The following is a 144,179-nucleotide window of genomic DNA, read 5'->3' as shown; positions in this document are numbered from 1 at the left end:
AAAAAGTGAATATCGGCATGGAAACAGAACGTAGTAGCCCAAAACCTCTATCAATCAGTATCCCTATTTATGGACATGAGTCATGCCAAGTTTAAAGCTTGTAGTGAATTACAATGCAATGCTGCACAAGTTATAGTACTTAATGTCCAGGCAGAAATCTAGAATTCTAGACAGTGGCCTTTGGTGCTATTTGACTTTATCCATGTACCAAAAACAAATCTATTTCATTTACATATCACTATAGTTATAAATTCCACCCATGCTATCTCACTTCCTTAGAGTTAGGGTTAGAAACTACTGGCAGTTAGTAGTAATAACTACTGTATGTCATATGGCAAAGGTATGTTTTTTCCATCCAAACTGTCGTCCTTTACATTTTAACATTTAAGGTACAGAGCTATAGCTACAGCAATATGATAACATTTAAGCTATTAACATTTAAGCTTTTAAACTACAGAGTTATAGCTACAGCATTAGACTAATGTTTAAACTACAGTGCCGAGGAGACTATAGTTAGGAATTGTCACTGCATCTGTCAATACTAGTACTAGAGGATAGGAGTACTAGTCAAAGTATGTAGGAGAGGTGGTAGAGAGGGAAGTGTAGAGGGAGGAGGGAAGAGGGGGAAGAGTGTGAATGTAAGTGTGAATTAGGTGTGTGAGATTGTCATACTGTAAGTGCTAGGAGAGGAGGTATTCTTGGAAGAGTTGTGTCTTCAAGAGTTTTATTGGAAGATAGAGAGGGACGCCGCTGCTTTGATGGAACATGGCAGATCATCCACCATCGGGGGATCACAGATGGAAAACAGTCTGGATTGCTGTGGGTGTAGGTGCCAGACGGCGTTCCTTGGAGGAGCGCAGTGGTCAAAGAGTAACATAAGCCTTTATGAGAGCACTCAAGTAAGAGGATGCTGTTAGCCTGGCTCAAAGCAAGCAACAGAGTAGGGAAAGGCTACACGCGGAATAGCAATATTATATTTATTAAATTAATCATACTTAACAGAATGGGTTAAGTAAAGTCAGTAGTGTAGTTGGATTTGGAAAATATAAGTGTAAACAATCAGTGTAATGCGGTGTAGTGAATAAGCAAATCAAAACCCTAAACGGTGTGGGAGCTATGGAGCGGCGGCGGTCAACAACCCGGTTTTTGTGAGTTTTCGGGTGTCAGTGGTACTGTGGATCGTATCATTGCAAAAAGCCTTCTTTGCAGCAGTGACGCTGGATGAGAAGGAGGACAGAAACGACCGGTAGCTTGAAAGATCAGTAGGTGTATTCATTTTTGCCATTTCCTCTCAGCAGCTCTGAGGCCAGTGCACATGCAGAGTTTAGAGAGTATCGTTCAACCATGGTTGTGACTGGTTAGGACAAGCAGGTCTGGTGGATAGAGGGCACAGGGCAGAGCAGGGTGGGAAAACACCCAACCGCCCCGGTGGATGGTAAATGACAATCACATATATTTTGACTGGAGCTGTCACAATGATGTCATGGTATTCAAAGGAGTCTTATTTGTTTGATGGTAACAGTGTTGTATATTTCCATTTGTTGGAAATTAGCAGGCCCATCCTACCCCTCCATCCAGACTGGCGGGAGGTATGAGAAAGTGTGTGGTTGACGTAAAGCGCAGCCAGGGTGGCATTGTTTACTGGTTTGATCCAAGGCTTAGTGAAAGCCAAGAGGCCCAAAGATATGTGGTTAGTATAGAGGTAGAAATAAAATCTGCCTGGTCGGTGTGAAATATTTTGGTATTTATTGATTATTCATTTTTAAGTTGGATGATATTGCAAATGTGCTCAAAATTACAGGAGTAGGTTTAGAAGAATAGGGAAGCAGATCCGAAAAATACGATTTTACCATTTTTGAGATTACAGTGATAAAATGGACAAAACAAATCTAAGCTAACAACCAGGCTAGAACACATGTTAAGGGGTAAAATATAAATCTGGATAGATTGTCAGCTTTTACCTAGAGGTGTCCGACAAACTTGCAATATCAGTTTTGGTCCCCTGACCATTTTAGCTAATCAAATTGATTGGATTCTAAAAAATTCAGAAGCAGTCCAGGAGAATCAAAGTGTCTGCAAAAACCAGCATTGACATCAGGTACTTAGCACAAGTTGTCATTCCACAACCTTATAGATTGCCTTACACTTTTTCATATTCCATCTTTTGCTACAGGTTTCGGGAAACAAACGCTGCTCTGACCTGAAAGACACTCTTCACCAAGCCTGTTACCGTGTGTCTGTCATGGTGTTTGACATTTACCGTCCTTTGATATTCCTCTCTGTCTTCCCCCTCTGGAGGCACATCGCCAGTCGACAGCATGTGTCTAAAGACGCACTGAGGCAGAACTAATGCACGTCATGTTTACATTATATACAAACATATCCCGCCGTTCACCTCTCCCATTCCTGTCTCCTCTTTACTCCCTTTGCTCTTCTTTTTCTTTTTTCAGCCCAAGCTGTGCTCTCCCCCTGTTGTTCCATTCATCTTGTGGATTAATGTGTGATCCCCTTCACACAGGCTGCAAACTGCGTATATCTCCCGCGCTCCTGAGAGGAATGCTACTCTCTGCTTTTTATGTTGGTGCTCAGTCACGGATTTGTTGACAAGTTCAAAGAACTCTCTCTCTCTTACTCTTCCCGTCTCTCTCTCTCTCTCTCTCTCTCTACTCGCTTCACAGGCCTGTGTATGGAAGCATCTGTTTGTAAGGGGCTGGTGGGGGGGGGGGGGGATGATTCTGTTCTCGCTTGACTTCACCACTACAGTGGACATATCACTGTGCCCAATCCCCATCCTCAAATTGGGAAATGCCTGCAGAGCTCTGCAGAGAAGCCTGGCTTGGGTGTAAGAGATGCTGGGTAATTGATAGTCAGGACTGAAGTCCAGGGCCGTTTCAAGGAATTTGGGGGCCCCAAGCAAAATGGACATGGAGGCCCCCCCCCCCCCTCCACCGCACGCAAAGCCTACAGGAACCACCGCATAGCCATACAGTTTAAGTTCACCCACAGTTTATATAAATACAACATTTTGACAGTGCAATACTGCAGTTGCATATATATACTGTGCATTAGTTTTGAACATTTGAACATTTGCAAAAACACCACAGTACCATAAAATCCAATATAAATGTAAAAAAGTGCACAATAACTAAATCCAACATACTTAAACACACACACACACACACTCACATTAACATTTTTCAGTTCTCACAAAGTGAGAAAATGAAACACTGCCATCTTATGCAGAAAAAGGATGCATTGTTCAAACTATAAAGAGTGCAGGTTGTATAGCAATTTAAAAATCCAACATAAATACAAGTACACACACACACACACACACACATAAGATTAACCTTTCAGGCCATCTTCATCAGTGGAGGTATCCTTAGGAAGAGCCTGAGGGCTGAGAAATTTAAGCAAAGCACCTTGAGGGAGAAAGAAAAGATATGTTAGCATTTCCATATTTTGATATTTAGAAGGGATGCAGCTGCTTTCACAACTACCAATGCTTACTGTAAAAACATCCCAAGCTAATGTTATACATTGACCTAGGCCTACTTGTAGCTTAACATAGCATTTAAGCATTCTGCTGTTTGAGAATTAGACAGACGCACCTGATGCTTTAAAGACAGTAAACAGCTGGCGTGCATGAATACTACTAGACATGAATGTTCCAGTCTGATGCACAGAATTTATCGTGTGGTTTTCCTAACCCCCATTTGGTAAATAGATTATCAAGGTCGAATTGTTAGTATAGCCTTAGCAGAGAAGCTATGCCACTTTCATCAAAACCTATTACAAAGCTATAGCAATGTTATGTCATTAAATACGATAAACAGTGATTCTGGAACAGATCTGCGTCTTCCTTATCCCGTTAATAAACATATTACACAGTATGTAACCATATTCCGTCCGTTCGAAAAAAAAAGTTGCGCTAACTGTTCTAGTTTGTTACAAGCAGCATGGGCCGTCAGGCAGGTAGTTAATATAAAACATTTTTTGCTAGGCTAGCCTTCCTGCTGCGACATTACACCATTTGTACAAGACAAGTAGAGCTATTTTATCCAGTGTAATTTATCACTTACCACTATCTTGTCATCCTCTTCCTTTCTCTTCTGGCTTCCGGACGCATAACTCCGCTTCATTATGACTGCCGAGGTTTTATATTTTCGCGGCAGCAGCAGAGACCACAAACCTGGCTGGCTGCTGTCAGCGACTACTGAGAGGGGCCCCCTTGAGGGGGATCCCGGTATTGCCGGTAACAGTGTCGTTGCACTTTACTGCATTGACTATCAAAGGGGCGCTCACAGTTTGTCGTTGCATTTTATTTTTAACCAGTCGTTGTCTTGGGGCCCCTGGCCAGCTCGGGGCCCCAAGCAATTGCTTGGTTTGCTTGGCTTCTAGCGACGGGCCTGCTGAAGTCCCTCTTTTACCAGAACTTCCAGCTTTGATCTCAAATGGATGATGGCTGCCTACCTGTCAGCTCCCGCACTCCCACCTCCACCTGCAACCCCACCCCCAAACCCATCATATCCAACCTGAAGAGCGGCAAACTCACCGTCTGAAGTGAGCCTTACTGAAATATTTCTGCTTCCCCCCAAATTTGAGAATAGTGGACTGTCGACATAGCCCACCCCCACCCCGAGACTTTCCCCTGGCCGGCCCAAGGATGTGCGGCAGCTGTTCGTAGCAACAGGTTTTTGCCTTTTTTATTTATATCCTCGGGGTGAGAAGAGGAAACACATTATTGCCTATCCCGCTGTGTCTGAACAACCTTGTAAAACTTTTTTTACTACCGTGAAAGTACAGGGAGATGGAACGTTTCAACATTCGGCTATTCTCGCTCGCTCTCTCTCTCCATCCACTGTGTACGCACTGCCGAACGCCATGACAACCCCCCTCTGAGTCCCATCTCCTGTACACATCCATCATGTTCGGAATCCTGTAATTATATAAAGCATTTAAGACTCCATGGCAGAACCGTTTTATTCCATTTTCCTCTCTACCTCCCTGTCTGGGTATGGTGAAAAATGATAGTGTTTGAGACACTGGAGAGACATTGATCAGTAATCTGTTCAATTCTGTGTTGATTTTTTTAAATCAAAGGCAATTAACGCTGATGGCTCGAACTCCACAACTACGCTCATTAAACCCATGGCTAGCAGTTATGCAAAGTTTATTCTCAAAATTAATTCAACTTTTCATCAAATACCCAGCAGAGTGCAGTGCAGATGATGCACAATTGTCACCAAGCAACGCCGTCCATATCCTGTTGATTAACTGCTTGTGCCATGGGGTGTCAAGTAGCTTCAATAAATCTACTTTTTTCTTTCACAGCAGAAGGAAGTGATGTTCAAGGCCATGTTATGGAGACCTTTTAATAGAAAACAATGATTTGCCTTGCAAATGTGCTAATGGCATAATATTCTTATGAGGACCCTCAGATGCCTGAAGAGGGAGAAGTCATCCTGGATGTTAATTACCACACTCCTCCTTACACGGTGAGTGTAGGGGGGAAATGGCTCTAAATATGTTTCAAAGAATGTCATCGAGAAACTAGGCCTACAAAAAATGACCAAATGTAAGAACATTATTGCTTGTTCTTGTTTTAGTTCAATTAAATGAAATGTTGCATTAAGTTATAAAACTGGCACTGAAATTTGCTCTGAGACCACTTGAGTGGCTCCGAGCTTGTGCTTTGTTTTGAAGTCTTGTCCACTGATGTCCACACAATGAAGTGGCCCTTCAGAAGTAGGGCTGGGCGATATATCGGTATTACGACTATGACCGATATATTTTTGAAAACGATATGTAGTTGAGACAATATCGTAATACCGGTATTATGTCAAATAATGGGCCATTTTATCAAAGCCACTTGCTCTTCTGTGTTCAGACCATTCAGATAGCCGCAGCTCTGCTCAACTGCGCCCCTTGCGTGTGCACGTTCTCCCTCGCAGCACTACAAACTTTCAAACATGACGGACACTGAGTCAGATTTTGTTTACCTTGATCAGAGGTTGGTGCTGATGCCTTTTCCGTCGGCACATCAACGGTTAGACCGAGAATTCTCGTTGTGAAATCAAAATTCCACTGGAGCTCCAAGCGGTTTTGTACGCAGATTTAAGTTACAACACTGTTTAGCAGCTACAGCTCTTCGACTCACGGTAAAATGTCATTTTTGGTACATAGCCTAGTTAATTTAAATACACTGACGAATGCTTGCGTTTAGCGACAGTAGCAGATCTAAAGTCCTCAGGGATTTTATTAAGAGGATATGCACGCGACTCGCGAGCAGTTAGGGCATCATTTTTTATGATTCCTGAAACCCCATTCAATCGTGCATAGGGATTTTTCTTACGAACCGGAACATGCAAAAATGAACAAAACGACGGTAGCGTCTATCAGTCTTGATGAGTGAGTTACGTTGTTTAAGTAGCCTAATTTTTTTTAACTTTTTTTGTTGTTGATAACATGTCTAGGCCATCATAGTCTACATTTGCTTGTCATCTAGGCCCTATCAAACCCTTACAGGTAAAAAAACTGCATTGTGTGACAAAACTGCAGGTTTTTTCAATATTGTTGTGCCCAAAATAGCCTATTGCATTGTGCAGTACAATGTAGGCCTGTGTTGTCAGTCAGGGTCAACTTTTGGTCTTTTGTTATTTGCACAGCTTTATCAGAGCAACTGTAGCCTATGCCTATTGTAGGCCTATGTTATTGTTTACACTTTTTTGCACAGCTCTGTTAGAGCAGTCTGAAATTAATATAATTAAAACTGGCTGTGTTGTCATAATTGTTGTGTTGAGTGAATATATGAAGCACTTTGCTCTTTCTGTTTGAAATATCAATATCGATATCGTATATCGCCAATCAGCCCCAAAATATCGGGATATCAGTTTTGGTCCATATCGCCCAGCCCTATTCAGAAGTAGTTTCTCTTTCAGTTGATTAGCAGTGAGCAGTGCATCAGAATAGACTTATGAGGGATGCTAATTTGTCAAAACAATCACTACATGAAGTGCCTTTGTGCCTGATGGATGTTTTATAGACTAGACCCTCTGAGGTTTATCTGCACTGAAAAAACAAACTCGATGTCAGAACTCAATAGGAACCACTACAGTTTTGAAGAAGTGCTCTTTATTATGCTAATGTGGATTACATTTTCTTTCTCTCTCTCTCTCTCTCTCTCTCTCTCTCTCTCTCTCTCTCTCTTTGTGTGTGTGTGTGTTTGTGTGCACTTGCATATCAAATGGCATGTGACTGGGGGTATTTGCAGGTTTATTGTATTGTGTTTATTTTTAAGAGCACCTGTGTTCTTGTAATTCAATTTTGTAGAATTAGTTAGACAGGCATGTTTTGGGGATACCCTACCCTATGTGCTTGTCTGGTTATGTTCATTGTCAACCCTAATGTGCGTGTGTTAGTGATATTTCATAAACTAATAAAGTATGAATTACAGTAATTAACAGATTAAATTGCTGTGTACTAAACCACCAAACACCTGTGATCATTTCTATTTGATGATTTAATATTTTCATTTCAAAACACAAGTAAACAAACAAACAAAAAAAGTAAATGATCTAAAAGGCTCCCAGCTGCATAAATACAGCTCAACCATTAGCCTATTTGATTATGGAGAAATATTACTATGTAAATGGATCAGCAACCTAATAATGTTTCCATTCATTATAACCTTCAGCATAATCCTAAACTCACCAATAATAATGAGTTTTTAAAGTGGTCCTCAATTATCTCCATACTGTATGTCATGAAATGTGTATATTTATGTGATAAGCTATGGAATATACTGTGTGTTAAAGATCAGCAGACAAAGGTGTATTTTATAAATATATTTCTGATTGCATTAGCTTAACATAGAAATGGTTCAGTCTGTGCATTTTCAAAAGAATGACATAGCCATCTTAGAAAGCATTGCACCGGGAAGGGCAAACAATGAAGGAACAGGCAAAATATTGTTTGAAAAAATTTGCTTTAAATATTTTCACAGTGTCATTGTGGAATACATATTTTACACAGAGCTTTCAGCTGACAACCTTATCTTACACTTAGCCGACATACACAGTAACTATCTGTCATTGTGTTTACTGTCATAAGTGTCAAAAAACAAATTTCAGTCCATAGTCTTCACCGCTTTGGAAAATAAAAAGAATGAGAAAAGGAAATCAAAGATGTGTGATGTGATTGTCAATTTGACACTGTGCGTCTGAAAAAAGGGGGTTCAAATTGAGCATAAGTGTCAGTTGCAGGAATCTATTAGTTTTTAAGTAGGCTACTGTTGTATCTACTTGTTTCTGACAGAAGGCAGGAAAAAATATAACAAGACAGAAGAAAACAGAAAAAATACAAAATATGGAGACAGAAAATGACAAAAACAAGGCGAAGAAAGAAATAAAGAACATTTGCAATAGTGTTGGGGTAGGATGAGCTATTTGGTATAGGACAAAGCTGTTTGGTAAAGAGGAGAGCTGAGGCATTCGCTGTTGTCTGCTGCTAGCGTTAGTGGTAGCATCGAGACATGCCACTACTTATAGCCTCCACTCACTTCTTTTCAGGGATGCAGCTGGCCCTGTGGAATGCTGTGTGCACGGAGGCTAAAGGAGCGCAAAGGAGTTTGCCGCTAACTGAGGAACAGAGCACGTTTGTCAGTCCAGCACCTGCATGGAGTGAAGCTAAACGGGAGTGACACCCTTACCAGAAATATCTTGGGCCGCTGTTAAGAGCCCTAATTGGTCCTTTATGGAGTGCTAAAATTTTACAAGTACGCGGATCCATGAAATGCGTAAAAGACTACTCGGCAGACATGGTTTGACAGTTTAAGGGTGCACTGCACTCCATGACCACGATCTCTTACTGGGTGCCATCAGTGTTTCCACAAATCTGTACAATATAAGCTTACAAAACCTCACGGCTTCATTAAGATGTGATGGGATACTACTTACCCCAAACACATAGGCTCATAAGGCTGATCAGTCAAGTATTGGCCAAATTGTACTCTCCTGCCATCAAGTCTACTGTTGTTTTTTATCCTGACGGTGTTATAAATTAGTCCAGGCCTTGCACTGTATAGTGAGTTGGCTTTAGCGGTAGCCTTTTGCTTTCATTTTGCAGCAGAGAGGGGCCCGAGTGGCCACGTCTGTTATCCAGGTTAGTAGGAGTATGCTGGCTTTTTTAAATGAACAATTCAGTACAATAGATAGCAACAAAGCATTATATGAGTACCTAGGCAATTGAAACACACACAAAAATTCGTTTCCAACTAAGAATATTTAGCTGTGCTTCAAAATAGATCCCAAAAGCTTTTCCATCAAGAAATAAGGTTCCTCATAAAGTTGAGCAAGAACCAATACATTTGCTTTTAAGTAAACATAAATGTCTGGCTGTACCCTATAAACAATGGACAGTTTGATAAACACTGAACACTATGACTGAAGTGGGAAATGACCATTGTCCACAGCAACTGTGTCAAAGACAGGAAAAAGATCAACATAAACAAGGTGACACTGTTGTTTTTTTTTTTATCTTAGGTCTACACGTATGTTAACATAAAGAAGAAATCTGAGCCACATTTCACAAAACAATAGATAGAATCATAATTTACATCATCAAAGGAAACTGGAGGAAAAATACATAATCTATTCTTTGTATATTTCCTTTATATACATATGTAATTAATGTACAGGTTTCATCATATGCTCAGTGTTCATACTATTTAAATAGTACTCATCATTCATTTAGATAAAAATATGCTTAAAGAAGCTTTTCACACCAAAATGAGCCCTTTAAAAAAAAAATTTGTTCTTGTTCTGAAACATTCCTATGATTCTCATGTTTTGTCCATTATCTGCCACAGCTGGAAATTAGAGCTTGATAGAATAATTAAAAAATAAAGAGAATATGGCAAGATACTCAAGTGGCCTCTGTTTACCATTAAAACCACTTGGAGCCCAGCTTAATATACGCGGTCACATTTTTTATTTATTTTTTACTGCATGTTTTACAGAGTGACAATAAGCTGTTGAGGAAAAAAAGTGAACTGAGGGCTAGATACTGATCATTTGAGGTCTGTATGAGTAGCATTCAGAGGAGAGGAATTAGAACCTGCACTCTGTGCGCAGGTGTTCCGTGTAAGACAATGGGGGTCAAAGTAAATTTTCTTGCAGTGAACAACTGCACCTTGAAGTGCTTGTGCAATTGATGAGCTTAAGGACAATAATGAAAAGACAATACAAGTAAAGTTCAGTGCAAACATTTTGAAAAATGAGTACAAAAGTTATGCATGACACACCGTCGTATGATTGAGTCACGTACGTCAACTCTTCCGGAGTTTTTTTTTCACTCTTCAAATTGAGTCATTCTCTATCTGCCATACTGTAGTGTTACTTGTAGGAAACTCACTCAGATCGTTTGTTACACAAATTAGTGCAAAAACACATTTAGATTTTTTTTCCTTTACGTGTCATAACTTTCATCTGATATCAACCCCTTTAGCTACAGACTTTGATTCAACACACCAGATAGGGGCAGCTGTGGCCTACTGGTTAGCGATTCGGACTTATAACCGGAGGGCTGCCGGTTCGAACCCCGACCAGTAGGCACGGCTGAAGTGCCCTTGAGCAAGGCACCTAACCCCTCACTACTCCCCGAGCGCTGCTGTTGTTGCAGGCAGCTCACTGCGCTGGGATTAGTGTGTGCTTCACTAATTCACGGATTGGGATAAATGCAGAGACCAAATTTCCCTCACGGGATCAAAAGAGTATATATACATACATACATACATACATACATACAGATAACATGTTGACAACAGACACATGGGAATGGCTTTTTAAGTATGACCCTTTAAAAGAATGAGCGTTCATATGGATAAAAAAGACAGAACATTGGTTTGTTAAAATCATAAAAACTCACATTATAAATGAAGGGAGACATCCACACAGAAATGACTGTAAAATGAAGCTCTTTGCTTAGGAACATACAACTTTATAGACTACACAATGCAATGATTTCCAATGTTGTGACCATCTAACTCTTTATATTTTAATGCACAGCACACATACGGAAGTATGTCATTCTCTCTCTCCCTCTCTCTCTCTGTGTCTCTCTCTCTCACTGTTTTTCTCTTGGACGTTTTTCTCTCCATGCACTCTTTTTTTTAGACAAAAACACTGAAAGCACAGCTGCACTAACATTACAATCAGAGGCCTCACAAGACAGACAAGCTATTTTGAGGTTGCAAAATAGCAGTCAAGAAGAAAAAAAAAGAACAATTTCCCAGAAAACCCCTCAGCAGACAAATGTTGGGTGAAACTGGTGAGAATATATGCACAAGATTCCAGAGCTTAGGCACAGGGTAACACTTTCAACTGCTCACCCAACAGAGGAGTGTGGTGTGTGTGTGTGTGTGTGTGTGTGTGTGTGTGTGTGTGTGTGTGTGTGTGTGTGTGTGTGTGTGTATGCGTGTGTGTGTGTGTCTAGATGTTGTTGCGTGGTGGACTTGTGTTTGTGTTCAGTCTCAGTTCCGATGCTTGGTTCTATAAGTGGTCTGATGGCTCTGGCTTGGTTCTGTGAGTGGTCCGAAATCTCCACACGGTCCACCGGCCACCACAGCCTTTGGTTCAGGGTGAAGCAACGTCTGGGTGGTGGACCATCAGGTCCCGTCATGAAATAGCTTACACACACCTCTTCTGTTTTTCTTTCAATGATTCCATTTATTTGGCCTTTGTTTGTTGCTGTTTGTTTGTTGCTGTTTGTTTGTTTGTTTGTTTGTATGTATGCTAGTTGAAACAGCAGGAACAGCAGCAGCAGCACGGTAAGGACGAACCCAAATGAACACACGCCATTTGGATGTCTCTCAGGAGATGTCTTTGCCCATACACCCACGCCAACACACGCCATTTCTGTTTTTCTTATGTTGTTCATTTCACAAAGCTATAGTTTGTTTTTCCATCATTGCAATCCATCATGGCCTTACTCCTTTACCCGCTTCCGAGGCTGGCATAAAGGGGAAGCCACACAGAGTGGATGTGAGTGGGTGAGTGGGTGGGCGGGTGGGTGGGGGGCAAATTTGCAGTGCTCGGAACACAGAACTTTCTAGGTGTTCTCCACATTACACGACCCCCCCCCCCCACACCTCCTACCCAACACTCCGCAGGCCACACTCGGCAAGTACTCCCCTCTCCACGAACCAGCGCCCCCTGCTGTTTAGGAGGCCTCCTCTCGCCCCCCTCCTCTTCCTCTCTCGTAGGCGTAGGTGTAGGTGTAGGTGTCCCCAAACTTGAGGGCAACCAGTTCGCAGTCCTCCACGGGCCTGCCGTTAGGCTGCTCCCCGACTCCGACCCCGTCCCCTCCTACTCCTCCGCAGTCGTGATGGTACATGAAGTTGGGCACCTCGGTGATGGAGGTGGCAGTGTAGGAGGTGGAGCGCATGGAGCAGTGCTCTTTCCTGCGCTGGCCCCACTGGGCCTTGTACTGCACCCACTGCCTCTTCAGCGCCCCCTGGACCTGAACACACAGGAACACAGCAAAGGGTTCTGGAGGGTTAGACAGCCGAGGAGCGACTGGCAAATTCATCAACATACTGCCAAGGTTATGAGCCTAATATGTGAACAGTTTTGCATTTCCCAGAATTTAATGGAACTGCTCAGAGATGAGCTGCTCGGAATAGTAAGTAACACTTTACTAGATGGGTGAATGGATAGCCTATTCATCAAACCATACATGACATAAATGCTTCATAATATATTCAGGAAAAGGGGAGGCAACGTTCACACACTGTGTTACATTACTGTGGTATAAATGTAAGGTCATTTTCTTCCAAATAAAAGTCCCTTTTAGCAGCCATATTTTCAAGTCAACTGCAATTATTAGCACTAAATGACTTGGCCTGGCCCCTTCTGTTCTCCGAGTTATCAATTATCCCTATGCTAAAGCAAAAGAGTTTATATTCAATATTTTTGTGAAATGTCTTTAATTGTGTTTGTACTTTCATTTTCTATTCTTCAAAAATCACTCAAAAGATACAGACTGAAAATGAAAAAATAGGATGAAATTGAGTTAGGTCCACTATCTCAAAGGTACACTATGCAATATTCTTACTTTAATATAACCATTACGAAGCCAATTTGATGGTAAATGAACTTGTAATAGGTTCGTTCACCTAGCATAGCTATACAGCATAGACGTAGTGAGTCGTTACCGAGACAACCAGCCATGCAACTTTAAGAACGGCGACCCGACAAATCTCGTGAGAATCGTGAAACATTAACTTTTCAAGATATAGCTCTTTGGAGATAGTTTTTGCCTGTTGTTAATCCTTCACCTCCACAACAAAAGCATTTTCATTGTGTACAGGGGGTACAAGTCACGAGAAATACCTAAACCTGCATAGTGTACCTTTAACTGAAATTCTCGTAAATAATTGATCGCATCAAAATATTAATAAAAAAATGATATTGTCAGAGGATAAATGTAATTTGATTGTTAGGCTGGCTGCAGACTGCCGGCGTCGCGTGAGCGTGTCAGCTGTGTGTCGTGTCCGTTTTCATATCGGCTCCTATGTTAACAGGTTAAATAAGTTAACTTACTATCGGAACTCCCCCTATTATCGTCAGTCCCGTATTTCCACCGTCTTGCGTGTATAGTTCACTTAATATCCATTTCTATACAAACCAAGACGGCGGACTCCTAAAGAAACGCAACCACCCACACCATAGGTGTATCTTAATTAGCTATGTACCAAAAATTACATTTTACCGTGACTCGAAGAGCTTAAAACAGTGTTGTAAGGCTGCGTGTACACAACCGCTTGGAGCTCCAGTGGAATTTTAATTTTATGATGAGAATTCTCGGTCTAACCGTTCATGTGCAGTTGAAACGGTGTAAATAGGCGACCCATCAGGCCAGCACTATAACTCCGAGCGTGGTAAACAAAATCGGATATTTCAGGCAGTAAATGCTACCGTTAAGAACCAAACCAGATTTTGTTCTAATCTACACACCTATGGCTACTGAAAAATGTAAGGTTGATTTAGAGAATGTTATTAAAAAAACATCGTTGTTTTAGAATTTCTGAACAAAAGTGGTGATAATTGGGGGTATTACGATATCTAGCTTAGAAAACACTAACATTAGTTCATTAGGAGCTGTGTGGTGTTAGTCCTACAAGCAGTTAAGTGAGTAAGTTAGTTGGGCACTGTTCTTTTCCTTCTTGAACTTGTTGCTTATCTGTTTTATTTTGATAGATATAGCTGATTAAACAACATCCTTTTTACAACTGTAATATTTATTTTTTGAAAAAACAATAAATCCAGTTATGTAACCTAGTGTATGAATATGAATTCTTGTTTTATGACGCATTTATAAAGATATAAACACTATTACAAAGACACACACACACACACACACACACACAGTGACTCGTCTGTTCAAACAGGTTTTGCTTGATCAAGCACATCAGCACAGTTCAGAAGGGATGAAGTCAATGGTCAAAACACACGTGTGGTTGTCAAGCTCTTTGTGGACATGCTGGGATGCGACAGGCGATTTTACCTCAGATTTATCCTGTCTGAAGTACACTGAAGCCCTGTCTGACTAAGCTGCAATTTAATTTATTTCTCAAAAGACTCCTCACCAACACCATCAGTCATGCTTTGTGTTGCTTTGTGCTTTTTGAGAAGATCTTATAAGACTTTGTTGAAGAACTTTTTTATACTCTACACCTTTGATTGGTATTTCATTCTTTATCAACCCACTTGTGCAGTCAGGCTTGGGTTAGGATGGGGAAGGAGTCATAAAGGAAGCACTTTTGTGGAAAACAAATTAGTGCTTTAAAATGTGATGGCTTTAAACCAAACTAGAGCAGTGACCAGAGACCATACCTCTTCCTGGAGAAAACCTACGAAACATGCATATGGTCACTCTGAAAATGGAAACGGGCTCTGGAGTTTTTAAGAAAGTATTCTCTCTATGAACTAAGAAATTACTTTTATGGATGAAAATGGACTAACAGACATTTTGAAATTGGTATTATATTTAATTCAAGGGCTTAATGAACTTGACGATAATGAAAACCATGTTGAATGACTATTTTTGCTGATAATTTGCCAACTGCAACTGTTTTCCTTGCACTGCACTCTTTGCCAGTTTATCCAACTAGACTGACATTGAACTCTGCTAAGGTAAAAAAATAAAAATAATAATAACAATAATCTGACATCACAGCTAGCATAGGTTCAAAGCAATTCTCTAACTCCCCCAGTTTATTTTTCCATGATCAGACACAAATCAGTCAATGGCCACATTCACTACAAAGGCAGTAGTCAATGGCATCAACTACAAATGCAGAGGCAACGAGGGCCAGCAAAAACCAACAAGACAAACAAACATCCTGAGCAGCCTGAACTATTTCTGCGCACACGTCCAAATTGTTTACCAGGCTCCATTGACGCTGATGAGTGGCGACTCCTCATTTGTGAGCTAATAACTGACCCAGTTCTTCAAGCGCCCGAAAAATAATTCCCATGTATAAAACATAACTTCTCCTCAGGTCCTTGCCAAACGCACTGTTTAATTCAGCACACACACATCTCGCCAAAACCTAAAACCTCATGCTGAGTAGCATCATTCGGTTTTTAGTTTGTTTTTTTAGAGGTCCCCACATTGTCCTTTATGTCCCCAGACAAGACAAAGTAGACACAGGGGAGACAGTTTGGCCTTTGTTGTGTCTGAGTGCATAATTTGTGCCTGGTACTGGCAGTACATAAGCACACAGGCAGAACTGTCACGGTTCGAACAAGGGTGGAGGGATGGAGTCACACTGTGCCCCCTAGTTTGTTACGGGCAACGGTGCCTTTTAACAATGGGGGTCTATGGGAGAGATGTGATGGTGTTGCACGCTAGGCTTCTCATATTTGTGTGCTCTGAATGGTTGTGTTTTTGGGTGTTAGTGACCCAAGTGATCCATATTTTCCATGACCTGCCCCATCGACCCCTGACCCTGAAAGCCTTTAATGAGCCTGTGTGAGTATGTAAGTCAGATTGCGTGAGAGTGTGTGTGTGGGAATATTCATCTACATGAGGTGAATAGCGAATGAGACCTACATGCAGGTCTACTCAGAAATGATATGTTGCCGTCTCTGTGACAGTGTTTAGAGTGTTATTTGTATGACTGTGTTTAGTGCATGATGGTGTGTGTGCTGCAGGTGCATGTTAACAGGCATGCGTGTTAACTTATATAGGTGAGAATTCCGAATGTTTGCGACCTTGCATGCATGCTTGTGAGGGTGTGCATTTGTGTTCATCTCGATATAAATGTGTGTGTGTGTGGGTGTGTTTGTGTGTGTGTGCCATCCCGCCAGTGGGGCTTGTACCAGTGCGTCCCTCTGAGATGTGTCATAATGTATTGCCCATCTGCGTCCCTTAGTCACCTTCAGCTTCCTCATACACACACACACACACACACGACCGCCCCCCTTGCAGAAGCTAAACAAGGTGAAGCTCAGTGCTCGTTTGCCACAACACGCTGTCACTGTGGATTTGGGCAGGGCATGTAACATCTGATGACACAGGTACAGAGAGCCTGGTCGAGACCTGACCCAGAAACAGACTGAATGCTTGACTGACCAGTGGTTTCATGCATCAGCAGGACTCTTGCTCAGCGAGGCTTCTTGCACAGAGCACGCCAGCCATCCATCCGTTTATTCATACACACACACACACACACACCCACACAACAACACAACAAACAAAATAGCGATATGGTTGAGCAAACTTCTATGCCGTCAATTCTCTATATATAGAGACAGAGGCTGCGTCACTACATTGCATCAAGTCTATAAACCCTTTCAAGAGAGTTCCATTATCAGCATCATAGTTGGCCCCACAAGACTTCCTTTTTAACATTCCATATGTTATCTTAATGCAGAGGAAGTAGATTGGGGCCCAAATAGAATGTTCAAGCATTGTTTTTGTTTACCTTGTTGAAAGGGTCTATACTGCAATGTGCGTTGACGTATTCAGTTTGCTATGTACAGAGGAACAGAGACCGAGTCTCCAAGATTTGCATCAAGCCCATGTTGTGCCAAGTGTTGACAAGGGACTTTGCTATTCACTTAAGTATGCATGAAGCAACAATTCACTATGAGTTGCACCACACAGCTACTGCCTTATACCTTGTGGAAATATGGCTTGTGTAATGTTGCATTTATTTGATGTGATGTGATCGCTGAGGGGCTTTTAATAGGCAAACAGTGTGGCTTACCTCTCCATTGAAAAAGCAGAATATTGTCGCTACCAGCAGTCCCTGAGGAGAGAGGCGTAAAAGAGAGAAGTGATTATTTGGCTGAGACTAATGCCTGGTCTTGTTCGTCTTGACAGGGCTTTGGGTGTTTCAAAACGGCAAATGTGAGAATCAAGTCCTAATGCACAGGCCTCAGAGGGCCAACAAGTGAGGAAAAGGAAACACTTTCCTCTCGCCTACTGCAGCTACAGATGGGAGTGGGAGGCTGGAGCGCCTTCTCCCGGTTTTCACAGCTATTTTGATTAGCAAATACATGCAACTAACAAAAACAAACATAGGATTACTGTGAAGTTTCTCTCTTCTCAACATACTGTGCTTACAATAAAAGTTGCCCTTATGTCTTTCCAACTATCTCTCAGTCTACATTTCTCTTTCACTCCTTCATTTGCATTCATCTCAAACACTCTCTTTCCTAAGAGTGACTTTTTCTCTCTCTCTCACACACACACACACACACACACATACACACACACACACACACACACACACACACACACACACACACACACACACACACACACACAAAGACCTGGCAGGTGAATGAGCATGCTCATGACAACATCGTAGATATTGCCACAGTGTATAAGTCCAGTGTGTCCTGCATCTGCTCTGCCTGCCTAATCTATCGGTCTTTCTCACCTGGTTGTGCGTGAGCATGTTGATCACGACGTCATAGATCTCGCCGGCCAGGCGGTTCTCGGGTCGCCACAGTAGGATGACAAACTGGATGCCCAGCAGCGGCACCAGGATGAGCGTGGCCCGGACCGCCTTCATGTACATATTGGACTCGGCCCGGTGAGTGTTCCGCAGCTTGGTCACCAGAACCCGCACGATGTTCAGCAAGAAGAACAGATTCACCTGGGGTGGGGTGGGGTGGGGTGGGGAGGGGAGGGGAGGAGGAAGAGAAGAAGAAGAAAAAGAAGAATGGGAGGAAGAGAAAGAGGAGGAAGAAGATTAAAAAGAGGAATTGGAAAAAGTAGTAGAGGAAGAAGATAAGAGGGAAATGAAGACAATGAAAATGAAAAGAAAAAGCAAAAAGGGCAGTTGTGAAGAAGTAGAAGAAAAGGAAGAACAATGAGAAAGGGGGAAGAAGAAGAGGAAGAAGAACAAGGAGAAGGAGAAGACAACGATGATCTATGATTGTCTTTACCAAGCCCATTTATGCCTGTGAGGGCCCATTTTAACAGGGACATTTGCCAACTATAAATAATACACCTGCACCTGAAAAATGATTTATGAGGGTACAAACATGGCTCTCAGAGGGATCCATAAAAGTTGGATAAGTCATTAAAAGTCTTCTTTCCTGCTGTACACAAACTACAGGTCAAAGCCATTAACGACGCCACAAAAAGAATAATACGCTGGTACTATGGGTAAGCAGTTTTACATCGGTACTGGAGCGACCATTTCAGATAATGGGTTTGCCTCCGTAAACATGGAAAGGAATGGGGTCTGACTCACCAGCAACGCTGCCACAATAGGTCCGTGCACCACATAAAGCAGATGGGTTTCTAAACTTAGCCAACAGCTAGACGGCAGGGAGTGGAAACAAACAAACACAAACAAACAAACAAATAAACAAGACAGACAGAGAATTCATTATAGCTCAGCTCAGCTCTGCATGTTTAGCTTGTTTCAAGGAGGAGGCTGTGGAAGTGGACTCACTGGTCATCAAAGTACTGTTTTCTGGCGATGGCCAGGATGACTGTAGGCACCAAGGGGAATCCTATATTGGGAAAGAGAGAGAAGGAAGAGGGAAGGAAAACAGAGAGAGAGGGGGAGAAAAAAGAGAGAGGAGGAAGGAGAAGAATGAAGGAGAAGTCTTGTTAGTGTGACACTCAAAGCATCAATGTCACAATGAGAGTAAAATGGCAGTTAAAATCGTGAGTCGCCACCAACCACAATGTTAAAACATCTGGCGCATCGCCCAGGTACAAATCCAATACAAAGTTGCAAAGTCTGCACAGTGCCCAGGCCACACAACATGGTGCAGCAACTCAAAATGGTGCTGTGAGACTTACTGCGACCACAGTGGTGGTGTTGCTGAACCGCAAAAACTCTCTAGTCAGCCCACTGGCATTAAAAAAAATCCTGTTTCAAACTATCCGTGTTGGGATGGACTCATAAACTGTTCTCCGTTTCTGTCCACTGCCCGGGATCCATTGCTTTCATGCCGACAGCTCTCCACTGATGATGAGAGTAATTAATCATTAGGGCCGCGCACAACATTTACGTTAGCCCCTTTATTTTTAGCGCCAGCCATAAACAGATGAGACCGGACGGCTCGCTTTTAAAAACCCAATGAGGCCTGACTGCCCAGCAGACTGTCCACAGATGTAACTCTGCCTGTCCATTGCTCGTCCTCTTCCCAACCTCCATCCCTCCCTCCCTCCCTCTCTCTCTCTCTCTCTCCCTCTCTTATTCTCTCTCTCTGTCCTGCCTGAGCTGAGACTGATACTGTCCAAGGTTATCGCCGCGCCATCTGTAATAGCGGTCCACCAATGGCTGGCGACACCACTGACTGGCCACTTATCTGAAAGGCACCGGCAGCAGTAGTAGCGGGCGGCCCATGCAAACACAGGGGGCGCCGACAGAGACATTTAAGAGCGACCCTGAATGGCTATTAAAGCTGATTCATGTACAGTAAACAGACATGGCATAAACGCCGGGGCGGAGGCATTAAGTGCGACCTCTGGCATTAAGTGGCCCTCTGAAATCGCATCGCTACGGTTGTTTGTTTGCGTTGGTGTGTGTGTGTGTGTATGTGTGTCTCCAAGCTGATTTGGCATTCATATCCTCGTTAGTTTTCCTTCCCTTTGTTCAGCATTGTGTTTGCTCTGTGAGTGTACAGATGTTTGAATCTCTCTCTCTATGTGTGTGTGTGTGTGTCTATGTGTGCGAAAACATGGTGTAAAGGCAGTAAACTTACTTCTGTGCAGTAAATCAGACTATGCGGAAGGCGTGTCGAGACACGGGGTCAGAGGAGAAGGGCTCCAGTCGCTTGACTTACTGTAAGTTGCCATGGCGAGTGTCACACATGCTCGTGATTACGTGGGAGACGGGAGACATCACTCACAGCAGGAGGAGTCAGGGGCTTTACGGGGATACTGAATAAAACAGATCGGACTGAAAGAGAGGAAGGTGGCTGTGTGACAGGGGAGGGGATGGGAAAGCAGTCACCCAGAGAACTGTGTGTCAGTGACTCATCCCAGCCAGCGGGACTGTGTCTGTGTATGTGTGTGTGTGTGTGTGTGTGTGTGTGTGTGTGTGCGTGTGCGTGTGCGTGCGTGCGTGTGTGAGTATGTGCGTGTGAGTGTGTGCGTGTGTGTCTATGTGAGAGAGACTCACCCCATCCTAGGAGGTAGTACCAGTACAGGTGTTGTTCCTCAGCAAACACGGCCACCACGATGAGCGTGTGCAGGTACACACCCTCACACAGCATCCAGAAGTATGTGCAGCCCAGCAGGTACCAGTTCAAGCACTGCAGCATCTTACAACTCATCTGCAGAGAGAGACAGATACAGAGATAGAGGGAAGGAGAGAAAGAGGGAGGAGAAATAGAGAGAGGGGTAAAAGAGAGAGGGATGGAGAGAGGAAAAAAGGCACCAACATCATTCACATCTGTTAGTGGATGTCAGTGCACATAGAGGTTCTATTTGACATTTTTAGAGGGTTTTAGAAGGAAAAATAGAAACAATTTCATTAAATATTATGATTTTATAGAGGTGTTATTAAGTCAACATTAAATGTAATTGTGAGGTTTAAATCAGGTGACTCCAAACCAAATTTATAACAATGTCATCTAGATATAATCTCCATTAGCCTGTGAGCACAGCTGTGCAATCGTGCAATGTAGCTGTGCAATGTAGATGGTTCGTCAAATGCCATTTCATTTCCATTTTTAAATCCCAGACTCATATGCTAGCATGTGTTTTAACTGCTCATTGACCTGTTCCGGTGCCAACGTTTGTTGACCTCCTTAGCACGTTGCCTGTCGAAACTTGACGGCTTTTCGACAGAGTTCAATTCCCAGTGGCCAGTTGAGCCACTTGTTTCTCGCAGCAGGCCGCTGTCTCTAAACGCTGCTGAATAAGACAGGAGGGGCCAAATGACTCATATTCACCACCTTGCTACTGCAGGCAGGCCCCCGCTGAAGGTCAACAACAGCACAACAATTTATTCAACGCTGCTACTTGTTTCATTTTTTCTGTTGCTGCTGTTGTTGTTTTTTCCCCCACATGTGTCTGCAGGTTCCAGACACAGGATTAGACAAAATGAAACATGTCTACAATTGAAAGATGGCAGGGAGGGATAACAACCAAGACAAATGCTTGTGGGATAGACAAGTACTGTAATCACAGTCAATGTTGGTTGGAAGAGTGGGCTTGTTTTTTCAGTCATGACTGCATTTATGAAATAGTGTTTTAAAATTGTGTGTGGTCATTTCAAAAAATCATGAAAGAAAAATGATTAAAAAGATCCATAATATTGACCACCACATTCATGCCTAGCCCAATTACTATAATTAATATTGACATGTCGCGATAAGAGGACTGGACGGAGCCCTGTAGTATTGCCAGTGTTCGATTCCAACCTGAGGTCATTACCCGAATCTGCTTCCGATCTCTATTTCTGCTCATTTCCTGGTCACTCTTCACTGCCGTATCAAACTTGAAAGGCCAAAAATAAAAACAACTTAACGAGCATTTCAAATGTAGAAATACTGCAGAGGCATACTGTATTTCTCCCCGTTAGGTGGCTGTGTGCGTATGTGTTGTGGCTTGGGCCCCTTGTGATGTGTGATGCTGGCACTGGCACTGCTGCTGCTGCTTGGGAGGCTGTGTGGAGATTTAATGAGGGGCTGCTGTGGAGGGTGTTAGTCTTTCGTCCCTGAGGCCAGGTTATGCTGGCTCCCTGAGTTCTATCACTCATTCAGCAAACTGTTCTGCCATATGGTTAATAAGCAAGCCATTAACATCTTTTCCTCCTCTTCTCCCTTTAGTTTGCTTGGATGCTTGTTTGTTTATTTAAAACTATAGAAAAGTCATTTGGCTCTCTTTTGTTCATAATTGTTCATTTTTGTTTATAATTTGTTTATCTATCTTTTTGTTTATGTTTATGTTTATAGACCTGAAATGTAAAACACTCTCATAAGCAGTCGAGCGCTTGTGTCTACATTCTGTTTGGAAGTCATACACCCCCATCTGGACTGGATATACAAGTCAAACAACACTGCAAACCAAACTGCCCCCTAAATAACAAGTAATCCAATATGAAAATGAAAATTCAAACATCATCTGTGCAATCTTCTTCCTGTATCCAACCATAAACAATTCCTATATCCACCTATATACTTAAAATGGAGCACATTGCATGATCCAGCAAAATGTAATTGGTCAGAGAAAAATGACCATCATTAATCTCAACTGTATATATGAGATATATGCTATGAGAGAGTGTCAATAAGATGCTATGCTTTTTATAACCTTTAATGTACCACATGAGAAATATGGCCAATATTGTTTCTGCTGGCACGAGGAGGAGTTGAGGACAGAATCTTCATTTTACGCCTTCAGCACATAAATCACACACTCCACTTCCATCTGGACTTAACCCCAGTCTCAGGGACATGTTTATGTCTATCCACCAGAAGCTCAATCACACAGATAAAGAAAAAGGGGGAAGAGACAGAGAGAAGGAGAGGGAGAGAGAGAGAGAGAGAGGGCGATGGAAGAGTAGTCTGATGGACAGACCAGACACATACTGTAGCCATAAATCTCTGGAAGACTCAGAGCCAGACTACCACCAACAGAGAAGGCGTGCAGCTTCCTAAAACAACACGTGTAGCAAACACGAGCAACAGCACTCAAACAAATATTGATCAAGTCGAAATTACGATATGAGTTAGTGCATTATTCACTTTAACTAGCTGCTAGTACTATTCAAAACTAAGATTAACGAGGTGGGTTCTACATCTCAAGTATTTCTAATCGGGTTTAGGTTTTTCTAAATATCAGCTTAGGTAGTAGAAAAAGAAAATGTAACAAACTTAATAAAAAGACTGATTAAATTCCAGCCATAGTCTTTTTCAGCTAGCTCGCTCTTGGAATCCATTTCTGGCATCCAAAAGCAATTTGTCTTCTGTAGCTTGGCCATAACATAAAAGAAAAACACACACACACACACGCACAGAGAGAATACACTGGCAGGGGCCACTTCTAGTGTTCGTGCTGATACATCTCTATTTGATTATTTTCCACTGCAGTCATTTCTTTCCGGCCGTCTCGCACAAAAGCGGGATGACGGATCTGAGCGAAGACAGGGGTCCAACTGTGCCAGAGGGATTAAGGCGAGGTGAGAAACGTGACGGTATCAGCATTCGAGACCACAGAGGAATGACGGATCAGATCCGACTGGAATTTCGTTTCTGTTCCTGTTTTATTCCGATGGCTACCGAGTAGCGTGTCAAACGATCTAATTATAACCGGAGAAGCTCCCGCAGAGCATCCCTTATTCATGCGATTCACTTTGTTCATTCACGCTTTAGACGACTATAGAATTAATTAAAATAATTGTGAATAAGGTCGTATTGTTAAATGCATTGCAAGCAGAATCTCACAGCGCTGAACAAACAGAGGGGTAGCTCAAATAAAAAAAATAAAAAATAAAAATATATATATGGATAAAGGTGCACCAACCATATCAGAATTGTAATTTCAAGCCATTTTATTTCAGAATTTAGGACTATTTTTGGACAATGCTTTAGGAAGCATCAGGACAAATTGAGGTAGTTAAACTCACATTCCAGTCTGACAGATTTATAATTCCATGTCAGACTTGGAGGAATGTTTCTCTCCACCTCCAAAACCATATGGTACTTGGAATAAAATATGTTCAAGGTCCTGCGAAAGTGTAGTTTTAAAATGATATCAGTATAGCTCACGGGTACATCGTAAATGTCTTATGCCTTATAATATTATTATGATATTTAATTTAAATCAGACTGGCACCTTATCACCTCATCATCGTTAAGTTTTTCTACAGAAATGTTGGATTCCATATCTGAATACATTTATGATATGACTACTAGTATTAAGAGAAATAAAAAAATGCCAGAATGACAAAGTATACTAACGGCTCCAGCTAGAGAGTGGATTACTCATTGATTGTTTTAATGCTGTTTCATTGTGTTCCTCTGGAAAAACGGTTCGCACAGCTTACACCGAACATGGGAAACAATCCCTTAATAGATTTAAGTGGTGATCATATTTGACATGGGATTAAGCAAATAAAAAAAAAATTCCATTGTTTGGCTACAGTAGACAGTTTTACACGGGACATTGAAATGGCTAGGAGATTTTAGACATCTGTACCATTCCCTCCCCACCGCCTGTGATGCATGGAGCGTGTGTGTTGATCTTGAGATATTTTAGGAAGCATGAAAAGTTTCTGTATTACCTCTAGAGAATATCAGCATAGATACCACAGCGTGTATCAGTCCAGCTTTTCTTTCCAACCTGACAGCATGACCCCAAGCACACCTCCAAGCTTTGGAAATCCTATCAGGAGTGGAAACTTAAGTCTGAACTGGAGTGTTGTCTGTCATGGAATGCTCTGACTGAGCTAGCATAGGAAGAACTGGACCGCACATCCCAGTGTCTCAATGACTTGAACAAAATGTTCAGCTAAAGTCTGTGAAGATCTAATAGCTGCCAATTGTGCCTTTTTTGTTGAATCCAAAGTGTTTTCTACATTTCTAATTTCATTCAAATATTTAATTTAATAGAATATTCATTCCTGGTTGCGTTCCTTTTCAATGCAAAGTATTCACAAAATATGTTATCCATATATTGAATTATGAACAACTTTTGTAGTGCAGTGTATGTACGGAGGAGCGAGAATCCTCGCCTCAAATGTATGTAGGCAAAGATGTGTGTAGACTGTCCACAAATCTAAAGGAACTTTACAAAACAGTAGAAATGAACGGTAGCTGTGTCTTGTCACGTGCATGAAATCAACCTAAATCGAAAAAAATCTACACCGTCCCAACTGCTGACTCAATTCTACATGCTCACGCAATTACTGTATGTTGTTCAGTGTTATAACACGTTTAATAGGTCTCATTTGAGTCCTACCACAACAGGAAGTGTTGTTGACCAAAGTCAACTGTACGGTCTGTATACTTTGGGAAAGCTGAGGGCATTTCTTGTGACATAATAGTTAGAAAATTAAGAGCACATTTGTAACTTGTTAAAAAGGGTTATTTCTGAGAAAATAGAGCAACTCACAGGATAATGCGCCATCATTTTAGGATTGTTGACCACGCATATGAAATAGATGATGGTAATGGTGGAGTTGAGCACGTAGGAAGTGAAGAGGTTCTTGTGCAGTGTAATCCGCTGACAGCTTAGACTCCTGAGAGAGAGAGAGAGAGAGAGAGAGAGAGACAATGAGGTGTGAGAAAGATGTCATGACAGTGCCTGATGTGTGAAAGTAAATGCTAAGTGAGCGATTTTTTGGATAATTGGAGGAATCCATTTGGCTGTGGGAAATAGCAGTGTGGGAACAGCAAACACTGGGTCTTTCTTGAACTAATTAAAAAGAAAACATCATCAAGACAATAGACTGTCATAGGTCTGCCTGCGGACTGTGTTACCCTTTCAAATATTTATCGATTGCACTGCGTGGCACAAGTAAAGTTCACCATTATTGAAAATAAATCCTCAACGATGGATGACCTCACCACTGTGGATAATCAAAATGTTTTGTGTCACATTAGGGTTATTGATTGTTGCATCTGACAATAAAAATCCATTAATTTATAGTATCTCGTATCATCATGAGACTCCACATCGACTTGAGAGGCTTCAGTGAAGCAAACAGAACAATAAATAACAAAATGGACAGAATGAGTCTGGCTGGAACCGCTGTAATGACATTATCAGACGCAAACGTCTCAGACCAGTGAGGAAAGAGATGAGGCTTTAAACAATATCCCTAAGCCTGATTCACAAAGATGAAGGAGGGATCCTTGAGCGAGAACCATTTTCTCTTAAAGGAAAGACACAACTCTCATAAAGTTACATATATTCTTACATACATTCTGAAATTACATATATTCTAAACTAAAGGGTGAGATTAGAGACAAGGAATAAACTTCAAGTTGGGTTGAAATAAATAAATCTTTCATATGAGGACTGTATTTCATGGGAGCACACAGTAGCTCTATTGTCAAAAATCCCGTTAGTAAATCAGAAGCAGTTTATGATTAATAAATTATATATACATGTAATGTTTGCATGCATAACTACACAAGATTAAATATTAAGAGCTTGGAACCAATGCTTTGTGTCATTTGAATGTATGCAAATCATAGCAGAATTTTTTTGTTTTCTCATGTTACTCTCCTCATGTTACCTTTGTAATCTTGGTAATCTTTCAGAGTATCAGACTAGATGAGCACAAAGTGATTTTCTTCAGGGAATACAATTAAAACACCAAAATTAATTTGCACACCAAAAATTGATATACTCTACCCAACGAGACTAGTTCCGATTGCCAAATAATAATGTGTTCTTTTCACCACCACACCCAAACAATCGCACTCCGAAGTGGACACATCTTTGGGGAGAGCTTAATCGGGTCTGAAACAGAGGCACTGTTTTTCCAACACAGGCCGAAGTATTCTTAAAGAGAATCTGGCCATGTTTAACTGGTGCAATAAATAAAGGGAGAAACTCCCAGCTGTATGCCGTCTCATACCTCAGTAAACTTCACATCTGGAAACGGTTAGATCTCGAATTTAAACCCTGGCCAATTAAGGATACTGGGCCTTCAATATCACGCCATTGTCATAAAAGTATGCACTTCTGAGACCAAAATTGTTGCCCAGCAATTGGTTTGGAAATTATAAGCAGGACTTGTTTTTTGCACAACTACGCATTTTGGACTTAAATATCATTGGAAAATAATGTTTGACAAATGGGCTTAGTTTACTGTTACACATCTTTTGGATTAGGCAGCTACACCTGTATCATGCATCTAAGTTGTATATTTACGAGTTGCTATAAAATGGCTGCTGATTACAAAATCTTTGCTCGGATTTAGGGCCCACAAACACGGCTGTTACTCAACCCACCGCGTTTTAGTACTAGGAGAACGTTAATATATCAATATATAGCACAAGAAAAATGTGGACCTAATCAGTGCTTTGTTTTGCGAATTGAGACACAATGAAAATGCACAGTAATTTGTGATACTACACACGTACATAAGGCTAAATTAGATAAAAGCAGGGATCATATTTTAGCCACACAGAATATTTTTAATTAGCCTACCTGCTTGACAACCCCCACCCGCCGGCTCATTCTGAAGTGCCGACTTCTGGAATAAGAGCAAGACTTCTGATGAGTCTGAATACGCCAACAAGCCCCTCATTAGCTTTGAAGTGATTGACCTTCACAAAACAACCCTCTCCGCAGCTGCTATTTACAACCCAATTTTTCCACTTCCCTTTGCCTGTTTCTGAAATTAGAAACGCCATCAGATAAATATGTGTACGTTGATCAAAGGGCGGGGAGTACTAGTTATGTAGCAGAGCGGGCCTTTTAACCATCTCCCATCTCTCCCAGTCATTAGACAGAGCCATGAAATACCTTAAGCCTTCCGAAGTATGCCAGTGAAGGGATGCTGATGGCGCTCTGAAGGCAGAGCTAAGCTGGCATGAAATGGAGGAAACCGAAAACTTGTCAGCAGCACCACTTTCAAGGCAGTCACGGTTACCACCACAGTAGCAAATTTCATTCTCATGGACAGGCAGGATTACCAAACACAGGATAGATGGACAAACTCTGAGCAACCCTAGAAAGCCAGAGAAACTGGCTGAAATATATGAGACATGTGTTTGACATACAGTCTCCTTCACATCCAATAAATCAGCAATGTTTATAAATTGGAGTGATATAGAAGCTCTCACTGCCATTAGAAACTTTATTGACCAGAGAGATGTTGTATACATTCCATCGTCAACATGCAAACTAAGTCATTCAGGCAAGGACATGAAATGGAAATCATTGCGGCTGATGGCTTGCAGAAATAATCACCTCCATTCAAAGTCATAACTTGACAAAAATAATTCTCTCTGCCTCTCCATGGAGATCTCCACAGGTGTGTGTGTGTTTGTTTGTGTGTGTCTGACAGTGTGTCACTGCCAATGGCGTCTCAAACAAAACGTCGATCCATCTTTTCAATCCAATTTCAATTGGGTTCGGGTGATGAATGACAACAGTTAATGCGTAGCGGTAAATCACGACACCATGACGCCAGTTGGCTGGGGCCAAGAGCTATTGCACTTTGAATAAAATGGTTCACCGCCAACCACCCACCACCACCTCTTTCTCCCCATCCCCATCCTTTGCCTCGCAGAGACGGCAAATTAGCCATCGGTTGCATTTAGGGCCGAGAGACAGATTGAGAGATAGGAGAGATGTCATCACGATAAAACGTCAAGTCGCCAGCCGGAGCAATGCAAGTTGCATGAGAAAAACCGGGTCATTATAATTTTTTTATGACTTCTGATCTGAACAAACCGAAATACCAAACAAAAAAGAGTCTAGGTGGAGGCTTTGCGAGTCGTCCCTTTGCATAATTCAGCGGCAGCTGTGGAGAAACGTTCCGTGTTTCAGGGAAATTAAACATAAACATTCACCTGAAGTAGAAAAATATGGCCAGGGAGATCAGGAGGGACACCAGGGAGAGAGAATGGCCAACCACCGCCATGTAGTAGAGGACGTACACCATCTGAAAAACAGAAATAGAACATGAATTTTCAGCATTGGAGCCAGAGACAGAACCTTTTTTCATCAGTGGTATTTGCACATCATGATAGAAGGTTCTGCACCCTTTGGCAGATTTTAAGCAGGTACTACTATAATAGATAAGAAACTAAAAATCATGAGCAGACAATAGTATAGGGAGGAAGTCTGACGATAGAAGTATTAGCCTAGAAAATAACGTAACAGCACATAAATTCATAACATAACATACATTGCTCATAACATACCATAATCTCCTCTAACTCTCTATAATTCAATGAATCTTACTTTATCACAGTTTAACATAGTTCTGTGTCAAAATGTATCTCTGCTGGTAAAATCTGTCAGTAAGGACAGGCACACTTTGACAGCCACTCTGACAGAGCCCTGTGAAATCTGTAGGTGTGAGAGGCACTTAAAAGACTAAAAGGTGTTTGGCTCGAACAAAGATAATTAGTCCCTGGTGTGTGGTGTCACAGTCAACCAACAAAGTTAGCGGCAAATTAGCTTTGTGAGCTCCTTCCGTGGTTACCATAATGATATAACATGGTCACAGGGCTATACCGGGTGATTTTAGTCAGACTAGACATGCTAATGTTCTCCAATCAACTGTGCTTGCTGCAGCATTTGAGATCAGTTTCTAAATGCAAATGTAAAAAGATTGCATTGTAGACTTATGTAAAAATGAACAGTGATCAGATGCAAACGGGCTGCCTTAACAGCTGTGCATTCCCAGCTGCTTGCCACATGTTATCACAAATTATTAATGAATATTATTACTGTAGATGATATATCCACTTGATTAGGAATAGTAGTCACATCTATGTTGAAAGGGGCTTTCATGTTTAAAAACATGAACTCACAGTCTATGTTTGTGTCTCATTAAATGGGAAACTGATTGAAATCGTATCCCTGCTTCTCTCAATAGACTGATTTTTTTAAAATCTTTTTTTATTTTTTATTTTTACAGATCAGAATCAGACGAGGCAGATCTCTGTTGGCAGACAGACTAAGAATTAAAAAAGGAACAAGCACAATAGGGGCGCTGGATTTTAAAATGGATTGACAAACTAAAAGAAATCATACTACAGAAGTCGTCTGGGCATGAAACTGTTTCCAAGGACGAAAAACAAAACTTAAATAGATCATAGTTTTTAAAGAATTAGATAAAAAATAAAAAACACAATCTCTAATGAGTGTTCTGTAAATTATCGTACCATTATTACAATGTAATTACAAGCACAAGAACAAGTACAAGCATGTAATAAGCATGTTACAGCAATTTATCAATCTGGCACACTGCACTTAATTGAACAATAAGATTAGTGTTAATAAATCTTGTATAATTTCATGCAACCTCTTCCAGGCACTATGCACGCAGAGTTGACTGCCATGGGTCTCACTGGCACTAATCAAATTGAGTGTTTGTATTATAAACATAAAATATTTGTTGTATCAATTCTAGTTTGATTACTGAGGCGTTACCATGACATTAATTCTGTGTTCCCACAACCACCTAGTATGCTATCAAATATCCACATGTGGATGTCCTCTAAATGAATGCTTTATCAATAAAATATTCAAGCATTCCTGTATCTTATCATGAATGAGATACAGGAAGAGCTCAATCAATATGTCATTGATCCCTGTGTCTGAATCTGTGAAATGTTCTCAGTCACACAGGGAGCGCTGCTGATGCTCTGTCACACTGATGTGGAGCGCTGGAGCAGCTCTATCTCCTGTGTCATCTTTCTGTCTTGTGTCCTCCTCGCCTTCCTATTCTCATCAAGACAAACAATCACACACACACACACACACACACACACACACACACACACATACACACACACACACCCACCCACCCCAGGGGCAGCGGCAGCACATCTTTTCCCATTACCATGGCTTTTTATAGAGGCTCGGAGAAACACAAAGTTGTTTGCCTCCGTCGCCGTGGTTTCTCAGTGCTTGAATTTAGACGTTGTTCTTTGTTATGCGTTCTGCAACCAGGAAAAGAAGAAAAAGCAGAGAGGAGAGAAACATCGCCGTGTCTTACCCTGACTTTGCCATACGTGTACGCTGTGCACAGCGTGTAGTTGGACCAGCTTCTGTTTGTGTCAGGGTGCCGGAACCAATTCCCATGCTCGTCGCAATATTTGGTGACCTTTTCTACAGTAGCAAGGCAAATAGAGGAGGATTTAATTCTCTAATTATTATTATTTCTCTCACAGTATTTGATTTGGAGTAGGCCTAGGGTATGGGTGGAGGTGGAGGTGGGGCACCCACTCATCTATATGAGCTTTAATTAAAACTTAAAACTCAGAGCAGGGCTACTGTATATCTCTTGACAATACAGACAAGTGTGAGTAAATTATTCCACTTTATCAAGGTTAGAAAGAATTACCTGCATTTAATTAAATATTATGTCTAGAAAGCTCTATAAGATTAGACTATGTTTGTCCCTCCAGCATTACCTGCATTTTATCAATTATTATGTTCATAAAACTGTATAGAAATAGACCATGCTTGCCCTTCTACAAGACATATTAAACCACTATTGAACCAAAATAGGAGATAAAAACACTTCTACTTATATAATTAAATAGAAACAAACAAACTAGATTTGATACTACTTGATACTAAACTATGAAACCAACCAAGAGCTCTTACCAGTGGGATCAAAATCTGGGAAGTAGTTGGGGCAGTTCTGGATGCCGTAGGTACCAGCTGGAGTGTCGTCCCAGCACATCCACCCATCCCAAGTCCGGTTGCAGAACAGTCCTAAACCAGAACCAGAAGAAGTCTTTACAAATGTCACTGCCACAACCAAATTTTGCAACAGTCAAGCACCAAGCATACAACATTATGGGACAGCAAGTGCTGAGAACAAGAAATAGAGGGAAATAAAACTGTTTCAGAGAATAAAAGATCTGTTTTTGTATTTGTATTACTGATTCTAATTATCACACCTCTTCAGTTGGCTAGATGAGGTAATTAGTGAAACTACCTGTTGGAGTAGAACATGGTAGGGTTTTTACTTTTGAATATTTTGGAGGTCATTTTGCGTTGAGGAAGATAGAAAAGTTGAGAGTGAAAGGAAATGAATGGGAGAGAGAGTTAGGAGTGGGATTGGGAAATGATCGCTGACCGGAATCGTGGGCATTTGGCCCTGTATGTAGTCGGGAACCTGCCGCTTGTTCCATAGTTCTCCTGGACTTTTACTTCCTAAAGCCATGTTTTTCTACCTCTACTGGGAACCGCAGCTCACACTGTAGTTGCTGTGCCATGCTGTGTGAGAGTGGTATTGATACCTGACTTGTTGTACGGCCGATCCATGTTCATCTTCTCAAAGCATTTGTATTGGCCGTCCATAATTTTTGTCCTTTCCTCCACGGCATTTGGGTTGGGCTCCAGTGAACCAAGGGTGGATATACTCTGTTGCAATTTATGGGCCAATGTAAACAGCTTAGACACAGGGAGAGTGACCACATCCAGGGGAAACCAAATAATCTATGACTTTATGTTACCAAAGAAACCCCTGAAAAAATCACTACATTTACCTGCTGTATTTTGAGCTTGTCTTTTGGATACGCGAGACAATGAGCCCAGGTCCTATTGACAGAAGGACTTTGGAACCAATAGCCAGATTCATCACAGTATTTGGTAACTTTCTCTGCAAGAAAGCACACCATTACAATATTAGTACATTGACTTATGATATGAAATATCACACAATAGGATAAAGGGCATATTGATATGCACTTCATTGTAAAAAGACAATCAAAAACAAAACGTGCTGTTATGGTTCCTGCTGTGACTTGTTCTTATCTCGCGGTATTATCTAATATCCACAGAATCAGATGACAGACAAAACTCCAACTTAATTTGTTAATTTATGAAGTGAACAACATGATCTAATTTTTTCCATCATGCCCCCTCGTACCATTGGACCAGATTGTGGAAAAAGTGTTGAGGAGAAGGAACAAGGTACAGAGAGATAAAGAAAGAGGGAACGAGAAAGAAAGAGAGAGGGGGTGGGAGCCATAGAGAGAGTTGAGTTAAGATGTTCCCATTTTCATAGTTCTCCCTTATGCAGCTGTTCACTCTCTGCCTTCAGCTAATAAATTGTTTCGAGTCGCCAAATAAAGTCCGACTGAGCTTTCCCAGAAGCTCAGAGAAAGAGAGCGAGCGAGCGAACAGGGAGAAAGGACAAAAAAAATCGCTTCTCTCTCGCTCCACTTTCATTGTGCGCATAAACATTGATGGCGCTCTTGGGCAACCATGAATACATCCTAATGGATAAAGTACGAATAGGAGTCTCTGACCCAAACCCAAACCCACACGTGGAAGTAATCGTACCAGTGAGGAGGCCTGGATCACAGACCTCTCCATGCATAGCTCCTGTGTGAGGTAGCCCTGATTGTTATGTAGCCTGAGGAATAATGTATATACCCTTTCAAGAGAGTTCCATTATCAGCATCATAGTTGGCCCCACAGGACTTCCTTTTTTACATTCCATATGTTATCTTAATGCAGAGGAAGTAGAATGGGAACCAAATAGAACGTTCAAGCATTGTTTTGTTGAAAGGGTCTATAGAACGGTGGTTATTATCGGAAAATAAGTCCCAACAGGGCAAACAGGACCCCGACGCGCCAGCGGAGGTACCTGAAGTCGTACCTGAAGTGTCGAGGCCCGGGTAGTCAGGGCAGCTGAGGGTGGCAAAGGTCCCCGCAGGTGTCTCATCCCAGCACAGCAAGCCGTCCCAGGTTCGATTACAATAAGGCCCTGGATCCATTAAAACAGTGCATCACCAGAGAGAGGCACAGAGAGAGAGAGAGAGAGAGAGAGAGAGAGAGATGAAGAGAGAAGGAGTCAGGCTTATATTATTTCATTATCATACAAACAAAACCTGAAACTCAAACAGCTACAGAGCGGAGAGAGAAACGTGACAATTCACTTGCATAGAAGACAACTGTCTAAAAATGGCTACTTGACCTTTGGCTCAAGCAGAACCAGATACAATGGCTAACGATCTTTCCTGTGTTGTTATAAAATGCAATTTTCCACTGTGCAGCGTTTTATCACTGAATGACTGCGAGTAACCAGGATTTTTTTTTTTTAGGGGGTGCCTCTGCACAAGGATGTCTGACACTGTGTAAGATCAAAGAGCCAGGGCCGCTGTTGCACTGTGTGCTTTTCTGCTGTCAAAAAGTAATACAACTCTCAACCTTCTTCTCAATGACACACACATACACATACACAAAAAGATAAAATGCTCAACTCTTTTCTCAATGACTGACACACAGACACACATACACACACGCGCATGCACACGTGCACACACATACATAAACACACACAAACAGCCAGATGCTGTTTTCAAAAATACTTGGGAAGTCTTACCGGTTCTATTGCGAGGCGCCTCGCGGCCCAGCATCTCCATGCACTGGTGGTGTCCGTCCAGCATAGTCTGCCGCGCGCTCTCCATGGCCGCCAGCGCAGGCTGGAGGGACAGTTCCCCTGGCGTCAGCGCAGGGTCCGGACTGGTCTCTGTGGCTCCCGTGGCCGGCAAGCCCTGTGGGAGACAGCCATGTTGATACAACCTCAATGGACCGAGTCAAGGCCACTTTTTGTCAGAGAATCTAAAAAATGAGCTGTTATGCCGACTAGTCTAAAAAAAAAAAAAATAGCCAATAGGGATGTGCTTTCAATATCGATATATGAATATCGTCACTTGCACAATATATCATATTGCCACTGCCGCTAAATATCAATATTTTTTTATTAAAGCATTATGCTGTGTAAAAATGTCTATACAGCTGACTATTGTTTTATTATTTGTCTGCTGAATTATCAGTGTAATGTGATCTACATATTATACTGCCCAGGTGGTACAGAACAAATTTAGTTTCCAGCTGTATTTTTACATTTTCTGTAAAAAGTATTACAATACTGTATATCGCAATATGTATCATATCGCAATATACTGTGATGTATTGTATCGTGACCCATGCATCATGACGCGTATCGTATCGTGAGGTCCTTGCCAATACACAGCCCTAACAGCCAGGTGCTGCACTGCACTGGCACGCTCGGACGTGCTTGGACACCTGAGCAATCAATGTGGAGCGCGTGGGCGGCCAGATGTGTTCAGTGAACAGAACAAACACACAAGGCATCCCTCCACACACCATCTGAGGATGTCGGTGAGCGACGCCTTGCAAAACGCAAAACACCACACTCCACCGACTGCACGCAGGATCTCTGTGTCTCTCAGTGATTTTTGATTTGTTTGTGTACAATTTCACACTTGAGGAGGCTCTCAGCCATCAAATATCAAAAGGACGGTGAGAGGCTGAGAGTTTCTCTTATGAAAGGCTCCTTCACTCTCTCACCCGACTCATCCCAGCATTGTGCAAGGTTTTTTTTAAGAAGCTTAACAAGGAGACCAGGATTTTGAATCGCAGTGAGATAGAACGTAAGAGAATGTGTGTGTGAGAGAGAGATTAATAATGTTGCTTCCGAGGACTAAAAAAAAGTGTCGCTAGTATGACTCATCTCTCTGTGGACTCTAATGGGGAATTAAGAGGAAACTCAAAGCCATTCACCCTCTCTATCTCTCTCTTTCTCTCTCTCCCCCCTTTTTTCTTTTTCAGAACCTTTATCTTTGCACATTAATGCACCTTCATTAATATTAATGCAATCACATATTTTCATCTCTGCACCCACCTTTTTTTCTCTTCAAATTCACACTACCCTCACCCCCCGCGATACACAATCCTTACCTGGCAACTCATGGAAACAAGAGGCGTGTATGACACCAGAGTGGACGCATTCATCAGATGTCAGGTTTTTTTTGGAATACTGATGTCCCTTGTAGCAGTTTAGCAGCCGTACATATGATGTCACTCCAAACATTGAAGTAAATGACGTCATACATACGACCACCAGGCCACCACCCATATCGGCTTGGCTTTGTTTTTTTGCTTGTTTTTTGTTTATTTGTGTGTTTTCTCCTCATTTGCTATGGAGCTCTGACAAATGCATTGAAATCACTACTTGACATTTTTTTTCCACCAATAACATTTTACAGCAGAAACAATTTTACAGCACATCACAATTCAGAATGAAAAACTAGTAAAATCAGCACATTCTATCCAATTGAATAATCGCCAGTTGTCCTCTACAGCTCTGTCCAGCGTTTAATAATATTGTCCTTCACAGCCTGAAATGGAATACAATAGTGTAGGCAACAAGGTCAGGCATGGTATAGAATTTGATTTAATTCTGTAGTTCTCCTACATTCACATTTGTACCAAAGCAGGGCTTTTTTGGAGGCAAATTTAGCATGTTCATGTTGAAATAATTGGATGTCAAGTTCCATTACCTACAAAAAATCACCATTCCATAACCTATTATTCTGCGCTGTCCACATGCAATTAAAGAAAATGAATGTGCATTTATGTGAAAGGTCTAAAATGGTTGAAGGTGCGAACCTGGGACTAACACAAACTACTGACATCAACTAATCCTACACAGGAAAATAGATCTGGTATTACACACACACACACACACACACGTACACACAGTATGTATATCATGCTCACTAAAACAGTGAGAGTATGGGGCTTCAACTTCATGCCTAGTTGACTTTCTGCATTTCTCATCCATTCGTGCTTTTAATTACCAAGCGCAGTCAATTAATGATCAACGGATGAATGGACCTCATCAAATTAGTTTTTTTTTTACTTTTCTTAAACAACCACCAGGTCTTGACTTTGGAAGATATGGTGATTATTTATCTCTATATTTATTTTAACAAAAGGGCATGAAAATATGTTTCCAAGAAGATATCACAGAAAGGATGTCACCATGAGAATGGCAAAAATTAACAAAACGTAAAATAACAGACATCAGAGGGAATAGCTTATGAAGGCTAAACATAAATTTCCAGACTCACCAAAATGAAGGATAGCAAAAACAAGCTGGTCGTTGTATCCATCCTGTTTGATTCCAAACTCTGTAAATTAAGAAAGAGGGTGGTTAAATAATTTGACAAAAAACAATGTTTGTGAAAAATGCAGATGTTTAATAAGCAGTTCACTCAAGGTGACCCGAGAAAACAGAGGACATTTCGGAACTCTTACAAGAACACTCCGCTCACTTCAACCCCTGGTGTGCGTACTGACCATTGATGGTGATTGCGTCTTCCCTTCGAAAGAGTGAGGGAAGAGTAAAAAAAAAAAATTGTTCCCAAGCTCAAGCTCATTTTCCCAAGTCGGCTGTTACAACACATTACCAATCACTGCCATTCCCCCCTCTTTCTCCTTGCTTGGAGCCAACGACTCCTCTGAGGGCTCCTCTCTCAACTCTATTCCCCAGCTCTTTACTTACTTGTCCACACCTTTGGCGCTTCTATGCCTCTGTCTGCCAAACATTTAGGCGGATGACCCTGACGGACAGACGCCGTTAATCACTCATCTCCCTAAGACGGACTTGTCTTGCCTGACAGTATAGCTCAGGTGGCTAAGTTATACTTGGCCTTTTCACGGGTGGCAACCACCTCATGAAAATGATTGGGGATAATGTTTTAATGGCTGAGGGGGTGCATTCTTTTGCAAATTTCTGCCTATCTCGAGTTGTCACTTTTTTGCACAGCTCTTAAAAGCAATTACGTGTTTACGGTGGTTAGTGTTGTCCTTACTGCCATGGCTGATGTGGACCATAAAAAGTTAAGAGGCACTTTTGATGTGAAGTCCTCAACAAATGACAAACACACCGCTCCTGATTAGCACAGGACAACCTGGGAGAACGCCTTGGATCAGGGCGGAGGAGACGGCAACCTCTTGTTATATGACAGAGGCAGGCATAGCCAGGGGTTGGCCACATTCCTTGAGGTTTTTTACTTTTCTTCTCTTCTACCCCTAGACCCACCACACACACACACACACACACACACACACACGTACCCCCATCCCTCAATAGACTAATAGATGACAAAGTATGAGTGATTCAATTTATCCCACAACTCAACAGGTGGCGGTAAGCACTCTCACACAAGGAAAAAAAATCAGCCTGTTTTTAAGGACTACAGGCTGATGGAGGCTGCTTTGTTGGTTGGTTGCCGTGCCACTTCCATCTCTTAATATGATAAAGAGCATCGGTTGGCCCAGGGGTTGGTGGGACAAACAGACGGATGGACGCAAGTTGAGGCATCTCCCCTATGTCTAATTTTTTCCCCGTTGTGTCGTCTTGGCAGATGGCAGCAGCGGTCATGCCAGGTGGCAGTGGACCGTGGCGCAGTAGGGATGAGGAAGTGGGCCATGCTGGCCCGCCAGTGAAATGATGCACCCCACACCATGGCATGGAAGCAGCGAGACAGGAGAGGAAATGGAATCAGGGAGCCATGTTGCCCCCTGACACACTCCCGTGGGTCTCTATGAGACTCTTTATTTCTCTCACTCTCCCTCTTTATTCTCTGTCTCTCTCCCTTTATATTTCTCCTTCCTCTTCTCTCTCTCATTCTCACATTCCTGACACTGTAGCTGGAGGTTGTGTCAGGAAACAGTGGGCATCATTCTGAATTCCAGCATCAGTTATTTTCATACATAGCTCATAACAACTCACTACTATTTTTAGATATCCATTGCTTATACAACACTATGGCCAGGCAGAAGCATTAACAAAGCAAATATTTCATTTTTGTATAGATGTGCCCAAACATGTCCAAAGTTCAGTTCATCACACAAAACTGGAAACGCAACCTCTGGAAAAGAAAGGATGGGGTCGACATGTTGGAGAATCCCTGTATTCATAAATCTAATGACCTAGATTTCAGACAGACAAACAACAGGGAGTAATCGACCGCTGAGACATACCAGGGCTGATGAGCGAGATAAAAAAAATGAACCAAAAAAAAAAAAAAAAAAAACTGGACTGTGAAGCACCCGACTGTAAGGACACATCCGAATGCACGCCCACGTTATGCGCCGTCAGCCTTTATGCTCAGCATCTTCGCAGCCTTCAGTGGCACACTCCAGGAAAGGAATGGGACTCATTACAAACAATCTACTTCCTCTGTCTCACACTGACACGGTACTCTGCCACCAGATGGATGGCTCGGCTGTCCGCGTCAATATCGTCGCTCACTTACCAAAATGTGTCAAGTGAATTGTGAGCAATTACCGTTCACGATGATAGAATGCCTTGTTCACACCAAGCCTGAGATCTTCACACACAGTGTTATCCAGACCCATTTTCTTCTCAGATTGATTGACATAATACTTTTATCTCTGATCCAGGTTGTGAGGTCTCTTTTCTACCTCCTCAGCTCTGGACTGACTGATTGCAGCTGCCACTGCTGTCAGTTTTTCATATTTTTTTCACATTTATAAAATAATACGTCTACTGGAATATGGATCCTTCTTAAGGCAATTTTCTATATAATAAATATACTTTAGGCACTCATACTGAAGATAATTATGCCATTTCAGGGGTTTGGGGTTCTTCTACACAGAGCCAGGATCATCACGGTTTCCAACCGTGTTCCCTTTCATTCAGTTACATCATTGAGTTTTTAGGTCTTTACTGTAACTGAGTTTAACAAGAGCTATGTGTAAAATACAGAAATCCTTCCTCTCCATTTCAAAAAGGGCATGAATTGCAGGGTGCAATTTTGAACCAAGGACAACTAAATGCACTCGGCAGCACTCTGAGTATCCATAATTCAGAGTTTCGTCACTGCTGTGCTCACTGAGTTTACCATGCTGCTGAGGGGAATGCAGGCACTTGTACCTGGATGTCCTCCGCGGTAATGCAGATCAAGTGGAAGGAGCAGGTGCTGCCGATTAGAGGTTTGCTGGAGCACCTTTTAGGCCAATGCTTTGCTCCTTTTCCACTACTACGGCTTTCTGGGAATGTCTGTGTATGGGTGTGTGGGTGTGTGTGTGTGTATGTGTGTGTGCGCGTGCGTTTCAGTAGTGTTTGTGTGTGTGTGTTTGTGTGTGTGTGTGTGTTTGTGCGTACGGTAGTTTTGGAAAGACGCTCCTGAGTTGAAGCTATTTTCAAACCAGCTGCACACAAGAGGAAGCCACTGGAACATTAGGACAGAATAGTGTGAAAATATTTGAGTCTAACAAGCTTACAAAAAAACACATTCAACCATAATACAAACCACATGGGGGATGTTTGTTAAATGTGTGTTTTTCGGTCTTTCTTAAAATACTTTGTACGACTTTAAAGCAGCTCTTCAAAAACAAAATACCTTTCACACTCCGCATTGTAAATATTTACTGTCAGTATGTTATGCACTGCTAGAATTGCTTGTTTTTAAAAGATGCAACCAAAGTCTGATGAAAATACACATCTTTAAAAGCTTGTAGTGAACCTCAGGCTCAGTCTCATCCAGCAGTGACTCTCTCCCATCTGTTCCAGACCGCTGTTGACTGGGATTCTCAGTGATCATACACAGCCTCTAATTTGTGATGACTGATTTGCCTTCACCCATCTCAGCACAGACTATAAGGGCCTAGACTTATCCGTAAGGAGCCATTCCAAGCAAGTAACTCCTCCATCTTCTTCTCTTCTTCTCAACGGTTTGGCTGTGGACTAACAAAATGGCACGTCACAAATTCTGCTCACTCAGATTTTTGGATGATGACTTCCAAGTATCTGAAGGAGAAAGAAATATGTGGTGTTTTGCTTTTGCGGGGGAAGAGCACCACATGTTTTCTCGCCATATCTAAAGTGTTCTTTCCTGCGGTCATTTTCAAGACCATTTCAAGTCTCAAGTTAACTGTGGAGACTATGTGAAATAACAACACGAAACAACAACAGTTCAGTAACACTTAGGTAACCACAGCCAAGGGGGAAAGAAATAACACTGGCTTTGCAACTGCCTCTCACTCCTGTCCACTCTAAATGCCCATGGGGCTCTGGCCAGGTTTGGTGACAGTGAATAGCCCCAGAGGGCTGCAGACCTTCAGCGTCAATTTCACACTTCTTTCCCCTGCTACGTTGCCCCCTCATTCGCCCTACTCTTGATCTCTCTCTTTTCACCACTCTCCTTTTTTGTCCTTCTCTTTTTTCTCCCTCTCCATTCCTCCCCTTCTTCTCCCGTGTTCCATTTCTCCCAGTCCTGACAGACACAAACACACACACACACACACAGACACAAACTCACACACACACACGCACACTGAGACACACACATGCTTTTGCCAAGTGTGGCTCCACATGGTGACAAGTCACATTTTCACTTAATCCATCTTGGCCAGGGCGACCTGAGAGAGCCTCGCTCCCACATGGGCAACAGCTGCTGACTGTGACAGGGAGCCCTGAGGAGACGCCGAGAGACAGAGATGGCCACAGTCATCCCCACCAACCAGGTAGGCTGGCTGCAGAGACAGTGATGAGGGAGGGTGGTAAGAGACCCTGAGAAAAGCTCTGAAAATATGGAAACAAAAAGGATGCCAAACAGAGTTTGGGATTTAAAAAAGAAATTGAGAAGTCTGAACGTAATGGTGTTCTATGCGTAATTAAACACGGAATGGTCCCCTTTATGGGAAGCAATGTTCCACGCCCCGGCCGGACGCCTCGGATATATAAAACCGCTGAAAGGACACAAGCTCGTTTCTCAGGCGATAGGCGTCTAATCCCACAAAACCCTTCTGGAAAGAATTTGATGAGGTTCCTAACTGGACGTCTTTACACTGGTGCTCAGCAATATTCACAACAAGCTGGCCAGCCCCACGTCTAAACAATAAATTGGATTTGTAAAATCTGTGCCCTCTGCCGATTCGGAAGAATGTAACACACCCAGTATAATCTCTTTTCATTAGGCTATTTAAAGATGAGGGCCTTATAAAAATCTCACTTGCAGTATATTGCCTCACTGCACATAGAGTGCTGCCGACTCGACTACATTTTTTTTTCCTTCTTTTTTTTTCAAGTGCCGACGAAACCCATGCCCAAGTTTGACTTCATAAAGCATAGAGAGCATGTATTAAATCCAGCTCATAAATTCAATATGCTTTTATTTAATATCTTGAGCAGTGTGGGTGGAGATACTAGTGTTGAAATGTATGCTATGGGGAGCTATGAGAAAGGAAGCAGATGAAATTATACCCCACGAAATAGGGCTACGAACACGAATGGCCCGGGGCAGTGGAAAAGGAAGTAGTCATTCTTCTGTTCCCCTCTCAACTCCCAACGGTTGAGGCAGAAATAAAATACCCTCTTACATCGCAAAACAGGCCCTGATGCATAGTTTATTTTATGTCAAGGCAAGTGGAAGTCGGAGGATTCAGCAGAGGGTCGAAATAAAGACCTTTGATGCCCTGTTATTGATTTGCTCTCTAGAAGAGCAAAGCGCTGGAGAGTTGCGCTTGGAGAGAAGGGGAGTCAAATCCACAATGACAGGAGTAAGTGTAGGCCAACCGTCATTTCCACCCACTTCCCCCCACGCCGTCACCCGCCTCGTGGAGGACAGCGTTTTCACAGACTCGCCCTGACCTGAACAGTGCTCATGGCGCAGCATGGTCCGAGTCGACCATATCAAGTACACTGGCGGATCACTGCGATATGAGCAAGGCGAGGCCCCTTGTGTGCCGCTAAAGTACTTCATTTCTATCTCATTCAGCCTGACCCCTCCTGTTCACCCCGCGAGCGAGTGAGCGAGTGATCGGCAGGAGCGCTTACGAACGCTGCTTTCGGATCGGAGGGGGAACACAGTGCTGCTGGGCCCTCGTTTATTTCACGAAATATGAGAGAATTGCAGAGGAGAACTCCAGCAGCACAAAGCGAGAAAAGCAATCATAAGGTACGACAGGCTGAGCAAAGGGGGGGGGGGGGGAGAAAAAAAGAGGGAAACTGAACCGGAGGTGGAAATGGAGGTGTTTTCTTCTGCCTACTGTGGAAGGGTTATGGGCTTTGGAGTTCCCATGCTGTTTAAAAAAAGGGGGGTTGTGGTGAAATGAAGGTGGTGTAGCAGGCCTCCTCTCTCTCTCTCTCTCTCTCTCTCTCTCTCTCTGGCACTGGCCCTGTAATAAGTCAACAGTGGGGTCGTCCCCCGTGATCTGCACACCAGCCGCGCTCCGAGGATATGACTTAAGTGCCGTTTTACGCCACGCACATAAATCACTGGGAGTACATGTTCTTCATCACAAGATTAAGGCAGAGAGAGAGAAAAAGGGGGTAAGAGAGAGAATGACTGAGTGAGTGAAAGAGAGTGAGAGAGGGAAGGGGGGAGAGAGAGAGAAAGAAAGAAAGAAAGAAAGAAAGAAAGAAAGAAAGAAAGGAAGAAAGAAAGGGACTCATGGAAGTACTCTACATTAATGGCCTGGCTCTTGCCTTCATTCACATTTACTTCAGGCACGGAGGAGAGCGTGCACTAAAGGCACTATGGTGTAATACAAAACATTCTAGGCCATTTTTCCCACATGCTTCAGCTTTGCTTTTCATCTTCCCAAGTACACATATCCCCCTGTACGGGTGCTTGTTGCGGGAGTGATGTCATTCTCAGTGGAAAGCATCATAATTATTCATATTATATACATTCCCAGCGGAGATAAAAGGTTATATATAAAAGCATTATCTAGCTTAAGTTGTAAATCACACACGCATACTTCCCTTTTGTAGTTAGCCGCTTTTTTGAAGTGGACCTCTTGACTGGTACATTTCCCACATTCTCCCCTGATAATGATAACATATGTGTGTACGAGGAACAGCATGCTGTCCTAACGGACGCTGTTTAGACGGCTAATTTTGCATTACCCCTGAATCATTACCCCGAGTTCAAACACAGGTTTACAGACATGAGGGAGCAGAGTCAATCAGACGCAAAAAAATGGACAATAGGTCGTCCTCGGGACAACACCAGAGTCACACACACACACAGGTAACTTGGCCAGTGCTTTGGAGGGGTTGAGCCGTTGTGTACAGTTTGGGTTTCAAAACAGGCCTTTTGTTTTGGGGGAACAGCAGTGGGAAAACTAAGCAGTGGAAAACATCCACTGTGCCAAATCGCCGGCTGTCAACATCCTTCCGCACCGGATTCACGTCATGATGATGGCAACACCAGTCTGCTGATTACCTTAATAACTACTCCATCTGCCTGCTAATCAACGCTTGATGATTTTTTTTATCTTGTCGTCAATCAATCCCTTGTCTCTCTTCCCTATTAGTTCCTTGTTTGCTGTTAAGACAAACAAAATGTCAATCAAACCCAATCAATTGAACTGGCCAGTGTGGTGTCCCCTTACTACACCTCTCTCCCTGTCTCTCTCTCTCTCTATTCCTCCTCCTTGTCAGTGGGCTCATCGATTAGTGGAATTGTGTTTTTTTCTGTGTGTGGGGAGAAAAAGCGGCGCCATTTCATTACAGCAATTTTGACCATGCCAAGTCGGCCCACTCCTCTTCCTTCCCTCGACCATCCCAAACCCCCCCCCCCCTCTCCCCCCAACCCACACCCCCTTTTAAATCTTACACATCAGGAATTTGTCAAGGCAGCAGCAGATGGATTTAGAGAGGCACCAGGCCCTTGCTTCCTCCTACATGCCCATAATGATACGCTCCACCAGCACCAGCATCAGCACTGTGTAACATGTTAAAAGCTTAGCATGAGTAATGGCGTCTTTCTCGAGGAACAGCAGAGCTGCTGTGAAGCATAGCCAATGCCAAGCAGATAAATTAGGAAAGAAGTTAGAAAGGAAGAGATGCTCTCATCAACTCTGAGGTCTGAGGTTACTGGACACACAAATCATAGGCATGTTTTTTTCCTAATACAATAAGCCCTTTGGAGTCTGAAGGGAAGAAGGGATTCAGAATGACTTGAAAACGACTCCATCCCTCTATGGCCGTGCGTGGGTGCGGCGAGGAGTGGGTGGACAGGGGAAAGACTGGACTTCATCCCACAAGTCAGCCCCAGGTTTTGGGAGACATGAACGTCTGTCCACACTTAAGTGGTACGTTTGAGTAACGGCTCCCACACACAGTTGTGTGCGTTGCAGTGCTGGAGACGCATCCCGTTCACTTTACATGGGCTTACGTCATCCGTTGCCGAACTGAATTGTGGGTCCGTTGCGTCGCGTTGCTCCCGTCACTCGTGTTGAGAAGTTCAACTTTTGCTGCACTGACGGACGGCACCAGCCAATGAAATTACGAGCAAGCGAACAACAGACGGCACCAGCCAATCAAATTACGGTTATACCTTAAGTCATTTGCATAGCTACCGTTGGGAACACCCACTGTCATGCGTTGACGGAACGCAACTGTGTGTGGAAGCCGTGAGAGAGAGCTTTGGGTGAAAGCTGATGTGTTCTGCGAAACATACGTTTCCGTGATGTACCCAATAGACAGCAGAAAAGGAGGAGGACGAGAGGCAAAAATAGCTTCCTGAGGTAGATCAGATGCAAGGAAGAGCGTTGGCAAATCAATGAATACGCTCGAGACATATCAAACCCTCAAAAGGAATACGCTGAACACATAAACAAGTCTTTTCTTCCCCACGTCTTCCACTGACTTAGAGAAAGCCCAGACAGATTACCAAACTGAAACGAGATTAGGCTGTACCCAATTTCCACCAAGATTTATATGGAATATTTGAGTATCATAAAAAACAAATTGTGAATCGACCCTGAGGGTATTTGGGAAGTCTAATCTTGTTGTAGTTCCTTTTGTAGTTTTTTATTTTTTTTATTTTAGTATGTCACTGGGAAATAGCATAAATATCTCCAAAACACTACTTCGGATGCAAACGTGTCATGCATGCATGCATGCATCAAACTGGCAGACGAGCCCAGCCATATCCATGAGAACATTATGACAATCACAACCTGGGTATGGGGAGGAGGAGGCAGCATCTGGAGAGCAGCCAGAGGAACTGAATGTTATCGTCTGGCTGCCGTCTGCCATCCCCACACCCACACACCCCCCCCCCCCCAGCTCCCCTGTGTCAATCAGCTCACTTTCAACACATTTATTGTCCAATCTTTATCTCTCTCTTTCTCTCTCTCTGTCTTTCCGGTGTTCTATCTCTCTGTATGTTTCCCTTTCACCCCATATTTGTGATAATGGATCTTCTTCTTTTGACCCTGAAATCGATCGGTTTCGGACAACATTGCTCAACAGTGCCGGTAGTCCATTAAAACAAAGTGGAAAGGCCTGTTGCTCTCAGAAAGCTGTATGTCTCTTAACGTTTACAGCTGGACTGGACATACTTTGGGTACGTAGCACTTCCATTATTAGTCTGTCATTCATTTTTGCACAAAAGAGTTTTCACTAATGATACGGAACAGTCAATCCTTGTGCACATTGCACTATAAAGCAAGGAACAGCTGTCTTGGCACTTGTGAGGGTGAAGTCATGCAAAACTATGAAAGAACTCAAATCTGATCAACATAGCTCTCCGCCTAATCGAAATAATTAATAAGGTCTATAAAAGACAAAAATGTACGACCTCATCCAAAACTCTCTCAAAGAGTCAACGCAGTGTCCACAAATCAGGAATCGTTTCTACATTACTGACATTCTACATGGCTGTAAACTCAGACTTTTTTTTAGACTAATGACTTCATTAGGTCAGGGAAGGCTAAACAAAATTTGTTTTTTTTAAATAGCCATACCAGAAAATTTCCCACGCTATAAATCTTTATTGAGCATCGGTTGAATTCTCACTGGCACAACTGTTCCACTAATCGTCGATTATGGAGTGACTTTAAGGGGGCCCTGCACCAAAGACCAGAAATGGCCAGCGTAGTGCCAGGACGGTGAGAGAGAAAAGAAACAGCAGTCATCAGCAAAACAATAAACAAGAGGAGTGTAGTACTCATCACCTTCAATGTGATAGAGATTCCATCTAAATTCTTCTCAGTGGCTTATCATAAGACAACATGGCAATGAGTACATACGAGCAAAGCAAAGTACCATGGACCCAGCAGGAACAGCAGGGCCTCTTCTTATTAGCTATCGTTTATTGCATACAGCCACACACACCAACCCATGCAATGCAAATGGCAAACCCTCCTTGAAAAAGCTGTTTTATTACGTGTTAAGTAATGATTTTTCTAATTTCGAGCCACCGCTCCACTGACCTCAGTTGATTTATTCCTCTTGGTGGAGTATCGGCCTCTGCCATCTCAAACTGACCTTTCCCGATGCTTTTGTAAACCACTTGACTCCCAGCGCTATGCTAAAAAACAGAGGGCTCTTTAAGACCAAAAAAAGACCAAAAAAAAAGCAAAGAACGCAAAAAAAACTTTATGAGCCCAGCAGATGTTCAGTTTAGGGAATTGAGGGGAACAGAAAGCTTCTTTTTAATCTGGCAAACATTTAGTCAAAAGTCTTCTAAATCTGCAGGGACTGCAAGTGTACCCCGCACTCTGCTGTACACAAAGGATGATGGATCTGTGATAGTCAGATCTGTCAGCTCATCGAACAACTCCCCAAGAACATGGACGCCTGTAGAGGAAGTTGTACGACCGTAAAGTAGATTCGGCTTGGGAAAAGTCAGTCAAAAGGTACAAGAACAAAATAAACACAGATGGATATTGCTATGCCAGTTTCCATTCTCTCATTAATCCTGACATCATCCATCAGAATAATTACTGCCCAAATTTATGATCTGTAAAGGTTTTAATCGGTGCAGTTATTTGGAGGGCTAAATAAAGTAAGGCGTAAGAGTGGTGTTTACTTTTCTGACACATTTTTCATATCAGAGGTTTCTTTTATGAAACTTGAGTGAACAACAATTTTGCCAGCAAGGAAAATTTACTTTTTGGACACACACACACACACACACACACACTCTCTCTCTCACTCTTTCTCTCTCTTACTCACACACATACATTTTTACACAAAAATGCACACACATACACACACCATAGCATTAGCGGAAACTGGCCTCGTAGCAACCACTTAGGACACAGGAACTGGCTGGGCTGGTAAGAGCAGTTGAAATCACCCCACTATTAACTAATCAGCAAGAGAGCGCACGCTAATGCTTTTTATGGGCTGCAGAGCCATCCACACAGACTCTCTCCGGCTAATGTGCCCTAGTCCCCACAATCTGGGCCACAGGGAGGACGACGCTACATAGACCGTGTGCTTCCATCTCACAGCAACATCTACACAATGCATCCAGAAACTCTTATCATTTCACATGGGCTGAACAGAAGTGAACAGATCATAAAATGGAGGGATTTAACAAACCTGTTGAATGACAAGTTCTTAATTAAGCTAACTAAGCTTGATGTGATTATTAAGAAGCTTTCATTCAAGTAGGTAATAGAGAAGACATGAGAGACAAGAGAGAATTACCACAGAAGCACGATGGATAAAATAATTGTATCACTTGTCAAACACAGTTTTGTTACTGTAGGAAAACACTGTGCGTCCAATGACTTATATTTCATTATTTTCCTTCAAATGATATACAAAAGTCTATTTTCTGTGCTTATAAAACAGTCAGAGCATAAAAACAGAAGCTGGCGAAGCAGAAGGTTTTGATGCACTGAAGCTTCCATGGTTAGGCTATATATCTCTGGCTACACATGTAAATTTAGAAGCAAAGTGCTTCGAAGTCGTTCCTCAGCATAATTTAGTGCTTTTGCAGGGGCTCAGAAGCAGTAAATACTTCAAATAATATTTTTAACAGAAGGTTATGAGAACAGTTTGATAAGAAACATGCCTCAAAGGAAATATTCTTCGCAGAAAAAAAGATTCACCTCTGCATAGAACTCATAGTGAAATAATCATATTAAGTTAGATAAACTGACTGAAGAATAAATTGTCTAAATTCACATATTATTTTATTTAATATACATTTATATTTTTTCATTCATCTTTATATCTTATATAAAAAGATTCAGTGCCACTGAATATCCTCTTAACTAACATTTGACATTTTTAATCATACATTTGTTTTTGGCAATGCAACATTAAAAAAGTGAGGCTTTTTTCGCACTGTGACAGGTACTATGCACTGCCTTACAAAGGTATCTGAGCAGCTGTACAACTCAAAGTTTGCCTCCCTGTCAAGTGGTAGACTTTTTGCATTCTTTTCAAGCATGCTTCCAATTACTGCCGAGAGGACAAATCTGTCAAAAAGGATCTTTCTCTCTCTCCTCCCTCTCAGATTTTCATTCTTTCCCTCTCTCTTTCTTTCTCCCACTCTCCTATTCCAACTCTCTTATCTATCCAAACCTATGCCTTAATTTGGGTCCTTCTGAGAACACAACAGTGCTACAGCACTTGAACAAAGAGTGAACTCCGAGGATGTCTGTGCCATTGTGTAACATCAGTATTTCATGCACACTGCTGAAAATGAACTAATGAACTAATGAGAGGATTCTTGAGTGGCGAGCGTTGATGAAAGTGGCTTACCCACTCCATTAATGCGGAGTTGGGGGCTAATACATTTTAATGAAAGGGGTAGTTCAACATGCTGAGCCTGAACATAATTACTAGCAGTTATGCACCACTGATATAGGGGTGTCAGTGGAGTGGTCATCTTTAACTGAAACCAACGGAAGTAAATAAATTAAATAATTAACAATTAATTATAGACCCTTTCAAGAGAGTTCCATTATCAGCATCATAGTTGGCCCCACAAGGCTTCCGTTTTAACATTCCATATGTTATCTTAATGCAGAGGAAGTAGATTGGGAACCAAATAGAACGTTCAAGCATTGTTTTTGTTTTTATTGTTGAAAGGGTCTATACAAATATATAAACAATTAAATCATTTGGTTGTCTAAATGGGCATAGATGACTGAGCCATCGACCAAACTAATTGGGAATTTAAAGGATTATGTGACCAATAGCATCTCCACAGTGTCAGTCAAAATTCTACTATTTCAGTACTGACTGTCATGACAGATATTTCAGCAACTGGGATGTTCTGACGGCTGACATATTTTTGAACAATGTCTCTCCCCAATGAAACTCTCCCCACAACTTGCTGTGTTCCCACAAAGTGTGCATGAAGACAATGGTTGAGTGACAGCACAACAATTAAGCAAACATTTGTCATTGGCCTGCATGTGCGCGCACGCACACACACACACACTTACACACCACCCCCCTCTGAGACGAGAGGGTCCCCCCCCCCAACTTTTCCCTCTGCGCAGTGGGAGCAATGCGTGTATCCTCCAGCTGAGAGACATGCTGAAGGCTCAAATCTCTCTGATTGGGACTGCCTCCTCTCCCCTTATCCCCTTCTGCCCAGCTCCAGCTTGGAAGGCAAATGCTAAGAGGAGAGGGGTGGTGTGGGAGGTGCAATCCAAGAGCTCCAGCAAGACCCACAACAACCAATGGCCCTGTCTCATGACAAATGCCAAACAAATACTGCCCAGTGCCCAGCGGCAAGTCCTAGTGACACCATGGGAGCCATTTTGAGGTTTATGGAGGAGCAGCTCAGGTCAGCGCTATCCCATGACAAGTCTCTGGGTTCTCGTTTTGGCCACTGCAACGAAAGCTGTGGCTGCAGCCAACCAGGAGTGGGACAACCAGACACCATATTCACACAGGCATTTATAGGCCAAAGGGGGGAGTGCTCCAAAGACAACAAGGATTCAACACTACAACATGTTGACTGTCCTCATCCGTCTCTTTGATTCATTGATCTCAGTCTCTCTGAATCTTTATTTTCTGCTGCATTGTGTGTGAGAAATGACTGGCTTTGGGTGACTGACACCCACACAGAGACTCTAACTGCAATACAGTGCACTCACAGGCTTTCACAGGTGTTTTCACCCCAATGCAGAAATGGCCATTTTGGCACCAACAGCTCCTAATGCATTTTGTATCACAGTCGGTTATGATGCTTTCTATTCCAGTTACACCTAAGTAGTGAAGTGCATGCAGTGTGAACACACAAAAGGTTACAGGAACAACAAAAAAGTTATAGGAACTACAAAATGTTACTCCATCCAGGGCTAAAAATTTCAGTACTGCTAGAGAAACACCTATGGCCAGAGACAAATTCCTTGTCGGAGGTTACAGTTAGTATCCATTCTTCTCCTCTCAGTTCAACCATATCTCTCAGCGGTTCAGATGCAGCTATACTTTTTAAACAGTTATATCTTAAGGCATGTTTGATGTAGACATCAAAAGCTAAAGGAGAGCAGTTACAAGGATAAAAGGTCGGAGAGGATACCATATTGATTCCCCCCCCATCAGACATCCCCTTTCAAGCCTGTAAGAGAAACAGACCCCCTGGGTCCACATTCAATTGGCCAACACTAATCACAAGCGATTGGACTTAATAGAGGACTTTATGACTAAAAGAAACAGTCACTCAGCCAAGGGCAAAGAGACATCAGGGGGAAAACACAGGTCAAAACAATGGTACGTTCAAACACTCTGACATTGTCAAAGCTTAGCACAGGCTATGTTACTGCTGCACTAGAGTTTGCATTCGAAACAAGGCTCATTTTACCCGCCGCATCTAGTCCAGTGTGGCAGCCCCAGGGTGATGCTGAATGCAATCAGCAAATCCCCATCATTCAAAAGGCTTTATCAAAAAATCTCGCTGTCATACAAAGGTCTGAAATGAAAGTCATTTCAGCTCTGAGGGGATACGATATGATCTTGCAATGAGTCATAAAACAAAGCAGATTGTGTTTGTCTATCAATCAACACAGGCACCCTCCCTGCCACTTTGAAAGTCAGCTGAAATCATTTTCACACATCAATGGATAAACCCTTGGCTGATGTGAATAGATTAGAGGCAGTAGCCCTTTTCCGAGACAAAACATCAGACATTTAGCGTGACATTTATGAGTCCGAAAGGGACCTGATTCGTGGGAACTGAGATGGCTATCAGGTGTTATGTTCATTGGAGCGGCAACATTTATCCCCCTTCTTAATGAAAAATCCATACTAATCGTGTGTAGACCTGGCATTCTACCTCAGGTTCTAATGATTAATGTCTCCAGGTTGGACTAACTCCACAAGTCACATATGCACAACCAATTAAGACAGATGTCTTTAGCTGACAGACAGACAGGCGGACAGAGTCCAGGCGCAACTCGGGGAAGGCACAGGCGTAGAAAAACATGGCTTCGTAATCCCTCTGTTCAGATAAACTGTCGACGGGAGCTTTCACCTTAGCACTGGACCTGGAAGTAATTAAGAATGGCTGGGGCCAGCCACAGTGAGGGGAAAAGCAATCAAGAGACACTGACACAGATGGTAGCATCGGCCTAAAGATAGAACACAGAGGATGTGCTCTCAAACAGCCCAAACAGAGAGAGAGAGACAGAGAGAGAGAGAGAGAGAGAAAGAATGGAGTGGATGAGAGGAGAGAGGCAGGGAGAGGGATGGATGGAGGGATGGATGGCTGGAAGGAGGAATAAAGAGAAAGTGAGGAGGAAAGAGACAGAAAGAGGTTGGAGCTCAATGGCAAACCAATGAAGCATCCTCCTGTCACACAATGCCCACGTCTGGGGCCAAGTGAAGAAACAGACTGAATCAAATAGGCCGCAATAAAACGAGGCATCGGAGCTCAACCTGGCGAGAAAGAAAGTGACTGCGTTAAAGGAATGCGAAATCAGCAGCGCGGGAGACAGGCGAGCGAAACAGGCAGCAAATGTAGGGAGGGAGAGAGAGGGAGAGAGAGAGAGAGAGAGAGAGAGAGAGAGAGAGAGAGAGAGAGAGAACAGACTGCAATGAGGACTGAGCCTGGCAGACCATTTACATCGAGGGGGCGGCCACCGAAAAAAAAGCCCTGACACATATAAACAGACACACACACACACACACACACACACACACACACACACAAAAAGACAATGATAGTGAGCAGTACAACATTTGCCATTATGGGAAATATGGTCCCCATACAACATGCGAGTCAAATCTGTCACATTCAGTCAAGAGCTAAAGATGGCAAAGACATTATGCAATATCCTGCTCATGATAGAGGATCTTTTTTACATGCAAACACCCGACCCCCCCCCACCACACACCAAACAAAACAAAAACATTTTATTCATAGGTTCAAGGAGGTTCATTGGTGTGTGTGATTTAGTGAAAAGCAAACAACAATATAACTTTAAAATAGCTTTAAATACAATATTTATGTACATGAGATGCAATCATCTCTGTAAAATTATGAATCGGAAATGAAGAATCATTACTTTGATGAGAACAGGGAAATTTCCACATTTGAAAATAAAAGTCAATTTGTAAGGATAGTGCAAAGAGATAGCCAGCAGAACATGCAGGGCCATGTATCTGTAAGTGTGTTAAATAGGGCACATGATATCAATCCAGAAAATTAGAGAATTAGAGCGTTGCTTTTCATCTCAAATGAGATGACTAAGATGACTAGTTACAAGAAAATCACCTTGTTGTTTCACACGAAATATATAAAACATCTTAGGAGCGGTTGGGGACATGAACAAATCCATTACACACTTCAACGTAGCAACATAGTTCACCATGCATGAAATAAAAGACTAATTGACAATGCAAACACAAAATGAAATGTGAAACAGTATTATGTTTTTTTGTAGGAATGTATACCACACTCACTGAGTTTTGCCACATCAGTGGTATAATCTAAAATCTGATATGCATCAATACGCTGCGTTCTCAACCTTTCAGTATTATGCTGTAGCTCCACCTACTGATACTGGGTGTTCAATTGAGGGGTGGATGAGCAGCAAACTCTGCGACTGGCTGCTCTGCTTCCCACTGGATATCTGTAATTAAACAGATCTTACAAAAGAGACTGAAAAATAATTTTGCTAACGCACATAACATTGGTTTCCAATCAGATAGTGGGAATAACTGATGATAGTTATATGGCGAAGTGTTTCATTGGACGTGTTTCAATATAGAGGATTAAATGTACTGCTTCCTTCTCAAATTGATGATATCTAGAAAAGCATTTAAGTTGAAGCCAAACACTCTGAAATGCTCATTTACTATCCAGTATTTGAGTTATACAGGAGCTTGCTATTCATTTCAATCTGTTGACGTCACAAACTATTTAACAATTACAGGGGGGAAACAATACATGTAATAGAAAAGTTATGTGACAACATCTGTGAGATATTAAGACTTTGCACATGGGACCTGCGTTCTTTCTAATATGAAAGAAAAAACACATAATATTGATGTCCTAATCTTTTTTGCCATAATTGAGAGAAGAAAATTGGCAACTACTGCATACATCAACTGCATACATCAATATGAATCGTTATTCTTAACGCAGGCTGTAGAGGCAGTTGGTTAAGCTGTAATTTCAGTCCAGTCTTAAAAGGAAAATGTTGCACGACAGTCGGAGTAGACTGTTTGCTCATTTGAGGCCATTAGTGTCCACGGCAAGTATCGCTGCCTTGCTAAATTACCTTTACCAAGTGCATTAAGCTCAGTGGACATGTAAACAGGGTGTGCAACTGGGGAGCAATAGGCACATGTAAACTAATGAATATTACATGAGCCATTAGCTGAATTAAGACTGAGGCACAGGGAAGAGTCTATCTCCGTGACCCGGACCAGGCGAGAACACACTCGGCAATATGCTTCCATTCTCCTCTCATACGTGATGTGCACGCCACTCCTCCCCCGAGAAGATGGATGCTCATAGTTCAACATCTGCTCCATTTTTTCTCTTATTGTCTTGCTTTCTTTTCTCTCCATTTTCCTCTCTCTATTTTCCTCTCTATCTCTCTCTTTCTCTCTCTCTCTCTCTCTCTCTCTCTCTCAGCAAAGCGAAGCACTCTTTTCTATTCTCATCAGTCTGACATATTTGCAGCATGGCTGTAGCTTAAAGGACAGCAAGGATGACAAATGCGTCTCAGCTGCATTCGTGGACACACACACACACACAGATGCACACATGAACACACCCACACACACTACACACAAATAGACACACACACACACATACACACATACACATACACACACACACACACACACACAACACACACACCCACACCCACACAGACAGACAAATGCAACCAAACAGATTTAACAAGACTGAATGTACAGCCCAGAGCAGACTGTCTGTCTCTCTCCATCCTTGGATTTGAACTCGGCACCCTCATCAACCTTATGAACTGTTAAAATTGCAGGGGGAGAAAAGAAACGGGTACTGGCCCGGGCAGCTCAGCAGGAGGCCAGCATTTGTGTGACGATGATCCTGCCACAGAGGGATTCCTCTGAAGAATCCTCTCATTATCTGGGCAAAATAAAGATGACTGACTTCTGGCTCATAGGACTGAACACAGACTTGGGACACAGTAACTATCATCTTTGATGTTGTGTCAAATAGGAATGCCACTCATGCACTCTAAACCAAGGCACATGCTGTGAGGTGACAGTTTAGCCCCTAACATCTAAAAATGTCGTAGGCGTCTTGACTTAAGCAAAGCAATGCTCTCACATGCAATATGGGTAGCTGTGTTTGCAGCAGGCAAGCAACTTCAGATATTCATACTTCAATCTGTACATCCTTATAAAGACCTGCTCCTGGAATATGATGCAGAACAGAAAATGGCCTTAACAGCTGGAGCATGGATATTGATCTCACATAAGTGTGAAGGTAATCCATGATTATTGACAGGGAAAGATGCAATACATTTCAGGAAAATAAGATATGAGAAGCATGGGCTGATGATGCTTGCTTGTTTTAATTTATTCTATCCTCAACTTGGGCAACAAGGAGATTCTTGTCTTTCTTGGTCTTTTTTACCTTGTCTTCCATGACAAAGTGGCCTGCTTTGTAATTTATATGTTTATTTTTGCTCTTAGTTCCTCTAAAAATGTTAAAAAATGTAGGGTATCAAAGAGCTTATGACTGTAACACTGTTAACCTAGTTTTATAAGGGAAAACATAATCTAGCACAGGAGATACATAAAATATTTGGGTGCACCTTCCTCAAACACTAACTGATGCACTACAGGATCACTTGTGTCTTAGTGCAATGCCATGTACATAGTTGACCATTCTGTCCTAATGTAACACTTCATGAATTCGTGTTGTACATAGCACAGACTACTCAGAGGTATGCGCTCATGTCAACTGATCGAAAGGCCATGGCTAATAGTGATAACCATAAGAGTGAATCAATAAATCAAGTTCTGCACATGTAAATATACACAAGATCAAGATTATGTCAAGACAATCAACACAACCTTTTCTGCCCAGCAGAGCCATTTTGGAAACAGCTCAAATATGATATAATCAAATGTAAAACTGAGCTTACCTGAGGTTAAAACGACGGTGTCAGAACAATCTCCAAACCCGTATTTAAAGAGTTGGATCAGGGACAGCACCACGGAGTGAGCTGAAAATTTCACGTCTGAATTCCATCGTCTGCGTCTCCATTGAATGCCACAGAATGACAGCCAGATTCAAAATATTTCTCTAAGTCATAATATCCCCTTGGTTCAATCAAGCAATTAGGTCGTTAACTAATGACAAAAGCAGTGTTCTCTGCTTAATTGAGGACAGCAACCGACTACTTTTAAAACAAGCGCTCTATCGACCTTAGTCAGCGGTTGTTAACGTTGTTTCACTTCACCAACCGGTAATCCAAGTGCATCTAACAACCCCTCATTTCGTACAGTGAGCCAGCGGACTCCTCCTAGGTATAATACAGGGCATAATGATTCTTAAAGACATAGGCTACAATGTGTATACTACTTGATCGCAATGTGCGCTCTTCTGAGAGTCTGTTCCATGACTCTGAGGTGAGAGACGACCCGACTGTCGGCTGACTGACAGTGCACACCCGTGGGGTGTGGTAATATACGTGCAACCCAATAGAAATTTACATCCATACCGATCTGAAGTGCGTCGCTGCAGTCGTCATCACCTCCATCATTCTCCTAAGTGGACATCTGACTTTCTCGTGAGGGAACATTTAATTAAGTAGCCATAACTTACCGTTCCTCTACTTTCATCCATACCCTAAATATGTATCAATAGAACAGATGTAAATGGGAAGTTCCTTAAAGGCTTCACTGCGTAATTACAGACCCCAAAATGCGTAGTGAAAAGTCCTATACGTGGTGCACGTGGGCACACATAGATGTAAATATGCCTTGCGTTATGCAAATGTTTCTGCCTTATCTTTATCCATCTTGTTGTCCATTATTTGCATCAACTCTTTCAACTAATCCTACCAACTAGGTCCAAAGTCAATTCAAGTGAGTTGAGAGCACCACACAGTGGTTCTTCTTGGTGCATGCTGAATGCGCAGCCTTTACTGTAGATTGGTTACCGTTGATGCTCGCTTTCGCATTTGAGGAGAGATCAGAGTGGCCTAGGCTTTTATAGCGCGAAGACGCCAACCAGATATAGAATTAGTGTGTTATAAACTCCATTGTGCATACGTTCTGCAAACATAAAAGATCTCAGATAATACACACAACTCTAACACTGACTATGCTGATTCTGAATACTGATGATTAGAATAATGAGAAAAGATCCGTTTTGTTCATCCTTTATTCAGAGCCCTCCAACAAAGTAGAGAATGTCCTGAAAAGTTCCTTTAGATTTAATTTAATGTGCAGAGGGATGACTTCAACAAGAATGCTTTACTTATATTTAGTGAGCCACAAGTTTTGGGGTGTTGGTATAAAGATGTATGATTCATTTATTTCTGCCAAGTAAATAATGTTTCCAATGCCATTTGTTTGATTCTCTGTTATCTAGAACTATGCAAAATTAACTGGTATTTTGAAACTTGGAAGGAGACGAGGCAGCATAGAGGAACTCTCAATGTTACAGCAGTGACATGCCAAAGTGTTGATGCCCATCATCAACATTTCTTGTTTAGCAAAAAAAGATTACATGATTTCCAAAATTGACACGTCTTTACATCTTAAAGCAAGATTCCTTTTTTATCTTTTGCACTCAAAATACCACAAAGGAAAAGGGCCTGAAGCATGGGTTTGGGGCCCCAGTATGGTCAGGACCTCGTATAGCACCCCATTTGAAATGTTATCATAGTAAATGTTTTTATATGGAGGGATTTTTTCAATTTTTATATGCAAACGGCACCTAGTTCTTTGACATTCTTAGACAACCTTGCATGCTCTTTTGAGGTCTATCCATGAGAATTTCAGTGATGGACGTATAGGGCCACAGTAGAACCTTCAGCTTGCACCTCTTGCGGTAATCCGTTATGGATGTTTAGGATCAACATCCTGTTCTAGAAGTCATATTCTTTTCATCTTTAGCTTTTTTTTAACAAATGGTGTGATGTTTTCTTCCTTAATCTGCTGGTATTTAATTGAATCCATTCATCCTACCGGTAAACAGTTCCTTCACTGGATGCAACACAAATTGATCCACCCCAGTGTTTGACAGTTGGAAAGGTTTTATGTTCATGAAATTCAGCCCCCTTTTTTTCTCCAAACATATCTTTGCTGTTTGTGGTGAACATGCCTATTTTAGCTTCATCAGTCCATGATTTGCTTCAGATTTGTTTACATGATCCTTTGCAAACTTCAGACACATGAATTTTATGTTGTATGTTATTATGTATGTAACATATGTTATGTTATATTTGTGTCACACAGCCGTCATACTTCTTCTTAATCTTTTTGAAGTTTTCTTGCAGTCATGCTTTGATTCGCCAATCTTACAGGCAGTGCTCTCAGAATTTTTTCTTGGTCTTCCAGACCTCCACCATTCCTGATAACTGTCATTTCATAATTGCATTACGAACTGAAGAGAAAGCTTCTTGGAAATATTTTGCTATCCCAGCTCCTGCTTTGCGGGCATCAATTATTTTCAATTTTGGAGTGCTAGAGGAGCCCATGGCTTCTGAATATTGGGACAAGATGTCAGGAGCTCAGGGATTTTTTAAAGCTTTGAAATTTGCCTCACCTGGTCTTTCTTTCTTATGATGACTATGCACAAGCATAATCCTAACAAGGTTATTAAGGTCTGAGACCTTGATAAAAGCTATCTGAGAGCTCAGATCTCTTTTGGGGCCCAAACTTGGTGATAGTGCTGGTACTTCTTTCCTTTTTTCACTCTAAAATTGCACAAAATAAAACAATACTACCCTTAACTTCCTCAGAATGTTGAAAAGCATTGCATGCCTTTTGGATACTGTATCTTCAACTTGCCTAAACTTCTAATTGCCACTGCATATTTATAAAAGCCAAGACATTGCTCAAAATCATTCCTCATGCTCAAAAGATTTCCATTTTCAGTCCAGAAATCATGCATACCCTTTGAGTCAGCATTTAAAATCAAACTCTCTCTTGCTATCAGTCATGGTGTGTACTGTAAGTTCTTGTTTTTTAAAAAGCCTGCAAGACACAGCTCTGATACTCACTTCCTCTTCCACTGTGAGATTTCATGTGGTGAACTGGAGAGGAGGCTTTCCAAAGGGCAACGACACCTTAGTTAAAGGTTATGTGCAGCACGCAACACAATGGGCGAGCTGTCCTCAGCCCACCCCACAGACACCTGCTCGGAGCCTCCTGAGGACAGAAAAACGGCCACAAAAGGGTTCCTCTAAGGTCATCTGCTCAGAGATGAGCTGATCATGTCAACCTCTTTTTCAGAAGAGGTGGGTATTATGTCTTGAATGTGTTTCATAAGCATACCCCATTCAGTGCGCTGTGCAGTGTGTGCGTGTGTGTGTGTGTGTATAAGTGTATTTTTATGATGTCGGCAACAATATCATATCTGAGACGTTTCCATTGGTAGTTGTATGTCCCCATCCCTTATCCCCACCCCCTGTCCCCTAACTCTTCCACAGGACTGTAAAGAGATAAATAAACCTGCCATCACCTACTGTGCATCTAATACCTCCGCATACATCTTGTTGGGAGATTACATATACCCAGGGTATTGAGAGTTGCTGCAGTGCACTGAAGGTAATGCACATCCTTATTTACCTCAAACAGCTTCAGATTCGAATTGCCTCCTCATAGGGAAGGCATCCGTACATCTATAAATCCCTGGTGGTCATGGTTTTACTCTCTAATATAGTGTTATGCCTGGTTCTTCCTAGAGAAAAACAATTATTACATCCTATGATCCTTTTATCTCTCCTCTCTCTCTGCTGGATCCAAGCTTGGTGAGGTCTTAGGGTCCACCACACACCCAGGCATGTTTCAGAACTAAAGTCGGGGAGCCCTTTATCAAATGAGAATCATATGAACAAATAGCAGCCCCTAAATCCAAAGCGCACACTTCAGGCTCATTTTCTCTCCTTCCAATTTCCTTCCACTTCCACCATCGATACCCTCTGTGTGTGTGAGTGTGTGTGTGTGTGTGTGTGTGTGTGTGTGTGTGTGTGTGTGTGTGTGTGTGTGTGTGTGTGTGTGTGTGTGTGTGCGTGTGTGTGTGTGCGCGCGCGCGCACGCTGTGCCTTCCTTGTCTCTAGCCATTTGTGAAAGTGAGATACCTCAGCCTGCTCTCACTTCCTCAGTCCCTTGACTCTTAGGGACTCAGAGACAAGCCTTCTGATTTGGCACAACAGGGTCTCTGCTTGGCACAAGGGCACAATTAGAAAGGCACAAAGACAGGCGGCGGGTCGCATGCACTGTGCCCACTTTGCAATTTCAGGGTTCAGAGAAAACCTGCAGCATTTTTTAATTTATTCTGAATCTGTTTCATGGCTGGTGATTATAGATTAAGGTAATTATTTTCAACTGAGCGTTAAGTGTGTGGGGAGGAAAATAGTATAGCAATATGACCAGCTGCCATGTGAGGTAAGAGCAGAGTCAGACATGTTGGCATAGAAAATGGTTCAAGGTAAATGTCAGTTTGAAAAATAAACAGTCGTCAATATCAAAACAGAGGTAATAATACAAACGGCTTATTTTCCATGAGGTGTCAGTCTTAGATCAGATTTAGTGGACAAAGCTTAAGTGGACTTGTAAAACTGCACAAGTGGGCAAAACAACATTTCCATTAATTTGCATTTCACCTTTATTTTCACCTTCAAATCCCCTCCACTTTTCTTCCCAGGTAGGTAAGACAGCCTATGAGCATTACATGAGTATTCACCAACAGGCAGTAGTCCATGCACTCCAAGATCTTAATTATGTCATTCCTTCCTCTCAAATGTTTCAAAAATCCTTCTTGGGTCTACCCATCAGAATGTCCTCCTAAGTCTGGGCTGAGATTGCCTGAAGGGCAAGCTGAAGTGTGCTTGAATTTTCTGGAGTTGAAAAGACCCTTGAAGTGAAAAGGTGCTGCCCTTACCTGAGCCGTACAGATGACTCAAAGAATCTCTGGGGGTTATAGATAAAAACCTTCTAGGGTTTACAACATTTTAAGGTTTGAGTTTCTGTGCAAATTTCTGTTCCAGCCATGACTTGTGCTAGAATTAAGTTACCCTTAATGCCTGTGCATAGGGACTGTTGTACATTGTGCATTCCGATGCAGTTTGTGAGTTTGCAACATGCTGATAAAGCGTAGAAGCATATATGCAATGATTGTGGAATTGGGTACCCTTGTGGGTACCTGTCACCTTCAATTTACAAGGGTAATTGCAAAAAAGAGGATAAATTCACTGATAACACACTTCACGTATTTGGTGAACGCTGGGTTCTCCTCTAGAGAGTACTGAATGTTTCAAGGGACCTCACCTCACCATGTACAATTTCATCACACAGAAGATTTGATTGTGCCAACATGTTTGCCTGACAAATGTGCCACCTCATTTCTTCTTAATATAAAACCATTAACCTTTGCAAAATACTGCTTGCGCACACTGCTGCTGGTTGATGGGAATAAAACTGATGCAGACAGCCATTTGTATGCAAAGTGTGGAAACCCATTCCATCTTTTGATACACTGTAACTAGTTCTTTATGGCATTGTTTTGTGAGGACACTGCAATGGGCAATGTATGAATACATAGGCCTACAGATTTTTGCTCCAAGTGACAGCGAGACAGATGTCGTTGCAACACCATAGGTTACAGATGTGACGGAAAGGCTGTAGGCTATGCTATTGGCAAATGCACATGTGAAAGGGAAAACTAAAGTCTTCTCCGACCTACCAGCAGGTGGATGAGTTAGCCTAAGGGGCCTCTTGTCATTAGACTAGTCTATAGCCTAATAACTGCACGAGTCAATGATGCGACACAAGTGGCCTATAAAGCCGTTCAGACACGACCGTTCACCAGCACAGCGTCATTTTAATTGGAAAATAGTGTCGAAAATCCTAAACCAAACAAAGATCTTCCCGGTAGGGGGCGCAAACGAATACCCTATTTACGATTGCGCTACATCTTCCATCTGCACTTCCTCTCTGCTACATTGTGCAGGCAAAGTTCTTCCCTCAATTCTAACGTTAAGTGTAATCTCTTTTTTGTGACCATAATGTGAAAATAAGAAAAATAAACATAGCCTACCCTTAATTCTATTTTGGTGATAAATACTGATATCCAGGAGAATTCAGAAAACATGATGGAATATAGGCTAAGTTAAATAAAAGTGGTCCATTGACTTTGTACAAATGGTCTTGAATTTGTTTAAAACGGACATCTCTCTGAGGAGAATATTTTTTTGCCACTAAGATGATGTAATGTTATGAGCTTGTTTCAGAGACATGGTAATTAAGCTGGTTCCAGCTGATGTTTACAATCACCAAAGGCTGCCTGAGACTTTGATATCTATTCTGAAGTGACACAGCAAAGACTGGTGGTTTAAAGAGAGCAGAGAGTTCACATTTTGGGCTCTGCATTACTGCTGTCTACCTCTGTATTTTATTGTGTGAAGTTTGAATCACAGAGACAAAGTAATGTCATTTCTGTTATATTCTGCATGTTGATTATGCCATGTTTTTACAATCTTTTATCAAATGATTTATCAGTGCAATCTCACTGTACACCAGCTGAGCACTTCTCTGACACCGTTTACAACTTGGGGAAATAGGTTGCCGGTCACTTTTCATGTCCTCAATAAACTATTGTCATATAAAACAGCATAACTTTTCTCCTTCAAAGAGCAAATGGCAACTTTGTGACTGTCTTTTTCTTTTCATCTGCTAGGCGATGATTGTGTTTGTGGCTGTGAAAAAAGATGGTGTGTGCTTCACTCTTTCATCATTTGTCAGGGTGAAACAGTGAGATGGCGGGGTGTCCTACTGTTTTCAAGGGCGCACAAACACATAACAGGCCGTTGAGGTCCCTACCAGCACTCACCAGTATTTACCAGACAGTGTCCTGGACTAACAGACACGCCAAGGGAAAAACAAAACTGCAACGATTTCTTTTCAAGAAAGTTTCTTCAGAGTTTTTGTTTATTGCAAATGTGATTCCTGGTTACATTTGGTCATATTTTGGCACATAAATTGACAGGTTAAATTCAGTGATGACAGAAGCTCTGAGTGTCAAACAGCAGTGTGATTTGGCAAAATATTTTTTTAAAAAGCAAACCACTATGGTCATTGTCAATATATCACACATACACAAACACAAAGTAAAAAAATACATAACTTTGAAAATATAAGTGCAACAAAATGTATAATAAAATATCACAATAAAATACCAAATATTAGAAGCCTTTTATCCTGTTGTGTGTGATTTAAAAACAGTATCATACAATAAGCAGAACAAAAAAGGATATGTACATTCACATTTTAAACAGTAAAACTTCTGCTGGTGCTCAGCAGAAAACCATAGCTGGATTGTTATTGGCACATTTTATCTGGATGGGCTGGCAACCAATACTGGAGACGAATCAGCCTATTTCACCAGGGCCAGACCCTCAGTGCAGATAGTTCTCTTCAGGTCTTGTAAGTGCTCTAAGTTATAGTGACAACTTCCCAAAACATCTTCTGCAAGCAAGACTGCTCCTTCATAAAACCAGAGCTTAAGGGGATGCAGATATAGTGTTGTATTTTTTTCCCTTTTATGATCGACGTCTAAGAATTCTTGACCCAGACCTCCTCCTAGGTTTCCTAGGCGGCTTCCCACCTGCAAGTGACAACAGACAGTGCATACATGAGTAGACCATTCTGTGTTACAAAAACTTTAAGCTGATTTATTATGTTCTCCTTGAAAATGTCTTGGTTAGGCTATGTGAAACATTCCTTCCTACCTTTACCACAGACATCAATGCAACTTTGTCTTGAAATAAAGTTGTTATTGCTTCCTCCACAACCAGAATACTCAAACTCCTCACACATCTTGGTGACGGAGTTAAAGTAATAGCGAGGTATGGAGGCAGAGCACCGGCCTTTGTCCAGGGGATCAAGACACACCAAGGGGAAAGCTGTAACAGGGAAAAGAGACTTATTGCAGGTTGACTGGCCATGCAAGAAACTGAGGTCACGTGAAGTGGTGACAGATATTCTTTTGTTTTCACAGATTTTAATCTGACAAATTATTATGTTTAGCCTATTCATTGTTAAATTGTCTTGCTCTATCTGGACAGGTAGATAGATAGGCTATCATTTAGTCTGGCATTTACTGATAAAACTAATCCTTGTGACATGGTCGCTTCAGTCGGCTATGTGTAGAAATAGAAAGGATGTCAAAGACATAGGCATACTTTTTCGAGGTTTGCAGTATTCTAAGCAGGAATCCATACTGTCGAAACGGTTTTCGTTGCCATCACAGCCACCGTAAAAGAATATTTCGCACTGCATAGAGGTCATGTTGAAGAAATATTTCTTGTGAAGAGCACGACACGGTCCCACATCCATGGGAAACCTGCAGATCTGAGGGATTTCTGTAAGGGAGAGAGGGGAATAGGCTATTAGAATTACGCCAGTGACAAATAGGTACCTTACAATGTAGCCTAATCAGGGTTAGTGTAGCCTCGTACTTGGTATCTTCCAGCATGCTTTCTGACATTCAGCATAACTATTAAAGTTGTTCCCGTTTCCCTGGCAGCCGCCGTAGCTGAATTCTTCGCAGCGCTGACTGATTCTGTTGTAAAAGTAACGCTGAATGTCCGCCCTACATGGCCCCTCATCCATTTCGAGCAAGCACACATCTGCAAAGGACAAAGATTAGCGTTGGATTTTCCTTCAATAAAACAAAGAGGCAACACCCTAGGCCTAGGGCGTTGTATGCAAGAAAAACAAATTCCACAATGTCTAATGCAAAATCAAAGAGGGAACCTTGGCTGACTGATGAAAAGTTATTTATGAGGCTACTTATATGCTAAAGGCAGGCTAATCAAAAATAATCTACATCATCAGAAGAATAAATCCCGTTACCTTTAGGCTTCAAAGTGAAAACGTTTTCAATCAAAGCCATGAGAAGAAAACTTAACGCGCAAAGATATTCCATATTATAGAATTGTTGTATCACAGTAGTTGAGACCGTCAACCTTAGGCTACTCTGAGTTTTGATCATATGAAACGTGGTCTTTTATATTGTGTGAAGTTTCCCCCAGAAGTTGGAATGGGCGGGCACGTTGACTCATTTCCATGTCATTATAGACACTAAAGGCGGTGTTTGTAAACGAACCATACGCTTACGCTATACGCCTTTGTAAGATTATCTGTTTGATATTGATAAAGTTGCTGCTTTTTACATGAACAATTATTACTTTTGAAAATGACATTAAAAGCAAAATTAAGATAGGACCAGGCTATCAGATATTTAGTTCACAAATGTCATCATCAAGACTAATAAAAATATTGCGTCATAGCTAACTCATCCATGCAATGACGCAGGCAACAGTTTCATTCTCAGTGATAGTCGCAGCACCATCTGCACTATTTTTTCTGTCCCTGTCCCAATGGAATAATTCAGCATTCAAGTTAAAATCGAGTTCCACTGACAACCTACAGTGCACAATGCAGTTTTCAGACCCTTTCAAGTTTTTCTCATTTTGTTATGTTTCAGACTCATCTTAAAATGGATTCAAATATTTTTGATAATCTACACTCAATACTCAAATAACACTGTTTGGAGTGTTTTGTAAATGTATAAAAAATAAAAGTCTGAAATATACATAATTTGGACCCTTGATGACTCGGATGACACTTGCAATTGAGCTCTGGTGCACTTATCAATGGTCCTTGAGATGCTTCTACAACTTAATTGGAGTCCACCTGAGTCTAAATTAATTCATTGGCCATTATTAGGAGAGGCACACATTGGTCTATTTAAGGTCTCACAGTTGATGGTGTATGTCAAAGTGAAAACCAAGCCATGTCAAGATCGCATTTCAAAACACAACTGAATGATGACATAAAAAGGGGAGAAAGCACAGCCCACCACACGGCCGGCGAGCACGACGTTGAGAGAATTGTCCATAGACCTGTGAGACAGGATTGTGTCAAGACATCCAGGACGAAGGGCTGAATGAGTTCCATCGATTCATGTTTAAAGATGAAAAAACAGGCATGCTAATGACACGCCTAATAGGCTATATCAAGAGAGTTTCACAATATTGCATGTTTCTTAATAGGTGGCTGGCACTCTTGCCACTCTGCTTGTCAATTGGAATTCTGGTTACAGCATCATTTGGCAGGAGTAGACAGTATTCCACATGATAAGGATAAGGTTTTATTTATGAGAACTCCATGTACACTTGTGTGAACATTTTAGTGAAAACAAACCTCTACCCCTACCTTTCCTACGCAGAGGGTTAAGTACCAGAAATGTTGTGTTAAGTGCAATTGCCACAAAAGGGTCATTATTGTTGTTGTTTAAAGTGTAAAGAAGTTATATGTTTCTGCAAAACATATGCTGATGCAACATGCTAATTTCTCCTCATGGTCCTGGGCCTCTGAATTATCAAATATGGTTTGTTTGCATGAACAGCTAAAACAAATTCATAGGCACTGTCGGAGTGAGTGCCAGAGAATATCTATGACAGGTTGAGGGTAAACACAGATTATCATTCTTATCATAGTTACCTGTAATGCTTTGCTTGTCCCCTTGACCTATATTAGCTTTGCTGCATTACTGTTGGGTGTGTCAGTCTATTGAATGTTTTTTTTTTCCAGAAACATAAATAAAATTTTCTCTCTCACTTGCACACATATGTTCAACAATAAGATGCTTACATTGATTCACTTTTATTTTTCAGTGCTAACTAATTTAATGTTTAATGATTTCAAAAAGGATAGTGTTTTAATCAGATTAAGAGATTAGAATGTTTATACAGATTACTTTATAACCCGGATTGAGAGAGAGAGGAGCAGGATTCTCAGAAAGTTTTCAGAGGTGAAGACAACTCACCATAAGCGGCAGTAAGTGTAACAAGAAATATCTTAAATTTGGTTGCATGTTTTTATAAATGTTTGTGTGTATTAGAGAAAAAAATATCTTGACTTTTTTTTACATGCCTCTGATGTGGATATTGTAATATTTTGTATAGCCTAGTACATTTCAAAAGGCTATAGCAAACCATTTTCTTAGTTGACTGAAGGATTGAATTTAGAACATCAAATTGTACAGTTTTCAGAATACAACACAGTTGGAGATTTTGCTCTTATCCAGAAATGTCTCTTTTCTTTTGCTGCAGACAATGCCGATCATAGACGTTGAAAACTTAACAGACTTGGAGAAAGCTAAAATGGAGGTAGATCAAAAAAAGAAGGAAATACTGCTCGAGCGAGCAATGGTAAGTTCCTCAAACAAGTTCATACTTGATATGCAGAGAGTGTGGTTGAGAGTAAAAAACCAACTAAAATTATAACCTTGGTCCCTATTTATCAATCTATTCAAACCACTTCAAATGGTTGTTTACTCAGACCTCCTTGTTGCTGTTAGTGTCATAGGAGGATTTAGAACAATAATCTGAATCTTGCCATGACTAGATTATAGGCTAAGGTTTGCCAACTCAGTAAAACTGTCCACAGAGAGATAATCAGATAAAGAAACAAATCAATTAACATTAGGCTACAAATGACCTCCATTTTTGCATCAGGTATTTTTCAGGTTTTCCCTAAATGTTGTGCTGTTGATGTATAATTTGCAGACGTCAAAATGCTGTACTGAATTTATGGAGCATGTCCAGGCTGGAGCTGATGAGGATCCCCTTGTGAAAGGCATTCCAGAGGACAAGAACCCTTTCAAGGAGATCAAAGGTGGATGTGTCATTTGCTAGAGTGGACTGAGGAATCGCCTTCCTTTGTAGCCCTACTTCTAGTGCCCTTTGGAGACCTGCTGCCACCAAATAAATCATAGCCGGATGAGCAGGATCCATTAGAACAAGGATTGATATGCAAACAGATTTGAAAGTTTTTATCACGCCTTTGTAAAAAATCACGCCTTTGTAAAAAATCCTAATCAAGGCCCTTTCTGATTGTACAGTGTGTTTCCCCTTGAAAGTGACACAATAAATCACAAGTCGTTTTGTGCAATGATTGTTCTTGTTTTGTTTAATGGGTTCAGTGCCTCACTTTGTGTCAGGCCTATCTGAGTCTATTTCTCTCATGCTTGTTTAAAATATCTGTGTGCATGGATAGCCTATTGATAAGTTAGTGATAGCGGTTCACAATAAACATTTTATTTAATGGTATGTCTATAATAAATGGAGACTTACTAATACAGCGTGTATGCGTGAATAAATGTAGGCCTATCAACTTTCGACCTAAATGTCACATAACTGTGTAGCCATTGCGCATGCGCAAGTCAGACGCGGTAGTAGACCAGACATGGCGCTTTTGGAAAGATCTCTCCGTCTTTACCTGACTGCTAACCGTGGTCTCTATAAAGCAACGGCCGTTTGCATCAAAAGACAGTTATCAGAGAAAGCGTCCTCCAAAGCCAAGGCCACCAGCAGTCCCGAAACATCTGATCATATTCTTTATACGCCGGAGCATTTTGCACTGAAGGAATCCCTAAAGAAGGTAGCTTTAGCAAGCTAGCCTAGAGGGCTAACTTAGCGTTGTTGACGTTTTAAACTGTCTAAATTAATTTCAGTAAGTTACAGTTACGTTTATTAAGGTGTACTCTAATCTTAGTAGCCATCATTGCAAACATAGTTCATGCAAATTTGTAGAAAGGGTGTAATGTAGTTAATTTAGACACCGGGCTATAGTAGGTGAGAGGTCATATGTGTTATGTCAGTACACAAGCTCCTATCAAAAACCCTAGGAAAATCAGACAACGTTACGTTTAGGTTGTCCAATGTCTATGAAGGGGTATTGCTAAGTAAATATACACTGCACGATGTTAAGTCTGTAAATGTTAAGCCTGTACAATTCTGTCATTTGTCACTGCTACTCTGAGAATGTTTTGATGAGGAGAGAAAATAGGTCACAGGATTCACAGTCAATGTCAGCAATTTTATCTAATGTTAAATACAATTAGCGAGTAAGATAACTAATATCTGGATATTTGTCTTTTTTTTTATTAGATTCCTGACCGTTTACTTTGTAACATGTCAATCAGTTTCTTCTTAGAAGTCGTGTTCGTGTAATGTTACAGGCAGTGAAAGGAAGATTGTCAGTGTGTATGCATGACTATGACGGTGGATAGAGGAGTTCAAGGCCTATGCTGAAAGAATACGGTGTTATGGTTATTCTATTTGCCAAGTCACTGCAGAGTTTGTGCTCATTCATTCACCCAAAAGCCGCATTGCAAAAAAATCATAGGGGCCTAAACAATGAGACAGAAGCACATTGCTGAAGCCTATGTAATGTATAGTATGTGAGGTAGTGTAGTAGAAGTGATAACAATATAGTGTGGAAGTGAGGACAACATGAATTTACTCGACAGTAAGACAAGAAAAATAAATAATGAAATGCCGTATTTAGGCCCATATTTCAACATCTGAATCAAATTGAATATTTGATTATGAAATTAATTCATGCATTATTAAGCCATTATGGGTAAAAAGTTCAAAATCAAAATGAATAATCTTGGAGCTATACTTAAGTTATATTATGTTATATTTAGACAACCATTTAGCACTTTCCCCCAGTGACAACTACATTGCCGTAAAATAAGAATAGATGTCCTTCTTCTTAACCTTCACGCCCTCTCCTCTGCCACATTAACCCTGTCTAGACTCATGTGGTTACTAAGGATCTACGCTAAACATTTGAGCATCTAAAAATAGTTCACCATACAACAGTCGGAAATATGAAGTGGAGGGAAGTTGTTATTATTCCGCTGCCACCCTCAGAGGATGCCGGGAGATGAAAATAGGCAGCTGTGGGGAACACTCCCAATACAGGAGAGGAAATGGGATGCTGGGAGACAATGCAGTTGAGAATGGAGGTGAACATTGTAGACTGGTGAGTGTGAATCACTGCAGTTATCACCTACAGTAAGGCCTAGAGGGATGTGCTCCAAGACTGGCAGGTGTGGGGAGGAAGAGGATGCTGTTCAGGTTCCTGCCCTTCTGCTCAGCCCCACCCCAAATCGCCACAAGTGGTTAAGAGCGTCCAGTGTAGCGCATGATCTTATTATTCGTTTTGAATGTAGATGTTCAGTGCTCCATAATGCTTGCTGTGGCATGTTAGTGTTGTTTGTCAGCATTTCTAGATAACATTTGTCAATAACAGATATTTTAGGTTGCCTCCTTCACTGTACAGTACATCAGTGTTGAGCCATACACCATAACTCTCTCATGTATTGTTTTAAAAGGAATTTCGTGGTCAATCAACAACTTCAATTATGTATTTTTCTGTGAAACATCATCCCCTTTGGGTGTGAGAATGTGTTCAAATGATCATTGACATTGCACATTCATTTTCTAGGCGGGATATGCTTCGTTGGAAGCTTAGTTGAGTGGTGCTCTGTGGTGTTGGTCATTACTGTTGACCACAAATCTTAGGCCCAGTGATAGGAAATTCTTCTGCAAGAACCAAAACATCACAACAGTTTCTGAAAAAAAAGAGATAACTGATTTAAGGCCCCCAGGGAGAAGTGTTTCCTTTTTTCCAAGGCTCGGAGGAAACCTCCCTTCCTTTTCTGCACTATCCATTAGGATCGTTAGATTATATTTTGCTCCATATGGATACCTCTGGCTGTTGTGTTGACTAGGCTGGTGTGTTTTGAGTCTTGTAGTTGGGTCTCGTGTAACTTCAGTAATTTCCCCAGAATGGGTTACTTGCTCCTATTTTGCCTCTGTTTTCAGACAGTATGTTTCTGTTGGCTTGTCGGTGAAGCCTTGTTTGTTTAGTTTGGAAGAGGGAGTTGAGTTCCCGTTTCTCTAGGCCTATCTGTCTCAGACTTTCAAAATGTAACTTCAGTTGAGAAGTTTAAAGCACATGCTGTAAAGTGCTCTTGGTCTGCAAGGACATTAGGCTATGCACTATGAGGTCATGACGGAGAAGTAATTTTCAGTTTGTTACAAAAGTAAAACATGTTCTAATTCAGACTAATTGAATAATGCTTGTTAAAACAATTAGCAAGCAAAAGAAAAAACCTTGACTCAGGTTCTCATAATGCTTGATAAATTGAATAAAATTGGAATATTTCTGCATTAGATGCTTTTAATTTAATAATACTTTGCAGAACACTCATTCTCTATTTTCGAGTCCCACAATGTTCTTCCACAGGAAAGAGCCAGATTATTCTCTGGTTTGTTTTTAAGGACTTGTTGACACTCAAAGCAACTGAAAGTAGACTGGGGGCCTCTTCATTAGCTTTCCAAAGTGAATGGAAATTATGAAAGTAAAAATAATTCTTCCAAGGACATCTGTTTTGCTGAAGGGCTCCAAAGTTATGTTTTGTTATGACTTTGTGTCATTTCCCCCCTCTTGATTCACTATTAATGTAGCCAATTTGATGTTTTGTTCCTCCTTCTTTTGCTTAAGGGAAATGTATGTGGGCAATTCCGCACAAAACTGTCACATCTACGCCCCAGCTGTGGCGCAACTGGCTGGGGCACCTGCACCGTATGCCGGCGACCCGGGTTCGATTCCCGCCCCGTGGTCCTTTCCGGATCCCACCCCTGCTCTCTCTCCCATTCGCTTCCTGTCACTCTCCACTCTCCACTCCATAAAGCCCAAAAAAATATACTTAAAAAAAACAAAAACTCACATCCATAATGCCAACACAATTCCATGGTATTTAGTTGCTAAACTCATGGACGTGACAGTTTTGCTTGGAATTGCCCACATACAGGTTATTTTCTGTGTCATTGTGAAATACAATTTAAACCATTGTATTCTGTGACACTGCCATGATTTAGGCATTCTGGAGAAAAAAGGCATGGTGATCAGATGACTGCGGAGAGGATTCCAAAGAATTGCGCAAGCATAGGTTTTGGCACTTACTGAACACTATCAAATCTCTGGGCATTAGCCTAGTCTGCTGTGTCTGTCTTACATAGAAACAAGAGTTATTGTTTATGTCAAATTGTAAGTGGCGTAATTGTCGCAGTATGTCTGTACCTCTGACAATAGGCATGGGAATTGTATGTCACCACTGCTGAAATTGCCTCAAAATGATTGCTCTTCTGTGTGAAGTGAATCTGATAAAGTCAAGATACTTCTGATATTCAATCATGTTGAAACTGATCGCAAATCACTGCTTAAGGTGCAGTCAGGGATGTTTACATTAATTAGCAGGTGCTTTTCTTACCAAAAAAAAATAAAAAATATACCATATAACCAAGGACCAAACGAAACATACCAGCGAGGCAGCTCACCCATACTTTCAGTATTCCCAGATAAATTCCCCCACGTTGTTTGTTTCCAGTTTTCGGAGCCTGGACTGCCTACAGAGACCAGGGTTTTTCACAGTGTAATCACGGGTTGGGCAGCTAGCGGTTGTGAGGAGATGATTGCTGAATATGACAAAAATTTTTATGGGCTTCAAATCGTGTAAAATCCCTGACTGGCAAATCAGACGGTGGAAAACACATCAAGAATTCATTTCATTCCCTATACCTCGTGTAGGGTAGGAAAGTAAAACAAATTATGCTATTGGATGATTTTATTATGCATAAGTTAAAAAAAAAATCTGTCTACACAACAAGCCATGAATGCCTCCTTTAACACAATGTGGACCCTGCAGTATGAAAGTGTAACATGCATACACAAACCGACCTACTCTTTTGTTGTTGTATCTGAGTGGCCTGTGTTTTGTAGATTGTGGACCAGGAGATCAACCCCTATGTGGACAAGTGGGAGGAAGAGGGATTGTTTCCTGCTCACAAGATTTTCAAGATCCTTGGAAATGCTGGGTTTTTAGGAGTCAACAAGCCCGTTGGTAGGTTGACCAACTTTGTTCTTTTGAAACTTTCTGAACTTCCTGAATCTACTCATCATTGTTACACAGCAAGTTTTCACATTCTTAGCCTTTGTGAAAGTTGAAGCACCTCAGCAAATATGAATACTGTACAGGTTGCTTTAAAGAGGTGTGCCAAATGAAAAGCCATGTAGATAAATGAATAAAGGATTGAAAATTATCTCAAGAGCAAGAAGCGGAAATCTATTGTGTCTGTGAGCACATAGGCGCCAGGACTTATAATAGCATAATAACTGGTACATATAATTTATAATGTAAAAGGCAATACTATTGTATTTTGTCAAGAATTGACATCATCCTCTGGGAAAACTAGTCATGAAGGTAAAAGGAGAATGTGAAAAGAATGGCCCTCAGATTTCCTTTTGTGGCGCTAGCAGACATCATTTAAAAAATAAGTTGTTGTTTTTTTTTTTTTAATGTCAGCCATCAGCAAGAGCTATTGCATTTGGGGTGAACCGTTAGAGTCTGTGGAACAATGGTACATTGGTAATCTATTAATCAGCTTTTTCAGTTTGAAAATTTTCAACTTTACTTTCTGTTCTATAAAGCAGATAATTTTGGCATGTGGACAAAACAAGGCATTTGAGGGCATAATCTGGGCTTTGCGAAACACTTATTAGTATTTTTTCACCATTTCCTAGCATTTTATCAATCAAACAACTAATCGGTTATTTGAGAAAATAATTGACTGATTAATCAACTATGACAAAAAACATTAATTGCAGCCCTTAATTCATTAATTGCAGCCATTTCTAGCCTCCCTCTCATGGCAGAAGAAGAGATAAATGCATTCACACTTGAGAGCTGTGTGGTGACTGATCAGCTGGCCCCATAGGGGGGAAACGGCTTTATAAAGGAGAGAGAGGGGGAGAGGGAGAGAATGAATTAGAAAGTGCTGACATCTGAAGAGTTTTGCATTAGCTCATCTGGATTACAGGGCAGCGAGGGCTGTTCCCGGTACAAGATTACCAGACTGGGATATTGGATAACCTCAATAAAAGATGGTGCCTGCTAAAGGAGCCTAGCCTAGAAATCTAGACGCACCCTAGCGGCAGCAAATGTAATTTGCTGCCATGGTAGTCTAGCAACTCTCCGTTGGCTTGCGAGATGGAAAAATTAAACTTCGATAAGGCCAATCACATTGTGTATAGAGTCGGTAGGCGGGCTTAACATAATGATTGATGGCAGAGCAACGGTTCTACGTGAATTCCCTGCTACTTGAAAACAAAGAAGGATGTTGCTGTTGCCTAACAGCGTTACACAAGTTAAGCTTTTTTTAAGTTGGCAAAAGTTTGAACTAGCCAACTAGCTCCGCTGGTGGGAAAACGCATGGGACTCATGAGTTGTAGCGCTATCCTATTGCGTGCAGAGGGAATTTGAAAGACAACCGATTATCCCACCTGAGAATGGTGAGTCCCCAGACCCTACATCTTGATGTGGGTCTGGCTCGTCAGGCTAAAAGGAGCCACAACATATCTGAGAAATATCATATTGATATTAGGCTGCTGTGAGCATTCAACTTGAGCAGTGACAGCAGATCTATTTTCCCTGCTCATAACTCCCACCTCTGCCGACAGTTACAGTTATCAAAAACTCCCACGTCATTTTTCATTGGAGATGGCCACTCACCAATAAATGTTAATGCAGGTTTATTACATAGTGAAAAACTGACAGGTGGTCTTCTATGATCATAGTAAGTAGTACGTCATTGTATTATTGTAATACTTTGATAGATAGATAGATAGATACTTTATTGATCCCCAAGGGGAAATTCAAGACAGTGCCTGGAAGTGCCTTATCCCAGGAAGACTATATTGTTCCAGGTAGCAAATGTGACAGAGGATGTTTTCAGTCAATGCAACATGAGACAAAGGGCTTCCAGCAAGACTGAAGACGTGCCAGTAACACGAGGTCTTTCTCTCTGAGTAATAATGCTGGGATATACGGAATTACTTTAATTTTCAAATAAGTCAGGGAATGAAAGACCTGCATCCCGTACAAGGATTGAAGGAGACTGGAGGAAATGACACCTTACAAACTTCTGGCACAGCATTTATTTGGCTTACTCATGGTCAACACTGATTAGATAATCAATATTGTAGTACAAATGCATAATATGTACCACATACACACACACACACAGACACAAATGTCTGCCGTTTAGTGTTCAGCAAAGATTTGCACTGTGATATGAACAGTCACACAAACGTAAAAATACATGCACAAGAACACACAAAAGAGACAAAATGCACTAAAACAGCCAAAGTTTGGCGCTCAGTACTCTGTACTTGCTAAAAGCGGAAGCATAGTCCAGCCTGCCAACACCGAGCTCGGACGTAACACCAGTGACCTCTCCTCCCATGTTCAAGGTCATTATTCAATCAACAGGGAGTTTTCACAGCAACTCCTCTGCGTTGTGAAGAGCTGGCAGTGAAAGTATTTTCCCAAATCCTAATTTTTCCACTTGCCTCATGAAATGTGAAATCAGGCAGCAGTGGATGACATGATGAATTCAAAGTTCATTCTGTACTTCTCATCCTCTGATAAGTACTTAATTAATGACTCAAGAGCTCAGACATTTTATGTCTTCAAAGGCCAAGAATAGGTGATTAATCCCGCCAATAACTATTCTTCCCACCATAGCCTGGCCTTGAAAAATATCACTATGACAATTATTTTTGTTATGTAGCTAAGGAAATGCATTCTGGTCATATGAGGCATATGGTCCTCGCCCAACATATGAATGTTAGTCATACAATCAGGCTCGACTCACATTGTAAATATGGTAAAATTGTTCTTATGTGGTGTTGTGTGTGGTTATCTCATGTGCCTCACCCATGCTGTCTTAATAAACCAGCATGTCGATTAAATGGATTCTCCACATGTCATAAAATTAATATTTGCTACCCCGGAGTCACAACCACATATAAACACACAAGTGAAGTCATTGGTGTATCTGTCCAATTGTCGGCCACAGCTGTGATTCTTGTTTTCACTCTAATGAAATGGTCACTGGCCCTGGTGGCCCTGTCGGCTCTTAAGTTGAAACAGCTGTCTTTGTCCTCCTCGTGATGTTTCCTCCCCCTGTTGGACATCTCAGTGCTCTTTTCATCGTGACCGCAGCCAACTGCGACATCGAACCGCCCCTGTAGATGAAACAACGACTCAATTCCTTCAGGATTTGTTTTTCCAAGTCGGCCGCACCAGGATGTCAGGGTGTCGGACCTCAGATCCGCATAATTGGACGTTTTTTTAAACCAAGGCCTGCTCAAATATTTACTTGACTCACATACTCGGTCAGATGTATGACATCCTCAGTTTCCTGTCCGGCCTGGTTTTGAAGAACAGTTAACAAATGACTTCAGTCAGATACACTAACATTGAATTTCACAAGCTGGTCATCTAATATAATAATATGATATAATCTTTCTAACGTGGAACTATGTTACGCTATCTTGTTTGGCAAAATTATTGGCAATGTCATGCTGGTAATGCTTTTTTAGATGTTAGTGGGGTGTTTTTACCTAAACAAAACTGCATTGTGCATAGAGTGGACAGCCAGCGGGGGCAATAGGTGGTGTGTGTCCTTCACAAATCACGACCATATATCGGTACATCAAAATTATTTCGAAGATGATAAGAAATAGTTGTTATTACGCATAAAAACATATCTCAAAAAGTGGCAGATTATTGCACGGTGTTGCTTTAAGCTTTGGCTGTTTCATACATTCGTTTTGAAAAGTACAAATGCAAGGAGTCACGTTCATGGAATGTTGGGCAAAGTGTTGATCAGGCTTTCAGCAGATAAGGTCTTATGGAATAGCTGAAGGCTAATGTTATTTCATGTGCTGTCATCACACATATCTAGATAAATGGCCTGAAAAAGCCGTAGTGGTGAGGTCTCTTCAAAGTAATTGCTGTCTAAGTCAAGGTTCAAGTTTTAATGTTCTGTGAAAATCTACCAAGCGGATATAAATGCAAAGTTTTAAAAACTTTTGTGCCGGAGTGATCTTTTGTAAGCCTTGTGCCCCTGACATCTATCGCCGTGCTAAGGCAATGGGTTTGACATTACTGCTGCATGGGAGATTTTCAGTGCATTACTCCTACTACTACTTTGAAGAGCAACATTAGACATAATAAAATACATAGATGTCTCCCCTGCATGTGAAAAGTGTTTCTCAGATGATCCGCCCGACCTCGAGCACCTGCAAACTCTTCATTGTTATAATGGCTTTGTAGAGTCTTTGTCTGTTCAGTGGTTGGGTTTTCCCTTGAAGCATGTCTGGTTTAGCTTGGCCGACTTCAGATGTCTCATGTAAATCATCAAGGTGAAATTGAAGGTCATGGCAGAGCAGAGAGCTTACTCACCATGTAGTCCTGCAATCCCAACAGACTGCTTTTAAAATTAAGCTATTACTTCATGGACATTCCATGGACCTGCATAAATTTGTCAGTGTTGACATAACAACACGAAAGGACGAATGTTATTAATACATTGTAATAGTATTAATTATCCCACTGCACATGAAAACATGCTCGTGTATGTTTTGCTATACACAGTACGTAATCATAGATCCTTTAAAGGGTCCAGTATGTAGGAAATAATGGAAAATAAATGGTAACCATTCCAAAAATGATCGCCATATGTTGTCAGAGAGTAAGGAAACACGATGAATTGAAGTAATGGCTTATTTGACAACATTACTATAACCTGTAAAACCCCATAAAACCCATGAAAAAAAATGAGTTACGGGGCGGAATCTCTTGGAATTTTCGTTTATTTTTTGAACGATTAATTCTAGAATAGCGTATTAATAATGGGCTGGCGAGTCCTCCTATTTGTGTTGCCAAATTAGCAAAGGCCAACTGTCAACTTGCTGTCAGTTGTAGTCATGAACGCCTACAAGAGGCAGGCAAATTTCCAAAATTAAAACAAGAAACAAATTAAGTGGACATCGGAGGAGCTTACTGATATGGCGACGTCTTCGTCAAATGTCAAAACGTCAAATGTCGTCAAAAGTCTGACGCAGAGCTGGCCATATTTCTCCACGACAGGTAGCCTAGGTTAAACTTCATCTGCAAGTTCTTCATCTGTCATGGTTAGAGAAAACGTTAAAGCAGCTGCAGGTCAACTAACGTTATTAGCTAAGTCTTAATTACATCTGGCAACCCAGAAGAGGCTCGCGTCTGGTAGTCTTGAGAACGTTCACCAGTGTTTTGATTTTGGCCTACAGAACGTTCGGTAACAATCCTACAAATCGCTCCTTTAAAATCTATTTCTGGCTGAGTATTATTTTCTGAGGAATACCAAGAGAGAAGATATTGGAAAGAGTTATAAGGAAGCAATGTGAGAAAGTAAATTTTGGTGTTTTGTGTCACTGCCAGAGTATGGAGGGCTGGGACTGGACTTCAGCTACAGTGTGGCTGTTTCAGAGGAACTGGGCAACATCAACTGTGGCGGGATCCCCATGGCCATCGGAGTTCAGAGCGATATGGCCACACCTGCGCTGGCCAGGTAAGGTCTACACACAAAAGCATATAATGTAGTGTGTAGTGCAACTGTGCATCCAAACAACCACGTTCAACCATGCAAAGATTCTGTTCATGTGCATCGGTGTTGTTTACACATATGACTGCATAATTTTTGCATGTTAGCATCATATCTGAATCCCCCGAAGGGTCAGACCTCCGTTTGACAAATATCCGCATATACTGCAGAGGACATGTCTGAAAGCAGCTTATATAATGTTTAAGAAAAATGCTGGCCCCAGCCGTGGCGCGGCTGACTGGGGCACCTGCACCGTACGCCGGCGACCCGGGTTCGATTCCCGCCCCGTGGTCCTTTCCGGATCCCATCCCGACTCTCTCCCACTCGCTTCCTGTCATTCTCTACTGTCCTGTAAATTAGGCATAAAAGGCCAAAAAAATATCTAAAAAAAGAAAGATGCTGAAGCAGAACTTTGAAAAGACATTTACTGAACAAAAGCTGATACAAAGTTGCAAATCTAACTAAAAATGTGTTTTCATCTGGACCACTTTGGTTCTGCCCAAGGCATCGCCAATACATACTTATGTGACCGACAGCTATGCGCAGACTGGGTGTTCAACTTCTCATTAAAGCCACAATGATGTCCCACAGTGTGCTGTGCATGTATAATTATGTTTTGCAATGCTGTTCTGTGAAAGCAAGTGGTAGTGCAGCCCCTCATCCTCTTTGTTCTTCTCTTTCCCCCTTCCCGTCCTGGGCCCTCCAGGTTCGGCTCTGCAGAGCTGAGGAGAGAGTTCCTGTTGCCCTCCATAATGGGGGACAAAGTGGCATGCCTGGGGGTGAGCGAGGTTGGGGCTGGTTCCGATGTCGCAAGTAAGTTCCCTGCTAATGACAAGTCATCATCAAAGGGAACTGTTTTTCCGCTTGCTTTCGCCACTTCCCCCCTAGGGCTGTATCACTGCAACATCCCCTTAACTGGGAATCAGAAAACATAGTGCGTTGCAGGCTTCAAAGCCAGTGCAAAGCAAGCAAGTACATTGTGAGATAAAAGGGCTCAAATACACGGTTTGGTGCAAGGCTTCTTTTTTTTTTTTTTAAAGTAAGTGTACAATCATTATTTTGTTTTCTGGAAGAGGACCGCAAAAGATCACTTGAGTCCTTGAGAGCCACCGGGGCGTCCTTATGTAGGAATGGTGTGCTTTTCATCTCTTAATTGCTGATTTCATGGAACTCATTTCCCATTGGATAACTGTCCTGCAGCATGCATGTGCATGACACTTAGTAGTCTGATGAGGAAAGAATGAGGGGGGGGGGTGGTGGTGGTTGTGCTGTAGGATGAGAGGATGACTGGCTTAGCCACGTCTCAATGACTCATTGAGGTTTGCTTTCATTGTTCATTGTTCAGGTTAGAATACATGATTGAAGCCACGTGGCAAAGTCATACGCAGATATTGTGGAAACAGAATGAAAAGGAGAAACTATTTTTTTCCCCTTTATCTTTACTTTTTCCCCCCTCTCTCCACTAGGCATTAAGACAAAAGCGGTGCGGAAGGGGGACGAGTTTGTCATTAACGGGGGCAAGATGTGGACAACTAATGGCACTCAGGCTGACTGGATGTGCCTGCTAGCCAACACCAGCGACGGTCCCCCGCACAAAAACAAGTCCCTCATCTGTCTGCCAATGAACTCACCAGGTGACAACAACAACATACCAGAATTAAGAGTCAGTACAAGGAAAGGAAAGATACAGAAGTTAGATTCAGTCCATGTTGATAGATCATCAATTTCCTTTATGACCTACAGTATAGTATACCATGGTCCATGTGTCTGGAAAATGTATATAAAACTTGGGTTCAGTCCATGTTGAGAAAAAATGTTGGACTACAGAAATCATGTTAAATTCCATCTTGATGTACAGTATTTTCCCTATCTGTCTGTTTCACTGGAAGTACTGTAGCCCAGACAGGGGACATTCTCATACATTGTATTCATTTGCTTGTGTCAAAGGGGTCCATATTGCGCGTAAGATTGGTAAGATTGGGATGTGGTCCTCGGACACGGCAGAGGTGTTCTTCGATGACGTGCGAGTGCCATGCAAGAACCTCATTGGCCAGGAGGGGATGGGCTTCACCTACCAGATGCTGCAGTTCCAGGAAGAGAGACTGTGGGCAGTGGCCAGTAGTAAGTGTATGACCCTTCACCTCAGACTGCCCCCACCGTGCACATGGGCTGTACCTTGGAGGCAGGCCTCTCTTGCTCCAGCGTATTTCACAACATCAGGAGCAGCAAGAGGGTTGTGGGAGGTGGAGAGTAGAAAGGAGGCTTTTCCCGTTAGTGTGAGTAGAACCCCATGACATATGGCTTTCTGAAGGGCCCATTAGTCAGTGGCAAGATGGTATTATTGTGTGAAAGTAGTTGTAATGCATTCATGCCTTAAATCTGTCTGTCCATGTGAATGGAGGAACCCTGTTTGGATTCTTGAAATTGAGCCAAACACAAGACGCTAGAAAGTCGGCCTTTTCCTTTTAGCAGGGTAGACTGGTCATTTCCTTCCCCCCCTGCAGTCAGATGAGATTAACCTCTCCCTGGAATCCTGAGTCATCCATTCTTTCTCAGCTCCCACTGATAGATGTATGGGGACGGGCGAAGGTTGCGAACAAGCACAGGACACAGGACCGCCATATCGCTCACATTTTTACCCACCCACCCTGTGACTCCTGCCTGCCCAATTGTGAATTAGAAAAAAAAACAATACTCGGGCACTTTGTTCTCTGGCTAACACCCCTGAAGTGCAAGTGGTAGCTTAGAACTAATAATGCCAAGGACATGTATTTTGGAGATGTGGAAGTACATGTAGTGAGACATGCATGTGATTACTTCCCTGTATTGTGTGTGTTCATATCTGCCCTCTTAGTAATACGTCTTGGCATTAGAGCGATTACTGAGTGACACTAAATGCCTAAGTAAATGTTGTTATCCCCCCCCCCCCCCCCCCCCCCATATTGAGTGAATTAATAAATAAATGCTAACTGTGTCGTTGCTAACAGTCATGTCCATGATGGAGAAGGTATTGCAGGAGACTATCAAGTACACGCGGCAGAGGAAGATCTTCAACCAGCCCGTGCTCTACCACCAGGCTGTGCACTTCCGGCTGGCTGAGCTGGAGACGGAGGTGGAGCTGCTGCGCTCCCTGCTGTACCGCGCCACAGGTGGGTCTGCAAGGCGCACAGTCGAGGCTATCTTAACTTATCCTAGCTGAGTGTGGATTAGGAGATTGATTTGATCGTATCTGGTACCACGTCATTGACTGAATAATTGATCCCAATCCGCATTTAGATCAGATTACCTCATGATTGACCCCAGATGTTTTTATGTCTGGTGCCAGTAGACTAGCTACCGACTGAGTTACAGATCAGTTGAGTGCTTACATAAGTGCACAAGGGTTCTCTACTGTAGTAGAAAGAAATGGCTGATCTTTAATGCAATATTTACATTGCCTATTATCAGCAACGGTTCATCCAATGTTCCAAAGGCACATTCTGTTCCCTAATCTGATATAATTTTAAAAGGCTAACTGAGAAAACACTGGAGAACCCTTTTGCAATTATGTAAGCACATAATGTAATCTGCTGCCCTGATTAAAAAAACAATGCAACTGATCTCAGCTGGGATTCTGTCTATAATGGAGTGGAATGGAAATTTCTAAGTGATCCCAAACTTTTGACCGGTAGTGTATGTAGCAGCTTGCATGGTTGGAACTGTGCAAGCATTCCCAAAATATCAGTTTGAACTATGGTGGTGCAACTTACATAGTCCGATGCATCATTAAGCGACACAAAGTGTTTCCCCAAAACTATAGTTCCAGCAAACGTTCGTAATCACTGTCGTAAAGTTATGTAGTTTGTAACATACAGTAACTACAGCTTTTGGCCTGTGGTTGAAGCAGGGCTCCAGAGTGCGACCAATTTGGTCGCATATGCGACCTAATTTTTCAAAAGTGCGACTAAAAAAATCGGAGGTCGCACCGGTGCGACCAGCTTTTCGAGAGAGGAAAAAGTGTCCGCATTAAAACTCTACCTTTGGTTCAATAACAGACACATATTTGGCCAATATCGTGGTTTAAACAAATCACAGATAGTGAAGGGCGGGACCTCCCCTCTGATTGGCCGTGGCCCAGTGCCTGTGTGTAAATTTGAAAATGCGTGTGCTGTAGAGAGAGAGAGAGAGAGAGAGGTCAGAGACCCGTCAGATAAACAGAGTGGATGCAGTGGCATTACAGTGTGATCACATAGGCCGAGATAAATGTCCCCTCTCCCCACTGCCTTTCGGCGGCTGGCAGCAGCAAACCGATCAGACCAGCCCGAGATGATGAGCAAGTTTATCGTTGCCTACGATAGGCCTAGTGAAACTTCCCTTCACCAAGTTCAGTCCGAAATAATTATTCACCAGAAAAATAGTTTGAACGTAAACCCGACGTACAGGAATGCCACTTGCGCCAAATGTATAGGAGTCATTGCAGATGAAAAGACGTCTTAAAATTGCGAACAATGCATACAAGGCCTTCCCGAACGACAGAGATACAGATATCGCCGAAAAGGAGTGCGCCATTGACCGCAGTTACATGCAGGGAGTAACCCGGTTTTCAACAGCAATATTCGTTTTGCGCGCGAGTTGTGTAAACTCATTCTGATGGCATCAATCAATTTAATCCGGTATTTGTCGCAAACCGAATATCGCTGCTACATTTAACCCATTTACTCCTAAAATGCCTGCTAAAAAAGCCTATAGAATCCTATGGCATTCTAGACTAAATAACCTTATTTCCTGAGGGTTTTCTGAAAACATACTAAAAATTGTCAGCGTCTACCAAAATTTAATATCTAAGCCTCTTTAGCACCTAAAAACATGAAATATAAAGCATGCTGCGCTACGCAGCATCCAGCGGGAGGGTCAATGTTGCGCTACGCAGCATCCAGCGGGAGGGTCAATGTTGCGTCATGCAGCATCCAGCGCGAATGGGTTAAAGCCCGAATATTCCCTGCATGTATAACTGTGGTCATTGTGTACGGTGAATTGAATGGACACATTTAGATCGAGCATGGCAAGTCATTGCAATAGCCTATAATAATAGGCCTACCATTTTGTTACTGCATTAACCATAGTGATGTTCTTATTGAAAATTTAAAAATACTAAAATTAAAAAGTAAATTGCATTGTGGGGCTGTCAAATGATTATTGCAATCATTGCAAAATCACATAAAAATCCCCCAGGCTACTTGGAACATCTCTTTAAATTGTGCTCAAATACATTTCTATGGAAGATGCTAGCCTGGCGAGCTGGTTTAGCCAAGGCCTAAAGATCATGAAGGATAGTATGTAAGACATTGAGCCATGAGATGTGCAGTTTGAAGCCCTTAAAAGGTGAGCACTGTTAATTTACTCACTGTTATTTTTATTTAATTCATCTTGAGATGTTTTAAGTTTAAATTTCAGCTCAGTGGAGCACTTAAAGCACCAACACTTCATTAAGTTACTTTTCTTGTAGAATTGTAAATCATAAGTCATAGGACAACCTATATAGGACAGTAATTAAGGATAAAAAGTGAACCTGCTGCGGTGTTAAATGCGATGTGGTTGAAAATTTGGGTGCACCTAACTTTTGTGCTGGTGCACCTAAGAAAAAAAGTTAGGCGCACCAGTGCAACCAGTGCAAAAAGTTAGTCTGGAGCCCTGGGTTGAAGCATAGTAGAAGGATTTAAACCTCTCAGGTAGGTGACTGTCATGTGAATCAAGGCTAAACTAGATGTACCGCAGAGCGGTACAAAATATGACCGCCGCCCAGTCCAGCACATTTTTTCCACAAAAAGAAATCACGCTGAAAGGCCTATATGATTCTAACTGTCTCACTAAATTGCATTATCCACACTCAATTCTCACTGGTATCTGCTAGACAACAAGTACCAAAACATGATTAGTTCATAGATTTCACATGTAAAATTCATTTTATACAACCCCACCTCCATCTTGCCTGTTCATAATTATGAGAAATTCTTGATGTTATGTTTATGTTATGTGTGTGGGTGTGTGTGTGTGTGTGTGAGTGTGTGTGTGTGTGTGTGTGTGTGTGTGTGTGTGTGCGTGCCTGCGTATGTGCCTGTTCATGGAAGCGTACATATGTCTACTGTGTGAGTATGTGTCATACGTATGATTACTGTGAATGTGTGTGTGTGTGTGTGTATCTGTTTGTGCACATGTGTGCACATGAACTGGGTTAACATGACCCCTGGAGGCAAATATACGGAAAAAATGGTCATCCTAGGCCCTACAGTTCTCAAGATATTCACAGAGAACTGTGTCTGGCCTACCCTCATTTCGGGGGGTCCAGTCCAGCGGGGGGGCTACAGATCAAAACGAAAAATGACAGTTCCATGCTATCCATGTGGGGGTACATGCCCACCAAGTTTTGTGTACCCCGGTCTTTCAGTGTCCCGGGAATCCTTGTTGGTGTACGTCACTAAATGTACACATAAATTGTTTTATTGTAAGGCCCCCCATGAACGAAAGTACACAAAACTTGGCATGCATTCGGAGGGTGTCATAATGATCCTACACTTTCAATTTCGTGCAGTTTTGACCATGTCAGCCAGAGATATTGTGATGAAAACACCTAATTTTTTGCTTTTTAATTTTTAACTAGGTGGCGCTATACATGAAATAAGTGGTAATGGGATGGGTTGACATGGCCCCTTGAGATCAACATACAAAAAAAAGGTGGACCTCCTAGGCCCTACGGTTCTCGAGATATTCACAGAAAACTGTCTCCGGCCACCTACAGGCCAGTTGGTGTATAGTAACATAAATTAATTTATTGTGTGGCCCCCCATGAACGGAATTCCACGAAACTTGGCGTGCATTCAGAGGGTGTCATAATGATCCTACACTTCCAATTTCGTGCAGTTTTGACTATGTTAGGTCACAGATACCTGCGATTACAACACCTCATTTTTACTTTTTTGTGTTTAACTAGGTGGCGCTATACATGAAATGAGTGGTTATGGAATGGGTTGACATGGCCCCTTGAGATCAACATACAAAAAAAAAATGGTCCTCCTAAACCTTACGGTTCTCGAGATATTCACAGAAAACTGTGTCTGCCCTACCCTCCTTTCGGGGGGTGCAGTCCAGCGGGGGGGCTACAGATCAAAACGAAAAACGATGGTTCCATGCTATCCATATGGGGTTACATGCCCACCAAGTTTCGTCTACCCCGGTCTTTCAGTGTCCCGGGAATCATTGACGGAAATTTGGACATGCGAAAAAGAAAAAAGAAAAAAAAAGAAAAAAAATCTGACTAAACCTATATGACCGCCGCTTCGCTGCGCGGCGGTCATAATAACAGTAGAGTACACAACTGGTTTCACCTGCACATTTAAATGATACATGTATAAAAAGTTCATTCAAAGCAGTTATCAATTTACAAAGTCAGCCTAGGAATAAATAAAAAAAAAAGCGGAGATGATTCACGGATAAAACTGAGATAGTCCATCATAAGTCTGTTATTTGCAGGTGTCCTATACGTCATTAACCATGTTAATTCAAGCTACTGAAGTTTGGAAACTATCAAGGTTCAAACAAAGTATTGTTATTCCAACAAAGTCGCCACAATGTTCTGTACATTCTGCCGCCTCTGGTTTGGCACGGTATTGCACTTATGGTCGGATGATTTAGCGATAAGATGTCCAATAGACTTCCTGTAATACCTAATTTAAAAGAGGAGGGTCTTGTCTACAAAATAAGCCCTGATTGGGTTATATCCGAACATAGTGACCAATCCTATGGGTGATTTATTAACATGAGTCTCTGATTTTCTCTGATTTCGCCAAATTTGTCCCGTAACAGTGATCTGTACACCGCTTTTGGATACGATTTAAACACACATTTTACACTGTATAATGTATATTTACATTGTTGAATGTTGGTAGATTACGTAGTTAATGGATAGGTTTGTTGATCAATACGTGGTAAGGATTATTTTAAGATTTAGCTTAGATGTAGCTTAGCCTTACCAGCAAGTCATTTGGTACTTCCATGTTCTTTCTCTGATAACTAATAGCCTACTCTTAAATAAATCAACGGAAACTCCTCAAGTCATTGTAAGTGTGGTAGTTACAGGGCAGTAAGAGAATACATCAGATTAATGAGCAGTGGGTTTAGAGGAATGCATCAGATTAAAGAGCACTTGTAAGACCAAAAACACAGAACACAACATGCATATATGTAAAAAAGCAACAAACTATATACAGTTAAGTATGTACAATATTTGCACTACAATATTTACAATATTTATACTATTTACAACTCCAGCTCTAATGCCACCTGGAGCGAGACACTGTCCTTGCGCTTGTGCCATTACCACTCACCCTCTGGTACCACACTGACCCCCAGGCACTCTACCTGGGTTTAACTCATAGTTGGACTGTTTCCACTAGCATCACCCTCTAAATTAGCACGTCAGTCTTCTAAACAAGTGGAATCATGCTGTGAGATCCACAGATAACTGGATCACTGTAGCCCCAGGTTCACCTGACTGAACGAATACAAATGAACAATTGAACAAAGAAGTTGAGCAATTACACATCTGTTATTTGACTTCAGGAGTGGTGTGATCAACTTTTGTGTCCTATGAGTAACATTACACCAAAATGATTGACTCAAATTTCATGAAACCTAGTGCAAAAATGAAACATAGGATAAGGAATTGCCCATCATTTTCTGCCCGGATCTGACTCAAGGGGTAACTCCTTTTTTCCACTTTCACACTAATATTTTGATTCCACTTTCACACTTTCATGTAGCCAGATAAGGCATTTGTGCTGTGTTTGAAACTGTTTACCTTTTAAATTGGTCACTATTGCCCATGTTTAATAAACATCGCCTATGATTAGATTTCCATTTCCATGGGAATTTCCATAATTATTCGGGCGGATGTGACTGAAGGGGGCGGCTTAAGTCATGCGTGATAAGGCATTTGGAACATAGCCTATGTTTAGAGGGAAGTTGTTTGGGATTACGATGTAGGGATAGACATATGACGTTGGGACAGAAGAGTCGAAAGAGTCTAAAAGGTCTTTTTGCAAAGTTAACAACAACAAGTGTGACTGATTCTCTTCTTCCTGGGGACAGCTATGTACATCAAGGGCCAAGACGTGACCAAGCTGGCCTCCATGGCCAAGCTGAAGGCAGGCCGACTGGCTCGGGAGGTGGGGGACAGCTGCCTGCAGTACTGGGGAGGGATGGGCTTCACCAGCGATGTGCTTGTCAGTAGGTTCTACAGGTGAGCCAGTTCTGGCATGCTCCAGTCAGCTGGTACCCTGCCAGCACAGATATATGCATGTCAGTCTCTCTCTCTCTCTCTTACACTCACACACACACACACGTCTGCAGTCGTCACTGATCAGTACTCACACCAAGTGATGTGGTCGGTTGAGTAAGCGTGTGATTATGGAATTATTGCTCACTTCATTGACATTTTTCTCACTGAAATTTGCTTTCTCCCAGAGTAGTAGTAATACAAACATAACAGTAGACTTTTATAAAATTAAGACATTGTTTCTTCTCAAACACCAAAGCACCCAGAGCAGTATTTGTGCCTGTCGTGGATTTCAGTAACAGGATGAAGAGCACTTATTTATGTCATAGTGGTGGGTGTGTTACAACATAGACCTTTCCAAGTAACCTGTTGAAGAGTGACTTTTCCTGGCTCCTTCTAGAGTTCTACGCAAAGGGTAATTGTCCCATCATAGTGCGGAACTCATCACATATTTGTGACCGTAGTCAGAAGTCATATGTTTGTCACTTATTTTGAAAGAAAAATTATGTGTGACATTGCTAGGCATAGTTTGAATGAGCATGACCATTTTCTTCTGAATAGCAGTTATTAGATATCCTTTATAGTTTTACATTCAATGTATATTTAACTGCAGTTTAGGTTGAGTTTGTAGTGTTTGATGTAACATTCATCACTGTAAAATCTCAACTAATATTTTCTCATAAACCAGGGACTCTAGATTATTATCTATTGGAGGTGGAGCGGATGAAGTCATGCTGGCCATCATATGCAAGTACATGGACACCTTGCCCAGGCAGTGACATCACAATAATCCCAGCTTTTTCATTATGAAATGACACAAGTGCTCTTCTGTCACAATATTTGATAAGAATAAGATGGCAATGTCTCAGTAAGAATGGTTAATTCAGTGCCTTAATGTTTTATTTGTATATAATTAAATATATAATTATAATTTTTGTTAATCATTTTCTTTGTAGATATATAGTGTGAATATTGTACAGCTCTTACACATTGTAGCATGAAATACTTCTGGAATCATTGTGTTTATAACAGAGGTAAAATAATTAAAAACATGAAACTTCTTACACATAAAATGTTTAATGAACTCATTTTCCCTCTTATTTACAACTTGACATTTACAGAGAAATTTGATGGATCACATGCACTGTTTACAACTCAGAATTGGTTTTGCAGTTCAGATGCTTTTGAGCAAAAGAGTTGCTGCAGGAAAAAAGTATCCAAATGTAGGCCCTTCAGCTGTGTGAAGCCCTGTGGTATTAAGCAGCTTATAATGAACCTAGATCAAATTGAAAGGTATTTGAATCCAAACCCAAAAATTAGGAGTGTCCTGGAGATCCAGAAAAATGTATGTGACTGTAAAGAGTGGAATGTCCCTTTGCACACTATCAAAACAGTATTGCATGTTCCGGTCATCTAATTTATAGACTTTGCTGCTGATCCTTTTTTGTTTGGGGGGTGGGGGTGTAGTTGCACTACCCAGTTCTGTTTTCCATACATTAGCCCTTACATTTTTGTGGACAGGCTACAGACTGATTTTAATGATGAAAGTAGTAACAACTTGCCACAAGTATCTTAAGTCACCTCACAATATTTTGTTTCTTCTAAATTCTTCTTCTTTGTTTCTTCTAAATTATACATCAATTTAAAAAATATGTTTTCCTATTAACATAAGTGTCTGAGACTCCGCTCAAAAAAAAATAAAAATAATAATGGAAAAAAAAAACCTGACCACCTTCGAAGTTCAACGGCAATCATGAACCAGTCCTTATCCCAAACTGAATATATGTAGCTCAGCCTTCAATACAACTCCATTCCAGACACGTAATCCTACAGTGTGGAAAACTAGACAGGGCGGTATTATTACGGTACACCTATTCATATTGGTAGGGTTAAGACACTTCCTTAGGCTATATTGCACATATATGTTTCATTGTGATAAAAATACGCTTATGGCAATTTGTTGTCATCACCATCAGTCCCATTGTTTTTTTTACCTGAACCAGAGCAACATGGCACGCAGGGAGAGCATGACAGCAGAGAGAAGAGCCGTCAGGTCTCTGTTCATCACCTTAATCTAATGACCCAGTACAAAATGGTAAAGACGAAAAGGGCAAAGAGCAACATGTAGCAAAATACTTTGGTCTGGCTTCCTCTGGACAACTGCTTCAGTCTGCCCATTGTGGCTCCTAGTAAACCTCCTGTTGAGTCAAAATCAGAGTCCTGGGGAGAAAATCAATGCAGAGGCTGAATCAAAATTAAACCATTGGGTTATGGTGTAATTATAAACCTAGTGGAAGGGACTACCGGAATAGATGTAGTTGAATCCTTAAAAATGGAAAACTTAGGTGTTTAAGCATTAATATAGTAATGTTAATGTGTATTCTAATTCTCTGGCTGTGGTGAGGAAACGTACCATATCTTGCAACATCTGGTTGTGATGCTTTACTTCTGCCCCAATGTCAATAGACAACTGAAAAGAAAGGAGAGGGAAATAGAAATAAGTCACTCACAGAGTATCTTGTCGAACAGTAATTTGGTTAAATTATCAGTGTAAGGGTCCCAGACCCATGTTGTGCTGTGAGAACTTACATGCTTCAAAGCACTGACTTTTGCCCTCAGACCTTCTTGTAAATGTTCATTCTCTTCCTCATGCACACTGTATCCACTGGCGACATAGCTGCCTTGAGGGCCTCCTTCACCTGTTAACAATTAGGAAGAGACATGTTGAGGTCGAAATTAAATGACTTGTTGTAACGTAGATGATTACCATCTTTACGACAATCACCTGGGCCATTTTACACACTAGGTTGTCAATACTGACAAAGGGACAATAGTCATGTCACTACACTCTCACTACTACAGGCTAGATGCCAGTTGTAGGCCTACTTGTCGTGTATTTAAAAAGGCATGGTGAAAGTTAGCAGATTGTTTGCATCGCTAGTTTAGAATATGTTCTATCTATGCTGTTACAGTTAGCTGCCATCATACATCGACTTACGTTAGCTAACGTTAACGAAACACAGTTCGTCAGGGCTAGGCTATTAAATGTAACAGTCATATAGAATATTTTCGCAGCCACGAATACAAGTAAACACACAGTCCACTAACAATTACAATATGTTCTTGAGTAAAATCTTAGGCCTAACTTGAGCAAATTATGCCGGGCCAGCCTGCTAGCTAGCTAGCATAGCTGAGTAATGTTATGCTCTTATGTGATGAAATGAAAGCAAACCCTTCTTACCCAAACCTGCGCGCCTCATCGTTATTCCTTGAAGACAATTTCAATTTGAGGTAATGCGTTTTATCTAAAATGTTCCTGATGATTGATCCACCACTATGTAGCCTATCTCACCTTTTCAATGTTGCTCTTTAGACTACGCCACGACACCATACGGAAGCCCATAAGGAAAATGTGTTTTCCTGTGTCGCAATGGTAACTGGGTAAGTGAGTTTATTATGGGTGATGATTTACACACAGAACACATGGTGTGGGGCAGTACAGCTGCCTTAGAAATATTTGTACATTTTCAAGATGATAGATACCATAACGTTAACCACAGAAATTAATTGTTTAAAAGGTTTATGCTGACTTATGTTTACAGTCTAGATTCTCTTTACAGGCCTGGGCCATTCTATGAAACAGGTGCCTAACATTTTCAAAAATGTCATAATAAGTAAACTTTTTTTCCATTTATCCACAGCATTAAAGACATGATCTCCTTCCAAAAAATTAAAAATGTGCGCACTTCAGTATACATTTTTTTCCACATTGAAATATAATGGGTTAAAATATAACAAATAGGCCTACAATGTCTAGTTATCCACGTGGTCAAGTTATTGGCCTAAGAATACATGCTTTCAATAAGATATGTAATTTGCTTAGCAATGATATTGTCAAAACTGTAATAAAAAAAGTTATTCCTGTCTAATTTGTGTAACAGGGTGTAATTAAGCTTCACGGACCCCCTCACCAAAGAAACAACAAATAAACAATGTAAAAGAATGTCAGATTTTTCTGCTTAGTTTATTAGGTGCTCTACAGGCAAATTGACATGGTGATATTTTAGATGTAAATGTCAACCCGGACACATGCATGGAAATGGTCATGCACTTGTGAAAAATGGTTAAAAATAGTGTGATACTCTAAGAATAGTATTTTCTTGTACATTGTGTTAACAAGAACGCTCCTTCACGAGTGGGAGGCTCAGATGGTTGGAACCTTTAATTTCCTCCTTTAAATACCCAGGATTTATGTCTTGATTTGCCTTGTGAATCAAGTGTTAGACTCTGCTCATATATATGGATTAAAAGGTCTAAATGATATATGAAGCAATAAAGCACAAATGGACATCAGGGCGTTTTCTCTGCTGGGTTCAAGACAGTAAACACTGACATTTCCAAACTGCAGTACCACGTTCACAGCAGTGCGGATATTCGATGAAAGACCTACAGAACGCATGGCTCGACTTAATCCTCAACAACTCCTTCAGAAATTGTAATTATTATGCAAATGCTCACTGCTGTCTTCATTCTATAGACAGTTTTTTGTCCTATATGAAGATTTCCATTAACTTGCATAACATTAAGTCGCGCCTTCACAGATTGGCTATTTGAGTAATTGCAATACCATTTCTATGTCCGGTATTTCAGTCAGTAATTCATTTCAGATAAGTGGCTTTATATGAAAAAAACACATTGGCAGATCAGGAAGGCAGAACAATATTATTCTCTAAGATTACATTTCTACTCGTGCTTTACATGCTTTGTGGCCTTTCTGGACTGACAATGGGGAATGTGCATCTCTCAGATCATAAATATCCAAAGAATTAAAAAATGTGTTTACTGTGAATGTAGCTATAGACTCAATAATTGTCGGACTCAGACTTCAGAGTGTGCATGACTTGGAACTGTAACTAAAAACAGTGTGCATTTAGAAAGGATTATCATTTATAATCTCCCCTGATGAAAGTGTTATTGTTTTGTGGTTAGAGAAAAAATATGTCTAGTGATAAGGAATGGCTGTAGTTTTGGCGTGCCCTTTTGTCAGTTACATAAAGCACATACATAACAGTACCACAAAGGAACACCAAAGTCACAAAAGAAGCACACACAATTTGTATGTTTCTTTCAAAAGTTAATGGTTTAATTCCAAGTTGCTTTTAAAATTTATATCGGGATAGTTGTCTGGTTTGGGCAGTTTTAAGTTTAAGTCTCAGTTGCAGCCTGAATTGTACTGTAAAAGGCTCATATATTGTGTCCAAACAATAAAGGCCTGAGCTGGCCAATAAAATTTGTATGAATCCACTGGCATATTTTTAAACACTCATGTCATCACAGAGGTTGGAGTCAAAAAACAGACATTCCTCCATATGTTTACTGTGGTGTATGGCAGTCCCTAAGATCTTTTAAGATCTGTTGTTGCGCAGACACGACACTATTTGTTGCTCTTGCCAAAAAAAGCAAAGTTTATTGAATTTACACCATTTAAAAGAAACAAATATTTTGGTAAAACTCTACTGAAAAAACAGATAGTATACCTCGGTTGGGTGTGCAGATAGGCCTGTGTGAGTGAGACGAAAACCAATGAATGATGATGGGAGGCAACGTTTTGTGAGGGGGAGACAGCAGGCACACACCCTGGACTCACCTCGGCATATAGTTTTATAACGAGGAGGACGTTGTTGCAGCCACACAACTGATTAGCACTAGTGGAGGCTAGACGCGTGACTCAGACATGCATGATCAATTAAACTGTCTTTGTGGTTTAGACGGTCTTGATGTTTTTTGGAACACAACACCATGGATGGTAACAAAAGCTCACAGCAATGTCATATGTTTCTCATCAAAACAAGAGTGAACTTTGGCATGCAGACCAGGGCTGTATACAGCATAAAGGAATACAACCACCCACATGCATTCAAAGCGGCTTGTTGCGACCCCTTTGGGAGAGTGCAACACCCACGCTGTGTTATGTAGCAAAGACTATTATGCTCTACGAAACACTGCCAACTGCTGTCGGCTCTTATTCACTTTATTCACTGTGGCCTGGACATTGATAGCCCAATTTGGCGAGGGCCAAATTATGCTTGAGGTTATTATTAAATCAGCTTGTAGTTGGGGTTATGGGTGCTGAGATCGTGGAAAAGGCTAAATGGAGGCAGTGAATCAAAATTGCAGTATTCGCTTTAGGGAATGTCTCACCTCACCTGATAGCAACCATACTGTCCATTTCAAGTAAATGACAGAGCAGCTATTGACACATGAGACAGAGAAAACACCTAGTAGGCCTAGATAAGTGACCAGAGGAGATTGATGCTTAAGTTGCGCATGTTTGTCTCACTCACATTGAACTGGGATTTGTCATGACTTTAAGACCAGTATCATGAAATCACATGCATGCTTGATTGATTTTGACCATTTCAATAGACCAGGGAAGATTAGCCTTATCAGAGACCGGTGTACGTAGATTCTCTACAAACCTTTGGCTATCTGAACCAGACAACGTCAAAACAAACACTGATCACCTAAAGGATCTGAAAAGAACATAGAAAGTTGCAAGACCGTAATCATAATACATTTTGAGGGGGACCCCCGCCCCCCCCCCCCCCACACACACACATATTCAAAAATGCTCAAAATGTCCCCCACCCCCCTGGATTACTAGCTAAGCTTTAACAAATGATTTCTATGGATATCAGTATGACCTGAGTTGGCCCATGGCCATATTTCCATTTTTCCACGCCCATGCATAACTGTCTGGAGCTAAGCATTTTTTTTTTCAAACTAGAGACATTTTATGCCATGAGGTCAGCATTTGCCTGATCTCTCTTGGTAAAAACTCCTGGTGTAAGGACATTAAACAGTCACTGCTCACAGTCACTGCTCACAGCCCTTGGAAGATAAGGTACTCTTCCTTTTCCTCCATGAGAACAAGACACCCACTTCTTGGCACGGCTTTGAACCACACTTAAAACAGCCTTCCAACCTTGAGCTACTTTGAAATTCATAGCCATTTGTGGAATTCCAAATGGTCCCATGGAGTTCACCGAAGCAACTATCAGTAGACAACCAAGCGCTCGCATTGGGTATCTCCTTTCGTCGAGGTGACAGGTTTGTGTCTCAACTGGGCCTTCCATTGCACTTGTGGGGTCAGGCACTATTAGGAACAGGACAGATTTAATTTCTTAAAGATGGGGACAAAGGCAGAGGTTTGAATCACCATTTTACTCCTACTCGTGAGCAACACCTACTGGTCGTTTGGAGACACACATGGGGTAAACTGACTGAGGACTAGTTCAGTGAATCTTTCTTTACCTTTGCTTGTATGGAAGAACTGACAGCTCTAATGTCCATTGATTACAGTGATAACAATGTTAAACGTTACAGTTGAGTTTTGAACATTGAGATAAACCAGCAGGTTTAAACCATGTCCTGTAGTTTTGTTTAATGAAGGATCCTTCAACCATCCCTTTTCAGATTGTGAATATTGTCAGCATTACTCAAAAAAAGAATGCTGAACTCTTTCCATAATTGATACTGCCGATGATATTTTGTCCAGAAACTGGGCACTATCTTTACAGAAACAACATATGCCCATTGTCTTGTGGTGAAAGCAGGTAAAACATGAAGCAATTTAATTTATGTCAATTTCAATGGCTTAATGCTTCATTGAATTTCACTTGCTAATTTCACTTCTTGGTGACAGCCATCTCCATGTAGGTGACTAATCCTACCAATATGTTGTGAAGTGGCTTTTTTTTCGGTCAGAGTGTTCTTTGTGAGGAGAGAAGGTTCTGGCATGTTCTTCTCTGGGTTTTTTTTCCATAATACATTATTAAAGCATGTTTTGCCATATATAAAGCAATTTGAAATTTCTTGAGTAGCCTATCATTTTGTAAGGTTCCACAGAAATGACCCAGCATTTTATATATATATAATTCTTTTCTACACACAAGCCTGAACAATCATGAATGCATTTTATATGGACAAAAGATATGAATGGAAGACTGCATATCCACAAAACCATTAGAAACAGAAAAGCCACATAATTATGATTATTTTTCTTTTGGCCCATTTAAACAGGTGATAACACTGATTAGGTTGGACTAATTAGTTCTTCATTTGAAGTACCTTGTTTTCTTCATTTGAGCACTCTGTTGACAACTTCAAAACTGATCATTTATCTGTGTTGAATAATTTATTCCAAGGAGATTACGATGATTAAATCCCAGCCCTTATTCATTTATCTTTAAAGTGAAAGTCTGCTAAAAAATGAAATAGTTTTTTCTCAAATCACCTCTGCCTCATCTTGTATTTTGTCATTAAAGGTTGCTGAGTGGGGGAAAGCATTATAAATGCTGAGATCAGCTCAAACAGTGGTTGGAACTACCTGCCAAGGAAAGTTGTTTTGCAAGATATTTGCAATACCGTGGCCTTTAACATCACATTTAAAATCCAGCTACACAACATGTTGGGGAATGCTCTTCCTGGCTAACCATGAATACATACTGGATTTTGATGATGCCCCTGATGAGGCCTTGATCACAGATCATCTCCTTGATGTACTGTGTATGATACCAGACACATCATCAAGCCTTTGTCTAATCACTAGAGTTTAACATCATCTCCCTTACTAACACAATTTCATTAGCACTCAGTCCTGTTTGTGTGGATAAGGCTTTAGACTGTTGGCTCTACAGTACATGTAGCTCGGCTTCAGACTGTTGATTTTGCACATTGTTAAATGGTGAACAGACTTGTGGGACAGATGAAAGCAACTGAGAATTGTAATCAGTTGATTGTTGCTTTTTAAAGCCTCTTGTGTTCTCTCTTTCTCCCTGTTTCTCTCCTTGGCTCTCTATCTCCTTTCTCTTTGTCTCTCTCTGTCCCTCCCTGTGCACTAGTCTTCGATACGCCACTGCATAGCATTTACTGGAAAGGCTTAACACATGCATATTAGTGCATACTGATTGTCTTTATAAAACTGGAATCTAGGCCATATTAGCATATCTCGTTATATTGTATCTCCTGTTGGAGTAGGGGTTGGTACACATATTCGTACCGAACCGTTTAGGTACAGGACATTAGGTTCAATATAGATGTGTATCGAATGTATCAAATGAGTCTTAAAAAATAATTAACAGTAGGCTTTTGTGCGTGTGGAGATTGTTTTAATTTTGAGTTCCAACATAGACAAATCAAGTGGAGGACTATATGTCAGTTAGTCAATTAATATCAAAAAACATTTGAATCCTTTTCAAAATACTATTTCCGCGTTACCCATCAGCAATATTGTTAGTGAATTTTAGGTTAGCTGTACATAACCGTGACTTCAAAACCAGGGTACAGACCGAACCGTGGTTTTTGTGTTCAGTTCCACCCCTATGTTGGAGAGTTTGAAAAGCAGGAGTAATGGAGAGGCAGGATTAGCCAGCTTTTACATCTTTTCAACAAAGATGTAAAGGCAGTGTTAAGACTGTCCTCTACTTGACACTGCTTTTTTCCCCTTTACAGTGCATAGCCTGTCGTTATGTAATTTGTCTGTAGAATAGGAGAGGAGACTATTTTTGTAATGAAGCTTAAAATCATCGGCTCTCCCCCCTCCCCTTCATCTTTATTCTGCTCACCTCTTTTTTTAGCTATGCAAATTTGCTGACATGTTTGGGCTTTGTTATCATTTACAATGGTTGTATCCTTGATTGGCTTTGATATCAATTTTGTTGTTTGTTTGAGACCGGCAAAAATATGACAGTATAGCACAATGTAAAACAGATCAATATGTCGTCAAAAGATCTAGACATTTTTAATTCCTTTTTTATATTACCTTTAATTTCTGTTTTAGATTTCAGACTTAGATGACACTGGCCACCTGGGATAGATCAATCATCAGGATCTATGTTTCAAAAAGGAAAGCAGAAACTATTGGGCTTGTATGACCAGCTCTAATCTCTCGGTGGTCATTTTGATGGCTTTCTAAGAGAAAGGCATAACTTGCCAGTAACAAAAGAAATGAAACGCAATGGAGGAGAAGATGAAAGCTGTACGAAATTGGAGAGCAATGGCTATAATGGTGGGAGAAAAAACGATAAGATGCAAGAAGGAAGTGATCTCCTGCTGTGAATCGCTAAGCTCAGAAGAGTAATTTCGGACCATTTTAAGCCTGCATGACACCACTTTTATTCTTCTAATGCCTCCTCGAGCTTGTTACATTTTGCAGTGCAGAAGTACTGCCTTCAGTTATTATCCTCTTGGATCATCAGACATCGTCTTTTATGTCCTGTTTGAGAAGCTAAGGCAAAGATGGACGCTGACATATGTCTTCATCACCAGACAAAAGTGCCATCAGGCAAGTAATTTATGGAATGGAGTGGGAATGTCTTTTAATTAAGAGAAGATCAATTGATGCACTAAGCTAATTAATTAGCTGCCGTTTTAGTTAGAGTGGCGTGCCACATTATGCAACATGAATGATAATATCATGCTGGACTAATTAGGTATTTTTCCTTCTCATCTATTAACTTCACTAGGGTCTCAACGGGTAGATGCCATGGCACAATGAATGTTCATTGTGACCTCTTTTAAACAATCAGTGGTGCTCATCTGTCACCCTTCTTTAGCTGATCTATAATGTTTTGCTCAATTGATGTCAGAAAAGTTGGAGTGTGGCATGCTTGGATGGATTCACAGTCAACTGTGTGGAATCTTACATGAGGACTGTCCCTTAATCACATCCAACAGGGTTCACCCGGTTGTCTCAATGTTAAGCCAAATCCTCGATTGGAGGCCTCAAGGTAAATTCAAGAGAGGCTACCCAGTTGCTACATAGCATAGAGCCCTGGATTCAGAACTGAAGACCATTCCCATGACCAGGAGGAGGCAGAAAAGATTGCCCTGGATCAACATTGATGAAAGTGATGTTCTGCATGAAACAGAGAGTGATGATGATAATGCTTCTGCTTCTGATGATTATCATAATGATGGTGATGATGATAGCAATGGCAATCAGAGGGACCAATTATGATAACTTCACACGACATAAAATGAGGCCTTTAGTAGGCCTATCTGAAAGGCTGTAATCATTCCTGTGTCAACCATGAACATTCATGAAGAGCAGTGATGCCTGACAGTGTATTTTTTTTATAACTAACTCATTTCATGGTGATTCCCCCTCGGGCTGTGCGCGTGCCACCTCACCTTCAGTCCACTCTGCCTCTGTCAACCAAACAATGGGCTGGGCAGGGACAGTTCACAGTGTCCCGAACAGAGCGAATACCTTTCGAGGAGGCCTTGAGGGAGCGTAGGCTCGGCCAATCACTTCTCGTGTCATTAGGGAGTCCAGGCACGTATCATTTCAAGATGAGCATCATCAGTGTGTGTCGTATCCCTTTAGTTCTGTCTCTCTTTCTTCTCTTCTTCTCTTTTTTTTTCCAACGCTGCCAGTGGATTTCCCCTGAGTTATGGCTGCTGCCGGGGAAGAAAATAGAAGCGACAGACTACAAGCATGAGGGCGACAGAGACATCTAGAAAGCCTAATGAGGTGCTTTTCCGAGTCTGCACGAGCGTAGAAATTCATTCACATTCAGAAACTCTTTGGACACACGCACACAGCTCTCAGCGCAGTGCTTTGCATCACAGGTAATTCGGAACAACTTAAGCCAGTTCAGTTGTTTCAAATTAGAATGTGTTGGATGTGCAGCTGCAAAGGCATCTGATTAGATATATAGAAACAGAGTTTGGCTTCCCAGGAAAAAAGGGCGACAGAGCAAAAGCCTTTCTTTTTTTTTAACGTTCATCTTGGCGCTACCACCTGTGATAGTGCGTCTAATTAAAAAATGTAATTTAACAAGTTGAACTCTTAATTGGATTTCTTGCACCAGGAAATCAGCAAGCCTCTCATTCTTCTCTCTCTCTCTCTCTCTCTCTCTCTGTCTCTCTTTTTAAAAAAGAAATTCTGGTCATGTACATGAAAAATAAGGAGAACAGTAAAAAGCAGTTCCCCTTTGGAAAACACACACACAAAAAAGTCTTACTGCTTTGATGTGATGCCAACAAATGCAATGATAAATTCCATGCAAGTCCTATGTCGCTGCTGGAACTAATTTGCGGGAATGATCAAATGACAAATGAACATGACCTCTAACATCACTCTCAGTGGTGTTTATTTTCAGAAATTGATTGATGTGGATCACTGTGGATCCCATGACACTGTGCATAACTCATTTAGATACGCCACTTGGAATTAAACATGAAGCCAGTGACAAGTGTCAGAAAGGTCTGGTTTATGAGTGAACTGATGATGTTAATAATCAGGCTATGCCATGCTGCTTCCAGACTGAGAGACAACAGTGCCATCTACTGGATAAAAAAAGGTATGCCTGCATGATGTTGTCTGGTCTCTCTTCTTGACAGTGTATATCAGTATTTGACATGGATATTTATTTCAAAAGACCAACACATTTAAGAACATTTGTATTACCCAATCACAGAATAATCATTGTTTTGTCATCAGAGTTATTTTATTATTGTGTATTGTATTGTATGTGGTATTTGTATATGATTTGATTTAGTTGACATACCATTAAAGCCATTTCAAATAAACAAGCATGCAATAACTATAACCATCCGAGATTCAAAGATTTCTCTGTTAAGAAATGTGTCTTTGACATTGTCATTCAAGACAAACATCACCACTCTGTCTTGGCAAATGAAAATGGGCATTCAAATGTATTTTCTCCCTGACAGGACAAATCTCCTTTCATGTTTTACAAACCTCTGAGGACCACCTAGGCAAATTATTTATTTCTACTCTAAGTACTTTTCCTGGAGAAGAGCCAGGTCTATTTGATGTGTATTTTTTCTCCTATTTCTTTCCCTGTAACCCCCCACCCCCACCCCACAGCATCCCACTCGCCCCCCCTCGAAAAGATATGTTGTTTCCTGTCGTGCTCTATTAGACCTGAGAACAACAAGACTAATCTCTAGACCGATTCTCATGTTCAGCTGTTTGGAGGAGTGGCTGCAAAGGCTTCAAGTTCAACAGCAAGCCTCAATTTATGGTGGAAAGTGAAGAAGCCACCTGACAGTGCTAATACACTGTTTTTGTAGGCTCTGTGTTTTTGTAGGCTCTTTGTTGTTGGCTTGTAGTGCTGCAGGACTTGGGGAAGTGTCTTTGCATAGTGTATGCTGCAGTTATTGCAAAAGAAAAACACTCCGAAAGTCAAACTACTTCTGTGCAAGAGGCTGCCCTCTCTATAGTGAGCTGAAATGCAAAGGGGTTGAAGGATTTTTTTTAATGCAAATGTTTCAGATACTGGACACCGACGTCCTCTTTTTCAAAAATATTTCCTGTAACGTTTTACAGTTGCATCGATATACCTGACAGGTTACTTGGATTTGAGCTGACCAAAAATATTGGAAATCTCTACATGTAGCATCTTGATTCAAGCATTGATTTTCCAAACACAGCAAATCCCCTAAACCTTTTAATTTATCTTACTCCTGGCCTTTCCCAACATGCGTAGTCATGGTATATTTGCCTTCATTAAGTCTAGGGCAAGAGAAAAATGAGAGTGTGATTCATCTCCTCTTTCCGAGCCCTAATTACAGTTATTCTAATCCTCTTTATATTCATTGTCATTTCCATCGGGTTCCTTCAGTCTGGCCGAGTAGAACCTATCCCTTATCAGATCACACTGAGACCCTCTCTCCACATGGGAGATTGACTAAGGACAGTGGCTGACTGTGAATTATGGCCGTGTGACAGAAGGACCCAGAGAACAGATTATATTGTCTTGTGCGTGTGTGCAGGTGGAAATGATGACTTGAAATGAATGATGCCGGGGTGCAATGGGGAGCGACGTGAGACCTGAATGTAAATTCAGGTGCCTATGCTCGGCTTGGTGGATGCTTGATGTTATGACCATCGTTTGATCTGTCTGTTTTATGATAAATCCTTCCTGCTTAAATGTAGTGACAATGCATGGAGGATTTAGAAATGTCACCCCTCCATGGGTATGGAACTCATACATTACAATGCTAGGTTGTATTGTTCAGTCTGTCAGCAGGAGTATTTACATGTTGCTGCATCTTAGGGAGATGCAATGAAAGCTGAATTTTAAATAGACAATGGTTGAGATGTAGATGTACGCCCAGGGTTGATGGATACTCTTGAAGGCAAGGTGCTGGCAGATATGGCTCAGACAGGAGAGTTGAATTGGAGGTCTACACATTTCCTGCCTTGGAAGCTAATGTGATTCCCCCATATCCAATTCACTATTCATCTTGAGAGTCAATGCACACTCACAGCCCGCCTTTGATGTCAGATCCTTCCTTCCATGGTTGATAAGGACAAATCCCCCTTCAGGCATCATCAAGAGTAACATTGAATATTCAACATGACAAAACAGCACAAATGTGCATTGTTTTGTTTAGCTCTTGCATGTGTAGGATAGCACCCTTAAGGATGAGTAGGAAAGGCAGGTTAAGTGATGGAATGAGTGACTGAATGACCTGTGTTGTCATTATAAACAAGTATTAGAGCAATTTCAACCGCTTCTCACGACCGGTAGCTGCCCATTCCGTGAGTATACTGTAAAAAAAACAGTCTCTGTATACAGCCCAGGCTCTGAAAACTGGAAACAAACAAAAAGGGAGCAGCCTGTCCCCCAAACAAAAACGAAACCCTACGTGGAATTTCTCTGGGAATACTGAAAGTAGACGTGAGCTAGCTACCTCTCTGGCGTGTTTAGTTTGGTCCTTGGTTAAAATATAATGTATGTTTTTTGCACAAAAGCGTCTGCTAATAAATTTAAAACATAAACAAAACCACAAACAAAAGTTTCAAAAGCGAAATCCCTGACTGCACCTTGCACTTAAATAAACATTGCATAAATAAAACATCATAAAACATCATGATAAAACAATCATCCTAATAAATGGGCATAATATAAGATTATAGATGGCAACAAATAGAACTTATTATTATTATTATTATTTTGTGCAAATGTGCATGAGTTTTGTGTGTATGTGCAGGGTCTTTGGTGCAAGGCCTATGATAGAAACTGTCTGTCTGCTGGTGAGGCTATGGTAATGCAAAAGCATTTGCATTTGCATTAGTTAATGGAAATGGGTAATTTGGTGGTTCCCTTGATGAATGTGGACAGTTTTGCAACTGATGATACACAGGCCAACATGCTATTATATTTTTTTGACTATATTATTTTTTGACTATATTCTTTAAGCAGTTGCTTTCATCCAAAAATACTCTGAAAACATGTCCATGTGCATATGTTACATTATGGGAATCAAGTGACTCGCTTTTGTTGTGTCTTAGCCTTACGTTACTAGAAAGTAAAGTAAACTTTACTTTTAGTTAACCAAATAATTAAAACTATAAGGACCTGGAAGAGTTGAAGAGGGGGCCTATCTGCAAACGATGTTCCTCAGAGTCTTCTGATGTCCTGAGCGTTTCCAAGAAGCCGCCCTGCGGGAGGTGATGAATACAAGAGCATCAGCCCATGCTATTAGGTCACAGCATTTGTGTTCACACATTCTAGTCACTTCGCCTCTATATTTACACTGCTCCGGGCTCATGAGCTTTTTCATTAATACCACATTTGCAGACTGATGTTGATGATGATTTACACCGAGCGAGATGATGGCACATACATACGCTTGTAATGACTAATCATTATGGACACAGCCATAGGCTATGAGAGGGCCAGGGTATTAATGCACTTTGAACATTCATTAACTGTGGCGTTGCCATTATCTGAGTTCATGCATGACTGGGTGTGAGTGTGTATAGTATACCAACGAAAAGACGAATTGCATTTGCACTGAGCGCGAATCAATTGGCATGTTTGCTCTCCTTCAGCATTCAACATTCTGACATGGATCTAATTAAATCTGACTTATTGCGGGCATACTGCTGTGAAACAGTGTAATGAATCACTTTCCTCTGTCTAAAGGCCAATTCTGAACAGATGTAGTTTAGCCAATGTGCTTACCTGACATTCCTTTACTTAAACATAAGCTATTTGTTTAGAAAGTATTCAAACAAGAACACTGAGAAGCAAAGCATAAATCTCCTTAAATAATGTTCTCTAAAATACATTTATATTTCAGCGGGTGATGGATTATCTGACGCATGGTCACCTTAGGCATTCAGGGAGGCTCTATTTTCAATCGGGCTCCCTAGAGCTGCCTTTCAAACGCACCGATCTGTGGCTTCTTGGTTGTGGTGTGTGCCCAGTAACGTTGTTGTGACACTTCATCTTTATTTATGAGCACCGTCACATGCACCTGCCCTCTTCATTAGCAATTCTAATATATGTAGATGATGTGCTCATTTTTAAACTCCTCTGTATGCTTGAGCCGAGCGGGTGGAGTTGGGTTATAGGGACTGATGTTGGGGCATAAAGGGATGGAGAGGGTTCCCTGAACTGGAGATGGAGATGGCCTGTGGTACATTTCAGGAACTGTTGAGTTATGAGATGTAAACCTAGAGGGCCCTCATTTAAGTGATGTACAAAGAGAGTCTAAAGTGTAACTAAAGCTAATTTAATTACTATTCTTTCACACACACACAAACGGGTATCTGTGGGCGTTTGAGGGCGTTTTGGGAGGTAGCAGGTGCAAACAAACGCTGCATCGCCATTGAGATCACATAGTAAGGAGCTGGCTCAAGGGTTATGAAAGTATTTTCCCGTGTTTAGTTGTATAATGAAGACAAAGTTTTTATAGCCATCCATGCGTGTTCACTTCTAACTCCTTGGATATCAATTTGGTAATCATAACGGTCTGTTTGAAGTCTTTAGAACACTAAACATATCGGAGGTGTCAAATGTTGAATTACTCCAGTCTAGATTTTTTGACGTTATTCACTCCTATGATGTATTGGTATTGTCTATCCAAAGTAAAATTCCTGTTTCGAAGTTAACTGATGGTCAAATAACCAAAATTGTTTTCAAATAACTGATTGTTTGCACCTCCAAGTGGTCTGTGTGTGATGTACGTCTGTGATGCGAGTTTGTGCGAAGGAATGCAAAATACCATGAGCAAGATCCTAAACACAAACATACCGGTATTTGGGTTAGCTTAAATCTCCCACATGCAAAATATTAGCTTTAGTTTATTTATACCGGTAAGACATTGTGCTCATTAATTGACTTTGCCCTTTGCCTCTCATTTCAATTAAGGTCCCGGAAAGTTTATATTTCTCAAGGCATTCCGAATTTCAAGCCGCACCCCATGGCTCTAGGGTTAGAAAAGCCAAGGCCAAACTGCAGGGCAGATAGTGGTTGACCATGATCTCAGCACAGTTGGTTATATTTCTTATCTTCTGCCCTTGTGACATTTGAAATGCATAAAAGTCTCCAGAAAGTCACACACAGAGCCATATATGGTCAGGCAAAAGCTAAACACATTCAAACACAGTGAGTGACTAAAACAAAATATTTATCTCACAGGATTTTGTGGAAAAGCACTGATAAAAGCTGGAAACCTTTAGCGTAGGGAGCAAGAGGACATCATCATTACATAATGGAGGTATTTGAACAACAACCTATTAACAAGTGACACAAGTGACACTAAATGCACCTACACACACACACACACACACACACTCCACTACATGAATATGAAAGGGGAACATTCACTTTAGTGTACTGTGTACAATCACTGCCCATCTCTTTAAACAAAGCTTTTTTCTCCCTTTTGAAATATTCACCAGAAAGCTGATACAGTGTAGGTGAGGATAATGCACTGCTGAATACAGAAGTACCTTTGACATGTGCAATTATGACTCACACAACTCTGCTCCCTTTTTCTCATACAATTACATGGTGATTACATAGACAGTAAAGGGTGATTACCAAAGCTCTGACTTCTTGCATACAGACATGTCCATTCAAACACATCAACCTTCCAATGAACAAAAGAGAGCCTGCCACTTTCCCACCAACCTTTACAATGTCCTAACTTTAAAGCAAAGGTCCTCTGGGGACATTTAAACTGACCTGATCAAAGACTTCTCTGCCTGGACCGTCAGATCAAGGAGAGAGGCTTTGATTGCCATAGCTCCTCTACCTTTTCTGAGAGAATGTGCTTGAAGCTTCGGGGTGAATTAAAAAAAATCCTTGAGGGTAGATTTAACTAGGATAACTTCATCAATATATACTTTAAATGAGACCAGTCTCTCAGAAGGAAACATTGACATTTTTGGAGAGAAAGTCTGCGCTCTTGACCTTCACCTTGCCATTTTTTTAGCTACTCTCGGCTAATAGCAGGGGCGTCACTAGACCGTATTCACTGGGGCACGTGCCTTAGTAAAAGTCTCCAGTGCCCCAGTAAAATTCTAGCGCGGCTCTAGCTGGAAACGTCATTCATGGGCGCATCTCCGTGCATGCTTTAATCATGGCTCGAGCCTGTCACTTACCAGCCAATAAAAAAAAAAACAAGGAATAAAGAAAGGGGCCATAATAGCTAATCAGGAAATAGCACCTATGTAGCTGGGTAAGATTGAACACAACAACCAATGAAAATCGTTCACATGATTCTTCCGAGTGTTTCGTTGTACTGCACACACATACACTGTGGAATCCGCTGGAGCTCGTTACATCACTTTGAGCAGAGTAGCCTAAGTCATCCCCTGTTTAGTGTTAGCCTACAACAAATTCACAACTTGTTTGCTGTTAGAGTGTTGCCCACATAAATAGCATCTGTTTTTCAATGCTTAGCGTCATTGTAGCCTAAATTTAGCAACAGTTTACCAGCTTGTGCTCTCTCCCTCACACACACACACCATGCTACAGTAGGCTGCATGCACATGCGAACAATTAATAATGATTTATACGTATACTGTAGAGAGAGTCCTGTAAAAGTAGCCTATACTGTTTGTGAAGCTGTCCTACTGTAAAACTAAACATAGCCTTCTGATAAACTATTCAGAGATGGACATCAGAAAATTCTTCCTGAACAGAGGCAGAGGGAGAGGAACAGTGAGGAGAGATGAGGAGGATGAGGGAGGTATGATAATTTTGCCCACATTAACGGTAACATTAACATTTATGCTGGTAATAGCCAGTGCTGTGATTTGATTAATTGTTTAATGGCAAACTTAAATAAGTTTACTGCATTTGCAAATGTAGCCTAAGAATCAGAATAGACATCTGTGTAGATTATAGTCTACATTTGATAATTATCACCAAAAGTCAGTATGAAGGCTTTAGTAGGCTATTTAAGCTAAAGAACTGCAGTATTGCCAGGATCCTTGCCTGGGAGGGAAGTATATCTCAATTTTGACTAAAAATAAGCTTCCCTTGTGTTAGTAGGAAAGCCTATTAAATTCATGCAGTGAGTATAGGCCTACTTATGCCTATGTGTTTGGATGTTGCTGGATAGTGGCTGCTACAACAATTGAGGGAGAGAGTGCTGGAGGAGGAGAAGAAGGTCGAAGAGAAGGAGAAGAGAGGGGAGAAAGAGCACAGGCTGGGCAGTCCAGTACCAGGCAGGGGGAGGAGGAGGAGGAGAGAGACAGGCAAGAAACGGATGAGAACATGATGGGGGCTAGACGTAAAACTATTCAGAGTATGGAGGAGGATGTCAGTGACCTAGGGGAGATATGTGATGGTCCAAATCAGGCTAGCCATTTATTTCATATTGCGCGCACAGTTAATTTTTTTTGTTTTTTAATGTATTGGGAGTTGGGGGCCTGTGCCCCAGCAAAGCTCTAGGTCTAGAATCGCCCCTGGCTAATAGCCTACAAACCATCAGCGGAGGGGTTCAGAATGCACAAAACACAAAATAGCCTATGTGTTTGTTTTTATCATAGCTGGTCACCTATTTATGTTATTTTCCCCTTAGTTTTCAAGAGGATAGGCAGCTGCTCAAACCCACTTACCGAGAACAGACGGAGACCACTTGGCTCTCCCTTCCCTTCAAGTGTCCGTGCTCCGTGGTCAGGAAATCAGGAGCACGCTGGACACCCCGTGGTGCTGGAGGCAAAGATGATGAACTGAGTGGGGCGAGGACCATGCATAGCTGCCACTGCAAAGTGGTCCTGGTTAGTCGGTCCGCCGTCTCTTTTTTTTTTTTAAAGAAGATAGTTGTGTTTTGATGCACATTAATAGGCTACATTTCTCATCAAGCTTGAGTGGGCCGTAATGAATTGTTGTTTGCCAGCATGCAAGACAACTTGTGGGGTTTGTTGACTGTCAAGTAGCCTAACAATGCTCACCGATGATTGATTATTAGAAAATTATAAGAACTAGTCCACACTATTCTCATATTCAACACAGAGCAGGTTTAAAATGCATCCCAAGTTAAGATGTTGGACAAGGCAATTGCGGTTTTTTTACAGTGACATTTTTAATCTATCACCAACTCCCATTTGATCACTTCATCAGTAGACCTGCTGAGATGTGAAATGGAATCTTCTCGCCCTTCTTCCCCAGCCGTCAGCACCTATACCGTGCTGCTGGTTGGTGGTCGTCTGTGTGAGAGCGCCACCAAGTGGAGACTGGCTGACTGGTTATGGTGTAGACAGAACATGGTGTTCTGCACTTAGAAAAGAGCCAACACAATGCAGATTAAACTATAGTCTTTGTACATGCCATTTTTAAGGGTTTTAGCTTTTAATTAATTCCAGTTATTGTCAGAATTCATATGAAGAACCATAAATGGAGAAAATGGTAGAGGTGACCGCTAGAACTGTTTAGAAAACCTCCAGTATAAAGAAACCTTCAGGAAATTATTACAGTAGCAAATGTTTTTTTTTTTTTTTTTTAATCTTTCAAATTTACTATGAAGCTTATAGATGTGTATGGAAGTATATTTTAGCCCTGTATAGGGCAGAGACCTGGTGTATGTAGAATTTTTTCAACCAGAAGAGGATGCTGCTCTCTTACTCTAGCTCTTGCTCTCTCTCTCTCTCTCTCAGGCAGGGGAGAGGATAATATGTGTGTGAACTTTTGGGTGGGTTGTTGTCTTCCCTTCTAAAAGAACTGTCCTGAAAAATGTTTGAAGGTGGGTTCTTTGATATCAGTTTGACCATTCAAGCAATACTTTTGCACTAAAATGTTTGGTGAACCCTACATTTGCGTTATATAATGGAGTAAAATTTGTTCACCAAGGGACCACTCAAAACAGCGTTAAACATTTTAAAATGTCTGTACACATACAGTATTTGGACATGTACTTCAAAACAAACATACATTTGCTGGAACCTCTTCATTTGATACTTGTTTTGCGTGTTTGTGAATTTTGCATACTGAAATGGTTAACTTGCATTTTTCTCTTTCTCTCTTTGTGCCTCTGCCTTTCTCCCTGTTTCTTCCCCTGTGTTCTGGAGAAGTCATTTAGGGCTCCTTAAGATGAGGGGGGTGGTGCTGAGAGAGCGCTGCACGTTTCACCCATTCGTTCCAGAGGCCTTAAGTGTGAACCCTCCTCTCACACACACACTGTGTTAAGAACTTAAAATAAATAAGTAAGTGTTTGATTACATGTTTAGAGAACAAACACACACACACACACACACACACACACACACACACACACATTTTTTCATCATTTTAACATACACACTTAATTGTTTTTGCATACTGTCTGACTGTCTACGAGAATAATGTTTATATGACATTCTTTCTCAATATAACCTTATGCTAGTACACTGAAGAACATTCCTCACATCATGAGCATTAAATGCAGCCTATAGCTGTTATGCATCATATAACTAAAGCCCTTTTATCTGGCCAATTCCAAGCTATGTGGAGAAAAAGTTATGCAGAATTCCACATGCATGGTCCTAAAAGCACAAAGCTGTAACGCCTTCAAGACATACTTTCTATACAACCTCATTACAGCTTATAAGTAAATGAAACACTTGTTAATACATATATTAGACTGTTAGCAGACATGAAGAGGGATAAAAACAGTGGGGCAGGAAACAGATCTAACAGGCTAACAAATGTTGGGCCAAAATGTATTCTTGCTAATTCATCCAACTAAGACTTTAAACATTACTATCAAAATATTCCCAATATTCTTGCGTTATATAGAAATATATGTAATGTACTCATTTATATGTATTATACATACATTCAGCTCCTACAAATAACTCACTCATGGCCTGCTGTGCTTAACGTATTTGTTTAAACTTGCGAGAACGCATTAGAGCCAATAATGCAATCATTAGTTCAGTATATAATGACAATGATATAACAACTTCAGTCATAACACAGCTGATTATAGATCACCTGACACTGAATGAGGAATGATAAAGTGCCATGTCAATGATATGACTCAGTTCATAATTCATATAATCTGTCAATGTTGAGGTCATGTCTGAGATGATGACCGTGGCTGTTCTCTTAAGCCATAGGAAACCTTGAGTTTGCACACATTATTTGACTTGACGTGTTTTTTGTGTTTTTCGTGTTCGTGTCATATCAATGAATGAAGTTTTTCGTGTTCGTGTCATATCGATGAATTTCACAAAGCAGTGAACTGCATGATTTCATAACAACTGGAACAAGTTCCAAACTCTTTTTTATTCTTTTATTTATTTTCATTTAATTTGTTTTCTTATCCTTTCTTGTCTTTTGCCTTCAGTTCTTGCCTTTCTTTTTCTTCCCTTTTCTTTTCTTTCCGTATCAGAGGTTGTGACATTGTCTTCGTGGCAGAGCTGGTGTGAGCAGGAGTGGGGAAAGTCACAGCGGCTCAAAATGGGTAAAAAAGGAAACTTTCTTCTTCCTCCTCCTCCTCCTCCTGTAGAGGGTTAAAGTGCCAGCAGTTTTTGCGCTTTCTGACCTCCAGTCAGTGCGAGCTTTGGCGGTTTGGAGAATGGCATTTAACTTGTACAGCTCCCAGGAAGCAACTCAATTACAGTGACCCTCCCTCCTGCCCTGCGGAAAAAAACCCACATCTTAGGGCCCAGACTGACTGAGGGACCAGGGCAGGCCCAGTGGAGAGGAAGAGCGAGCGAGGACGATAGGGACGTCAAAATGTGGAGCGGAGTGAACTGAGGAGAGAGGGAGTGAGTGAGTGAGGAGGAGAGGCGTGAGAGAGAGAGAGAAAGGGAGAGAGAGAGAAGATGAGAGAGAGAGTGAGAGTAAAGAGAGAGAGAGAGAACACAGTCAGGGAGGGGAGAGAGAGAGAGAGAGAGTGAATGGAAGAGACAACGTGGCAAAGGGTTATCCAGCGTAGGCTTTTGGAGACCATGCAATCACTTGAGGGTTCATCTGAGGTAGCCCAGTAAAAGTGTGTACATCACCAGGACTCCAGGCTATGGGTGCCTTTGGGTGACCTTGACAAGTGGGACTCTGTCTGATCACTACCACTCATTTAATGACCAATCTTTAGAGGAGTATCGTATTGTTACTCTGTGATGTGCACCAGTTTCCTCACAGGAACAAACATCTTCCTCTCTGGATCCTCCTTTGTCTCTATACCTAAAATGTCAGACTGAACTAATATGCTTTGTGTAGAGGTGGAGGATTATCCACAAATTTACAGAGGGACCCCATCCAACTTCACAAATCAAAAGTGTTTCAAGTGCAAGCATGCTTACGGTCAGCAGCTGTCATTGCCCTGTATTGCACATATGCCTGTTAGTGTAATTGTTTGCATTTCTCTCTGAATAACCAAATGATAACAAGAAGACACTCCACTCAATACTCTGAAATGTGAAGGCCTCTGAAGTGCTTCCTAACGATAACGATAACTATAACCATAACGATAAAAGCATTCACACTGAACAACGATAAGTAACGATAAGTCTCTCCTTGTGTTAATGAATGTGACGGTTGATGGGTTCTGATTGGCTATTAGTTTGTTTTTTTTTTGGTCACATTCATTAGTAACCAACCATAACCAACCATTCCCTTATGCACTGTGTGAAGTAGATCAGGCAATAGTGTTTGCTGCATTCAGACAGTGTTCACTCTGGTGATGATGAAACTGTCAGAAAGGAGGCCACAGCTCCCAGACTCTAGCTTGGATTTTGTCTGATTAGCTGATAAGCCTCCCCCACTCATTGTAATGGCTTACTTCCTTGTTTACATGTTGGGACTACACATGAGTTGTGGGCTAGAAAAAGAGTGCTACTTTCAAAGACATTGTACTGTAGATTCATGCATATTTTATTTTGCTTTTTATAAGAAATATTTCAGAGTCTTTTTTTATAGCAGAAAGTTGTTAACTGCAGGGAAAAAGTTCTGGCACTGCTCCTTAAATGTCCTTAGATGCTCTGCTGTTACGTTTGATGTTGTGAGTGTCAGTACAGTGGCAGCTTTTTGGCAGCTACTTCCCAAAGGAGAGTCCAGACAACAATAAATGAGGGTTAGACTAGCTAATTGTATATGTATTAATTACTGCATAAAGTACAGTGATATAAAGATACCTCACATAGATTTGGGCCAAAGGTGCTTTTGATACACCCCTGCAAATGTATGTACAGTAGGCTACAGCTATACAAATTTCAATGCAAGTGCTATAATGTTGGAAGGATTTTGGCTCATTAAATTGTATGAACATGTCCACACTTTTTAATCCCCCAGTGGACAGAGACCCAAAAACTCCAAAAATGGATGAACAGCAGTGTTTTCACCTTTACCTGAGACCACTTTCCTTGGAGATCTCAGACACTGCCTATTAGTGCAGTAATTGAGAAGTCCTCTATCACAGGCAGGCACCTTTCAATTGTAGACTTTACCACCCCTCAAAATACTGCAGTTCTCTCAACATGCAATCAGTGCACGTGCCTTTAAAGAGGAGGGATGTCTGTCCTCGAGCATATAATTTACTGCGCACTAGGCAGGCTGGGTCTGAATTTGAATGCCTCCAGGCTACTGTAGGTAGGCCATGGTGTACCACGATAATCTCAAAGTGTGTCTGTTACTCCCAATGCGATTCAGATTACATCAGATCATGCTTGATACTAACCTCAAGATGTCTGCAGTGTTTATTGCTTTTGGTGGAATGTATTTTTTTTTATTTTGTGATATGATAAGCAGGTGGTTGTTGAGCTTATCTGATGATCTGATTTGAGATCAGGTTTATCTGCCATGGGGCCTTTATCCAGGCAATGCTTTTTGTGTTAAAGTAACACAACAACTTTTTAGGAAATTAACTGATTTGCTGTTTACCTCAGAGTTAAATAGGAGGATACATAAATGCAATAACCCAGTCTGACACTGTTAGCCTAACCTGGAAGTAAGTTACACAGTTAGCTTATAGCTCACTTTTAAGGACTAGTAAATAAATGACTATAATTCTCTATTTTTGCTTTTGTTTATGTAAAGCACATTGAATTACCCCAATGTATAATATGAGCTATATGAATAAACATACCTTATGATGGTAGAATATTAAGAATGAAGCTTGAGTTACCTCTAGAGGAATATGTGCTGTCAATTTCCTAAACATTAAACTGGCTCAGTGTTCATCATGCCATTTGTGTTGGTGCTTTCAGAGTTTGAAATGTCAACACTGACCTGCTGAACGCCCATGATCTGTTAAAAGCCTCCTGTAAAGATTACAGTGTGAGTGAAAGCTTTGGTGAAGTGAGATAGGGGTGTTTTTTACAGCACTGTGTTAAAACCCCTCATCTGGAGGCGGGGCTGGGTGAAGAGCTGCTCAGGCACACTCTTACACCAGGCTGCCGCCTCACCGAACCTCAGCAGGTACCGGCACTGTCGTAGAATGAGCGTTCTAAAGGGTCCTTTGAAAATGAGGTGCAGTTTTATAATTATACACCACTGATTAATGTGTTCTTTTATTAGAATATTCAACACACCACTCAGCTGCCTCACCACCCTTAAGCAGTACTGTCACAACCATCTCGTAGAATAAACGTTCTGAAGAATATCGGGGCCCATCGAATATAACATTCTTTTATGAAAATGTTCAAAAGTCCATGCTTCCACATCTCAGCAATAAACCCAATCCTCGGCCTTCCATCACAATGACATGGAGGCTCCTCTGTTCAGAGCCAGATCTGACTTAAAGGTGGGATGCAGCCTAGGTACAGTAAACTTTAGCAGTCGTTTAAGACTACAGTCTGTTAGCACAGGGTCCACTACCACTAACTGGGTTTTTAGGCCTACCACAAGAAAGGCTGTATCTTGTTTCGGTGAGGTAATCCCCATTCAGAGACTCGACCAGGTGAGCTTGACTGAGGTGGAGTCATTAGGGCACGTTAGCAAACACTGGGTGGGAAAAGAAATGAGGAAGTGTGGAAGAGGGAGGAGTGAGGGGAGCATGGGAGGAGAGAGAAAGAGGAGTGGAGTGTGTCAGGGGTATGTGTGAGGAGGGTGTAAGAGAAGGAGAGAGAGAGAGAGAGAGAGAGAGAGAGGAGGGATTGAGGGAGGGGGAGAGAGACTGAGGGAGAGAGAGAGGAGGGAGTGAGAGAGAGAGGAAGGAGTGAGGGAGGGGTTTCACCATGTGTTTTTTCTCTTCTCCACTTTCCCCTCGTCGTCAAGGGGAGAGGAACGAACAGCTGCAGGCCACTCCCCCTGCATTAGCTTATCAGTCGGACGCTGACCAACCCCTCAGATCCTTCTCTCCAGGGGGGTCCGGTGCAGGACTACCACCCCTGTCTCCCTGCCTGTCCAACTGCCAAGCCAGGGAAGGGGATACAGGGGTTAAGGAATCATGGCTACGGTGGGAAGTATGGATATTTTGCAAACAGAATTTGTGAAGAATGTGGTGTCATTGGCCCTGCATGTAAACAAATAGGAGGTCCAGTTTGCATAACACTCTTTTTTTGGTCTGGGCAGTGTGAGGCTAGAAGCATAACAATCCAGCAAGCCTGAGTGGCACTTTATAGTCACTTGCCTCAATGGCTCTGGTGAATTGCGACAGGATTGCAATGATGACCTGGTTCATACAACAACACCATACATGGAGCATCCCCTTAAGGGGGGTGGCTCCGCTCCTTTGCTCTGTACTCTGCTCTGCCAGTGTTTTCCTCCCCTGGACAGAAACGTACACACACACACACACACACACACACACACACACACACAAGCACACACAAGCACACACAAGCACACACACACACGCACACACACAAACACACACATACACACACACACGCACACACACACGCACACAGGCAACGACTGAGACACAAGGAAAATGGAGTTTAAGGGAGGTGGAGGAAGGGCAGGGCATGGAATGGTGGTGGTGTGTGTGTGTGTGTGTGTGTGTGTGTGTGTGTGTTGGGGGGTATACATAGCCATGATCAGACGGGGGGTGAGAATCCTGGAACCCGGGTGGGAGTAAAGAGGAGAAGAGAGGAGAGGGGAGGGGAGGGCCCTTGTGCTAGAGCTTCAAGATGTCCATGGAAAATGAATCATGGAGGCCTTTTCCAGGGAGGGTGGTGGTATGGGGGGAATAGAGAGAGACAGAGAGAGAGAGAGAGAGAGAGCAGAACAGAGAGGAGACACACATCTGGCTGGAAGAGAGGAGGAGGAAAGAAGAGCAAGAAAAGAGGAAAAAATAAAGTGTGGGCTATTCTTCTGTCCTCTGGGCTTCAGGAGTCTCCCTACCTTCCTCTCTCTCTCTCTCTCTCTCTCTCTCTGTTTTACTCACAGAGAATGCATCATGTGCTTTAGGGCTGAGTGCATTCTCAAAGATGAGCTGATAATGCTAACATGTTGAATGCAGCTGTACACTGTGTTTCCTACAACATCCTATCTTGTTAAGAGCCAACATGTGTGGCAGAGGCGTGGGAGCCAAACTACCAGGGAGACAGACGCGCAAGACAGACAGAAATGTCCAGTCGCCGTCGCCTTACTGCCACTGTGCCTGTAATCCCATGTTTATCTGGGCTTGGGAGGGCTCCTTTAAATACTGACCAGTTTTCCACAATCACCAAGAAGGTCGGAAGGGAAACGTACACCAGTGCAGCACAGGCACCAATCCAGTCTGGCTCGCCCTCACGTGTCATTAAGATTTTTTCTTTCCTCTTTTTTCCTTCCTCGTCTTCTTCTTCTTCTACTGCAGTGATGGTCCTTGCAGACTGAAACGGGGCTGGAAAAAAAAACCTTTGTTTCACAGAGCCACGTCATCCAGCTCTGTATGTCTGTGGGATCAACTGCACAAAAATGCAGTCAAAGTCTGCCTTACTGTACCAAGCCCTCTGTTTTTATTTGCAATGTCTGTTTGGTTTGCATTCTTTGAAGAGAAGTTTATTGATCTAATGTTTACCATAATGAATATTACCAGAATGACAGTGGTCATCAACACAACAAGTCTGATGTTTATGGTTAATGTTATGTTAATGGTTTGTTACTTTGACATGAAGGAAAAAGAAAGTAAGTGAAAGAGTGGGGCAGGATGGAGAGAGGATGGGAGGAGAGAGAGAAAGGATGAAAGAAAGTGTAAGGGAAAGGGAGAAAAGGCATACCAGACAGCTTGGAGGAAACCCAGACCTTGGAGCAGACTGAGAAGAGCTGGGATCTCAAATGTGAAGCTCAGCCCACTGCTGAAAAAACAGACCGCTCTAGAATTTTCCCTTTGCCCATTCTCTTTCCCTCATCCCCCTTTTTTCTCCCTTTTTTCTCCCTCTCTGTCTTTTCTTCATTCTCTTTTTTGGTCACTTCTCAACTCTAGGTGATTGAATTTAGATTGGCAGTAGGCCTACAGTCAACGTTTACACAAGCTACTATCTCACAAGCTAATTTTAAAAAAAAAGAAAAAAGAAATGGTATTGCAAAGAAGTTTTTCCTCTGCTTACAAAGTCTGGAGAAACCTCTGGTGAAGTAATTGTTACATTGCCATGCAGACATGTTGTCTTTCATGGGAAGTAGACCCACTTCTTACGCTGAGCCGTAGTTTGCCTTCCCCAGTCGGGGAAAGACCTCACCTGCGCAGTTGACCATTACATCACCTGGAGAATTTCCGGCTGTAATAAGGGCTTAGTTTGAGTTGGGGTTGGGGAGTGGGGTGTATCATAAGAGCTAAGCAAACATCTGTGGTAACTCGGGCACAAGATTATTTCCCCACTAGAAACACAGACAGACTCACACACACACAAACACACACACACACACACACACACACACACACACACACACACACACACACACACACACATATGCTTTCTCCCTTCTGTCACACCTTCTACATTTTGATCACACAGATACAGTAGGATCAGAGAAGAGGGGTGAAAAGAAAACAGCCTCTGTGGCGTGAACTCCCTGAGACATGGCCAGGCAGAGGGGCAAACGCTCAGAAGTGTTTATCTTACTGCCCCTGGGACTGGAGGTGGGGGTGGGGGGAGCTGTGAGCAGAGCTTTGGAGAGGGGGGGGGTGTGGGGGGTAAGTGGACAGGCAGGGGGGTAGGGAGGATGAGGGGGGAGGGAGGGAGGGGAGAGGAAACGGAGCTGATTCCAGCTCAGTGTGGCTTATCCTGCCCCCGCCGGAGGCTAAGCAAACAGGGGGCGAACGCAAGCGCACATACACACTCGGGCGGACTACACAAGGGTCAACATCGAAACCATTTCCTCTACCTGCATGCGCGGCCAGGGCCGGCCCGTCGGAGTGCTGACTCGCAGACGTCTGAGACACATGTTGACATGAGACACATGCTGGGGACATGGGGGGGAGGAAGGGTAAGGAGAAGGAGGGGGAAGAGGAGGGATGGGGTGCTGGACAAGTACTCGCTGTGTGATCTGTACAGAGTGGCACAAAGCTGTAAGATGTGACCTTACACAGTCAGAAATGATAGATAGATAGATAGATAGATAGATAGATAGATACATACATACATACATACATACATACATACATACTTACTTACTTACTTACTTACTTACTTACTTACTTACTTACTTACTTACTTACTTACTTTCTTTCTTTCTTTCTTTCTTTCTTTCTTTCTTTCTTTCTTTCTTTCTTGATCCCCAAGGGGAAATTCAAGGGAAAACACAAAGACACGGAGCTACCTCGACATGCTGCCACTCTCGGCGGTGCCGGAACCGGAAATCTGCATTCTCGTCCTGCTGCAGTGTTGAAGAGATGTCATCACACACTCACCCCAGCCATCCGAGGAGTGTCATCCAACATTGTACTCTCAAATCCTGCACTGTGTGTGATCTTACACTACAAGAGTAAACACAAGGGGAACCGGGTTTATAGAGTATACAGCTGCATGAAACAGATGCTGATTTTGGAGAGGCAACATCAACAACATCAGCTTTAGCTCAGAGATTTTCGAGGGAACTTGTTGATTTCCTACTGTGGTGTGGTGGTTCCTGATGCCGGGGCAAATATTCAAAAACATTGTTTTCTGGGCCTGTGTTCTAGCTAAGATATGCAGCAGTGTCTGTAGTAACTGCTGCAGACCTGTCCGTGTATGGATGTATGATCTGCCCCTATATGCTGTGGATATATATGCTATGTGTGCACCTACAGCTGAATCCAAGATCATTCTTTCCCAATGATTCCGATCTATGATTTACTGTACAGTGCATTTTTATTTCACTAAGTTTCAATTGCCTGGAAATTGCATGATCATTAGACAAAGGGTGATACATTGTACCAGAGATACATGTGTAAATAAAAAATAATGAACTATTTGAATTAATTGAATTAAGTAAAAAAAATTGGCTTGGGTGCGAAAAAGGGCTGAGCTACACAGTACCCAGCCATTGAAGAGGCCAATGGGCAGGTTGGATCAAACTCTTTGCGCTGCCGTGGCAGCTTGTATGAAAAAGAGTATGTTAAGGCTACAGTATTTGGTTTTATGATGGACATTTTTGTATAAGACTGAGTTCAGTTTTCTGTGACTGTCCTAAAAAAGAAAGAAAATGCAGTGGAAGACTCTGAGGAGAGAGTGCCTATCCCAAGCCTACAATTACATCAAAAGGAAATAAATCTTTGCTTCACAGAGTGGGGAATTCTGCAGCATAAGAGTCCTCTGTAATAAAACTATTTTCTGTCAACACTATACTTTCACTAATAACATAAATTATAAGCTGGAGTCTCTACAGGTAACTGAAACTAATTCCAAAGCTAGAAAGAGTTGAAACGGCTACGTAGATCTCGTAGACCTCTAGGTTTTCTTAGTAGGAAAGGGTAAAGTTGTTACTGTAATGTCAGTCTATGCTTTTTAGAAGTCCTAGAAGTGGAAAAAAGAAGGGTAGCCTTGCACAGACCTCTTGGGCAGAAAAGGGAGAGGCATTTCAGCGCTTTAAAAAATCTTGCTATTAAGGAAACTGTTTTGAACCTTACTGACCCTCGTAATTGGACACTGACCACAAAAATGCAGGTCTAATTTTGTACACCTTTTAAAGTTTCAAAGTTCAGAAAAAGAATTAGGGCCACACTCCCTGTCTTATACATAAACAAAGGAACAAGGTGGTTGTTTGAAAATGTTTTGCCAGCCACTTCAAGTGCCAAGAAATTTATAATGGCATGGATCATTTTTAAATAGGTAAAACGGGGTAAGTTTGGTTAGGTGTCTGACACAATCTTGAAAGGACATTATAATGTCTAAAACTTAGTTGCAAGACAAAGTTTGCTATACATCAAAGTGATCGAACATTAGACTTAAAGATGATGTGATAAGAAACTTTTCGTTTTGTTTCTTGTCTGCTGCAGAACAGTTTAAGCTGAAAGTTACTCTTTCAATCTGCTTCTCCTCGAGCAGTGGAAACTCTGACCTCAACAAATACAGTCAACAGGCAGTAGGGGGAAAATGACTATAAAGTGAATAAGGAGAAAGAGAGGAAAAGTTGTGTGTCATCTCTTTCACACACACACACACACACACATACACACTCACTCACACTCTCCCTCTAACAGAAGCTTTCTCTCTCTCTCTCTCTCTATCTCTCTCTGTCTCTCTATCTCTCTCTTCTACCAGGGTGACATGACTACTGAAACACCAGTCTGGGCCTGCCCTCCCCAAGCTACTCTCTACAAACTATGACCTGGGGTAGCACATATCTACACTCCCATTAACCTACACGTGTGTGTGTGTGTGTGTGTGTGTGTGTGTGTGTGTGTGTGTGTGTGTGAGAGAGAGAGTTTTGAAAAGTGTTTGCAAATTGTTTATCTATTTTGTTTTGCAAAAGCCACAAATAATTAGCACATTCAAAGAGAAAAGACAAACGCAGCAGTGGCATGCAGTTCCATGCAAAATTTCAGATTGCATGCACCCTTGTGTAGATGATATGCTCTCCAACGAAAGCATTTGTGCTCTCTCGGAAAGCAGCACCAGTCTCTGTGTAATCTATGAGGAGAGGAAGTGGAGACACACCCCTGCATTAAATTAAATTAAAGACCAGCCATTACTATTTGATCAAAATGCTCCCTCTACCAGTAGCTCTGTGAGAGGTCCCTGTTTGCTCACGTCCAGTGCTGATTATAGCTCAGTGGCGGTGGTGATACTTTATGGTGCCGGCTGGCAGCTGCGTTTCCCCTGCTTTCATGGGAGGGGACATGGAGGAGATGCTCACAGGTGGGCACAGTGGGTGGGTGAGTGGGTGGGTGTCCCCTGCGTCTGGGTCGTCTTCGACAGTAAAACAAGAGCCATCTCCCCTCGAGCCTTGCATGAGAGGACTTGAACCTGTGGGTGTCCAACTGGGGTTGTGTACTAGGCTAGTACTGTAGGCTATAGGAGAGGGTTTCCTGTGTTCCTGTAGTGTGATTTTGACAGTGGACCTTTACTCTATGTTTTAATGGGCAAAAGCTCTCATGTCAATGGCATGAATTGGGTGAAAGAGTCTTTTAAGAGAATATGATAATAAGCCTGGAGAAATCGCTCTGGACAGCTGATGTGGTCCCGAAGCTCTACAGCGTTGCCTGGCTGGACTGTTTATGCCAAGAGTCACCATTCACCATTGGACGTATTATTGTTTTTGTCTTTTCCTGTGCCTATGTGAAGCGCTTTGAGTAGCCATTGTGTTGCCATTTGCATCATATAAATAAATTTACCTTACCTTACCTAAGGTCATTTGAAAATATGTTATTTTACTGTAAATACTCATATGCCAACAAAACATCTTAATATGTAATAAGCAGCATCATTTACATGGATCACATTCATCAAGAAAAGGAGTTTGTTTAAAATATCAAATAAAGGTTTTGTAGACCTAAACTATAAGTTCTCATCAAAATATATCATAGGGAATTAAGACACGTGGAGCATTGAATTGCAGCTATCCTCAATGATATATGTAGACAGAGCTGGGGTAAACTCAAGGCTGAGGCAGAACTTGTCATGTTGTCCAGATTGTGGGAAAAAAATACATGCACACGTGGAAGAAATCTGAGCTCAACCCCATTTGAGAGAAAGGGAGAAAAGGGAAAAATATATAAGGAATATTCTTTTCAATCTCGACTCCTCCTCTGAATAGCAACTGGCTAAAAATCTTCCGGTAGGAGAGAGAAAGGGTAGAAGGAGGGCGGGCAGATAGATGAAGGGAAAGGAGAAAGAGAGAGAGAGACAGACACGTAAAGGGAGAGAAAGACACGAAAAAGCACTTAAGACACACCCAAGAGCCTGTGAAGAATGAGCAGGATTTTTTGTCTGATAGGAATGAGACTTAGGCAAGCCTATACCCATCCCACCAGTTGACTAAATTTAGGTGGACAAAGCCAAACCTTGCGACCACCTATGTGTGTGTGTGTGTGTGTGTGTGTGTGTGTGTGTTTGCCGTGTGTGTATACAGGCATTATTGTTCTTGCAAATATTCAATGAAACAAATAAATTAATTCACAGACAGAAAGAATTCCCACGGTTAAAAAATGCACACAAATTACTATAGTTCCTGTTTATAACACAACATTTCTTGACATAGAATGACTGCCTGATAAAAGAAAGAAAAATCAAGGAATTCTCTGATTTAACAAGAGGTGGATGAGTGTTTCTTATGCTGGCTCACCCTCCCTTCATTCCTACGTGGACTGCTACTTTGCGGATGAATAGCACAAAGCATGGAAAGTATTTCTTCAATACAAAGTCCAGGCCTTCTGGCAGCAAATTTCAACAGCAGTCTTTTGGGGACAGAACAGAAAAGCCGCTTGGTCTCTAGTCTCTCTACAGAACCTTAGACAAACATTTTATGATTCACATATCAAATGCACCATGGTGTTTCATAAACATAAGATAAGTAATCAGATAAGATCACTGTCTGCTTGAGAGCATATGTTTCGCACAACCTAAACAAACAAAATCTTAAAACTGGGTTCTCAGCTCTGACACAGTGCTCAGTGATCTGCCTTTAGATGAGAGCATCCCCTCAGTCTGGTCTCTCTTTGAGTCTGAGGTTGTTTCTATTTGTCTTTGTTTGGAGTCAGTGTGAGCAAGCGAGGCCTTGCAGGCAGGAGACTTTAACCAGATGCAGCAGTCTCTCCCACTTGGCCGGTGGCCAGCGCCAGCATACTCACGGCAGAGCTATGCTGTACCGCATGGCCCCCCGCTCCTCCTCTCTCTCCTTCACTCTCTCTCTCTCCTCCACTCTCTTTCTCTCCTCCACTCTCTCTCTCACTCTCTTTCTCTCCTCCACTTTCTCTCTCTCTCCTCCACTCTCTCTCTCCCTCCCTCTCTCTTCTCACTCAGTCACGTTTTCTCCCCCAGCAACTGCCCAACACCACAAGAACAGTGTTCAGGTTCTACAGTAGACTGAAGCAACCCCTCCAGTCCCTTTTGTTGCTGAAGAGTGTTACCAGGAGGGTGCGAAATGATGCTGTGGTTGTCACCATGTCGAAAAACAAATGTCAACACGCTTCTTTGTTGTTCTTTTTTTTGTTGAGGGCTTTTTTTGCTCTCGTGACACCAGACTGATGATGTGAATGGATGTTTGAACATGGGTTAAGATCATGAATATCAGTAGCATGATGTTGCTGTGTGGAAGACTAAACGAGACAGAGGCTGAAATGGTTGGGGTAGGAGACATCAACTTTTGCAGTTTGGTGTTTGAGACTGAAGAGAACCAGAAGGGTAAAAAATCTTCGGCTCACTTTCACAATGATGACGATTTTCCACTGAGCAAGTCCTCAAAGGAGGGAGAGAGAGAGAGAGAGAGAGAGAAGGAGTGGGAGAAAGAGTCGATATAGGAGGGGCTAGACAAAGGGAAGCTGGAAAAAAGGAAACATACAGTCGTCTACAGCTCCGTACTGGAATTTCTGGCATCATCAACCCCACCGTATGAATGTAACCAAATGAGTAGGTCAGTAGAAACAGCACCCAGTGTTGAAGCCTCTCAGATACAGCTTCAGTAAGACAGCTCCCTGAATTCAGTCCTCAAGAACAAAAAATGTCTCAAAAGTATAAAAACGTCAGAGTTAATTTTTTTACTCCTGAAAAAAAGGTATGTGAGTGTGAAGTACATCCCATAAAAAAGGGTGAAAGAGTGCAAATGTAAATATGGGATGAAGTACATCCTCCATTTCATTTTTCTGAACAAAACCCATTTCCAGCTATGCTTATACTTGTTGAAGAGTTGCCACTAAAGGCAACTCTAAAATATTATGTTGCTTTTTGTGAAGTTGTTGTTGTTGAGTCTGTGAAATCAAAGCAAAACCTACTGTATAACGTCATTTTCCTGCATCACACTTTAGCTAATGATGTCAGCAGATCATCCAGGGGGTCTTCAGCGGCGTCTAACAGCTGCTGAGACTTTACCCCTGCCTCTTTAAGGCATGCTCGCCCACCGCATGGCTGGCTGTAATGGCAGTAATGTCTTCCAGGTGCACCCCAAAGTTTTTATTGTCTCAGGAGAAAAAAGTGTAGACTTCTGACCTTCACCCGGGGGTTTGGAGTTTACAGGCCAACGATAGGGTCCTGCCTGTGTCCGCCTTCCCAATAACCACAAAAAGACAAATGACCCGATCAGTTATTGAAACAATGCGTTAACACAGTTCCTTAATTCACAGAAAGGTTAGGATGTAAGAGTAATGAATTAAAGAAAAGATGCATTGCTTTCTTGCAGATCACCAGCTTTTTTGGAGTCTCGATGAAAGAAAGCGTTCTTGTGCAGTGTCATACGTCTAAATCTTCCTTTGAGTACAATCTTTGTTGTTTACATTTTCAGTGTTCTGGTAAATGCTGAAAAAACTGGTAAAATAGTTCAAACGTTAACAAGACAGACAACAACACATGACTTCCTCAGATATCCATAGGCATAGCCCTGGTAAAATGCAGTGTGGAATTCTGTTTCTGATACTGCACAGAACATGGGTAGAGAGGAAATATAAAACAATTATTCTGGCAGACATGCAGTGCAGTTTATAGGGTTGCTGAGTTTCTCACTGTGTTGGGGGAAAAAGACAAGTTAGAGTAATTATCCAGTTACCTTTATCAGCAGTTCTAGGTATGTGATAGACATTGACTAAGGATGCGTTTGTAAATTCAATCTGACATGCTCTGGACGCTCTGATTAAACACACGATAATTCCGAATTTACAAACGGTCAAGTGTGCTCGGAGCAGCAATTTACAAACGTAGCCAAAATCTGCTACTGCCATGCCACTTTTTATTGTATTTTTTGTACTGTATTGTATTGTGAAGATTATAAGACTAATGTTTTTTTCAAGAGTTATCATGACCTATTCATGTACAGGGACTTATTACTGATGTTGTTGCTGTGCGCGCTATATGAGCTATATAAATAAATTCACCTTTGCCTTGATTTATCCACATTCTGAACCTGTCTCACAGAGATTTCTCCTCCTTTTTAGTGAGACTGCATCCCCACCTTCCCTTGGTGATGTTAATTCTGCATCCTTACAGTTGCTTGTCCTCCAGGAGCACCTGTCCCTCAGAACTACCAAAACACAGTTGAGGTAAACAAAAAAACATACAGACTCAACCACAGCCACTCTCACTCCAAGCCAAGACACTCTGGCGTACTTGTGTTTGCCGAAAATATTTAAAACCACTTAAACAATCTTGTCCAGAGAGGCTCCCTTAATGCCTTTAGTTATGAGGAATTGTGTTGTTTTAGTTTTAGGAAGCATTTATATCAGTTTAATTCCCCCCCCCCCCCCAAGAATGTTCAGCCTGAATCTGACACTGATTCCCTTGATATTTGCTTTTGAGAGACTGACACACTGGGAAGATGAATGAGAAGTGTGGGGTAAACAGAGACAGAGAATTTAAAAAAAGTCTGTTTGCCACTCAGGTACTTGAGCTCTGTTTGTCTGACAGAGTAGCAATCATCTCTCCATTTGTTGCCTATAAAGAGAGGAGGAGCACATTCAATTATGGGGCAGAGACCACAGTTTGTCTGCACTACCCCTACCCCCAACGCCACCCCAACCCAACATTATTTACTGACTCACTAAAACAAAACATTCATCTTATCCTTCTTTGACTTCAAGCATGAGTGCATAATGCTCAATATCATTGCCCTTCTTAATATATATTTTCTTTAAGTGCTAAGTTATGCACGCTAACTGTGACCTATGTTAAGCTCTTTTATCTCTCCCCTAGACAGTAACACAGCTGAGACAATGAGCCGAGGCAGACACGAGGCTTCCCTCTGCTCTGGGTTTTTAGGACACTGTTAGCGCTGCTGGCGCTGGCCATGGATCTTGTTTTATCTGGACAAGACGCTCCAACATTTGGGTCTTGTTCCAGAAACCCAAACGCAGGACCTAGAAGAGAGCACAGCTGCGGGACGGAAGGAAGGGGTAAGATTCCTCGGAAAAGAATAAACAGCCCGGAGAGGAACATTAATGAAGAGTGTCCCGTCATTTCATGTGTCAAAGTCAAACAAAACAACAGTGTGCAATTCACATGTTCATCTGGAGATAAAGGGCATGATATAGAGCTGTGGAGATTCTACCTTCCATCACCCCCCCCCCTGCCCCCCTTATAAGTCTTGCCTTATTCTGTCTGAGGAGATGGAAAAAGTGACACTGGTAACTGTTTGCAGACATTCAGCTATGGGCAAGCCTCCTTTTTTAAAGAAAGAGGAGACTCAATGATCTTACTGCAGCTCTGCTATCTTGATGAAAGTCTAAAAGATATAGTGCCTCAAACTTTGAAATCACTCATTCTCTCTCTCTCTCTCTCTCTCTCTCTCTCTCTCTCCTTCTCCCTCTCTGTGTCTCTCTCTCCATCCCTCTCGACCACACTTTTCTGTTGCAGCTTCTTTCTTGTGCCTCCCACGTCATCATTCTCCCGTGGTCACTGACTTGGTTCTTTAGGTGCTGAAATGGTTAAAGCGGAATGCAGGAGGAACGCGGTCCCATCTCTTCTGTGGTGCTCTGGGTGGAACAGGGAAATTTAGGGGTTACAAGAGTAAACGGACACAGAAACTAACGTCCTGAACTCCATATTGAAACAGATGTGCACATACTGTGCACCTCACAGTACACTGGCAAGCAAGAAGAGAGCGTTTTGGCCAAACGGATGTGTAATGGGTTTCACCCATATAGCTTTTATCTGTTTAACTAAATATCTTGACACTGTAGTATAGCCTATGTTTGTAACTACCTGTAATAGAATCATGCAGTTACATCATTTGCAATTTTTGGTAACACTTTATTTTAATGTGCCGCTGTTACAGTGTACCTACCTAATTAGGTACAGTGGTACAACCTGTGTAACAACATGTACTATCAGGTACTATCATTGTACTTGCATTATGTATTTTTGGGTACCTACATATAGTTGTTACATTGTAATACTGAGTGCTTTTACAAAACGTTGCCAATTTGCCTAAATTTTCATCAGAGGCAAAGAGCTGACCTGAGACCTGCTGGATGGGGTAAATCTGGTCATGATAGATTTGATATACAAAGCATTCTTAGCTCCAGTCAAGGCCTCATTGTCTTCAGTACATGTAACAGCTGTGCTGCTACAACCTTGTTACTCTTTGATACAGTGGAATAAACCTATTAAGTGTACCAGTTAATTACTTACATGTACATATGACCTGTATGTTATGTCTTCGATGTCTTGGAACAGGTCTACTAATTCACTACATAGTACATATATCAACTGTGTTGGTACACACTTATTGCTCTTTGATACAGTGGCATAAACCCATTAAAATGAAGTGTACCAGTTAAGTACTTACAATTACATATTACATGTATGTTGTGTCATTGGTGTCTTGGAACATGTCTGCCATTACCCTACATACTGTAGTACATGTATCAACTGTGTTGGTACACATTTATTACTCTTTTGATACAGTGGAATAAACCCATTAAAATAAAGTGTACCAGTTAAGTACTTACATCTACATATATACATCCTGTCAATGATGTTATGCATCCTGTAATTGATGTGTTGAAACGTGTGTGCTGTTACACCACACAGTACATGTGAATGAGTAGACCTGTTCCAAGACAAGACCTGTTCCAGTTTATTCCACTGTATCAAAGAGTAACAAGGTTGTAGCAGCACAGCTGTTACATGTACACTGAAGACAATGAGGCCTTGACTGGAGCTAAGCATGCATTGTATATCAAATCTATCATGACCCGATTTACCCCATCCAGCAGGTCTCAGGTCAGCTCTTTGCCTCTGATGAAAATTTAGGCAAATTGGCAAAGTTTTGTAAAAGCACTCAGTATTTCAATGTAACAACTATATGTAGGTACCCACAAATACATTATGCAAGTACAATGATAGTACCTGATAGTACATGTTGTTACACAGGTTGTACCACTGTACCTAATTAGGTAAGTTCACTGTAACAGTGACACATTAAAATAAAGTGTTACCCAATTTTTTTAGCAATGACATTGTGTAATTTGTTTTCATTTCAAAGCATTAATATTTTATATTACATTACATTACATTTGGCTAACACATTTTTAGCCAAAGCGACTAACAACATGGTAAACAGTTTAAGCTTTTTAAATCAATTCTCTCAACAATTCTAGGCCAATTTAAGAAAGGTAGAGTACAATAAGAATAAGTGCATCAGTGAGTGCTGTTTTTAAACAGTTGAGTGTCATTTCTAGTCAGGTGGTAAGTGCCAGTATCAGCAAGACTAGTTGTAAGTCGTGCTACGAGAGGAGATGCTCTCTGAAGAGCTGGGTCAAGATTTTTTTTAATATTTCATTGATTGTGTGACAGAATCAACAAAATTCTTACCTCTACTAGATGTAGAAATGAAGATGAATGTGAATCTGTCTTTAAACAAATCTGTGTGTGATAATCCAGGTCCTTCATGGCAATGTGTTGACTACAGAAACTCAAAGAGCTAGAGCTGCAAGGCTCACATTCAAAGACATTCAAAATATTCAATTCACACGCACAGCTGTATTCTCTCAGAACTGACTAAACAGTATTGTCTAATCTGAACAGCTTTGGGATGTCTTATTTATATTCATCTTACAGTTCTAATGCAGTTACAGTTGAACTAAACTATCAGATGCAGTTTTGACTGCAGTGATTCTTGCAACAATAGGCTACGTGCCCAGAAGGCTCTCTGTGCACTTCTTTGTTTCTGGTGGAGCCAGGTGTGTTTGAACCTGCCGCTATTGTTAATGAAATTAGTGTCACAGACCCGGTTGAATGTTGCACTAGGAAATCAGCATTTTAAAAATTGTTATTGTTGAGCAAACAAGATATTCAGTGTTGGAGTGCAGAATATACAGTAACAGAGGATGTCATTACAACACAGTTAACACTCCATCGGAAATACTCAATCGTACAGGAAGAAACTTTTGTGCACAGTCTATTATAGGACGTCTCAGTACAGTGTATCAATGTGCTGTTACACATGTAAATGAACAGTATAAATAGAATATGAAATTCTAAGCTTGAGATTGAATCAGTGAGACGATGAATGAAAGTAAAGAGCTATGATGATGAAAAATGAGATTGAGTGAGTGACTGATTGAGCGAGTGAGTGACATTGACATTTAGTCATTTATCTTATGCTTTTATCCAAAACAACTTACAAAGGGAACAGTGTGATAGTGTGATTTGGACATATTAGTGCAGCAATAGGCACTACTCACATATATACTGACTGACTGTCCATCTGTGTTAGGTGTTCACTGCCTGAGGCTGACGAGTGCTAATTTTACCACAGGCACTGCTGGGCATTAGGGCCATCAACCGGACTCCTCACAGGATTTTATGTGGCAGGTGGGGGATTGTAAACAGGTGGCAGACACCGTTTCCTCCTGACAAACACCATCCCTCCCACTCAGGAGGCAAAGCAATCCAATTAACCGCCTAACTGGAGCCAGCAAGGCCAATTAGTTACCTCTCAGGACTTTGTGTGGGGACACTTTGCACTGATTAATTGATGGCTCCAGTAGCCATTTGTGTATTTGTTTTTGGTTGGACTTTTTTGTTTATAATGGATAATGGGTATTATGGGTATATAATGGGTTTTATTTACATCGCTAGTTTTGTCCATGCATCCATCTGCCAGTGCTTGTTCCTCATGCCATCTACGAATTTAGTCGGGTCTAGAAAAAATTGGGCTCATTTTACTAAATAGTGCGTTCATTTGACTAAATTGTGCTCTCATTTTAATTGTTGTAAATTGAACGCAAAATTTAGTAAAATGTGCGCACAATATAGTAAAACGTGCGAACAATTTAGTAAAACGTGTGCACGATTTACAGTACTAAATTTTGCACAATTTATTAAAATGAGACCACAATTTAGTAAAATGAGCACACATTCTCTCGATGCACAAAAATATCTTGCAATGACACCTCCTGGGCTCTGTAGTTTAGCTTCATTAAAGCTAAACATTTTTTAACCTTAACGTAACATTTCCAAAATAATTTTGATGGCACAACCTACTAAACAAATTTTCAGGCAAGTAAACAGCATACAAACTCTCATCACCGTAAACATAACAATATAACAAATGCATCATACGTATGTATTGTATTAAAAATCCAGGGAATTTACAGGAGCATTTAGCCATCTTTGCCCCCTTACTTTTTGACCTTATAGGCGTGCTGAGGTAATGGATCTGTCCAAAATAGAAGACAGCTGCCAGCTGTACTGCAGCTGCCATTTTAAAATTTCCCTCCAGAAACAACCACCACATCTCTTATCTGAATACAGGTACTGTAAGTCTTGCATAGTTTCATGTATTCTGAGCAAAATCTCCAATTTGTTAAACATATGCTTATTTTTTTTTAGGTTTGTTATTTTGTTGTTGCCTTAGCTGACTTGGTTCCATGTTTATCTGTGCTAATGTTAGCAGCCATGCTAGGGACCATACATTTAAGATAAGATAATAGGTGGTTTGTTAATGCACCTTTTAAATAATTTATTTTGAGGAAGTAACTTTGAGGCTGATTTATCAATCTTGGTGTCACGTTTATTTGTGCCGATGATAGCTGCTAGGCTAGGAGCCATACATTTAAGAGCTTGGCAGGGTAGAGCCAAGCTGGTGTAATGCTAGTCCATGGGCTTTGGAACACACATTTGGACTAATGAGGTAGCTTGTTAATAGGCTATGGGTGTGGACAGACTAGGCTTCTTTTTTTGACAAGAACAAGAAGTTGGTCAGGGTGCTTTTTTAATTTGAAAAAAAAAGCAGTTTAGGGAGTCTTTTATGGCAATAACAATATGTGCTAATCACAAGTTAACAATAGCTAACATGTTAGTCTTTTAAACTACTGTAATAGACCCCTTCAATGTTTGTAATCATCCAGAGCCTGAGATCACAGCATGAGGTCAGAAAAATGGCGAAGCTACTTGACCAGCATGTTGAGCTAAGTATGCACTGTCATTGTTTGTAAGGGCTGCAAACCATAGATATTAAAAAGCTAGATTCCGCATTGTCCGTCAAGTTCTATTAGGTGGCATACGTAAATGCAGTCGCCATATTGTTGGGGGCAACACCTTTACTGACTATGGGCAACACTTACCAGCAATCAGAGACACCTGTCTGATTTCCAACATCTGCACATCTTTTCTGTGGCATGAACTGTGAAAGTGTCTATAAAGACACACGCTCGAGCATTGAGAACATTGTTTGTGTACACAGAGTTTACTAAAAATAAAGGTTCACTTCTTGACTGGCAAGATGGAGGTGAGCGTGAGTTGTTCAAAACCTTTATTTTTAGTAAACTCTGTGTACACAAATGTTCTTAATGCTTGAGTTCATGTAGAGACCCTGGTGATGCTTCAAGCACTCCCAATCAAAAGGCCATTTGACCCGAAAATTGCAATACGGTCAATCTTAAAAGTGGCGCTTCCGTCCTAATTATGCTTTTAAATGAAAGTTTGACTATAGGTTACATTTTGCCGAGAGTTACGCTTTAAAACAGTCCCTTTTGATAGTTCTCATTTTAACAGTGCATGGAGGATGAACAGTTCTTGCCATTGCAATGGCAATATTAGTCCAAGTTCATAATTTCCATGTCCTTACCATGTAGTCCCTGGACTTGCATATGCATATAGTCCCTGCACCGACATTACTATGTTCCTGAACTAACATTACCATGTAGATCATCGACCAGTATTATCATGTTGAACCTGGACTGACTACAGGAAGACCCTACACAAAATCAAGGGGAACCTTAATTCGATGACCCATAAATTTGGACCAACCAAACTTGACTGTTGTGGTGACCCGCTGGTTGTTTCTGTTCTTTGTTTGCCTTGATGCCTTGCTACCACCGAGCACTATCTCAGGTGGTGTTTAGACGACAATGAAAACGATGCAGACGGTGATATTCTGCGTTTGACCCTGTCATTTGACCCTGTGACCCTGCCCGGTTTGACCCTGTGACCCTGCCCGGTTTTACCTCCGTTTGCGTCTAACTCTGTTTGCTCGTTTGCATCTAAACAGGTACAAACGGAGATTTTTCGTCAGTTCTAAAGAGAAAGAGGAAGTGATTTGTTGCTGTTGTTGCTATTTTCAGGATTCTGATTGGCTAACGTGTGCTTGAGCTTCTCGTTACACTGCCACCTAGAGGTTTGGCATGCTCTTGAGGCATATACACGGGTTAGTGTAAACGAAAACTTTTCTGAAAACGAACAGATGTGCACAATGTCATTTTTGAAAACGGAGAGGGCGAAATGTCGGCCACGTGTAAACGTAGCCTTAGAATGCAGAAGGAGGCAGATTTTTTCCATTTTGGACATAGCCAATGTCTTGCCTCATATTCCATGCATCTTGTTTGTGGTAACACCATTTTATATCTTTATTGTATGTTACAGTTGCAAGAACTGATTTATTGAAGGTTTGAACTGACTTTTTCCTTCATGGTAAGATACCTCTGAGAGCCTTGTTTCTACTCATGTTGTCAGACTTTCCTCACTCCTCCAACTGAAGCACTAAAGCACTGCACATGTGGACAGGCGGTCTGGAGGAACCATTTTCTCTGAGACTTTGATGGCCACAGCAACTATAAAGAAGGAAGCCTGGTCTTTTAGGGGTGTGTGTGGGAGGTAGGGGAGGGGTATGGGAACAGGGATGGATTACTGCACGGGCCTACCAGGCCCAAGGGGTCAGGGGGCCCTGAAGCCCAAGCCTTTGCATGGAATCATTGCCTCAATATCAACTATGAATCTGATTGAATTTAGTATTGGCCATCCCCAAAATGCACCAGAATACAGGAAATCACATCAAACCAATTAAAAATATCCTGGGGGAGGACCCCCAAACCCCCTCCCACATATACGACAATAAGTGGGGACCCTTAATACATGTGGGCCCAGGGGCCCGGAAGTTCATAATCCGCCCATGTATGGGAAGAGGCCGACTCAGTTTGTAAAGCAAATTGGACTGAGGAAAGATATTTGGGTTTTGTGGGGTGTTTATCAGTGTGTACCTTTGCCATGGCTTTCACCTGATATGAAAGTAAAGCAAAGCAAAGCATCAGAGCTGATATAACTTGTCAGGGATTTATGGAAAAAGAGTTGCAGTACAGCTTGATGGACCCAGATCACATTTAAAAATATTGTCAGTTTTGGAGATTTGGTGTTGAATTTCTTTCACAAACTCCACAGCCACAGTCCAAAGCTGCTTAGTGTTCGCTCTCAGCAGCATGAACCCTTCCTCTGTGTAACTAGAGACTTACACAACATATGAGGAGGGAGAGAGGGTTAAATAAAGTGTGAGACGGAATGAAAAAATGAAGAGAGATGGAGAAAAAAGGGAGAGAAATGTGACAAGAGGAAGCATTAGAACCCCCTCCAGCACAGAGTTGGAATTTCAGTGAGAAATTGTTTTGTCCTCCCACCCCCCACCCCAATGACTCTTGCTTGTTGCGCTCTCTCTCTCTCCTGCTGTTTATATCTGACAGCATGCCACAAGAGCTGAGATCTGGAGGATGGGAGGGGGGGGGGGTAGAGGGAAAGAGAAAAAGAAATTGCAAGTGAAGGAAAGTGAGAGAGAGAGAGCAGAGACAGAATGACAGAAGGAGAGAAAGTGTATTGGAGTGCAAGGGAGAAAGAAAGAGAGAGATATAGATAGAAAAAGACTGAGAGAAGTTCCAGACAGGGGAAGAGACAACGAGGGAAGGGGGGAACTACAGAGTACAGTGAAGTAATGGAACCTCTAACGAGTGTTCTAACGGGTGTTCCATAAGGTTACTCAACACTCCTAACTACCTCCTCTCTCTTTCATCCCTCTGCACTACTGCCTGCATGATAAACTAAAGAGGATAGTCCACAGTGTCAAACCTGAACTAAGCAAGAAGCAGCGCTGGCAATTTATTTGAAGGATATCAGTGTGGAATGCGCTGCCCAGACTGCCAAACAGCAACATTTTCCATTTGGACAAGACCAGAGTGCTGAGCCCTCCCCCCATGATATATGGTCCAATGAGAAACTCTTTTCCAAACACATGTTAGCGCAGGGAAAATGACAAAAGTAAAGATTTCAATCAGGGGGGTGGGCTTGGAGTCTTGGGTTTCTATTTAGCTTGTCTTTTAATCTTTTTTTTTTTTTTTTTTTTTAAAAAGGGTCCCACTTTTTCTCAGACTGTGGGACCTCGAAACTAGCTCCCTCCCAATTTCTTTAAATGACAGCTATGGTTGCCGAGAGACAGCCAATGGGCAAAGGGCTTTATGACTCATACTGGTCCCCCTTTCTGGTATTCACAAGCTCCTGTTCCTAGCCACACAACTGGAAACCACATCACCAACCCAAACCAATGTAGTTCTCAAAAGAGAGACATGCTTTTCCTCTACCATTTTGCAAGAAGAGACCATTTGTATTATGTGCCTTTCTATTGATTGTGAAGTCTTTGTTAAGAAGCCTGGTTACAAATGAAGAGCATTGCCTTTAGTCTTTCAGCTTCACACCGTCATTCCCAGATGTGTAATGATATACTGCTCTGAATGTGCCCCTTGCCAGTGACCGAGGGAGAGAGACAGAGATACAGAGTGAGAGAGATAGAAAGAGAGAGAAAGGGAGAGAGAAGGAGAGAGCGAGAGAGGGAGAGATGTTCCAGACAGCTGGACTCACTTAAATCTGTTCCTCATGTGTGCAGTAATATGGAAAAGATTTCTGCGTTCGACTGCACTGGGGTGGCTGGGACTTTTAACTGTTTCTCTGCCAGACAGGCAAAAGACTCAGTTTCTTCATCCCTGCCCACAACATGGCTGCCCCAGCTGAAACTTCACAATCTAAAGTAGTCCTTATCTTTTCCTATTCGGCAATTTCATAGCACTTTGATGAGAGCTTACTTTAGAATAGATCTGAATCTCTTCCTGATCTGGCAATATAATTAGATCAGTAAGAAACAGAACAGCACATCACAAATGGAAAGACTACCTACAATTCTGGTCAAGTTAAGGGGCTTAGAATATAGTATTAATGTGGAAGTTTGATTTTTTTACCACCACACTTCTGGAACATGTAAAAGCCAGTTAAAAACTTTAAGCTTATATAAATGCACAGATTTGACAGCAATGAGTTGTGCTGTTGAGCTGGACCTCAATGTGTCAATTGGATGTGTAGTCATGTATGTCAGAGGGAAGATGGTTGGAACTCCTTGACTAAACTTTTACTTGCTCTGAACTTTATCTGAGAATGAGATTTTTGAATGCATTTGTTCATGGCCCTTTGGTGGACGGAAATAAATTTTGAGCTGGACCAAGCTCTTCCTTGGTTTTATGAAAGGTATTATACGTTGGGCCTTCTCTCCAAAACCACAGGCAAGAGCAATCCACCAATTTGACTTTTGCTGTGCTCTCCGCTGACATTGTGTAGGGATATTTTTGTGTCTTTTATTATGCGTTTGCTGACCAGACCGTGAGTCATGTGGACACAGAAGCAAACTAACTATGTGTTAGGCCGATCCAAGGGTGGTTCCTCACTTTGATTTTTTCTTCTCTCCCTCTCTTTTTCTCCTTCGTTGTGTGACACGCAGACTCTCTCTCTCTACCCTCTCTTTCACAGTCAAACTATCTTTCTCTCCCTTTCTCTCTCTCTCTCTCTCTCCTCAGACAGAGAACAGTCGTATTGTTTTTGGAGAATCTTCTCAGGAGCTCGGAGGCTATATTAAAGAGTCGTCTTTGTCCTCCCTGTCATTGGCTTAAACGAGTTAACAGGCAATTACAACTGCACCTCTTCTTCTTCTTCTTCTACAAAGTGCCATCTTTTTATCCACCGACTCAGTTAATCACCAAGAAATGCACCAGAGTCCTCCTTGCCAGATCTACTTATTTATTTACTTCACACACTGAAGTTTCCCTTGTTTGTAGATTTTTGTTTTTTGACTTCCATCAGGCCTATTACCCTGACTATGTTCTCTCGTGTTTGTTGACTCATATTTAAAGCCTCTTGCCGCCCCCCCACCCACCCCACCACCCACCCCACCCCCCTCCTTTTTCCCAATCCTTGAGGCATGGGTCAAAAACCCCACCCCCCTCGCTTTCCTGGACCCTGTAACAGTGGAAACGTCGCTTGCGCTGAAATGGACTGCAGATGTGTGTGTGTGTGTGTGTGTGTATTTGTAGCACCGCACTCTGAGGAGACACGGACTCGCAGGGCTTAGGGATGCTGTTTAGATGCTGGGTAATTGGACACCCATAAAGTCAATAAGCTCCTGCTCAAACTGTTGTGCTAGTTAAGTTTTAAATGTTTTCCCCCCTCCCTTTCTTTCTTCGTTACCCATGGTGCTTTGTGCTAAAAGTGTAAGATCCAGAGGAGCACATGCCTCTGGCTCTCTCTCGCATTCTGATATGCGCTGAGGCCTGTTCCCGTGAGAGCTGAATTCTTCTGCGCACTCCCCAGAATGCCCCTATGTCGTGATGAAGATTTGACAAGAGTTGACAAACACTTGTGCAGTCTGAGTGTTCATTTGAGAGTGTTGCTCTTAATGAAGCACAAAAATGAGAAGAAGAAATAAAATAATCTTTTTTGTGGAAATGTCATAGTTGCAGTCTAATCTTCGAAAAGGTCTTCGGTTAGTTGTAAGGCTTTGCAGCACTCTCCTCTCAGACTCTTTTCATATGGAAAAATCATCACCACTGAGTCCAGATAGGGTAAGAGGATATGTGCCTTGGAGCATAGCCTATAATTTGAAAACCTCAGCTGCCTCAGTCTTGTGTGTGTGAATATGTGTGTGTGTGTGTGTGCGTGCATACGTGTACATGAGTCTGTGTTTATGCCTGTGTGTGTTGTCTGTGTCTCTTTTTGTGTGTATTCGCTTGTGAGTGTGTACGTGTGTAAGTGTTAGGTACGTGTGTATGTGCGTGTCTCCTATCCACTGTAAGCGTAATGAGTGCTGTATTATAGGAGTTTGCTCTCCTCCTTTGTAATGACACACTCTGTGCCTGCTCTACACACACACACACACACACGTGTCCATGGGAGGGACTGAAGGAACCCTTACCTGCCCACCTGTCTGGGTGAGCACACACACATTGACACACACACAACATCCCTAATGACACTTTTCCTGCCCTCTCCACAACCAAAGTACATGCCCATAGGAAGGGCTGAAGGTAGGCACCTCCCTACCTGTCTGGTTTTTGGGAACGTCAGGAATAAGAACCAGATACACACAGTGCTGGATCAATCAATCAAAATATTTATTTTCTGTATTTAGTACATTTTCCATACAAATAAATGCTGCGCAAGGTACTTTGCAGCAATGTTTGCCTGCATGAAACGTGCATGGAAATGTGTCTTCACTGGATTGTGAGCACAAATGAATAGAAATACATCTTCCTTCGCTCAAACATTTCCTTCCTGAACATGTATACAATCCATTTAGTACAGCAGAGGCTGGACATAGTAGGCATAGCAGTGGCTGACAGTTCAGTGGTGTTACCATACTTGGGCATTCCTCCTACTGCTTCAGTGCTAACAAGTCTACATTGTGTTGAATTTCAATGCAAAATCATCATCAATGCCTTTTTAATATAATGTTGCACCATGCCTATATACTGCACTAAATACGGTTGTGAAAATCTTAACAGCTCTGACCTAAAAACCTTTATTAAGCCCTTCTTAGTCATTAAACAAACATACAGTAATTACTGTTTATGAAGATATTAAGATGATTGCATTGATTACAGACCCTCCAAGGTGCAAGATGCATCTACAAAGGTTCACCAAGCAAGCATACAACACATTGTTTCTTTAACTTTAGATGTACACCTGAAGAGGCCCAGAAGAAAACATACATCACAGTCAAATGAGAGTTGATGTCTTTAGAAGTCAAATGATGTCTTGAAGTCATGCCACTATAACACATAAAGCCCTTTGATATGAAATATCTAACTCATGCATAACATTTTACCACACATACCAATATCTTACAAACATATACCAACATATAAACAAACAGCATTTTACATATGAACCTGAAGAGGCCATCAGCAAAAGAAACCATTCAATCAAATTAGGAAGAGGGAGAGAGACAGAGCAATGGAGAGAAAGAGGAATAATGATACTGCAGTCATTTTTGTTGTTAGCAGGTGTCACTGAAAACGTGTCATTGAAACTCATAGCTCAGATATAGCTCAGATGCTTACATTCCATTTGGATGGCAGGTGTATATGTCAGCGCTGACAAGAAGAGATTTGCACAGTGCACAATGCCTGCAGGACTCTCTGCCTGTGTGTGTGTGTGTTTGTGTGTGTGTGTGTGTGTGTGTGAGAGAGAGAGAGAGAGGGGGCGAGAGAGAGAGAGAGATGGGAGGAAACAAGCAATGCTAGGACCAGTTGCCGGCCAGAGTCAGCCAATCAGAGCCCAGCACATCTGGAACCCAACCACATGCTACTCTGGCAAGTCATGCGCAGTGCAGAGACAAAGATGGCGGAGCGAGAGAGACAAAATGGTGCTTAGTGACATGGCTGAGTGGAGACTGTGTGTGTGTGTTGGTGGGGGGTTATGTACTTCTGAACAAAAATAACTACCAAAATGTCAAAAGTTTATTTAAAGATGTATTTTCACTTCTGAAAGATTTATGACTAGTACTACAACACAGAGATACCTTGCAGGTTTATGGGAATTAACCCAATTTATCCTATGCTATCCTATTTTATCCTACCCTACCATCATCAAATGCATCATATAAGGAAAAAGTTGACATCTATCCAACATAACATCACGAAAACGATGGTGTACACCGGCACCTCATCAGTGGCTGCATCACACAGTGATGACACTAAGTTCATCAGCACTCCTGGGAATCACTCATTGGGAGCAATTCTGGGGAGTGACGACCAACTAAACAAGAATCACAGTGGAGTCTCACTGTATTTCATGGTAATAAAGCACATCATTCATTCATGAATGGTGCTGAAGATGTCAACAGTAATGAAGTGTGTAAACCTGAAAAACATTGAAAACCTCACTGGATTAGTTTGACATGTTGGGTTTAGCGGCCTATTACATGAGGCAGATTTAATGAGTGTGCCTAAAATACCATCTTTGTCACTTATGTCCCATTATGTACTGTACTTGAACTGGGCCTATTAATTGTGAATTAACTCATAACATGCACAGAGGCTGTGCAATATCAGTATACAAGACAGGTTATACTCACAAGGTGTTGTCAATTCACAGAGATAAACTGCAAAAAACACATAAGTGCAACATTTTACATAAAGGTAAAACAAGTACTTCACTTATTTCAACAAGTTAATGGTTTGAAACATGACAGTGCGACTGCATCTTAATGTCTTCTGTATATGTCAGCCTTATAAAAACATTAGTTTCTGTAGTGTTATGCACTGTTTTCCCCACCTCCGTTTCAGTAGAATTAGAAGGAACACATGCCATGTTGCAGTGCTGAGCAGCTTCAGCCATCTTTAAAACACATTTTCTCCAAACTCGCTCCTCCCCCTCTCCTTTCCTCTCTGCTCCCCGGCTCTCCCACTCTCCTCCCTCTCTCTCTCTCTTTCTCTCTCTGTCTCTCTGTCCCTCTCTCTCTGGGTGAGTGTTCTCCCCGACCCGTCTGGATACTCCAGCGATGACTAATATTTTTCTGGCGCACGGTGGAGAGTTGGGGGGTGTAAAAGGAGCCCCACGGAAAAAGAAAAAGAGCAAATGCAGACGCCATTTTGAGGGTGCATGTTGATTCTTTTCACTCTAGCCAGGCTTTTCAGGCCCTGAATACCTCTGAACTTCTCTAAGACTGAACGGTCATCTTAGTGGTTGTGAGAAGTGTGGAGGAGTACATGGTTGTGTCATTAGTCCTTTGCCAGAGTTACTTGAACAGTGCTGAGGTGTCAGGAGTTCCTTTTGCATGCAGCCTTGCTGACAGCCTCATGCTGCTTCATTTACTTGCTAACGAGCTGACGATGAGGGGGTTCATTAAAGAGGGATGTAATTAACAACATACTGTAGGTGTTCTCAGAACTTTGATAGCGAGTGTCTTTATGTCGGGGCTATGCCCTATAGAGTTGCAAGACATCAGGGTAATTGTGTGTTGGTTTTCAGACTACCTCTGACCTGCTTGTTTGGTGGCATTGTCAAATACATATATATTTATATGCATTATGATGAGTCTATGGCCGTTCAGAATCACTTGAACTTGACACATACACTATCAATAAAACTATATTTCTATCATCCATTTTTTGGATAGAAAAAGTGAAAAGGAATGGGAGCTACACAGAATGTTGAAGTGTTGAATAATACACTGGAACATCTAACCTCAGGGAACGCACACGACTAAAGTAGGCTACTGCTTATTTCCTTTGTAGATCAATGGCCTGATTTTGTTGTATTGGAAAAGGGACTCACTGTGAACCACTGTTAATCAACTGATTTCTTTACAGCAGGGTTTGTGAGTCAGTAATCTCAGGCAGACACATGTGGGTGTCTAGGGGCGATTTGTCCAGGGGCCTGGCCAGCTCAGACTGTGAGCATGGAGATGAGCAGTATGGGGCTCCTGCAGAGCACTAAAATGGCAGCAGTGCGTTTGCAGACATGTCTGGTCCTGTGTGCAGGTAGCGAGGCAGCTCTGGAGAGAATGAGACATGAAATTAGATCTCTCTCACACCTGCCTTTTTAACCCCTCTTCCCTTTCCCTGCTCTCTCCAGGACTGACTATACTCCAGTGCATTCCAGATATGTGCATAGGACCCCAGTAAAGTCATTGTTAAAGAGATTAGATATTCCATAGGTTATGCACAAGTACTGTATGTTGTGAGCTTGTTATGGGAGGTTATCTTGAAATCTCCCAAGGTTTTCTTTCCAGACACAAATGTTATATAAATAAAGGTTGTTCACATTTACATGAACATTGTGAACACAATAATTGATTAAACTGAGTAATAAAAAGCACCAATCGTACATGATAATGTCAACTGTTAAAAAGTAAAAAAATATTCAAATGTACAATACATGCAACTCCCCTGTGGGACTAGCGTCCATTTCAGAGTTTCTGGAAGGAATAGAGACTGCTCCATGGACCATTCTTTCAAAACGTATTAATTAACTTTCTCTTCAGAACACCATAAACTGCTTAATATTTCTCTCCACTATGCAAATATTACAGTATGTCTCAGCGGAGCTGTGTAGCCATCCAATATCGCTCTGAACGCACTCCCAGGGATGAAATAATCACCCCGTAGCCCGAAGTTTTGCGTAAAAGTGCACATTTGCGCCACACAGTAAACGGGAAAGCTCTCACTCTAGCTCAATCTAACCTTCTCTACTCCATGCCTACCTTTCACAGCGTTGACACTCACTAAAAAGTCTAAGAAAAGTGCAATAGTTTTGTCTTTTTAGGTCTCGACAATGTCCACGTCCTCAAAAGAATGGATCTAATTAAAACGTTGCACTCGTCATCACCGTCAAAGGATTGCCAAAGTTTCTGGGAGAAGGCAGGGATGCTGGACCACATGACTTGTCCGGGCTGAGCTAGGATGAGAGTATATAGAATATCTTCATTCCTATTGGTCGAGGGGCTGACTGTTGACACGCAGTCAAAGACCCTCCTGCCATATAAATCGGACTGATTGGACTTTATTATACTAGCATCACGGCAGCAGGTTCCTGCTAAGTTTGGAGTTATTGTATCACCACTGTATGCCTGCTTGAAGAAGTTAAAACAAGGCACTGCAGCACAAGGAGTCTGCATGTCTGAATAGACATGCTCAGCTTTGTGGATACCCGGATTCTGTTGCTGCTTGCAGTAACTTCATACCTAGCATCATGCCAATGTAAGTTTTACTTCTGATTTTTCGCTTGTAACCATGGATTTTATTCGCTTTTTGCGCCTGATCTGTCTGAGATCGCAAGGACGTGCTTCTTTTGTTTGGGCTGTTTGGTTGGCGACTTACTCGGAAATAACATCAAGGACGGCTAGAAGTGCGTCCGAGGGCTTCTCCTTCGAAGATGTAAAATTCCAATGGATTTTCATCTTTTCATGGATTCTTCGTTCTTTTTTCTCCTGAGGATACATCGTATCACTATTACAATGTGTGAGAAGAGGTCAAAAAGTGTTTAAAAGTTTATGTGAAGTACAAAACATTGTTAGTGTAAAGTATATATAGATGAAACATTTGGTTAGACAGTTTTTCTTAGATTCAGTTTTGTAACTCTAAATCTAAAGATTGGGGCGTTGTTGCGCGCTTATTGTCTTGAGCTTCCAAAGGTTGAGCGTTTATTATAGTGAAATATCCGTGTGCCCCCTGGTGGCTACATGAAGCATTACATTTGGCAGTAGAATGGATGGATTCCAGGTCAGGCTGTTTTTTAGATTAGGCATAGGCCAACACAATATCGTGCAATGCCCTATAGGTAGTGTAAAACTAAACGATAGAGGTATTAGTCATTTTTCCTAGCCTACAGTAAATGGAGAGTATTTAGGGCATTTTTTCATAGGATACTTGATATTTATCCTATGAAGTGCTAAATTCAGCAACAAGCCAGACATTACTTTTAAGCAGCAGTAAAGTAAGTAAGCAGAGCTATGAAAACAAGGCCTGTAAAATCAACTTTATAGGCCAAACTACTGTTAGTGAGCACCCATACCTATGCTTCAGCTGCCACCTATGGCCCCAAAGCGACATCTGCTGGGTATCTGAGGTCATGGCACTATGGAAGAAGGGGGAGGGACTTGTCATCAACGTCATGTCAGGATCTCCTATAAGTAGCAGACAGTTCATTGGTACTGCCTATGACTTATTACAATACTATCCTTCAAGAGTTAATCCAGGCAGCTCTCAATCACTAGCAATATTTACACTTTGTAGGAATACTTTCACATGTTTTTACACATGCTGACATAATGCAACTCTTTTCACTGTTTATGTACATTATACTTATTCTACATTGCCCATGATAGAAATATTAGATATGCTGTCAGTAAATATTTACAGTTGTTGCTAGGAGATTGTTCAAGCATTTCAAATCAAAGGACTGATATATTTTAACAGTGATTTTTGCTACTTACTTTTGAATTACTTAAGTGTTGTTCAAGGTTGTTCAAATCAACATCAATAAGATTTAGTCATAAGAAATCAGGATTTTACTTTGATCCGTCGGATATACTTGAGGAGAATGTTATTACATACTGTACAGTAGTAAATATACTGATACATGATGCAGCCAAGTATTTGTAGGCCACCTGTGGACAAGGCCTTCCGCTTGTTTGCTGAAGCTGGTGCACTGATATTGTAATGTTTTCCCTTTAGAGAGAGATGGATAATAGATTTTCGTAGCATGTAGTTTATTTTCTTAATCTATTGTTTACTGTGACTACAAGATAGAAAAAGCTATATTTGTAATGAGGACCGATTGTCATTTATGATGGATATTTACACTTAGGATCTATATTAAGATATTTACTGCAGATGTTTTCACATGCACTTGTACCAATCAAGTATTTTCTGCCATGTTCTAACTGAGTCTCTCTTTGTCTCTCTTCTCCCCTCCTCTCTCTTCTGAACAGCGGTTAGTACATTTTGCATGATTTTTTGGTATAAATCACACTCACCCCATCCGTCTTGGCATGTGTTTCTTGTCACACTCATCTTGATGATATTCGGTGAAAATATCCATGTCAATTTGAGCAATCTCGAAGTTACTGCTGTCGCTCGTATTTTTGGGAAATATCTGTGATGCACATTTTTTAAGTCTTTTCCTGCTGAGGACAGGATAGGTGTCCCATTGGCTACAGCTAATGTCAGTGAAATGAGAAACCACCTTCTTCAGGGTTCGGGGTACAATGGGCCTATTTAGAAGCCTGGAAAAAGAAGGAAACTTAGGAGTAAGAGACATTCCTGAAAAAATCGCTGGATATCCCTCTTGGATTTTTCAAGCAGCCTGATAATCTAGGCTATGATAAAGAGTTTTAATTTGGCATATCATCAGAGCAGTGCAGTACTTTGAGATTGCTATAGATTGCTCCATTGAATATCACTAATATTCTGTAACAGTTTGGTGCCTAAAGGAGAGTATTTTCCTTAATTCTACCACAGTAACTTTTGAGTTGTTGGTTGGTAAAGATTTTACCTCAGCCTGATTTTAAGATGATATTTCAAAATCTGATAGTGTCTCAGTGGCCAAGCTTTATGCATCATACTGTTTTATGCAATGACACTTCACTGTGATATTCATTTTCACCTAAACTTTTAAGAGACACAGAAAGTCTCTATTTTATGCTTTACTGTGCTGTGTGATTTGTTCTTAATGACATCAATGTGACACACTAGCATCTGAAAAGCTAACAAAAAAGTCCTACATAGCATATGAAAAGCCAACACA

The 144,179-nt window shown here is 41.6% G+C and overlaps 5 protein-coding genes across 6 annotated transcripts; 2 read left to right on the top strand and 3 right to left on the bottom strand.

The window, feature by feature from the left end:
- Positions 1-12,219: 12,219 nt before the first annotated feature.
- Positions 12,220-37,142, bottom strand: calcr (calcitonin receptor). Its single transcript, XM_076301866.1, has 15 exons — positions 37,086-37,142; positions 34,529-34,700; positions 33,803-33,910; positions 32,679-32,797; positions 32,436-32,559; positions 31,795-31,905; positions 31,181-31,293; positions 29,022-29,113; positions 25,603-25,729; positions 20,663-20,816; positions 18,980-19,040; positions 18,776-18,842; positions 17,954-18,172; positions 17,276-17,317; positions 12,220-12,519 (listed from the first exon to the last, which is right to left on the bottom strand). The coding sequence occupies exons 1-15, from the start codon at positions 37,125-37,127 to the stop codon at positions 12,220-12,222; spliced, it is 1,851 nt and encodes a 616-aa protein (XP_076157981.1). The 5' UTR covers positions 37,128-37,142.
- Positions 37,143-63,327: 26,185 nt separating this feature from the next.
- Positions 63,328-65,426, bottom strand: tfpi2 (tissue factor pathway inhibitor 2). The gene is made up of 5 exons (XM_076301754.1): positions 65,288-65,426; positions 64,891-65,061; positions 64,615-64,794; positions 64,162-64,335; positions 63,328-64,037 (listed from the first exon to the last, which is right to left on the bottom strand). The coding sequence occupies exons 1-5, from the start codon at positions 65,424-65,426 to the stop codon at positions 63,973-63,975; spliced, it is 729 nt and encodes a 242-aa protein (XP_076157869.1). The 3' UTR covers positions 63,328-63,972.
- A 1,819-nt stretch (positions 65,427-67,245) lies between these two features.
- gngt1 (guanine nucleotide binding protein (G protein), gamma transducing activity polypeptide 1) lies at positions 67,246-68,238 on the top strand. The gene is made up of 3 exons (XM_076301756.1): positions 67,246-67,276; positions 67,552-67,650; positions 68,008-68,238. The coding sequence occupies exons 2-3, from the start codon at positions 67,555-67,557 to the stop codon at positions 68,134-68,136; spliced, it is 225 nt and encodes a 74-aa protein (XP_076157871.1). The 5' UTR covers positions 67,246-67,276; positions 67,552-67,554; the 3' UTR covers positions 68,137-68,238.
- A 436-nt stretch (positions 68,239-68,674) lies between these two features.
- LOC143140694 (putative acyl-CoA dehydrogenase 6) lies at positions 68,675-89,169 on the top strand. Of its 2 annotated transcripts, none has more exons than XM_076301743.1 (9): positions 68,675-68,881; positions 73,079-73,199; positions 78,624-78,753; positions 79,493-79,599; positions 80,253-80,420; positions 80,734-80,907; positions 81,774-81,935; positions 87,910-88,060; positions 88,785-89,169. In XM_076301743.1, exons 1-9 carry the CDS (start codon positions 68,687-68,689, stop codon positions 88,873-88,875), a joined length of 1,299 nt encoding a protein of 432 aa, XP_076157858.1. In that variant the 5' UTR covers positions 68,675-68,686; the 3' UTR covers positions 88,876-89,169. The 2 variants fall into 2 exon arrangements, with proteins under 2 accessions (XP_076157858.1, XP_076157859.1); XM_076301744.1 differs by lacking the exon at positions 68,675-68,881 and adding an exon at positions 68,917-70,273.
- On the bottom strand, positions 89,155-91,499 carry bet1 (Bet1 golgi vesicular membrane trafficking protein). The gene is made up of 4 exons (XM_076301755.1): positions 91,338-91,499; positions 90,686-90,795; positions 90,510-90,566; positions 89,155-90,316 (listed from the first exon to the last, which is right to left on the bottom strand). The coding sequence occupies exons 1-4, from the start codon at positions 91,354-91,356 to the stop codon at positions 90,161-90,163; spliced, it is 342 nt and encodes a 113-aa protein (XP_076157870.1). The 5' UTR covers positions 91,357-91,499; the 3' UTR covers positions 89,155-90,160.
- Positions 91,500-144,179: the final 52,680 nt, after the last annotated feature.

This window comes from Alosa pseudoharengus, unplaced genomic scaffold (assembly GCF_046254945.1).
Source record: "Alosa pseudoharengus isolate Yale_2024_CS ecotype anadromous, Long Island Sound unplaced genomic scaffold, YU_APseudo_1.1 YU_APseudo_1.1_scf_23, whole genome shotgun sequence".
Taxonomy (NCBI): Eukaryota; Metazoa; Chordata; class Actinopteri; order Clupeiformes; family Clupeidae; genus Alosa; species Alosa pseudoharengus.
This window is presented reverse-complemented; position numbering and strand designations above follow the sequence as displayed.

Coding starts and splice junctions, on each gene's coding strand:
- calcr (XM_076301866.1), bottom strand. CDS start 37,127: ATGGATACAACGACCAGCTTGTTTTTGCTATCCTTCATTTTG. Junction 32,560..32,678: donor TCAAAATACAGCAGGTAAAT/GTAGTGATTTTT, acceptor AAATTGCAACAG/AGTATATCCACCCTTGGTTC. Junction 12,520..17,275: donor TCTGCTTTTTCAATGGAGAG/GTAAGCCACACT, acceptor CTGTGTGTTCAG/GTCCAGGGGGCGCTGAAGAG.
- tfpi2 (XM_076301754.1), bottom strand. CDS start 65,426: ATGATCAAAACTCAGAGTAGCCTAAGGTTGACGGTCTCAACTACTGTG. Junction 65,062..65,287: donor TTTCACTTTGAAGCCTAAAG/GTAACGGGATTT, acceptor TGTCCTTTGCAG/ATGTGTGCTTGCTCGAAATG. Junction 64,038..64,161: donor CATTGATGTCTGTGGTAAAG/GTAGGAAGGAAT, acceptor TGTCACTTGCAG/GTGGGAAGCCGCCTAGGAAA.
- gngt1 (XM_076301756.1), top strand. CDS start 67,555: ATGCCGATCATAGACGTTGAAAACTTAACAGACTTGGAGAAAGCTAAA. Junction 67,651..68,007: donor TACTGCTCGAGCGAGCAATG/GTAAGTTCCTCA, acceptor TATAATTTGCAG/ACGTCAAAATGCTGTACTGA.
- LOC143140694 (XM_076301743.1), top strand. CDS start 68,687: ATGGCGCTTTTGGAAAGATCTCTCCGTCTTTACCTGACTGCTAACCGT. Junction 73,200..78,623: donor AGGAGTCAACAAGCCCGTTG/GTAGGTTGACCA, acceptor TGTCACTGCCAG/AGTATGGAGGGCTGGGACTG. Junction 80,908..81,773: donor ACTGTGGGCAGTGGCCAGTA/GTAAGTGTATGA, acceptor CGTTGCTAACAG/TCATGTCCATGATGGAGAAG.
- bet1 (XM_076301755.1), bottom strand. Junction 90,567..90,685: donor AAGTCAGTGCTTTGAAGCAT/GTAAGTTCTCAC, acceptor CTTTCTTTTCAG/TTGTCTATTGACATTGGGGC. Junction 90,317..90,509: donor ACCAGATGTTGCAAGATATG/GTACGTTTCCTC, acceptor TTTTCTCCCCAG/GACTCTGATTTTGACTCAAC.